This window comes from Lissotriton vulgaris, chromosome 2_1 (genome assembly GCF_964263255.1).
Source record: "Lissotriton vulgaris chromosome 2_1, aLisVul1.2, whole genome shotgun sequence".
In the NCBI taxonomy this organism is placed as follows: domain Eukaryota; kingdom Metazoa; phylum Chordata; class Amphibia; order Caudata; family Salamandridae; genus Lissotriton; species Lissotriton vulgaris.
In genome coordinates, this window is record NC_141687.1 from 1,732,833,211 (window position 1) to 1,732,977,389 (window position 144,179).

Genomic DNA, 144,179 nt, shown 5'->3' on the forward strand with positions numbered 1-144,179 from the left:
TTGCGGTTCACAAGCCTATGAGTTACGCGCTATGGATGATGGAAAGAGCCTGAACTTTTAAATCGGGATTATTTTAGTCTCGAGCAAGTACTAAATAGAAGATGAAACATAATTATACCATCTTGGTTTTTCCCCCGTAGACCGTTTTTTGAAAGATAAGAAACACACGGTCTGGGCATAACAAAGAAAAAGAGGCTATCCACTCTGGAGCCCGTTGGCAGTATGATGTTAAGGTACTGCCAGATCCCAGTATAGGACTTCGCCAATTACCCCAAAACAAGGTAGTGATTTATCATAATAAAGTTTTTTTGGTTTCACTAAAAGACATCCGGGTAGTAGAGAATATATTATTTAAATGAAATCTTGTATTTCTGTCTAACTAGTGTTGTCTTCCACGGGGTTGGACGGACTCCCTGCCGAGTTTTACAAATGCTATGTTGATATTAATGCTCCAGTACTCAGAGAGGTCTTTGAGGAGTCCCTGGAGGTAGGGATTCTGCCGGGGTCCATGAGAGAGGTGGCAATTACCTCTCTGCTTAAGCCTGGCAAGGATCCAATGGACGCGGACTCCTACCGTCCCCTATCGTTGCTTAACTGCGATGCCAAAATATTTGCGAAAGTTCTGGCAACGCGACTCTCATTGCTTATGCCCACCGTAGTACTGCCGGATCAGTCCGGTTTTGTACCGGGTCGCGCAACCTCTCATAACCTTCATACTTTATTTTCTCTGATCCCAACGATAGCTCTGGACCTCCCTGTAGCCGCAATTTTCTTAGATGCTACGAAAGCGTTCGATTCTGTGGAGTGGAATTATCTTATTGACGTCTTATGTAGAATGAGCTTTCCTAGGATCTTTATCTCATGGGTGAAACTGCTGTACACCCAACCTGTGGCAAGAGTGATTGTGAATGGTGTGCTCTCCCCCCAACTGCCAATAACGAGAGGGACTAGACAGGGCTGTCCTCTTTTCCCCCTCTTATTTGCTATCGCCATAGAGCCTTCTGGCTTGTCGAATTCGGCAACTGCATAAACACAGTGCGTTTAACTGTTTTCAGCGCCAAATAGGGATCTCGCTGTATGCAGATGATGTCACGCTGTGTGTGAGGGACCCGCAGGCGAATCTCAACGCGCTACTGCGAGAGCTCGTTGCTTTTGGAGGTATATCTGGCATACATATCAATTGGCAAAAGTCTCAATTTTTTCCGCTCACTGCAGCGGTTGGCAGGTTTCTGCTGGACTACCCCATAGAGTGGTGCGACTCGGATCTTCGCTATTTGGGCATTATGGTGTCCCTTGACAGGGAGGAAACGATTAGGCTCAATTATGGAGTCGCTATTACCAAATTGGCGGACAGTGTTACGAGATGGATGTCCTTACCCCTGTCTATGGCGGGTAGAGTGTCCTTGGTGAAAATGGTGATATTACTGCACTTCCTATACCAGTTTCAGAATATTCCCTATCACCCTGGTGCATATTTTTTTAAACGCCTTCGTTCGGAGCTGCTTCGACTGCTCTGGGGAAGTAAACAACCGAGGTTAGCATGGTCTACTTTAATATTGCCTTATGACAAAGGAGGATTTGATATTCCGGATTTTGAAATATATTATATGAGTGCTCAAGCGCAATATGCCGATCATTGGATGCGTCCCACGCCGTTTATGCCTCAGATAGCAGCTGAGGAATGGATTGCACATCCCCTCCCGCTGGAAGGTATGGTATTGGGGAGAGTCGGTGATGTGGATACACAGCCTACCACAGTGACTTGCACGGTGGATGCCTGGTCGCGGGTTGCGAAGACATTGGTCCTAACATTCCTTTACTCGCCTGCACTACCTCTGGCTTATCATCCTGCACTGTCACTGCTACAGGAAATGGGGTTTCAGAATATGTGCAAACGAAATGGGACACTTACGTGGGGGTATTTGTTCCTTGAGGGCAGTTTTCGTACCCGTGACCAATTTTTCCGTGGAACGGCTCCTTCTCCCTTAGATGTGTTTTATTATGTGCGACTTAGGCAAGGCCTCCGTACATTGCTGCCTCAGTTCCCGAGTGAACCTGGAGTGGCTTTACCGCTTCACGCTATGTTGGTGTCTGATGGACGACATCTGGTCTCAAAATTGTACGGCACCATTAGGAAGCAGCGGGTGGCTCCGGCTAGTCGTGCACAGGAACAATGGAACTTTGAACTTGGAGTTGAAATTTCTGACGAGCAATGGGCCTATTGTTGTGGCGTGACTGCCAATATCTCTTCTAGTTGCCGACTAAAGACCATTCACTATAAAATTGTACAGAGGTTCTACTATACTCCGGCCAGGAAACTCAGATTCCACTTGGCAGAGGATGATAGATGTGCTCGTTGTCGGGCGGTGAGAGCTGATTTTCTCCACTTGGCATGGGAGTGCAGTGCCATACGTGATTACTGGGTACAGGTTCACGAAGCCCTGCAGGTCATGACTGAGGAGGCGGTACTGTTTGATCCCATGGTGATGCTGCTAGGGTACACGAAGGAAGTGCCGGCACCGTATCGTAGGTTTGCAGATGTGGCTTTACTGCTGGCGAAACGACAATTAGCCTGTCGCTGGGGAAGAGGCAGGGCGCCAAAATTTAAGGAATAGCTAGACGATGTGATATATTGTCAGGATCAATACAATATATATGCTGAAATGATGCCTGTGAGATGTAGGCCTAAAGATTTCTGGAGTCCGCTGCAGGTTTACTTGCTGACCAGGGCTGTACGAGATACTGGCTCAGAATGTGAGAGTCGAGTTGGAGTGGGTTAGAAGTGAACTACTTGACAGACATTATGCTTCACATTTTGAGATACATGCATTAGTGCGGGGTATGAATGATCCTACGCCCTACTAGATTGAAGATGGGGTGGGCGCTACTGACTAGATACCACTGGTGCAACGGATAGTTGCTGGGTGATTTATCAAGATTACTGTGTGTTATTCTTCATAACTGCCTGTAGCAAGCTTCTGGGGAACGCTAACTACTCAGAATGTGATTTAGGTACTGTGTTATGCTGGACTACTGTCCACTGTGCTATGCCTCCTTACTGAACTCTGTGAATGTATTGCGCACTAACCTTTGACGTCCCTGTGGACTGCTATGCTCGTTTATAACGTGTGATGCCCGGGAAGTGGAACAATGTCTGTTAATATTTGACGATGAAATGTATTTTTTACTCGTACACCAGATCTGAATGTACACCACTGATAATTACTGTCTTTTGCTCAAATAAAGGTTTAAAAAAAAAACCTAGTGTTGTCTTCCATATTACCACAAAAATACGTATACGGTGGTCATCTTTTGCACAGCTTCCTCCTTATCCATGAGGGACTATCTACAGGTATGGCTCTTGAAAATGATCTAAAGTACGAGTGCATTAATTATATATTACTATTACACTAAGAAATATATTTATGTGTTTTTGACATAGGTGGATTATTCAAAGACTCACATCGAAAATTGACAACAGCGCAATTGATTAAGCATCTTTGTCCTTTTTTTAAACAATACTAAAGACTAGCCCCCAGAGACTAGAGATATGTGATTTACCTTAACCATCGATATGTCTAAAGTGATAGAGAAATAATTAATATGATGCTGGTCACTGCAGTTGGAAGTGATGTTAGCAAAGACCATAAATACATGAGAGGATGGAATTAGTTTACAATAAGTAGCCGTATTTTATTAGGCTTAACATGGTATTCCATCCGATATCAATAGTTACATATAAATGAAATAGGATATGTAATGTGTTTTTATATTTTTATAGACCTAGATGGAATTGTTTTTTTAATTAAAATAGCACTTAACGTCAGTATTAGTAGTGAGCCTTTACATTTAGTATTTTTAATATATGTATTTTTTCTGTAGAGAAAACCGTCCTGAAGAAGGCGTCACATCCGCACAAGCACTGAAACGCTGCGTCAACTTTTATTGGTTTTTCTACGAATGAACTGTATATTGTGTTGTTTATGTTATGTGCAAAAGGCAAAGCCTTGTTTTTCATAATAAATATTTGATGTTTTTTAATAATGAACCAGTTTCCTGTGTATTGAAGTTTACAGTGCTCCTCTGACGTTTTTGTATATTTTTTATTATAATGTGAAATCTTTGTTCTGTATTGGGTTTCGTTTATCTATTCAACTTGGGTTGTTATTTTAGTCATACCCAGGTAACTGTTATCTACTGCCTCCTACATGTTTACTATAGCAGACGGTAGTGGTCTAAGAGTGATTCCTTAGATCCTGAATCAGGGACCTGTTTTTGTTTTGATTTAAATTATACCCCGTCCCTTATTGGATTTGAGGGTACCTCCGTTTTGTGTTTAAAAATAAAAGCCATACTGGTGCACCCTCCGTGGTGTGGATTGCCCAGCACCTGAATTAAAGGCATTGCCAGGATGCAGGCAAGGAAATGTGAATAGATTCAAAACACTTTGTCATCCAGAGTCCTCCAATAAGTGTTCCCCACATCTTGAGAACCCTCCCTCTTAACAGGGCAACCACTCCTACACCACCTGGCTCTAAAAGCCATGGGCCAGCCAGTCTCTAATATTAGGTGAAGCGCCCTGTGGTACCCTCTGATTTTGCTGAGTGCACCTTCCCGTTAACTGGCCACTAAGTATGCACCTCATCCGATTTATTGATGCAACTTTATTGAACCAATGTTGTGTTATAAGCCAGTTCTAGTGGGTGGGTACTTGTCTTTTTTGCATCACCAAGTCAGTCAGTTCCTTGCTTTGTTTAACCATATTAAAATCTTGCAGTGTCTACATACTTGCTAGGATTAAAGGTTGATAGAAAATGGTGGGGTTTGATACTATGACCCTAAGTTTGAAAAAACCACCCTCTCCAGCAGATGAATCGGTCCAGGTTTTCTTTGCCATGAACCTTCCAGTGCCCTTTGAACTCACCATTTAACCTGCAAGTAGCCATGTGGCAGGCACCCCAGCCGTACCTAACAGTCCTATTTACCCTTCATATACTTCCAACATAGCAGCACTCACTGCTGCAGATGCCTTGGTGTGAGAGCATCAAATACTCGCACTAGTTAATTCAGTAATTATTTAAATGAATTTAAACAGTGTAAATGAATAAAACGCTGCGCTGGCAATTGAAAATTTCACACATACTGTAATGCAACACATTTTGGACTTGTCCATCAAATTATGTTGGTCGCCTTGGATCAATTTGTGAGATCAGTGCACGTGCATGAAACTGAAGTATGAATGATAAGTGACCCCACTTGAACTCAGCCAGAAGCTTAGTGTGGTTGCGTTGTCCAAACACATGCTGTGATAAAAAAATCTACCCATGCACAATCAAGGTTTACTAAGTGCCAGGATCTATCCTAAGAACTCCGCAGTCCTTATGCCTGTACGATACCAGGGGTTAACTTATGGCACAATTAATATCACTTTACGATGATGTTCCTTTGAATCAAAATGGGTGTCTGAAACCAGTCCAACTGCAGGTTCTGGTCAACGCTGCCCCTAGGCCAACCTCAAATCTCTTCAGAAAGAACCTAAATCACCAGAGTTATCTAGACTTGACTGGCAAGGAAGACTATTAGTATTATTTGCCCTCCCTGGCGACATAGAGAAATAAATTAGTGAAGGTGATGCGTGTTAGAACTGGCAGCTGAATGTTACTTACACCTGTAAATACTCCGCTCAGAGCAACCAGCAAGGCAAGGCGGTAACAACAGACATCCAATTTCTCACTGCGCCGCTCAGTTCCCCCTGACAGAAACTGACATAGAATGACCGATGAAAATTGAGGGGGGGGCTGATGGTGGGGGGTGTCTGAACTTTCACAGGTCCCGCTAACTGCTGGGTGCATTGAGCACAAAAAGAGGCAATGATGAAAATAATAAGGATGGTGGTGTAACGACCGGATTTTCAGACAGATATCACCAGCTCACCAAGACACCACCAACCCAGCCGAAACGTAACCATCTCCCTCCCCAGAGTCTACTTACCACATTACCTAGGTACCTTCCTGGGGATAGGGAATTAGCAATATACAAGCTCATATAATCAAAAACACCACTAAATCTATAGGATTACTAGGAATACTCACTAATTACTAAGGAATTCCATGTCATATCCTATGATCTCACCTTATAGTCTCACGGCAACTAAGGCCCAGACTATGCTACCCTCCTCCTCATAGTGAAGGAGGCAGTTCTGATTACTTACCATTACACACTGCCCACAATCAGTGTTCACACAAGCCACAATCCGTTGGGTATACACATTGACCACAATCAATGCTCTCAATAATGCCACTCTCTCTAGCGGCAATCTCACTACACACCGTATCCTCCCGGTGATCTCACAAGCCACAATCATGCGGGTAGACACATTAATCACAAACTTAAGTTTGAAAATGCTGCAAATTGTTTTTGGTGCCCAAACGACCCTAGGAACACACTTCCAATGTCACCAGGAACTCAGAGAAGGGCACAGGGACTGTCAGGGTGTCAAAAAGAAAGCAACAGGAAAGTCTTGCAAAGTTTAGCGATGAGATGAGATATTTAAGGCCCCTCACTCACTGGCCAGCTTAACTTGACTGAAGCAATTTGTGGCCGAAAATACTGTACTCTGATGCGCTACTACATTTTACACCCAGCAATCGGCATCTGGAGGTCGAGCTCCTACAATGCAATTGCGTAACAACATGGGTGTAACAAACCTTTGTGCTGTTTTTAACAGCCCAACGTGCCCTGGAAAAAACCTGATGCCTCCCTCACATAAACTAACACAAAGCACATAAGTCGTAGCAAGTTGAGGACTGATGGGCAGCCCTCCATCTACTTGCATGCAAACAGAGGCACCCAATATCACACTGGAAAACTGCAACCACCACCCGCAAGGGAGGGGGAGACTCAGACTCCCGGAATTCCCGATGCATTGGAGCCACTGCTGGGTGCAGGAGAAACACAGCACCTGGACCCAGCACGTCCAAAGACAGGGACCAAAGACAGCGTGCCGAGAGCCAACGAGGTGTTGGGGGATTGGATGGGAGGCCCTTGTGGTGATACGCACCACCACTGAAACTGGTGGAATCTCAAGATGGGTAGCAGGACATGAGCAGAGGCAGGAATCGTGCTAGTCGGGTACTAAACTGTTCCAGATGATGCGGACCAAAAGCAAATTACACACCAGCTCACCTCCTGTTCTATAGAAGACCCAACAGTGCCTCTGCTCTTCCTCTGCTAATGGCCACTGAAGGAAGTGGCCTTTAGGGGCCACCCGGGGGTTTTACAACCTCCTACTCACCTTCTACCAAATGAAGAGTTTGTCAGACAGTAGAGAATACAAATAGGTATTTATTAGCAATACTCAGCAGAGGAGTCCAATCTGACCTTCACCCTAAGATATCTGCTGAAAATCTGGCCTCCCAACAGTGTGCAACACATAACCATTCCTTCAAGAACACCCAAACACTCCCATAGTGGAAAGCTACAGGCTTGGGCCGCACATGAACAAAAGAGGCACAGAGGATGGGCTACCACCTGCTAGATGGCTATATGCTATCTCCTTCTCAAGGTTGCCTTGCTAGGACTCGGTGTCTCCTAATGTGGGAGCTGAGTTACACACGGGGATAGGCATGCGAGGGCGGAATGGCCTATTCATTAGTAAGTCAGAAAGCACCCTGAACAGAAAAGGAAAATAGTAACAGAATACAGTGTTCTGCTGAGGCAAGCAATACGAATAATGAGGCCTAGTTCAGACACAGCCTAATAGGGATTCCAAAATACAAAATGGAGTCACACTCGCTAACTGAACCTCAAACATTGCAGGGATAACTTAGTGTGTTGTATAACGTGGATACGAATGGTGTCTAATTTAGCCGCACATTGCTAACCTAATATAACACAGAACAAGTGCATAACTAGAATGGGGGTTTCAAACCTAACACCACCCTGATGGTGTGGTTAGTTGGCGCAAGAGGAATGTCGGATGGGTGAAGAAGGTATAAGTACCTTGCCCCCACCCTAATTGCTGCACAGGAAGGGACACTTGGATTGTGCCAGACTTACACTGAGTGTCCCAACAACTAGGCCAGTTGGTGTGCCTAATGTGGCACTAAGGCGACCGCTCTCCCAGTGAGCCCACTGCGTGCGCTGCGGGCAGCCTCATAAAGCCAAGAATAGTAATGGACCCGGCGAATAGGGATGCTCTTACCTCAACTCAACAATGAAACCTGGATTGGCTGTATTTTGCGCTCGCCCGTTCAGAAATCCGCTTAAAGATGATGAAGAACCCGCCAGCTTATCTGAGAGGGAAGAAATAGATAAGGATTCTCCACCGCGCTAGGTTCTCGAGGAGGAGGCGTGCCAGTGGGCGTGTCATCGGGCGAGGCCTTGGAAGACTGAAGGTTCCTTAACCCATTCCATGCTCATGACAAGGCCAGCTCGTCATGAGGCACGGTTGAGTCGTGCTTATGACGAGTTGACCTTGTCATGAACAATAGGATTCTAGTAGAATTAGGACAGGAGGGGAAAACCCCCTAGCTGCCAAGGTGTTAAAGTGCAGTAGGCCATAAAGCCCGTATTAGCTAATAAAAAGTGCAAAAAGTATTGGAAGGACTCACATAAAAACATAACATGAAAATGAAAATGAAAAGACACATGGATCAAAATTGTCCATGGCACAGAACCGAACGCGCAAGTCTTGTTGTTCTCCCTATGCGTACTGAATGGGCATTATTGTAAACACTAAAAATTGTAATGCATTCTGAAAAAAGGGCAGATATTAAATTGGCAACAGAAATGAGTTTAAGAATTAAGGAGACGGCACATGCACTAAGGCTGAGATTGCTGTTCAGTAAGGGGTGGAGCTGTTCCACACACTGTCGTGGGCCAAAGGGAGAGCAGGGGAGCCCTGTTCTTGTTATCAAGGAGCAATTATTATGGCGCATTCTTCATTGAGGATTGGTAATTATACATTTTCAAAGATACATACCATTAGAAACGCCGCACAATCATCAAAGATGGAAGCACGGAGGGCAAGATAGCCATGTATATGCCATCATGATGAGGAATCTGAACAGGAATATTTCGGCACTGCAATTGCAAAGAATGAAGACATTAGTCATTACTATGAATGAATCAGACAAGAAAAGTACAGGAAAAGTCGGCACAATGGTTCCAGATCATGATGGAAGGTAATGCAATCTGTAGAAAGAAAAACAATACAAACTCAAAATTAAGAATTAAAAACCTAAGCATCCATGGCCTCCTTGGTGCAGCATGAGATTGGTGTGTAGATAGTAATGTATACACCAACTTCATAAAATAATCTAATCAAGCATAGTGAAGCAATATAATTGATAACAATGGTGACATTGATGCAGCAGTAATTTCAGGGTAATTTCTCAATGCAAAACATCATTTACCTCTAGTTTACCGCTTTAAAGGTGATAGACCTTTGCCACCATGTATCACCTTCAGGAAACTATACATAAACATGAAAAATCAAAATGCAATTAATATTTAAGCAATTAAAGAGAATTGTGAGTATTTTTAAAGAGTTTTATTTTTTAATTAAAAGTTAACGTTCTCTTATCCGTTATTCTTTAGTCAAATATCAACCAGGTTACAGAATTGAAAATAGGAAAAATAGAAATAATACAGAACATATTACAGATTGAATACAAGGCATTCCATATAGGAAGGGAATGAGGCATCAGATGTCAGTCAAAATTATTTAAAGAGTGCAGGAAAATAGGGGAACATCACTTACAACGCATTTATTACAACGCACTACCATTACAACGCAACCATTACAACGCAAACCATTAAACGCATTGCGCTGGGGGGCGCTCTAGGATAGGGAATATATTTAATTTACTATCCAACACCTTCCCTACTATCCACGGGGACTGGAGTTGGAATAGTAAATTAAATAAATCACTATCCAGCGCTTAAAAGCACTATGCGTTTTAGTGGTATGCGATGTAAAAACCGCGTTGTAACAGCAGGCGTTGTAATAGCCTGCGTTGTAACGACACCAATCCGGAAAATATAATTCAAGAGTGAGTTTTGCAAGGCAAATCAAAAATTAATCATTCTCAAAAATCTCCCATAAAGAGAAATAAATGCATAAGAAAATACATCCTTTCAAAACACGTTAGTTAGTCAAAGCATAAACTTAGAGTTTTAGCATCTAAATCTAAATCTCTTCTATCAGCTGCTCTCTCTGGCGTGGTGTGTTCATCTGTCTCTCTGTGTCTCACACAGATAGACTGCCCTCCCTTCACAGATGAATGTGATCTGCCTTGCCAAAAATATGATGTTCAAGGCTAGCCTATGCCTCTCTGAGAAAAATATGAGCGAGGCCCCCTCCTCCCTCTGTCTCTCCTCAGACACAATCTCCTCCCAGGCTGCACCCGCAACGTTCATGAACCTAACCCATATGGTGTCTGGTCAGATCTTCTCTCCCCTTCTCTCTTCTAAGATTGACATGCCCCCATGGGTCATTATTTATACTCTAATTCTTGGCTGACTACACTAATAATGTTGCAGTTTCAGTAGAAACTCGCACTGTGATTGGTTAGCATAGGTGACATGAGGGTCTCACCATCCTGTTCTCATCGCAAATCCAACCCATTCCAGTTCTGATAATAGGGGCTTAATGCTAAGAACAATATAGAACATATATCAATAAGAACATTTCTTGCAACAAAATGTATCACTCAATTTCCTGTCTCTCTTTCACATTGCACACAGGGATTGATGGAGCAAGGTGGAGAAACTAAATTTTGTGTACCCCTTGCAAAGTCACTTCCATAACTTAACCTAAACTAATTGAATGATGCAAGGAAATTTCCCTAGAACAAAATTGGTAGGAAATATAGAAGAGCTTAAGAAAAAGTTTCCTTGTCATAACTGTGGCAGAATAGGGCATTGGAGAAAAGAGTGGATCTATCCACCAAGAGTTAATCCAGAAAAGACATCATTGAATTCACAGGTGCAGAATGAGGTAATTCAACCGCAACCGCAGCAAATAGTTAATCAGCAAAGTCAGGTGCCACAACCACCACTTCCACACAGTGTAAATCAACAGAGACACAGTGCAGAGACAGGATTCAGCGGAGTCGAGCAGGTAAACAGATCACCTAGAGTGAATGTGAGTCCCCAGAATTGGTTGCAAGAAGAAGGTGGGAGTGAGTCAGATGAAAGTTTCTGACTGTGCCTGAGAGAGGGAGAAGAATATGTGCGTGGAGCCACTCTTGAGGTAGATCAGTCTGGTCCATTTGTAAGCGGAAAGGTAAATGATGTTGAAATAACTTTCTTGGTGGGCACTGGTGCTACCCGTTCTACTGTTAGATCAGTGGAAGTCCAAAATCTTCCTCTCTCAGGAGACTGTATCCAAGTTGTAGGTGAGGCTAATAGACAGATTAAAACTTCCTTCACACAACCAGTTGAAGTAGAAATTGGAAATTACAAAGACATGCATCGATTTGTGGTGTGTGATAGTAGTCCCGTAAATTTATTAGGATGAGATATTTTGTGTAAGATGAACTGTGCCATATACTGTTCACCAGATGGCATAGAATTGCAAACCCCAGAAGAAGACAGTCTGTACAAAATGACTATGCTTATGATTGAGGCAGAACAAAACAAACTGTTTCCCATTTGACCGAGAAAAGATAGCGGATGAACTGAAAAAGGTAGTAACAGAAAAGGTGTGGGATTTCACAGGTGAAGACATTGGATTGATGAAAGAAGTAGATCCTGTAAAATTTTCTATAAAGGAAGGTGCAAATTACCCAAATATTTCCCAGTACAAAATGACTGCAGAAATAATTGAAGGAATAATCCCAGTGATAAACAAAATGATTGAACAAGGTATATTGAGAGAGATAGAGAGTAGTCCTTGTAATTCACCGATAATGGCACTGAAAAAGCCAAATGGAACCTTCAGAATAGTACAGGATTTGAGAAAGGTTAATAAAATAGTTGTCCCATGCTGTCCAATTGTACCAAATCCAGCAGTGATTTTATATCAAATTCCCCATGATGCAGAATGGTACACTGTGATCGATTTGTGTAATGCGTTCTTTAAAGTTCCATTGCACCCAGAAAGCCAGCCAATTTTTGGGTTCAGATTCGGAGATCGTATTTTAGCATGATGCTGAATTCCTCAGGGGTATACTGAAAGTCCATCTATCTCTAATCAATTGCTAAAGAAGTCATTAGAAAGTTTGAGTATGCCAGGAGAGTCTGTATTGGTTCAATATATTGATGATCTCCTAGTGGCATCAAAGACAAAAGATGCATATGTAACGGATACTATTGCATTACTGAATCATTTGGCCGAAGAGGGGCATAAAGTGTCTCCATCAAAATTACAATTTTGTCAAAAGGAAGTGCAGTATCTAAGTCATAAAATTGCCAAAGGAATCAGACAAGTCACTACAGAAAGAATCAAAATGATACAGGGAATGCAGCCACCAAAAACTAAAAGACAAGTGAGACTGTTTTGGGGAATGGTAGGTTACTGTAGACAGTGGACTAGTGGATTCTCACTGATTTCAAAACCACTGCAGAGATTAACCAGAGCAGATATCAGAGATCCTATAGTTCTGACTAAAACTGAAATGGAAGCATTTGAACAACTGAAAACAAGCTTATGTGAAGATCCAGCTTTAGGGATACCAGATTATGAAAAAGAGTTCAAGTTGTACTGCAGTGAGCGAGAAGGATGTGCATTGTCAGTACTGATTCAGAGACATGGAAAACTGAGAAAGCCTATTGCATATTTCTCAGCTGTTTTGGACCATGTTGCAAAAGCATTGCCAGGTTGTCTGAAAGCAGTAGCAGCCACAGGCGTCTGTCTAGAACAGTGTTAAGGAATAGTGATGGGATTTCCTGTAAGAGTGTATGTACCTCACTCTTTGGAGATTCTCCTCACTAGAACAAAAACACATTACTTGACTAACAATAGGATGACCAAATATGAGAAAATAATTCTGGGAGCAGAAAATGTGACAATTTCTAGATGTGTAAATGTGAATCCTTCCATATTGTTGCCTGATACTATGGAAACAGAGGTGAAAAATGAGGTGGATCCTAAGTGTCTAGATGTTCTTGAATACTGCACCAAACCAAGAGCAGACATCAGAGCCATTGCCTGAATCCGACTATGTGATGTTTGTTGATGGTTCGTGTCTGAGAACAGATGAGGGTGTTTTGAGTGCAGCATATGCCGTCTGTACAGTGGCAGTTGTACTGGAAGCTTCCTGTTTGAAAGGAATCCGCTCTGCTCAAATAGCAGAGTTGATTGCCTTGATTCGAGCATGTGAGTTGGGAAAAGAAATCAAGGTAATCATAGTGACAGACAGTCAGTATGGTTTTGGGGTTGTCCATGACTACGGACAGCTGTGGTCCCAAAGCGGTTATCTGACTTCTGCAGGATCCCCCATACATAATGCAGAGTTTGTGAGAATGTTGCTTGATGCGATTCAACTGCCTGACAAAATAGCTGTCGTAAAATGTGCAGCTCACAAAAAGGGGGATGATTACATCAGCCGAGGTAACAGGTATGTAGACTCAATTGCTAAATACTGTGCCAAAAATCTTGCATCCATTAATCGGGACAGGGAGAAAGAGTATGTTTCAAGTCCTTTAATGCTAACAACTGTAGTTGAAACTCGGCAGGAAGTGAGGCAAATTCAGGAAGAAGCTGATGAGGAAGAGAAACATATTTGGCTGAAAGCAGGATGTAGACAAAGAGAGGAAGATTACATCTGGGTTTACAAAGATGAAAGACCAGTAATGCCTGATAGCATGATCTTAAATATGGCCCGAATGTACCATGGTCAAGCTCATATTGGGAGAGATGCCATGCTTTGCCTATTTAGACAGACGTGGTACAATCCCAAATTTAGGATGGTTGCTGAGAGCCTCTGCCAGAGATGCCCTATTTGCCAGCAATTTAATCCAAACAGAAGAAGTATTGTGAGTTTGGGAACCATAGGACGGGAAGGAGGTCCATTCACACAAATGCAATTGGATTTCATTGAGCTTCCGCCATGTAACAGACTCAGATATGTTCTCGTGATCATCTGTTTGTTCTTCCGATGGGTAGAGGCTTTCCCCACAAGGAGGTATGATGGGCTAACTGTTGCAAAACTACTTCTGCGTGAAATCATTCCTAGATTCGGTTTTCCAGTGACGATCGAGACGGATCGTGGTCCACATTTCCAGAATGAACTCATGCAAACGGTGTGTGAAGCACTGGACATTCATCAGCGACTGCATTGTGCTTACAGACCTGAGGCTTCAGGAGTGGTAGAGCAAGTAAATGGAACAATTAAGAACAGGATTGCAAAAATGTGCTTAGCAACATGACTTAAGTGGCCTGATGCCTTGCCACTTGTTTTGATGACCTTAAGAAGCATACCTGACAGAAAAACTGGACTGAGTCCAGTTGATAAATTGTTGACAATTAATGATGACATCATACTGGATTACTGCAAAAACCCATCTGACATGGTGACTTCTGTGATCCATCAGGTGGGAACTAAATCAAGCACAAAAGAAAAAAATCCAGCTCATGATCTAGTCCATGGAGACTGGGTACCAATAAAGGTACACCGCAGAAGAAACTGTTTGGTGCCTCGTTGGCAGAGACCAAGACAAGTCGTTTTGGTTAGCACCACTGCAGTTAAGTGTGCTGGAGTAAAGAGATGGGTACACGCCAGCCACACTATCCGTGTGACTGAACCTGAAAATCTAAATGAAGAAGGTGAAAGCTCAATTGATTCAGACTCTGAAGGTGAACCAGAGAGAAGTCCTGATACTGAAGATCGACAGGAACGTCGATATCTGGAGGTATCAGATACCAGCTCTGCTTCTGAAAGAGAAGGAGAAAGTTTGAAGTACCTAATTCTGAAGATCAACCTGAAGTTCGAGAATTGGTAAAGACTGACACCGGTAAAGACACTGAGCAAAGTGAAGATAAAACTGGTGAGCAAGAAAATTCTGAAGAACAATCTGGAAGCAGGAACAAAGATCCTGAAACTGGAAAAGACGGAAAAACTCACGATAAGGATGAGATTCCAAGTACCAGCTAAGGAGATGTTCCTAACAGAGTGAACAAACTGTCAAAGGAGAAAATGGTGCAGGATGTGTTTAATTTGCACTGGATTATTGATATTGATATGGATAATTTTAGCTATTATCATTCCTTTTCGAGATAACTTAGTGAAGTTGGAACATAATGTGAGTTCAAATGAACAAAATGTGGAATCAAAGTATAACAAGCAGCATGTATGTAGGCCCGAAATACATCAGGATAGTTCCATTAGTGACTTTACCAAGAATACGTTTTCAAGATTGTTATCTGAGTATGTCAGGACAATGGATGCTAGTGATTGCTACGTGTGTGTAAAGGTACCTGCATCTGTTTCTGAGGGGGTGACCTATCATCACCTTCATCTTACACATGGAATTACGTGTAGTGTGATTGCAAGCCTGTTTTATCTAACAGGAAAGCTAGAATACCTTTATTCTAATTCGGATGAAGTTTTTGCTAAGTTAAAAGTTGATAATGCCCTGAATAAGAAAAACCCTGCAACAATTATGGGAGAATACTTTTTAGAAATAGATGAGTTAAGTCATGACTATGCGTTTAAAAATAAAATGAGAGTATGAGAAAAGGCATTTTTAGATATGGTTGAGGAAAGGAGAATTGCCTATAAACGTAAAGAAAAAGTAAAGCATGAGAAATCAAAATATTGGACATTTAATGATGAGAATATTGATGAAAGATATGTGAATGTAGCGATAAATATAGGCACTCCGTTGTTAGGAAATTCTGTATTCGGAGAGATAACACTATGTATGACAATTATTTTGTGGGAGACACTTATAGAATCCAAGGGGGTTGGGGATTTAAAGGGGGAAATGATCCAGTTTTTCCCGGTGTTTATTTTATTTGGGGAAACAAGGCTTATTATAGATTACCTGACCACTGGTATGGGACATGTTATGAGGGTTTGTCTTTCCTAAAATCTTTTATGTAGATAGAGGTACTAATGGAATCCATGAGATAGGTAAACCTTTTAGTCGTAGAAAAAGAGAGAGTGTCATAGAAATAATAGGTGATGTTTTTGGAGCACCGATACCAGCAGTGAGAATATCTTTCAATGCAAATGGAATTCGAAGATTGTCAACGATAGTAGATCGTTTGTCAACAGATACAGGAGGTAGATTCCTAATGGTAAACACTGAAATGATTGCTATGAGAACTATGGTAATGCAAAATCGTCTTGATCTTGACATAATATTAGCAAAAGAAGGAGGAGTTTGTGGAATTTTGAAGGTACAGCATTGCTGCACCTACATTCCAGATAAAAGTCAAAACATTGAAAAGTATATTACAAATATTACAGAATTCGATAGAGGAATTGAACCACTGGAGGTTGATGGTATTCTTGAACGACTTGGTAGAAGTTTTACGGCAGTTAAACATTGGTTTCAAGAAATAGGTAGTTCAATTATAGGTAAAATACTAATTCCAGTAACAGTAATAGTATTAGTTATTTTAATGATAAGACTATGTTGCATATACAGAAAAAGAAGGAATGTTAGAAAGTCATTAATGAAGATGATCAAAGAGAAACGAGAAAGAGAAAGAGAAAAAGGTGATATAGAAATGGAAGAGTTTCGAGAAAAGATTTTTAAAGAGACCAGAGAAAAGGATACTAAAGTATAAATATACTAATCTGAAGAATTTGAAACATGTTCTGATAAAATTTTGCAAACTTTGGGAAATATTTGGTGATAAATCACTAAAGGGGAGAGTTGATGGAGCAAGGTGGAGAAACAACATGTTGTGTACCCCTTGCAAAGTCACACTTCCATAACTTAACCTGAACTAATTGAATGATGCACGTAATTAATCAATCTAGAGTAAAATTGCACCTACACAAGTACACGTGGGAATTAACTTTGCTTATGTTGCAATTATAATAAACTAATTATGTGAATCTGTTGTGTCCTAAACTAATAAGCAGCTTTGAAATAATGGAATGCAGCATAAATGTGCTTTTGTTTATGTACTTTAGTGGCAAATCGTGGGATTAGGTGAGTACATTACGCTTAAATGTTGCTTGTTTGCTGGGTAACTACTAATAGGGAAAACCTTAGTAATGGGGGAGGTAAACAGAAGGGTTAAAATTTCTTAAATTAACGTTTGTTTGTGTTTGTTTCTATGATAGTTCCCATTAAGGCCTGTGAGACCTTGCAAAAGATGGCTGACTTGTAGAACTGCAAATAGAAAATGAACTGGGCTAGTCCAAAGCACAAGTCCGAATGCGAGCTGCTTGTGCCTGGAGTGAGAGCGGTGCAAGGATGGAGTAGCCTGGAAGTCCAGATGGCTGCCAAAAGAATGAGCACAATGGTTTTGAACGTGAGAAAGTTGGGCAAAGTTACCAACTGAGAACAGGACTAGGCCGGATATGGCCCAAAAACAATACCCCATTTCAGATCCAGCTGACAGAAGTGGAATAAATGCTGTAATGATGAGATGATGCTCATCCACCCCAAATGTGTCCAATCAGAACTCGAATTTATGCTAGAAGTTACTTTTTTAGATACGTAGAGCTAATGAAAAAGGTATAAAAAGTGTTGGGTTTAGTGAAGAACATTTTTTTTGTATTTCCTTCCAGAGATGCTGTTGGACCGCTGATTTATCCTGAGATGTAAGACTTTGAATAATTTTCTTATTTCTTCTGACTGAGATCTGAACTTTAGGTGAGGCTGTGGGGCAGGGAAGTTAGGGAAATAGGAGAAAATGAATTTTGGGAACTATCTGGCTTTTGTTAAAATGCTTGCATTTCTGCAATCTAAATAAATGTCTATCTTTGAATTTTCTGAAATAAATGAAATTAACAGTTTGAGATAAAACTCTTATTCTTTCAGTCGTTTTTGAAATAAATAAATAAATAAAGTGAATACAATTTACACATGGAAAATTTGCTTTTAATAAAAATTAGATAAATGGAGAATTAAGCTGGTCTTGAGTTTTCATAAGCCTAATTTTTTACTAGCAGATCTGTCGACCACAGTGGCGGCATGTCTAAATAAATTGTTTTGTTAGATGAAAAACCATGGTAAGACTCAATTAAACTGTAGGTGTAAATAGTATAAATATCTAGTTTTGATTTAGACACTCCGCTATGATACAGCAGCTCTCCTTTGAGTTTCACCAATCCATGAAGCAGTGTGTAAGTATTATGAGAGTAACTCGCAGTGTCATGGGCCCCACTGTTGAGTATATGTATGAATTTGTACTTCAGGGAAAGGAGTCATGGTTTTAAAAATTATTTCCAGAGTAGCGCTGCATCAGGATGACACTTTCTCACAAACACTGGTACATTAGCACAGTGACAGGATTGTACAGTTCATTTTGGCCTTGACCATTGTGTCTTCACTTGAGGCACTTGGCAGTTCATGCAGCTGGCACAATCTTCTGTGCAGGCATCTCTCATTCAGCACACTGCTAACAATTCTCAACTATGCTGTATTCCTAGGCAGCCATTTTAATGTGTACACAAAAGCAAACACAGACACAAAAGAATATTAATTCATGAAATAAAGGGATCACTGACATAATATTGATGACACAAATATAGAACTACCATAATATCGAGGAAAAAATATAGAATGCAAAAATATCGAATTCCTATCTCCAAACAGGTAAGTACAAAAATATTGAATCAAAAATATTGTTGTAAAAAATATAGTTGGTCAAAATATCGATTTTTTTTAAATGTCTTAAAAGTAATTCAAAATTAATGAAATAATAGATATAATTAACTTAAACATACTTAAAATACTTAAATATCCTTAAAATTAATAAATAATTAATTTAAGTTAAAAACATACAATTTGATTTTTTAATATATATATATATATATATATATATATATATATATATATATATATATATATATATATATATATATATATATATATATATATATATATATATATATATATATATATGAAGGTAATATTAATAAAAAATATACAATATTTTTACCATAGGATAGCGGAAAGGGTAAAATGTACTATTACAACTCCAGTGAGTGCAACAGTAGAGAAAGCATTGGATAGCGTAGGGGTAAAAATTAGTATTCCCACTCCAGTGAATGCAACAGTAGGGAAAGCGTTGGATAGCGTACGGGTAAAAATTACTATTCCCACTCCAGAGAGTGCAACAGTAGGGGAAGCGTTGGATAGTGTAGGGGTAAACAATACTATTCCCACTCCAGAGAGTGCAACATTAGGGAAAGCGTTGGATAGTGGGAGGGTAAAAAAAACTATTCCCACTCCAGTGAGTGCAACAGTAGGGAAAGCGTTGGATAACGTAGGGGTAAAAATTACTATACCCACTCCAGAGAGTGCAACAGTAAGGAAAGCGTTGGATAGCGTAGCGGTAAAAATTACTACTCCCACTCCAGAGAGTGCAACAGTAGGGAAAGCGTTGGATAGCGTAGGGGTAAAAATTACTATTACCACTCCAGTGAGTGCAACAGTAGGGAAAGCATTGGATAGCGTAGGGGTAAAAATCACTATTCCCACTCCAGAGAGTGCAACGGTAGGGAAAGTGTTAGATAGAGTAGGGGTAAAAATTACTATTCCCACTCCAGTGAGTACAACAGTAGGGAAAGCGTTGGATAGCATAGGGGTAAAAATTACTATTCTCACTCCGGAGAGTGCACCAGTAGGGAAAGCATTTGATAGCGTACGGGTAAAAATTACTATTCCCACTCCAGAGAGTGCAACAGTAGTGAAAGCGATAGATAGCGTAGGGCTAAACATTACTATTCCGACTCCAGAGAGTGCAACAGCAGGGAAAGTGTTGGATAGTGGGAGGGTAAAAAAAACTATTCCCACTCCAGCAACAGTAGGGAAAGCGTTGGATAACGTAGGGGTAAAAATGACTATACCCACTCAAGACAGTTCAACAGTAGGGAAAGCGTTGGATAGCGTAGCGGTAAAAGTTACTATTCCCACTCCAGAGAGTGCAACAGTAGGGAAAGCGTTGGATAGCGTATTGGTAAAAATGACTATTCCCACTCCAGAGAGTGCAACAGTAGGGAAAACGTTGGATAGCGCAGGGGTAAAAATTACTATTCCCACTCCAGTGAGTGCAACAGTAGAGAAAGTAAATACTTCATATATTAATAAAACTAAATATTACTACCAATTACAAATTTATTAAAAACAATTAACAATTTAATATAAAATTTAATCAATTAAAAATAAAAATAAAAATTATTTATTAAAAATCATTACCTATTAATACAAAATTATTACCAATTAACAAATAATTAAGTAGCAATTGAAAAATAATTAACAATTAATTAAAAATAAATACCAATAAATGAATTAAAAAATTTAATTAATTACAATTAAATTACTTCCCACCCTATTCCCCTATAAACCCACAACCCACTACAGAAAATAAAATAATAAAATTAACATAATTATCAATTAAGCAATTAATAAAAATTAATGACCAATTATAATTTAATTAATTACCAATTAAAAATTAATTAACAATTCATTCAAGATAAATATCAATCAATCAATCAAAGACATTTCTAGAGCGCACTAAATACCCGTAGGATCTCAAGGCGCTGGGGGTAGGGGGGGTGCCGCTACTGCTCGAACAGCCAGGTCTTGGGTCAGGCGCAGGTCGGTCGGGAGGGAGTTCCAGGTCTTGGCGGCCAGGTAGGAGAAGGACCTTCCTCCTGTAGTCGCTCTTCGGATGCGGGGGACCGCCGCGAGGGCGTGGTTGGCTGAACGGAGGTGGCGTTTGGGAGTGTAGAAGTTGATTCGGCTGTTGAGGTAGCTCGGGCCTTGGTCGTGTAGGGCTTTGTGTGCGTGGGTGAGGAGGCGGAAGGTGATTCTTTTGTTGACGGGGAGCCAGTGTAGGTCTCTCAGATGTCCGGAGATGTGGCTGGTTCGTGGGATGTCGAGGATGAGTCTGGCTGAGGCGTTTTGGATCCGCTGGAGTCTCTTCTGGAGCTTGGCGGTGGTACCGGCGTAGAGGGCGTTGCCGTAGTCCAGTCAGCTAGTGACGAGGGCCTGGGTGACGGTCTTCCTGGTCTCGGTGGGGATCCACCAGAAGATCTTCCGTAGCATGCATAGGATGTTGAAGCACGCCGAGGAGACGTTGTTGACTTGTCTGGTCATGGAGAGGGAGGAGTCCAGGATGAAGCCCAGTTTGCGTGCATGGTCTGTCGGTTTGGGTGCGGTGCCCAGGGCGGGAGGCCACCAGGAGTCGTCCCAGGCGGAGGGTGAAGAGCCCAGGATGAGGACCTCCGTCTTGTCTGAGTTCAGTTTCAGGTGGCTGGTCGTCATCCACTCGGCTACCTCTTTCATCCCTTCGTGCAGGTTGGCTCTTGCGGCGGCGGGGTCGTTGGTCAGGGAGAGGATCAGCTGGGTGTCGTCGGCGTAGGAGATTATGCTGAGGTTGTGTTGGCGTGCGATGGCCGCGAGGGGGCTCATGTAGATGTTGAAGAGGGTGGGGCTCAACGAGGATCCTTGGGGGACGCCGCAGATGACTTCGGTGGCCTCTGACTTGTACGGTCGTAGGCGGACTCTCTGTGTTCTTCCGTCGAGGAAGGAGATGATCCATTCCAGAGCCTTGTCCTGGATTCCGACGTTGCTGAGGCGCTGTACTAGGGTGCGGTGGCAGACAGTGTCGAATGCCGTGGAGAGGTCTAGGAGGATGAGGGCCGCTGTTTCTCCGTTGTCCATCAGGGCTCGGATGTCATCAGTGGCGGCGATGAGGGCGGTCTCGGTGCTGTGGTGCTCGGAAGCCAGACTGTGAGGGGTCGAGGGATCCATTCGTCTCGAGGAAGGCGGCCAGCTGCTTGTTGACGGTCTTCTCGATGACTTTGGCTGGAAACGGGAGGAGCGAGATGGGGCGGTAGTTCTTGAGTTCGGTGGGGTCCGCTGTGGGTTTCTTGAGTAGAGCGCTGAGTTCGGCGTGCTTCCAGCTCTCGGGGAAGGTGGCGGTGTCGAAGGATGTGTTGATGATGTCTCGCAGGTGGGGTGCGATGACATCATCTTGTTGAAGACGTGGTGAGGGCAGGGGTCGGTCGGCGATCCGGAGTGGATGGAGTTCATCGTGCGGATGGTGTCTTCGGTGCTGATCGGGGTCCAGGCGTGGAGGGTGGTGGTGGGGGGTGGTTGTTCGGTCGTGGTGTGCGTTGGTTGGTTGTTGAAGCTGTTGTGTATGTCCGCAATCTTGTTGTGGAAGTATGAGGCGAGGGAGTTGCAGAGTTCTTGTGATGGGGTTATGTCGTTGTTTCCTGCGCTGGGGTTGGATAGCTCTTTCACGATGTTGAAGAGTTCCTTGCAGTTGTGTGCGTTGTTGTCCAGCCGGTCCTTGAATGCAGTTTTCTTGGCGGCGCGGATCAGCTGGTGGTGTTTCCGGGTGGCAAGCTTGAAGGAGGTCCTGTTGTCCGGTGTAGGTTCCCTTCTCCAGACTTTCTCGAGGGCTCGGCAGTTCTTCTTGGAGCTCTTGAGTTCGTCGGTGAACCATGGGGCTTTCTTGCTGCCGGGTCTGCTGGGCGGGGTCCTCAGCGGGGCGAGCTCGTCCGCGCAGTTGCTGATCCACTTCGTGAGGTTGTCGGCGGCCTGGCTGGGGTTCGCTGAGCTGGCAGGAGGGTGCTGGCTCAGGGAGGTGGCGAGCTGGTCGGCTGTGATCTTGTTCCAGCTTCTGCGGGCAGCCTGTTGCTGGTGGTGGTGGGTCATCGTTCTTTTGAAGGTGAAGTGGACGCAGCTGTGGTCCGTCCATTGAAGCTCTGTGGCGTGGCTGAAGTCGATGTCTGTGCAGGAAGAGAAGACTGCGTCGAGTGTGTGTCCGGCGAGGTGGGTGGGGGTGGACACCAGCTGCTTGAGTCCAAGATTGGCGAGGTTGTCGAGCAGGGTGCTGGTGTTGCGGTCGTTCTTGTTCTCCAGGTGGAAGTTGAGGTCCCCCAGGAGGATGTAGTCAGCGGAGGGGAGGGCATGCGGGCTGACGAAGTCGGCGATGTCCTCGCTGAATTGGGTGCGTGGTCCCGGAGGTCGGTAGATCAGGGTGCCTCTGAGGGTGGTCTTCGGGTCGGTGTGGATCTGGAAATGCAGGTGTTCGGCAGTGGTCAGGGTGTTGTCGGTGCTGGTCGTGAGACGGATGGTGTTCCTGTGGATGATGGCGATGCCTCCTCCCATCTGGTTGGCGGTGCGATCCCTCCGGGTGACCTTGTAGCCCTCTGGGATGGTGATGGCGATGTCGGGAGCTGAAGAGGCGTTCATCCAAGTCTCCGTGAGGAAGGCAACGTCCGGGGCTGTGGCGTCTAGGAGGTTCCAGAGTTCGATGGCGTGTCTGTGGACGGATCAGGTGTTGAGCAGGATGCACTTGAGGTGGGTGCTGCTGGTGTTCGACTTGGCGGGTGCTGGTGCGAGGCATGTCCGGATGCAGGTGAACTTGCAGGCGTGGCAGCTGAAGGGTCCGTGGGTGCGTCGTGGTGTGGCTCGGTAGCATCCTGGGAATCGGCCGGTGTTGAGTGCGATGAGGGTGGCAGCGGTGTACGTCAGGCGGGTCGGTCGGGGTCCTCGTGGGCCAGGGTTCCTGGCGCTGGGCGCGATCCGGTCGCGGACGGGTGCAGACGGGCTTACCTTTGGCGCACCTTCGGCGCTCAATCGGTGCTCCCGCTGCGCGCTTCCACTGCGCGGTCGCTCTGGGGACGTCATAAGAAGGGAGCCGGTCGGGAGGGTCTGCGGGGAGGCGGGAGCGCGATCCAATCGGCTGTCGGGGGGCGGGGTCACGGTCTGGGGCAGCGGGAAACGCTGGAGCCGGCTTGGCGGCCCTCGGATGGCTGGGGCGGCGGGAAAAGCAGGTGTGGGCTCGGCGGCCCTCGGGTGGCTGGGGCGGCGGGAAAAGCAGGTGTGGGCTCGGCGGCCCTCGGGAGGCTGGGGCGGCGGGAAAAGCAGGTGTGGGCTCGGCGGCCCTCGGGAGGCTGGTGCAGCGGGAAAAAGCAGGTGTGGGCTCGGCGGCCCTCGGGAGGCTGGTGCAGCGGGAGCGGCAGCAGGCACAGGAGCGTGGGGGTGACCAAGCCGAAGGCACTGTGGTCACTCCCTAGATCTTGGTCTGGCTCCCCTTAAGAAGGGAGCCGGTCGGGAGGGTCTGCGGGGAGGCGGGAGCGCGATCCAATTGGCTGTCAGGGGGCGGGGCATGGGCATTCAATAAATGAATTAAAACATGTAATCAATTATAATTAAATTGCTTCCCACCCTATTCCCCTATAAACCCACATCCCGCTACAAAAAATAAATTAATAAAATTAACATAATTATCAATTAATAAATTAAGTAAAATTAGTTACTAATTATAATTTAATTAATTACCAATTAAAAACTTAATTAACAATTAATTCAATATAAATACCAATAAATAAATTAAAATATTTAAATAATTATAATTAAATTACTTCCCTCCCTATTCCCCTATAAACCTACAACCCGCTACAGTATTAAACTACGCAAAAATTAAATACCATAAAATTCATTACTTAAAAAAAATTATAAAATAAATATACACTTTTCACACATATACTAACATAAAACACTTTAAAAAACGTTGATATTATTTTAAAATCAATATATTTAATACCTATATTATGTACTTTGATATTTTGACTTTCACCAGGATCATAACACCCCAGTTTGGGTAATACTCGCCTCATTATTAGTGTTTAGTGGGACATGTCACAAGCGGTTTATGACCCTCCGAACATTGGGTATTGTCCCAAGGCCTCAGGGCTGATAAATACATTCTACTACTCTTTCCCTTAGGGAAACAATTACTGCATTGAGGGCTTGCCCTATAGTTTACTACCCTTGTATTAGAGGATCTTGCATCCTTATGGAGGCCATTGAGGGTGGCGAAGAGTACATGGAGGAGGAGGTTACATACCTCCGTATTGATGACCAGTTCTGTAGGGTCATGGATTCCTCCAACATGAATGCTGTCTCGCTTGTAATAGTGCACTTGGTAAGGAAATTTTCCAGTTACTGGCACAATTCCCAAAAACCCTCAGGAATAGGGAAGACTCTTCTGGGCCCCAGAACTGCTGCATCCAGGGCTTAGATCCAACCCAGATGGTAAGCACAAACGTTCTGAAGATCCGGGGTCCAACCGTGGCACGTGTGAGCACCTCAAACAGGCCTTTTTGGACTCTCAGCCCCCTCACCCGGACCCTCCAGCCCTAGGTACCTCAGGAGAGACCCAGCTGCCTCCTCCCCCCACTTATACAGGGGAAGGGAATGATTCTTCAACACCTCTTATGGGGATTGGGACCTTAGCAGGCCAATGACGCCGGGGAAACACTCCCTTTCCATCCTGTGAGCCCCCTGTTGACACTGCTCCCACACCACTTGGCTCTGAACTGTTAGACCCGGATGACCTGTTACATCCGCTTTCTGCAGAATGGTGTCCAGCACACAAAGTGGCTGCTTATATTTTGGGCATGTTATGGAAACCCATGGATACCTTCAAGTCCTAAAAGAAACACTGTGTGTTAAACTTGGCATACCTGGATAGGTTCTCTCTTAGCTTTTTTGCCTTCAACCTTCCTGGTTTGGCTGGCTTTAAGATGCTGCACACTTTATCACTGCTAATCAGTGCTAAAGTGCTTGTGCTCTCTCCTTAAAACATGGTAGAATTGGCTTGCACCCAACTGCACATATAATTTACCTTCAAGTCCCTATAAAGTGGTACTGCCTGTACCCAGGGCCTGTAAATTAAATGCGACTAGTGGTCCTATAGCTCCTATTGTGCTATCCACTTACGTAGCCCATTAACCCTGGCTCCGGCCTGCCATTGCAGGCTGTGTGTGCAGTTTTAAACTGCTATTTTGACATGGCAAAATATACCTTTTCCAGGCCTAAACCTTCCTTTTTAGTACATATCAGTCACCCATAGGTTAGGCCCAGAGAGTAGGGTGCAGAGTATTTTAAAAGTAGGACATGTACTTTTAAGTTTTACATGTCCTGATAGTGAAAAACTCAGAAAGTTCTGTTTTCACTACTGCAAGGCCTCCCTCTTTAATAGGATAACACCTTATTCCGTAATGTCTTAACACATTTAATGAGCTCTAACTTTTGATTGGGAACAGGTGCACAAACCAATATTGGTGTTTACCGAACTGTAATGAAAAGCCTGTCTAATGGTGAAAAATGATATTTCAATCACAATTCTGAAAATACCCCTTTTAGAAAGGTTGCATTTCCTTGTCCTAACCATTTGTTGCCCTCAGCCTGTTCCTGAGTCACATGACTTGGTGCAGCTGGCAGTTGGTCTTTGTGCATTTCTCCCAGACAGTGAAACAAAGGGAAGATAGTGTTGGAATTATGCAGCAATCTCAGTTAACAATGAGGAGGAAATGTCACTTACCATTCTTGCTGTCAAAAATTTCCCTTCTTAACACCATCGCTGCTAAGGGTTTTCCCCTCCTGTGCTGATTGATTGGTAAATCCCATTGTTCATGACGAGCTCAGCTCGTCATGAGCACAGCTCAACCGTGCCTCATGACGAGCTCAGCTCGTCATGAGCATCGAAGGGGTTAAGGTAATTTACCCCTACACTTTTTGCTTTTTCCTTCCAGCCTTTGCTTACTATTTCTGCTTAGCCTTATAAATCTGGGCACCTTCCCACAGTACTGCAGAGGGAAGGCCTGTGCGCCTGCCTCTGCTGCATTGCTCTGTTCATGATTGGTTTAGGTGTCGTACCTCCTTGTGCGCTTCAAACGGGTACACCACCTACCCAGGGCAGGTACAGCACAGGCTAGCAGTGGGCTGTAGACCTGAGTGTGCCACCCACCGGATAGTCTATCAACCCTTCATGGGGTCAGACATTGCAGGTCTGTAGGGTACCATTGCACCCTTGTTTATGCGGCTTATGTGGATGCGGTGGGTCTCTGTCAGAGATTCTACCTGACCGCTTGCATTCTGAACTGTTTTAAAAATGATCTGCTATTTTTAAAAATGTATTGTTTCACCCATACCAGTCTGTTGCCTGCACTAGGCATTGCTTTAAGCCTCAGATGCATGACTGACCGCTTGCACTTTGAATCGATTTTAAAAATGATGTACTATTGTTAAAAATCTATTGTTTTCCCTACCTGTTTTGCTCTTTGCACTAGGCATTGCCTCAGACTCTCCCGAGCCCCGTTGCGCCGCGTCTTCTGCCGTTTGTTGCGGAGGGCTAGAAGGAAGGAAAGTTCAACTTCCGCTGGCTCCGCCTCTGCCACTTCCGGAAGGGTAGCGCTCTAGTCCTGGAGCACCCCACCTTACAAAAGCGGCCAGCCGGGAGCACGCGCGGTGGATGCGGTGGGTCTCTGTCGGAGATTCTACCTGACCGCTTGTACTCTGAACTGTTTTAAAAATGATCTGCTATTTTTAAAAATGTATTCTTTCACCCATTCCAGTCTGTTGCCTGCACTAGGCATTGCTTTAAGCCTCAGACGCATGCCTGACCGCTTGCACTTTGAATCGATTTTAAAAATGATGTACTATTTTTAAAAATCTATTGTTTTGGGTAGCGCTCTAGTCCTGGAGCACCCCACCCTACGAAAACGGCATGTCAAGCACACGTGCAGCGGACGGGCGCAGCGGGCGCGCCATTGGCAAGCCCGTCTGCGCCCGTCCATGCCCTGCCGTGACCAGGGACCAGATTCCCAGACCCACTCCCGGAGAAACTAATTGCTCGAATAAGATATGACTCTGAGTCCCTTAGGAAGTTAGAGCCACAAACAGAGGCATCTTGCCATCATTCCATGTGTCCAAACAAGGCCATCAGGAAGTGCCCCAACTGCCACTTCGAACTTAGACCTCCAGCTGAAACCAACGGAGAATCTTAGCCCCCCTCTCACAATGTTTCTCTTAAACTGACGGTCCCTGACCAAACACGCTGTGGAAATGTCACTTCTTCTTGATAACCTCGACCCGGATGCCATATTCCTGACGGAAACCTGGCTAACCTGGCTGGACATCAGCGCTATACTACAGCATGGCTATGGACTACAGGGGGGAAGAGGAGGAGGAATAGGGATATTATTCAAGAACTGCTACCAATGTAGAGCCTGCCCAGCCGGAATTTCGGACTGTGAAAGCATGAGCTTCGCCTTAGACTTATCTGCTACTTCGACATTTTCAGGACTACTTCTCTACCGCCCCCCGGGTCAAATAGGAGAATTCATGGACTCCCTTCCCTCTCAGGTCGCCGAGCTAGCCATATCCTCACCACATTTTACAGCACTGGGAGACATAAATATCCATCTAGACGACCTCACAGACCCCATAGCAAAGACCTTCATAAACAACCTTGCAGCCTCCAAATTATCCAGAAGGGCGTTGAACCCACACACAATAAAGGTCATTTGCTAGATGCAGTCCTAAGCAACGATCATAGGCTTGATGTAGGGACCCCAGTCCCCCTCCCAAGGTCCGACCACTTCTTGGTGCCACTATTTTGGGAGACCCTGAGCCCCCCCTCGGTCCCCCTGGGCTATATTAAGGGGGAAGAACTGGGAGAAGGTATCTGCCGATCAATGGGCTAACTCCCTCTCTGCAATCCCACTACAAACAGGAGATGATCCAGAGACACTTTATAAACAATATAATGAATGGGTACAGTCCGCACTAGACGCAATAGCTCCTCTGAAACCTCTCAAGGAGAAAACCAAGTCTGAAGAGTCATCTTGGTTCACCCCCAAACTAAAAGAGTTAAAACAAAATTGCAGGAAACTAGAGAGGACTTGGAGACGCATACGTAGGATGCAAGACAAAAGCAGTCCCCGAGAGTCTATTAACAAATATAAACCCCAAATCACATTAGCACAGTCAACATTCTATGAGGAAAAAATTAGGACGGCAGCCAACACCCCGAGAGAAATATTTCGGATTGCAAAATTCCTGATTAGTACCCCTTCCATTCTGCCTGACCCCAGCGAAGCTCAGAACCGCTGCGATAGGCAGGCAGAGTACTTCTTTCAAAAGATCCAATTCATCTCTTTATCCTTTAATCCTATTGAACAGCATTTTTCGGAAATAGACAACATCCCCACAATTTCTGCCTGCCAGTTAGCGGAATTTCCGCTGCTTGAGGAAGACTCCTTCAAGACACTAATGCTGAAAGTAACATCAGGATCCCCCACCGACCCTGCCCCTCCACGACATCTGCCGAAGGTTGCGGACACCATTAGATCAACCATCCTAAACATCATGAATATGTCAATCACCACAGGGAGTGTGCCGAAAGCCTGGAAGTGTGCACAAGTCAGGGCACTTTTGAAGAAGCCCAACCTCAACCCTGAAAAAATGTCCAACTATCGCCCGATCTCGCTCCTCCCCTGGATAAGTAAGCTGCTTGAGAAGCACATCAACACCATCTTGATGCAATATTTGGAAACTAACCACCTACTCCATGACTCTCAAGCCGGTTTCCGCCCAAAACTGGGGACAGAGGCTGCTCTGTTGACTGTAACAGAGCTAGCCCGGAAGCACATGGATCATGGCAGCACCACAGCAATTATGCTGTTAGACTTAAGTGCCGCTTTTGATACCGTAAATATTAACATCCTAATCTCCCGCCTAACACAGCTCGGAGTGGCAGTGGCAGGGAATGCCATTACGTGGCTAAGGTCCTTTTTGGAGGACCGCACATTTCAGGTGGTGGAGGGGGCCACACATTCTAAAATCTGGCACCTCAAGCAGGGCGTGCCTCAGGGCTCCTCCCTGAGCCCCACACTTTTCAATGTATATATGGAGCCTCTGGCAGAGATCGTGCACCCATTTGGCTTTGAAATCGTAACTTATGCCGACGACACCCAATTAGTGGTGGCCCTGAATCAGCCAGGCAGCACTCCCCACAACCTGAGGAGCTGTCTAGAAGCAGTAACAAAATGGATGGCCTTGTCCCACCTGAAGCTGAACGGGGACAAAACAGAGCTAATGTTCCTGGGGAACACAGCTGTACCAAGACAAACTATCGACTGGCCGATCTGCATGGGTACTGCATGGGGACACCTTAAGTTTTAACCAGCAAGCCACAATACTTTCCGCCACATGCTTCGGGTTGATGAGGATGCTGAGGAAAGTTTTGCCTCTTCTCCCTTTTCAAGCCCCCAGGATAATGGTCCAGGCCATTGTCCTGTCCCGCCTTGACTACGGGAACGCCCTTTACTTAGGTGCACCGATCAGCACGATCAAAAAACTCCAAATAACCCAGAATGCGCGGCACGCCTTCCTCTTGGACCGTCCCGAAGACACTCGGGCACTGCCGCCTTGAGGAAATTACACTGGCTGCCTATCCAGGCCAGGGTAAAATTCAAGGCGATGTGCATAATGCACAAGGCCATGTGGAATAAAGCCCCCGCAATGATCTGTTCCTCAGCTACCCCCTACCACCGTCAGAGATCACTGCGCTCTAGCACAGCTTTTCTGGCATCAACAAAAAAAATCAAACGCGCTAGCTTGGGCGGGCGCTCCTTCTCATGGAACGCTGCCTCTGTCTGGAATTCCCTGCCTCCCACACTGCACAGTGAGCCTGACCTACAAAAATGTCGGAAAAACCTGAAAACATTTCTCTTCCAGTAAGAGTCAGTTAGCAGACTCCCCGACTCTACCCATCCATAGCGCTACGAGGCCTCCGGGTAGTAACGCGCTTTACAAAACCCAATTTCATTTCATTGTTTAGGTTGGCAATATGAGTGGTCTTAGTAATATTTCCAAATGTGTTTTATGCCCAAAAGTATATGATGCTCATGTTATAATGATTGAATATGTGTGTTGAATATAAACATCATCTACATACATACTGTGTTACCTCTTTTTTTAAATTATTTTATTCTTTTTATTGTATACATTAACGTGTATGGTCTCTTTTTTGATGCTCATTATATTTATCTTAAGTTACTGCTTTGCCTCTGTTTTTTCAAATTGCTTCTATAGTAAGCCTGACTGCTCAGTGCCAAGTTACCCAAGGGTGAGCACAGGTTATGCAGTGAGTGCAATCTCCTGCCCTTGATGGGAGCAAAGGTTTTTCCTGGCTGAGGGTATCCCTTTAGCCAACCTGAAAGTGCTGGTTCCAACACTTGCACATTACAAAGGCACAACCTGAGCACTCTTACAAAGGGATCTTCACTAATCTGTTGTGACCCTGTTGGGATCATGACAGAAAGGAAGGTGATGCCTGCACCTCAGGGGGAGGTGAAAACCTCTTCAAGCTTCCTCCAGTTAAAAGTAGGCACTAGGTATACTGGACCCTCAGAATCAACTCTTAAGTACATATCTGGACCTATGGACTCTGCCAGGGAGAAGGGCTGCTGTGCTTCTGAATGGACTGTCTCTCTGCAGATTTTTCGGAACGAGCCGGAGTGCAACGTATCCTCCATGTGCGACTTTGTATTGAAATCATTACTCATTAACAGCATCCTCGACAATGACATTGGAAATCGCATTGTAGCCTCGCAGCCCCTCAGGAGCGCTGCTGCATGATCTATCTCTGACACGGATCTCGAATCGCCTTGCCTTTGTGACACATCCCCCAAAACTCTTCACACCAGGATTTAAGGTACTCTTGTTCAGTGGACGTAACTGGATCCCTGTAGCTGGCCTGTGAAGCATCGCAGTCGGTCTGAAATTTAGACTTTGCCCAGGTTTATTGCGACCAGATATCCACAGTTAGTGCTTCTGGATTTTTGTTGCAATATTCACTTAAATGTTTAAAGTTGCATATCTCCGGTTCTCTTCGTTGGATTTGTGTCATTGTGGTCTCAATTTATTTATTAGAATTAACTCTACATTTTTGAATTCTTTTGGGATTTCTCTTGTGTTGTATTTTCACTTTATTATTGTATGAAGTGCTGCATAATTTCTTCACATATTGATCCTAAGTTGAACCTGACAGCTCTGTGTCGAGCTACCAGAGCTTTGAGCAATTTGGGGTTTGCTTGTAATGTCACTGTTAGACCTGACACCTTGGTGTGAGTCTCCCTTCCATTTTTTGCTGTTGCCTCATGTGTATTTGCTGGTTATTGATGCTTTGGGCACTGTGCCACTGCTGTCCAGTGCCACAGTGCAAGTGCTCCCTATGGTAAATTGATAGTGACTCCATGATTGGCTGATTTGGTTTACTTGTCAGACCCTAGAACAGTGCTCTGAGTGTGCCCAGGGCTTGTAAACCAAATGCTGCTTGTGGACTTGCAGCACTGGTTGTGCCACCCACGGAAGCAGCCTATAAAAGTGTGTCTTGGGTCTGCCATTGCAGAGCCTGTGTGCAGTCTGGTACTGCCATGTTGACTGAGCAAGTGCACCCACTTGCCAGTCCCTAAACCTTGAATTTTCTGCATATTAGACACCACTATGGTAGGTCCAAGGGAGGTTGCATTATAGGTAAAAGGTAGGACAAGCCCTGATGTGTGTGGCATGTCCTAATAGTGAATTACAGCCATTTTCGTTTTGACTATCGCAAGGCTATCTGTTCCCCGTAGGCCAGAATGGGCAGTTTGATTATTACATCTTATAATCCGAACTGACCCAGGGAACTAGGTAGAAATTCGAGTTTAGTATGCCTGAACTCAGAATGATAAAATACATATTTTAGTGAAGTTGTTTTTAACATTCTGTGTTTGAAAATACCACTTTTAGAAAGTAGGTATTTTCTTGTCCAACTATCCAAGCCTGCCTCTGCTAGGTTGTGTATTCCTTGTCTGAAGTTTGAGTGACAGGGGATGGGGGATTCCAGGAGACAGGGTGAGTCAGCACAGGGCTGAATAAAGATATATGCATGCAGATGGGTGGAAGGAGTGCACCTGGGACCTGTATAGGGCTGTGCCAACCCTCCACAATGCTGGCTCCACCTCCTGTGGTGTGTCTGATGTCCCTGCCCTGCACTGTGAAAGGAAAGAAGGAGTTGTGTAAACAGAGTGCCCCAGGACTGATCAGAACTGGTTTGGACTAGGCAAAGGCTTCTCTGCCTTCAGAGAACAAAGAGAAACTGTGTATAAAAAGGGGGACCCAGACCCCAGAACTTTAGATTATTTTTGGGAAAGAAGAAGAAACCTTTGCTTAGGAGAGGAACCAGAGAGACTGAGGAGAGGCTATCCCTAAGCATGAGGGACTGGCCTGCAGTTGTTGCCTGACTGCCAAAGAGAGGAGAAAGGACTTTTGTGCTCATTTTATTCAACTTGTGATGTATCTCCAAGGTCTTGAGATAGAGCATGCCTCCAGCTGAAGTCTCAGGGACAACAGACTTCAACCACTAGCTCCCCAAGAATTATTTGGAAGTGCCTGCAGTTGTACTGGGCCTTCTGAGGGACTGCAAGTCGCAAAGAGCTGGAAGCGCGACTCGTGAAGAAGCGTGTTGCCGCCGCAGCCACTGTTGTCGCATCGCTGGAGAAAAGGATCGACATTGCATCAGACACCACCGCATCAACAGAGAAGCGTGTCGCCACCGCTGCAGCTGTCGCATCATCGCTGAAACGCCTCACATAAACGGAGAAGAGGATCGACGTCGCTCCAGATGCTGCCGCATCACCTGGAAGCGTGTCGCAGGGCATGTCCCGGCTCAGAAGACTCGTTCAGTTGCCGCATGTCCGTCGGGCATGCATGCATCATGTCGCATCCAAGAGAAGACGCCATTTTTGTTCATTGCTCAGGATCTTCATCGCATCACGGCGCTGCTGGTCACATTGCCATGGAAGAAACCGACGCATCACCTCCCCTCGCAGACACATCCCCTATGCATCAGTAGGGACCCGACGCATCACTGTTCTTGCGTGTAAGGAACCGACATATCACCTTCCCTGCAACACTTTAGTTGTATAGCATTACGCATCCTATGGTACATTGAACTCAAAGTGTTGCATTTTACATCTTAAGAGAACTAAGCTAATTCTATTTTTAAGTAGAGTATTGTGGATTTTTGTCGTTAGTTGTCTTGTGTTAAGTCTATATAAAAATGCCTATTTTTATACTACAACTTGTGTGGTGTCCTTCTGTAGTTTTGTCACTGGGTTACTGTATGTGTTCGGAAATGCTTTACACACTGCCTCCGAGATAAGCCTGCCTGCTCGTGCCAACAGTCACCCTGACACAAATTGAGGTTACTGCTTGAGTATGATTTCACCCCACTCAACCAGTTACCCAATTTGTTACACTGTGCTTTTTATATGAAAATAAAATAGATTAATAAAAAAATGTTTTAAAAAAACTTTTGAAGTTTGTCACTAACTTCTGAGGGTGACAGCACTGTAGAACATTTGATAACTAGGGCTTAAAATATTTTTCAGCCTCCGATACTTATTTGAATAGTATGCATGAATTCAATTTGGAATGTACACTTCTTTAGGTCATGCACGTAGGGCCTAATTTCGATGTCGGGCTGAAAGCCTCCGACTGTTTATCGGAGGCTTTCTGCTTGACATTTAGGGTTTCCCTCAGACCCTGGTATTACAATGACAGTGGTCGGAGGGAAACCCGTCGGGGGGATTCCGCTCCTCTTCTGACAAGCTCACAGAGCCTGTCAGAAGAGGAGCATAATTGTAATGTCCTGAATGGAGGCAGATCCAGCTTCGGCTCCCCCGGCGGGATTACAGTGTTGGTTTCCAACAGCCTTTCCATGGCAGCTTACAGACATGGAGAGGCTGTCAGAAAGTGACTTTGAGGGCCCCTATCAGTACCCCCTTCCCCATAGCCCTCCGCTAAGGGGCTTGGGGAGCACCTCTGGTGCCCCTTAAACATTCCTGCACCGTGTGGCAGGCACCGCAATACTGAAGTCGGAACCGCTGATCTAAGGTAGGGCAGTTTCAGACTGCTACGGTACGTCCTCCCGACATTGTAATGAGCTCCATAGTGATTCATTAAGTTACATATCTGGCCCAAATAACAATAAGTAAATATTGTACAGTGGAGGAAAATGTATAAACAATTTGATACTTAAGAGATTATGTAATGAAAGCATTTACATTAAAAAAACTCGGAAGAGCGAAACAGTTGCAAAATGCTTAAAGTTTAGTTTTATTAATCAGATTGACTTTTCTGGACCAGAGGGGAAAAAAAGCAGGGAAGAATATGTGTGTCTTTCCCACAATGAAATACCTATGGCACACAAATGGACATGAAATCGCTAGTCACCCAGAAGTCTTATTTCTCCAGAAATAAATAAATAGCAAAGTGTGCTGTATTGTACCAAAATATATATATATCTATCTCTCTATATATATTTTATATAAAATCATTTGAATCCCTAGGTAAGACATTCCATGACAGCCTCGTTTATTGTATATATAGAAAAAAAATCCTTCATGTTACCCCTTGCCAACATTGTCTTTTTTTGAGTAAACAGTTTGACCAAATCTCCATATTGTCATGACACCAGCTTTAACACATATGGAGTATTTAATAGCAGCTTTGTGTTCACTGGCATATTATGTTCTCTTCTGGATACAAACATAAGTCCTTGTTCGGCAGGAGACAAAGTATGACACTAAACATGTTCATGAAAAATGGAGAAAGCTATAGGCACACACATACAAAAAGGTTCGGTCAGTATGGCCAGGATTTCAGCTGCATAATATTTATGTCTTTTTTGTTCTGAGATATGCTTTGGAATTATTTCTGAAATGGTTGTTCATCTTGCTGCTGTTGCTGCAAAGGATTCTGGTCCTCTTGCTGCTGCTGCTGCTGCGAGTCGCTGGTCTGGGAGGTCTGTCCGCATTTGGTGCCTGTGCATCCACACTCGTTCACATACACGTAGGACTGAGTCTTGCTGGTTCCATCCAGACAGGTGAGGACCACCTGCCTTGTGCTGGTCTGGACCTCCTGGCAACAGCTGCACTTGTGCTCCATTGTGTTTGCCTCAGCAGAATACCTAAAATACATGATTCAAAAGGATCACATGTTGTTAAAACGGAGTGGCGGATAAGAACATTCTGCGTTAGTGTACAGATTCAATCCCATCATGAATTACTGATAATGAAGAGGGGATTTTGAGTGTGTCACAATGGCAACTGGAAGTGCAGCCAAATGCAGTTGATGATTAATTCCATTGAGAAATTGGATGCAAAAATATTGGCAAAGGATGTGGCAGTAGACTAGGCGATGCATTGTGTTTGGAATGCGGGCTACCTTCTCTCTAAGGCAGAATCCTTGGGCTAGTATTGTAAGGATTTGAAATCTTGCACAAGTTACCATGCAAGATCTTACGCAACATGAACTAAGATCGGCCTATATTTCGAGTTCAATTATGATAAGTTCTGTTTGTAATGCTTGAATGTTTTAAAAGTCAGTTTTCTGTTTTTGAATGGCATAACACCTGTACATACCGTCAACAAAGATGCAAAAGTGCAACATGTAAAACTATTGTCTTACAAATTGTCATAGTTTTTAACTTGGTTGCCTAGTTACCTATAAACTTTTATTTTAATCAACACAATTTAGAAGCGTATTGATTGTGTGTGCTGGGTAGGGTAGCAGCCTACTCATTATTTCTTTGCCCCACAAATAGCCCAAAGAGAGCATGCTACTACCCCCAACACATTATCAATCGCTGAAAAATGATTCAGCTAAATCAAGACATCAGTGTAAAAAATCAGATATTTGTCTATAAAATGAATTAAATAAAACTTTGAACAGGATTTATTTTATGCTTCATATTACTAAAGATCCACACATTACTTATGATGTTAAGCTAAATATCAATCAATTCACTTTTTTATAGATTTGCTTACAACTTTCGATCTTAAAGTTCACTCGGATTGTTCAACTAGTTATTAATAATTTGACACCTTAAATATATCCTGGTGACGAAATAGCGGCTCCAATTACAATGATTGAAGTATTCCAGCATTCATTATTTACCCGACTGCCTTGTCTGATAGAGAGTCTAGCATAACAGCAATGCAGTCAATATCACCATCATTAAAAGATATAGGGGCATATTAGCAAGGAATAGCGATATTTATCGCAAAATGCGCTTAGCACATTTTTATTTATCGCTGCCTATAGCTGGATATGTTAGCGGAGAAAACATGTTATTAACTACGTTTTTCTCCATTGTGCTAAAATATCCAGCGATAGCGGCGAAATCGTGAATATCACAGGAAATCCAGCGATATTCATGCATTAACGCTAATGGGGACTTAACCTGACAATCCACCTCCCATTGGATAAACAGGTAAGTCATGTTTTTAGCAGGCCAGGCGTTAGATTATAGCGATAATCGTGCTTAACTCGATTTTTTTTATCGCTTTGCCTGCCTTGCTAATAGCTGTGTTAGCGACTGTTTTCAGTTGCTAACAGTTTGGGTATGCCCACTTTGCATGTCATTAGCGATAAATATCGCTGACATGCAAAGCGGGCCCCAAACAGGTCGCTATTGCCTAAAAGCTGTTGCAAACTTCTGTAAGCCACAACTTGCTGATAGGGCGATAAAAAAATCGCTGCTTTAGCGGCAAAAAATTCCGCTAAAGCGGCGATATGGCCCTTGCTAATATGCCCCATAGTTCCTGTAAAGCTGACAAGCAAATACAAATTCAATAATAATCTACTTACATGGAAGACGTGTTACAGGTTCCTTCGCAATAGGACAGCTCTACTGGTCCAGTTGACTGGCAGGTACTCATTCTGAAAGTGGTTGAAGTCTTGCGGAGTTTGCAGCTGGGTTGAACTTCTAAAAACAGAAAAAAGTTTAGATATTTGTATTAAAAACGAAAATATGGCAAGTATCCACAGTCTACTTTCAAGCATTATATGAGCTTACCATTACAAATCTTGCAACAGCCATCAGGCGTCGTTCTGATAGATCCCTACAATGCAGAAATGAACACGAGTGAATTAGGTTGCCCTTACACTGGGGCAAGATATGACTTCAATGGAAAATCATCAGAAGCTGAATGTTAAACAAAGGGCATTTATTCATTTAAGTTTAGGAACAGCACATTAAAACGGGCAATGTTCCCAATGTTCATATTTCTTACTATGCTTAGTGATATATAATATAGGGTTTAGTTAATACCCTGTGACTGGCTGGTATATGTACATTTAACTTTGAACTTTAAACACACGTGGTAAAAGAGAAAAATACGAGACATTGGGAATGACTTTTGACAACAATTTAATATGTAATAATGGCACAAAAAATAAAATTCCCTCCTGAGTACGATCGTTCATGCATTAAAAATAATAATTCTTAATTTGAAGAACCTACGGGGACACATTTGGCTTCATTAAATGCAGGACATGTATGCATCTTTGTGATCAGGTCGTAGCGTGGGTTGTTGTCTATGCATTCATAGGAGGCACATTTATTATCTTCTGGGGTCCAGGATTCTCCAGGCTGAAAGTAGAATTACAAAAATACATCTTTAAACTGAAGTCTACAATTCTCCAAACCATTGCTTTCCACCACCCAAAAGTACAGTAAGTTGTTGGCATATATATTTTCTCCTCCTTCAGTATACAAAAATTACCTTCTTAAAAATGAAAGCGTTTAAATGCCTTTTCTGGTACAGCGAGATCAAAACGTGTGTTGGGAACTACAACTAAACACGACACAGTAGAACAATCTCTTGACACTGTGATATTACACATAGTAATAAAGCTGTACTTTCTAGAGGTCAACAAGCAAACAAGCACTTCCTTGAATTAAGTATAACAAGCTGAAAATATCAAGAGTTGGACAATCACCAGGGAAAGCTCAGTGTGAACCCCAGCTGATAGAAAAAGAAGTACTAAAAGTTGAAAAGAAATGAAAAATAAATAAGGATTTGTAGATCGCAGCTTCTTCACCCCTGCAGAGTTGTTCTCATGAGGAAGCCACGACAGAAAGAACTGATCTGGCAGCAGCTTTAGTGATTAAGCAGTGTGGTTGCCAGATTGAGTTGTGATGCGAGTATCTCAGAACTCTAGTTCCGATATGAGGCGTGTGCAAGTATACCTTTATTTTTTAGTTGATTGATCCAGAACGTTAAATTGTATACGACAATTGTAATATGATGAGTTCTTTGGTTCTTGTGTTATGCTGTAGAGCCTAAACATTTAACTTTGAGCTAATATGAGGGATAGAAGCAATGTAATTACAGATGGGTGGAAGAATTAGACAGTCTGAATATAGAAACCCATGTCAAGTGACGTTCCCGTTTACTGCCTCCAGAGGTCCTGTAATGCGTGCATATGTTGTCAAGCACTGTTAGTTGAAACAATAAGGTTTGGAGATACCTGGATGACTTTTGTCGTGTTGTCCTTCATCGTCACTGTACATGCCACCTGGACGCAGGTGCCACAGCATTCACCATCTTCCTTCACGTACTGGTAGCCCTGTAAAGTACAAACGAGAGTTACTTCCTATGAGTCTTCTTGCCCAGCTATTGGAACTAGGAAAGTTATTTTTCTCCAGACAATTTCTTCCAGCAATGCACATGTGCTTTCAGAAACAGTGAGCAGGAGTATAAAGAACCTACCTCTGAGCAGTCTGCTTGAGAACTGAGTGTGCACGCTCTCTTTGTGGTGACCGGGACGAACTGACCATCTACTATCATGCATTCATAATAAACGCAGACATCCCCAGGAGGGTACCATTTGTCGCCAGGCTGAGACAAAGAAAGAAAAATGTTGAATTAATTTTCTTTACACAGAAAACCATTCAGTATTTCAAGGTCACTCTAGGATACGTTTGAACCAAAGAAACAGGCTTTTTTTCTACTACTGACTCGAAACTCTCAAGACTCATTTTTGCTATCCTTCCTTTAACAGTTCACTATCCCAGGTGTGTTCAAAGCAGTGGCACAGAAAATGCGAACCAGAAGCTTTTAAATAAAAACAAAAGAAAACACTTCAACATCTACTGTTTAGAGGCTCTCTGATATTTGACCAGCCGAACTTGTAAACATCGAGGTCACAGTGGCTCAAGGAAGGGCAGGCATGACTGGTCATATGATGTCAGTGTGTAAAAAAACCGGGCTACAAATGAAGTCGTCTATGTCATAAAGAGACTCATAAGTACAACATTTATTGTACTGACTTTGATCAGTGTCCATTTGCCAAACTAGCCATATGGCATCCTGACATTCAAAGTTGAGTCGTCAAAAGTTGCGTTTCTTCTTGACAGGCAGTTGGTCACCACTACCTATCATAACCCTGTGTGATTATCTGTAATTAAAGTATGTACTAACCCGATTGCCACTGCTTCAGTCATTAAATCCCACCGATATGTCATTTTGAGACAGTAACTCAATATTAGCTTATAGAAAACTGGACATCATGTTTGTCAATCCACTTCACGCCTTCTGGCTCATGCAGTGATACATGCATTGATGATGGGTTTGTGTGATTGTAATTTTACCTTTTCGGCAGGCAATAGACCCTGCTTGAGATTACCATATTATGTATTGCCAATCAGTGGGGGATGTCCTGAGGGATTAGAAACGGAACTAGGAAATTTAGAGATTTAGGTACCTGGAGAACTTTAGTGGAGTTGTTGACTTTCATTGTACATGCCACCTGGACACATGTGCCACAGCACTGGCCGATCTCCTTCTTGTACAAGTATCCCTACAGATTAGAAATAAAGAGGAGAATCAACCATGGTGTCGTGAAATTCATCACACAACGATGTGATCATCTCATACTCTCATTGCGCAACCAAGTCAAACTCAAAAGAATTTGAAGAACATGAAAAGGCACTTACGGCAGCGCAGTCGCTTGAGGAAAATACTGTGCATGTTGTTGTAGTGGAGTTGAGCATGAACTGGTCATTGGATACGGTGCATTGGTAAACTGTGCAGTTGTTGTCTTCAGGGGTGAATGGAACTCCAGGCTATAAGGCATAACAAGTAAGAAAAAGAATCACTACAAAGGCCCTTTAATCCAATGCATAGTATTATTAGGGCATAAGGTGAGAGTTCAGGGTGGCTGGTGATCTTGCCCCTCAAGATCCTCATCTGCCTCATTTGCATCACTTATAATGAATTGGGTTCAGAGACGATTACCATTGACATAATGTGGTGATAATAATCTGCCTGTTGGCTGAAGAAGAGCTATCTCGTGCCTTTGAATCCATTCACATGAAACATTGAGATGCTCTGCGGCAGTCTTCTAATATCAAGACAATGAGCATAGCAAGGTGGCTGACATTTGCAGCGTCTGTTATTGGCTCAGAGGTAGCCAATGCAAAAACAAATAATTTACCTTTCCTGGTGTCTGCCTCAGACCCAGGATGCCGAAGAAAGAGAAAAGTAGGCACAGACCAGATCAGGGCTATGATAGGCCCTGTTGCTTCAGCTTCACAACGTGACTGTTACCAGGTCACTTTTATCAGAAATAGTTTCATGCCAAATAAGTCAGTGTCTACCCAATGAGTTTGACCCACAACTTCAAGCTATCAAGCAGATGGTCTGACAAGAAATGGATTTAGAGTAAAATCTTTTTATCGTGGTTTAGAATCAAAATGTGGAATCCTGTCATTCTTTTTAAAAAGTAGGAAAACATTGGGGCATCTCATGCACTGCAAGAGAAGGAGCTACCTGAATGACTTTTTCCTTGTTGTCAGGCGTAGTCATGACACAAGCCACCTGGACACATGAGCCGCAGCACTTCCCTTCTTCCATCTTGTACACAAAGCCCTGCAGAGGGTACAAAAAACAATAATGCATTAAGTTGGGGACAGCATAGCAAACCCTTTCATGTCACAGCCAAAATGATACAGTTATGCAAAGACTGTAGAAAAAGGAACTCACCAATGGGCAATCTTCAGTGCAAACAATGGGATTGCAAACTGCAAGGTTCAACAGTGAGGTTGAATTTTTCTCCGTACCACAGGTGCACTCCTCACATACTTCTGGTGACTGAGGGATCGAATGTCCTGGCTGGGAAGCAGAAGGAAAAGGAAAAAAGAGTTACGACTTTGCAAAAACCTTCACCGTCCGCCCTTGTGATTGAAACTAAAATATTTTGTGTTGGACTCTGGGCTTATGTTGTCACAGGCTGACCTAAGACAAGGGCAAACCAGTAAATGTTCTAGGCTTGAATTAGTTGTAGTTTCTCAGTAGAAAAGGGAGAAAGCTTAATTACGACTACAAGGCTCTCATGGTGAAGCGAAGAAAAGTTCTGTAGCCAATGATATGTGCAAAAAATCCCTTTCATATGCGAGTCAGACTATACATATTGAACATTTTCTCAAGCCGAAATATCATTAGAAGGCAGCGAGTCACCCTAAGGTGATATTAGGAAATTCTATAATCCAGATCATCTTCACCGACAATTGAGTTGTGTCTGAGTAGGAGTTGAAATGACATTGACATGGACACTGCTGAATCAGGGAATGCTATTCTAGATAAGGCCCCCCACTTTATCCATGAGGCTGTTTTCAAAGGAACAAGGACAGTCAGCGCTTTTCTTACCTGGTAAATGACGCCATCGTAGACGCACACATTATTGGGCTCTGTGGGGAATGAAAAGTTGGTTAATGTCCTTCTTTCGCGTGGCTTGTAGCACATTTGTTTTTCAATTGCTCTCCTGTCGTTTATGTCAATGAGGTTTCATGAAATGTTAAAAACTTATAGAAATATATCCTCTTTATAAAAATTAAGTTTTGAACCAAAGTCATTGACGAGTAGATGCACGTCTCAGACATAGGCTGTACAGGCAATAAGCCTGGTATCACATTCTGAGGAGCATTATACATACCGCAGACGTATGTGGCACAGCAGTCTCCTTCTCCCATGACCGAATGGAGCTCGAACCCGATCTGGCATTTCTTGACAGGAGAAGAGCAGTAGCTGACGTTACACCCTGAATGTCAAAAGGAAAAATAAAAGGCATAAAGTGTGATGACAGAAAAGGCATCAGTACTCAGAGAGGCATAAGTACAGTAGCTGCTCTTCTGCTAAGGCGGAGGAGATTGCCCCTCTGCTTTGCCGCAGAAATAACTCAAGGTTATCACCTGCTGTTGTAGGTTTGTGGTATAGGCTGGGCTGGTCCGATGATAGATGAGCAAGAGGAGGAGTGGAAAATTGCACATCTTGGTTCTAATATCGTGATCCTAGCATTAAACAGACTGCATGAAAGGTACATAGGAACAGATTTAAAAGGACTGGGGCATCCCTGCATTTCAGAAGGGATGCGCCAGTAAAGATACGACACCACGGATGCGTTGCATTTACAATGCGGCGCTCCTTGGTGCAGGGATAGGCAGATGCGTGTCGCATCCGATGGTGAAAGGGCGGCGCATTACTGGAGTTGTGTCCCAAGCGCAACGTAATTCCAGCACTGCTCAGGGGCGCCCTATGCCTAACATGCTGCGTCACTCCTTACGTCCGCTTCAATCAAGCGCAGGGTTTTGAGGAAGCATGAATGAAAAAGTGACTCCGTGAAATCATGTAGATTTCACTGCGTCATTTTTACGGGGCTTCCTTATGACGGAACGCCCAACCTGCATACATTAACCTGACGCAGGTTTAATCTGGCGAAGGGCTTTACAACGTGACGCATCTACCTAGATGTGTCACATTGTAAATAAGTCGCAACGTGGTGCATGGTTTATGCTGCCATTGCGTCCCGGAAGTGACACAACAGTGGCATGAATCTGTCGCAAGGGGCTTGTAAATCTGCCCCATAGAGTAATCATACCATGCAAGGAATACTTGAGTAAATATGCCACATGATAGCATGCTAAACACAATGCCGTTTTTTAATCATTAAAATGTTTGGAATTAACTTTTCATTTGTCTATCTCATTGTGACCTTTCACTCTGAAAAGGGCTTTTGTCTGAATAATTCAACGTGTTGTCATTTGGCCATTTTAAATATGAAAATAGAGCTTAAACAATATTGTTTAGCAAATACAGTGCAAGACCACAAACTGTATAGTGGTCACTGAAATCTGTCACTCGCTCGCCACAAATGCGGACCATGTCGCCACACTCCCAGGGCCATGTGCAAATGCTGGTGCTAGCCTACCAAAAGAAAGACATGGACAGTAGCCCTGAAACTTGTATTCATGAAGCACGGCTATGCTTACACAGGAGAGGAACAAGGCAACGTTTTAGTGAATTCTGTATTTCGATACATCATATGCAGAATTATCAACTGACCTAAACATTATGTCCTAAAAATGGTTAAAAAAAATAATGTTAAATCAAAAGTGGTGCTCACAAAGGAACATTGAGAGTATCCCCTGGCGCACTTCTCTCTAATCTCCTGGGGTTGCCAGGATTCCTTATGTTAATGATACAGTGAAGTCAATGGTTTATATTATCCAATTATCCTATTTTATTCATAAATCCATAGGATATTCTTTACATGTCCTTTTTAACTCATGATTTACTCATATTCATCTCAATTAGCATTTTCTTAATTCATCAGTCCAATGCATTTCGGGCTATGTGGCCATTCATCGGGGACCATAAGATGAAAGAGTAGTCAACTGAACGAGATCATAAATCAATTGCTTTCAACGTAACACAATATTAAGACGCGAGGCGTCTCCCTCAAGCAGTTCATCGGCTATGCATAGTATTCACCATGTTTGAATTGCACCAGGGGATGCTCTCAATGTTCCATTCTGAGCACCACTTTTGATTTATAATTCAGGACGCTATTGACAAGAGACGCCACCCAGGTCGGCACTCTCGAACTTTGAGAAACGATTTTTGAATTTTCAGACAACTTTGAACCACACTAGCGGTGCGCTTTCAACTCTATAAATTTCACTTAAAAAAATAATGTCCCATTGGTTGTAGATTTTTATTATTAATGCCAATGCACATTATTTTTGAGAATTACATTTAGGACACAATATTTTTGTCAGCCGATAGATACCGCGAATATTGAATTTCGGAAGTACACCATGTTGGGTGGAGGGATGTTAGTAAGGTTAAGACTGTGCTAGTGCAAAAAAAGACGTAGATTAACACATATCACCAGCGGAACAGGATTGGGATTCAGGAAGCATGTCGCCCTGAGCTGAATCCCAGCTACACCACAAACAAGACAGATGAGTAGACTTACGGCATTCGGTCACCATGCAGCATGGCTGCTCTGCTGTCATCACCTGGGCAGGCACAAATCCTTCTTTCTCACATGTGACTTGCACCGGCTCGGGGCACTTGAGCGGCTCACACTTGACGGTCAGAGTGTACTTGTCGCAGATACAATTTTGGCAGTTGCTCTGCCAAGTTGCTCCAGGCTGGAACATTAAAGAGATTTATATTTTAGAAACTTTCAATATTTCCTGTACCGAAGCTGCAATTTTGATGCCTTGTTTCACTTATTTACTTTGCAGCAGTACTTTTTTTTCATGTGAGTTAATGAACCACCATTGCTAATGGCTTCAAATTATGAGGGGTAGTTTAACAATGTGATATAGTTCCCTTTTTTCTCTGCTGCATGGCCAAAGTTATAAATTCATTTAGTATCAGCAATAAAATACACTACAGAGCAGCTACTACGTGTAACCATAGAGTTTAAGGTCAAGTGTATCCCATTGCTGCAATCTTTTATTTTAAAATCTCGAATGAACAGATAAGTTGCATGTTTAGTGATGTTTACATGCTATCACTGAAGTCCTCGAATGTGATCTCCAATGATTCACAGGGTTCACATGTTTGCCCTCATTTTGACTTCCACAATTACATGTTTTGCTAAGTTTTATGTATTTATTGAAACAGACAACACAACCTCAGAAACATCTAAATAAGCTACAGTAGTACTATAGTGCATGCCCTCCTTTTGGACAGAGCTATATTCCTATAATGTGTGAAATAGAATATGCTACTATCTACAAGAACATTAATGAATAGTTGGAGCACAAGGCCTTAATCAGTTCAATGTTTGAGGCCTTGCTATATTCTTATGCATGTAAATGTCTAGAATGATACCTAGAGGAAGGGGCCTTGAAGTAAGAGCCAAAAACTCAGACCTTTTATATGAAGATCAATAGGTTTGAGTTACATTGCACCCCTCCAGGTCATAGGGTTGCAACATTGTTATCTGGTCTTCTCTTTCCACCTTGGATTAGTGTGGAAGCTGCAGATGTCATCATTTGAAGCCATATTCTAGCCAAGAATTTCTTAACAATTATTGTTGTGTTGTTAACAAGCAAAACAAAGTAATAACAGTGCCTAGAAGTCAAAGTTATGCCTCATTTTTATATAGTCATATAAGGATGACCATGGATTTCCTTTGGTATGATTACTCTCTTCACTATCAAATTACTAATTCCTGTAGTTTTTGTGGCTAGTTTGCTTTAGTTTGTTAGTGGATTTGAACAATTGAGAACATAATTATACACAGCATTAAAAATATTTTTTTCTGAAAGAATTACAAAGGGACTTCATGATGCTCACCATTTTAGGCATTCCATCTGGTCCAACACAAGCTGAAAAACAGAAGAGATGGGCACCAGGTTACACTCATGAAACACAGTGAATTCGAATAAACGTTTGGTGCATGCATATCTGTTGGCGTGAAAATGCATGAAGCGGTGCATCAATTGAATGTGTTCATTTCTGAGGCACCAACTACAGAGAAACGCCCTTTTAAAAAATAGGTAGCATTCAATTACTGTAGTTAAATTAAAAGTAATCTATTACGGAAATGTAATGTGCTCTCAAATTGTCTTGAAATAGCAGCCAGACAGCTGAAGGCCCACAGAGGAGAATTGCTTTTTTTTATCACACACTAGAACATGGAATCTCGGTTGCCACTCTATACTGCCAAATACCATTGTCTACTGCTTCGCCATTCATTTGTCCAGGCGAAAGAAAACACTTTTGAACAAGAAAGTGCTTAGGTGTGTAATGTTTTTTTTACTAATTCTCCTTTCTTATAAACGTCTTCACTGATGATTTGAAAATTGTAAGGAAAAATAAAATCAGCAATCTAGTCAGAAATTTCTAACAGTGGTTTAAATACATTAGTCCAAACAATTTCCTCTGTTCAAAATAATATAGGCGCAGATTATCCAGGAGTCCAAATGGAATAATCAGATGTCTTTAAGAAGATGTCTACAAAAAATGAACTAGTACCAGAAAGTGATATGCTGGCTTCTGTTTAAAAAAGAGAAGAGTATAAAGGCAGATAGTATTGCCCACAAATATATTTGTAGGCATTTATACAAATGACAGACTGATTTTTTATTTATATTTCTTTCACACCTAGGTTTTGACTTAGTCCTTTGTGTTGACTCCACTATTTTGGCTTTCTGGGCCTTCCTCTTTGTTCTATATGTCAGTCATAATTCTAATACAAAGGTGACTTTCAGCAGACAATGATTGTGCCCTTTATTGCAAGTGGTCACACAAATCCAGATTAATAAGACTTGTCACCAATTACTTACAGCACTTGGGTACGCAGACATCAGTGTATGAATTGAAGAGGGTGGTTCCCTGTGGGCAGTAGCAGCCTTCACTTAAACCATCATTGGCCTGAAGCTCAGCCCTTTAGTGGAGTGAGAGAGAGAAACAGAATACATGTGACATGATTATTCCCAGAATTAGGGTTGATTAGCAAGCATAATTTGGAAAGTCTAGTAGATTGACAAGTATGAATAAAATTGACTTCTTCAGGGGGACAGGTGAGGTAAAGGCAAGTTCCTGGGAAAGGTCAACACATACGTTTTACAATTTCTAAACTATGGAATTTTCAGTTTGTACAAGTTTATATTGAGGTCAAAAACTAGAAAAGAATGAGGAAAACTGAGAGAAAGGGGGAGTAGACAAAGAATGTAGAAAAGGAAGAAAATGTGCAGATGTGAATAGGAAAGTGGCAGGAAGGTCGAAGAGTTGAACTGATAAAAGGTTAAGTGGAAATGGGGAAAAAATCAAGCGGGTAGGCTGATAAAAATTGGAGTGACAGAACACTGCTGGGGTGCTGTAGGAGAAGCTGGTTAGAGTTCAAGAGAAATGATGATGAGAATGAGGGGGGAGGAATATGGAAAAAGCAAAGCAGTGATCCTTCGGAAAGATAGTAGGAGTGGTGGAGACAGATGTTGGTTTGCAGATAAATATGCACAGGGAGGGACTGAAAGGAAAAACAGTAGAAGTTGACCAATGGGATATGAGAATAAGCTTATTGAAAATTGGTCTGTTATTGACATTTACTGACCTTGAATCACAGGTTGCCGGGCTAGCAGGGCCGCATGCTTGATAAACCTTGCCTTGTGGACAACTGTATGCTGTGTAGGAGGAGATAAAGAGGTATGGTCTTATTTTGAATGATGCTTATTATCAGCATTGATCATCAACATTAGAAGTCACTGTATTTAGTGTGAGCGTGCCTTCACCAATACGGTGTTTTCTAAAGTATAATCTTTAGTAATTGCCACAAGCAGGTACTTACTTCCCTGAAGCGACAGCTCTGTAGTTTGAAATGACTACCTCGCTTTACTCTGACTTTTCTTCACTTATATGTTGGAAATTTTGACCTGCAGGAGGCGTTCAAACCATTCAGGATCGGCAGTTAGTAACCTTGCACTTTGTATACTGGTTTCCCAATACACTTATCTGACAGGCAATAATTGTACTGATTTCCTCAAAGACTCTGTAGCATGACACAAACTAAGCCCACATCTTATAAACACCTTCTAACTTTTAAGATTGTATTGCATACCCATTTTCAGTGAATCACTGGCAGAATATAGAAAAGTGAAATATTGTGTGGACAGACTTTTGTGTCAGAAATATCGCAGACCAAATTATCGGTAAGGTAAGTGCAAATAGGTAAGTATAGATTTACTATTTTTAACTCCACATCTACGTACCATGAATATATACATATTTGTGTGTGTATGTGTGTGTATATAGAGAGATATGTAGATATATCTAAATATCTCTATATATACTTGGACAAATATATATATATATTCTCGATATTCTTGGCACAATATTTAGTACACATAATATTTTTTCTTTGATATTTTGTGTAAACACCTTTCCTGCACCTATCAGTCCTCCTGTAAGTTTTTCAAAGAATGTTGGTTTGCCTAATGTCAGTCCTTGTTAGCATATTTTCGTTTTTAATCCTTTAGGTTTATATATTTTTTTGTTACCGAATCTGCTCTTTTGGAGAGTGCATATTTTCTCATCAATATTTGATTTCTGCGATTATTAACTTGGCCCTCTTCGCTCCTCTGTAGAGAAGTCAGCAACCTCATCCACTACCTTACAGCAAGCAACACTGATTGTAAAAAGTCACAGTTTACTTTTGAGGCTGATGATCAAAGCCTCATTTTGGTGGGATTTTGATCAGTCCTACAGAAATCAGATTAAATCTTCTTCTCTACGCCTAGTTCACCCTCTTTACGTTCAATTAGTGCAGATCATGTGAGCTATGGGCTCGGTCTGTAAAATGGAAATTAAGAAATAGTAACTTGAAGACTTTGTGTTCAATTTTTGTTTTGCTGACTGTCAAAGGCTGATTCATGTAGGAATTCAAATGTGCCTGGTAATTAAGTAGCGGGTGATCCCCAACTGCTGGATTCCTCAATTCCAGCCATAAGCAGTTCAAAGCACTTAACAAAATCTAACTTGACTGTGTCCTATACCTATTTTCTACTTCTTCCCCGTCAAAGAAATAGGTTAAAAAACGCATGACTTTACATTTAGGACTTAAAAGTTTATGACTTTCCATAAAGGAATTTATATGTCATTCACACACCATTTGAGCAACCTGCTTCTCTATGGTCTTTGTACTTTAATAATCTGTATTGTTCAGAAAATGTGTTCCACAAGGCCAGGGCAATTATAGAATGCAACTAGTACTTCTTGCTGCTAAATTAATGTCATGGGTGGGAAATGATCCTCGGAAATTCTAGGGCTGTAGTCTTCTATTCCTATTTCAGTATTCATGGCTGGAGTTCAACTGTTATGGCATTAATCCTAGGGCATTGGATATAGAAAAAGGTCATGCCACTTGTTGACTTACGACACTGTCCATTGATTTTGCTCCTCCAGTCGAGGCAGACGCCATTTGCAACGCACAGGGTTGCGTAAATCTCCAAACTTGAACACTGCACAGACTTGTTGCTGATTCGGCAGCCATCAAAAACACATCCCTGGTAATAGGATTCAGGCGGCACCAATGCATGGCAATCAGCGAAAACACTACAAGTAAAAGGAGATGACATATTTATCACAAGAGTAATGGCACAAATATTTTTTTGAATGATTCATCATTAAAGGTGGGCCTGAAGCTGTGATTGGGAGAATGATGTGACCAGTTGGTCCACCCATTTGGCTATTAGTTCAGAAACCTTGTGGCTCTCGACCTTTATGCTTAAATTCAGCTTGTTACAATCTGATGTGAAATAAATGTAACCAAATCAAATCCTGTTAAACCTGGCCCTTACTGCAGGGTCTCCCCAAGATTTTTGCCTTCTGTTGCTGAACCCATTTTTTTGCATTAGGACTCTGCCATTTTTCCCTAATAAACAATGTTTACGTGCATGTGATCTTTACTTAAAACATGGTAAAGTTGGTTTACACCTGATTGGCACATTTACTGTATTTGTATAGTCCAAGTAAATAGTACTGAAGGCACCAGGGGCCTGTGTTGGGTTTTCACTTTATTACTGTTCTTGTGTTCATAAATAGTTTGCAAGTTAAACATGGAAGCCACCAGAGGGCTAAGTACAAGTTAAGTTATTGACTTTTGTGCTTCACCAACAAGGATTGTGGTTGTTGCCTGAGTGGGGCTTTCACCTACTTCAACCAATGACCCAATTTCTTACAAACCCAATACAAACTAATGAACTGAAAGTCAGTGCCTATTTTCCTGTGAACATGTAGATTATTTTCAAAAAATTAAGCATGCAGCACTTGAAACTTACTCGCTCAAAATGACTTTACAAAGCTCCGGTGTTTTGCAGGGTGGTTTAGTTGGTGGCACTTTTGTAGGAATTGGTGTGGCTGGAGGTGGTGGTGGTGGTGGCACGTTGCAATAAGGCTTTGTTGTCACATTAACTTTCCAGTGTGGAGCCATCTTTGAGCAATCAGAAACAATTGTTCCATCAGGCATGCGGCAGTCATCTTTTTTATTGTTGGTACAAGTACCTAAAAAAGAGGAAATGAATCAGAGGCAGTCCTTTCATATGTGGCATTAGTCTTACGAAAGAGACACATAACTGACTAAAACATTATGTAAAAGCTTTAATGTTTCAGTAAAGGATGTTAGATTAACAATATGTCCTCTATTTTACACTCCACCATAGTTTAGATCATGTTTGCTATCAGCTGTCTGTCGCACAAAGCAACCAGTATAACTAAAATAAGATAATATGAAATAGCATAACACAACAATCGCCTATGGGTCAATGGCATATTTCTTGAAAGATTATTTTCTCAGAAGGGCTGAGTCAGAAGAGCTAATTATATGTCAGTGGCATGCCAGAAAATGATGGCCGCTCTCCACTTCCCACCACCGTACAGGTGGAATGGGTACTCACATCCTAGAAGGGGCAATAAGATCTTCAACAATTATTGCCGAAAAAGGGAGCCCAACTGGGCGCCCTGTCGCAAATATAGAGGAACGGGTACTCTCTTGAAGGGGTAGTCAAATTGAAACACTAGAGGGCACTTTTGTTTTCCTGATGTGTAATTTCCTGATAACATTTGTATTATATCCCATTGTGCTATTCAAACATGCGGTTGTATTGTATGGGCTCACGAGCATTGTTAATAAAAAAAAGAGTTTAAAAAAAAAGGGAGCCCAACTACTGTCTGTAGGATGTGAAGTCAGCGCCTTGAGACCCTCAGGGGTGAGTAGCAGTGCTTTATAAACCCTGATTGATCGATTGATTCAATGATTCATTAAAGTATGTGTCTTGTGTGTAGACAATGCTTCTGACATGCATAAAATCAACAGAAAAGGATAACATTGTGTGCTCTAATTCTGCATATTCCTCCCAGGAAATTATTACATCAATTTAAATATCAGTTAAGTTCCCATTCATATTCTCATTAGATATTTGGTAATTCGCTTCCATAATGGAAACAAAAACGAATAAACGGCACGTTTGAAGAAATTCTGAAGTTCAATGCTTAGAAAAGAAATTGCAGAGATGCTGTATGAATTGGACTGTAGCTTCTTACCACATTGTCCTTCTGTGTTGTAACCAAACAAGCCAAATGGGAGTTTCACAACGAAGATCATGCCACTGAAGGAGATATAGGCATTGATTTCAGGGATCTGAACAACCATGTTGATGCCAGCAGTGGAAATGGAAATTCCATTTTTGGTAAAGCTTGGGATCACCCATTCCTTGTTGAACATTATCTGCGGATATGCAATACATGAAATTGTTATGCAGAGTTTCTTTGTCAGTGGAGTGGGCTACAGTAAAGACTTTTCTCTCGAACAAAATTGGTTGACAGTTAGTGTGTGCAAAATTGGCATAATCTGCATCATCTTAATTACGTGAGAATTTGGTAAAAGTATGCAAAATGTTGTATAATACATGAAAAGCAAAGCAGTAACTGTACCCGGTCTCTAAAGGGGATACGTACGAGGAAAGTGGCGTAATGAGGCATTAGCTTTCGGGCTTAACGCCTCTCTCCGCCACTTCTGAAACACAAGGCTGCACCATATTTACAAGAATGTGGTGCAACCCCCTGCAATGATTCTAAGCTTAGTGACTTAGCGCCAACGCAGGCACCCTTGCACTAGAGGGTGTCTGCATGCAGGGGTTGATTGCTTATGTGTAGGAAGGTGTTCCTTTCTGCACATAAACAAGCCTATAATGCCATTTTGTTACTATCAGGTGTGTGCTGCTACGTGCCCCTAAGGCCACCAGTAAAAGTAATGTTGTGGTGGCAATAGGGGCTTGTACATAAGCCCGAAAGTGTTTCTGCTTAAGGGAAGATTCTGGCTGTGATCTGATGGAGCAAGACCCCTCTGTACTGGAGGAATCGCATTGCATATGAAGGGTTAGTTAAGTTCCATGTCAAATACATGGATTGGCTAGTCTGCATTAGTGAGTTGGTGTTAGCGTATGCGGGAAGCAAGATATTAAAACAGGAAAGGCCACAAGACCAGCTGCTCTTTTCTTGAAAGAATTAGACCTGTTGCATGAGGACATGGGCATATGTTACAGACACAAATGAAGTAAAATTCAATTTCTCGTTTTATAAGATACCCTAGTCTCAGATGTAAGCAAAGATGACTTCGGCATCGGTAGGTCTTACAAAGACAACCCAGTGTCACTTCGTAAAGTGTGCTTTATTCGTTCCTTACTCCGCTATACTTACACCGAAAAAGGTTACTTAACAATATTAACGTTGTGTTCTGCCACTTCTTCCCTTCCCAACATAACATTTTTGCTTGATTTTGTAAAATATAATGCACCAGTTTTTAAAAAGTTTTAGAAGTACATGAGAAGATGAGCATCTCTGCCTGAACTTACTTTTAGGTTTTGTTCCACTTCACAAGCATTTCCATTAGTATTTCCGGAAAGCTGCACTAGGTACACGTTTCTAGGATTACTGCTGGGAATGCCATGTAACATACCCCCACGCTGCTATTTTTAATGTTCAGAAATCTGCATTGCGTAGATTTAAGAAAAGGGGACATTCAGCCCACTGGCTAAAATACACGTTTTTACAATTGTTCTCTTTTCTTCGTGGGGATTTTTTTTTTCCTTTGGAGAAAACCCTTTCCATATACTCCTAAAAAGTCTAGGTGTGATCTGTTTCCGCTTCAAATCCTGGAATGAAGTTACTCAAGCCGTTTTCAGGAGTAAAATGATGACCATTGTGGGGCATTCCCAAACTTATAAGGCTAACGACGCCTTGCAATTCCATCCTCTCAACACATGCAAAGTTTTACTCCTGTGGAGTTCACAACACTTATTTCAGAGAAACCTGAAGTAGTATATGTATTTATGCCAGCCAGGAATCTTTTTGGTAATCCTTGACAGGCATAAATGGGGATTCTTTTAGGCCACAAACCTACATCTGCTCCTGAAAATACATTTGTGATTCGGGCCCTATGTTTTTCTAAAGGAACAAAGAGGGGGTTAAAACATTTTTTTTATCCCAGCAATTTCAAAGCAATATCTGCTTTTTAGAATAAAAGATAACTTACCCTGTTAGTCATCCTCCCCTTGTAAAGAGTACGTGTCAGCATGACTTCGCTGGAGCCGTAGTAAATGTAAAGGGATTGAGGACAAGAAAGGCCATCCTCTGCATTGCAGAAGTAGTTGTCAATGAGTACGCGGAAGTTGTCATACCGTGGGGTGATTTGCTTCACCAGGGTATATGTACAGTTGTCCAGGAATGTATAGTAGGTTCCATCAAAGGTGATGTAATGGGGATCGCCCCAACCACTGCAGACACCTGATGCACAATGAAAATGAGAGGTTAGGATTTGAACAAAACAATGTGTACTTCATGTGGGTTGTGCATTTAGACAGTAGTGTTTGTCAATCTTCCATTACATTGTTGCTAAGATGTGCTTAACTATCTGTTGTAACTTCACTTTCAGTAGAACTTCACTGTTCAGTGGTGCATTTACGGGGCCTTTTGTGTTTATTTTCTCCAGTGACAGGCCTACTCGGGTCCAAACACTTTAGGGCAATGTTGCAACTTTTCTCGACTTGGGGTCATCATTTTCGAGTCCCCTTAATCTTTATCCTACTTTGACCACTACAAATATAAGACAGAGCTAAACCTGTGCACATGCCTTATCCATGTGCTCCCCATATTATATTCTATTATATTGATTCTATGTCAGCATACTTTTCAGGTCTGGCTATCGTGTTCCAGGGATATTTTTATTCTGGAGGGTGTTCATCAATCTAGACTTAAATCCTCAAAACAAATATTTATGCTGATGATTTTTAGAAGCTGTTCCTAGTCTAGAAAATCGTATTTGCCTAGATGTCAAATGTGCATTCATTCACATGTCTGCCTAGTGAGTTGTGTCGAGCTTAAAAGACACTAGACTCGACATGGCCAGGAAGTGCCCTAAAACAGATGCTTCTGGCCCATTTAATTCCAATAGCTAATTTGGAGGGTTTATGTCCTGCAAAAAAATTGTTTAGAGGTGAATATCTGCACAGCAGTACCAGCACATACACACCGTCTGTTATTAACGTGGCGTCTTGTCACATGTGTGACATAGTTCATAGCAAAAACTATTTTGGATGTTCAGTGCAAATATGACCATTGTGTCAAAGTACTTACATTCACACTCATAGTGATAGCAGCAGCCATCTTCACTGTAGACTTTGATGGGAGGGAAGCCGCTCTCACAGGTCACCAACTTGACCTCTGGACATTGCACAGGCTCTATAGTGACCACATTGTTTCCATGACAGGTTGCCACAGTGCAGTTATTAATTATCCAGGTCTCGTTAAGCTGTTAGAAGTAAACAAAATGGCAAATACGTCAGTGGATTATCCTGACCACAGACTACATGTTGGGACTTTGGGTGATCACTCAAACTCTGATAGTACAGAACGTGAACGCGCATATAGCATGTATCAATTGCGTTTACAGTGAGCCATATTCGTCAGTTTAGTTTATTGCGGACAATTAATTAAAATCCTTGCATGAAAAAAACAAGAACAAAGTGCAATTAGCAGTAAATAATACGGTACAGTTAAAAGTTTCAGAATTCTCTGATCTATCCATAATAAATACTCAGTAAGAGGACAATTTGGGTGAATAAGCAAGGATTGCTTGGTGGCATACACGAATTCCACTAGCTAAAAAAGCTGCCCTCAAGATCACTCCTCCATCATGCATAAGGGAAGGACATATGTAAACAAAGTGAACCATATCTTCCTTGCATGCTTCACATAGCTAACATCAGCTTTGTTCCCAGGTCCTTCACCAAGGAAGTCTGTGCAGTAAGGCTGGTAATTGAACAACCCAAAAAAGCATAAACTTTAGTTTTAGGAACAGTAAGCAACCAGAAACCAGTTAGGGCTGAGATTTTAGGAACTTGGGGGCATATTATCAAGAACTGCGATAAAATTATCGCCTCTTTAGCTGCAGGAAACTGCCACTAAAATGGCGATAATGGGCTTGATAATATGCCCTTGTGAATTCCCATAGCAGCCCAGGTTAACACCAGAACCTGGGCTGCTATGAGAATTCACAAGGACATAAATGGTACAGGGAGCCCTATGATTTTCTATGGGCCATTTCAAGACACAGAGGGGCTGATTACGATGTCTGGTGGAGTTGCCTCCGCCCGACATCATCTCAGTCATGGGACCGACCAACACCCGGTCGGCAGTCCTGACTGGCCCATTAAGATGTGACCTAACACTGTTGCATTCCTATATTTTCCAATGGGAGCATGCATTCCGTCTGTAAACCGGCCTGAATGCATGCTCCTATTATAAAATGGAGGTGCAGTTCCTCCCTGCACCCCATGGCAGGCACCTCAAGGTGCCTACCATGGAGTTCACCAATCAACATATGGGCACACTAGGTGCCCCCTTGGCCACCAACTGGAGGTCGTGCACCCAGGGCGACCTTGCTGTGGGCCCCAAAATGTGAGTTCCAACAGCCTTTCTGTGCCGGAAAGGCTGGCACGGAAAGGCTGCGGAAACCCGACATTGTAATCCCACAGGTGGAAAGACCCACCCTGGAGTGACCAGCATAATACGATGCAGTCTTAAAGGCTCTGACCCAGGGTCAGAGCCTTTTATGATGCATTGTAATCAGCCCCAGAATGTCCTGGACTAAATGTTCTGTCGACAGTTAGCGTCACATAATGCAAGGGTCCTTCACACAGGTCCAAGTGAAATGGACTACTCTGTCATACTGCTATTTATGTTCTGTTTTGAATAATGAAAGGCGTCAGCAGAATACCCTGTCTAATAAGTATTAGTGACCTCCATCTGTGTACTAAATATAGAAACATGTCGCTCAGTTGGATTCTTTTTCTTCATGTTTTCTTTCTGTTTAAAAAACCTACAAGGAAACTACGTGACTGTGAAAACGAGTAGCTCAGATAGCCTCCTGCTTAGAAATAAAAGGTGTCTAAAGCTTTTCTAAATGGGGACAACAGTATGTTAAACCTTAGTTGTTCTGGTTGGCAGATTCCACATGATGATCACCTGGGTCGGGGTAGTGCCACCTATGGTGCATTTTTATATGATGGGTGCTGCCAAATTGATCTTATCATTTGAGCGTAATCTTCTTTACTGTTTATACATTTGTAACCTTTTTCTAATTTCTATCTAGACCATAATCTGAGTACTAGTCTATTACGGCGAATGCCATGCTCACTGATGTGCTGTTGATGAATCATAGTTCATCTCCAATACAGATATGTCTCTAGGTTTTGGAATTCACTGAGTGCTTGTGTCTATGTTCCTATCATACCCGTTCCTAAACTTCCCTGATGTTCTTGTATCAGCACTATTTGTGTACTTCTCTCTTCTTTTACCTCATTATGCTGCATTTGGCTTTTAAGTATATCAATAGCTGTGGCCATAGCGTCCAGTCCTGACTAGTAAATCTACCCAACCAGTCTCTGTCTGTCTTACTATTTCCTCATTTTCCCTTTTATGTGCTACATGAACTGTCTGTCTAATGAGTGTTCCATTCAGCTCTTGCTTTTTCTAAAGACCCATCAAATTAAGTAAATGGGGTTTTTAGGGTTCCAGTGTAGCACTACAACAACCAATTAATAAAGTCTTGGGAGCCTTTTCATAAAAGCTGTTTTGAAGTATATACAGTACCGCTATGTTACATGCCCCAAAATGCAATTCACAAACCTTCAGCTGGAATAAGCATGGGCGAATTTTGCGAATCTCGCGTTCGCGAATTTTGCGGATTTGCGAACTCGCAATCCGCAAAATCCGCGAATTCTCGCAATTTGCGGATTTTTTTTTTTTGTGTTTGCGCGGGTTTCTGCCAGTTCGCGAGGGTTTTTTACAATGTCGCAAATTGCGAACTTACCTGTCGGGTCGCAAGTTTCGCGAACTTGTTGTTTCTACGTGTCCAGCCTGTTTGGGACACTCTTCTTCATCACTGCCACTCTCTGTCACCACTGCCACTCTCTGACTACTCATGCCACCCTCTGGCCCACCCATGCCACCCTCTGTTTCATCACAGCACCCTCTGGTTGTCCAGTCAGTGTACATTATTGTGGCAACGCAAGCACACCTTCCCTGCCTCAAGTGACCTGAATTAATTTGGGGCTGATTAATGTGTCACAGAATATTTTTTTAGCTGGCACCTGCTTCCTTAGTGCTTCCTGATTAGTGATCTTTTGCACTTGCTAAGTGCTTTCATTGTTGCAAAATTAGTTACAACACCTGCCCTGCCCCAACTGACAATAATGCATTAGGGGCTGATTAATGGATTTGAACTTCCAGCCTGGCTCCTGCTTGTCTCCCTTAGCTGTAATTCAGGACCTTTGTGGCATGTGTGTAACTATTCTGAGGTTCAGAGCAGGGTCACATAATAGTTTCAACTGGCAACTGAACTCTGGAGGGGCCCCTCAGGAAGCACTACAGGAAATGGCTACTAATGATGAGCCTGAACTTTTGAACCTGGTAAGTAGTTACTTTCAGTTTTGCTAAGATCGTATTTCTGCAATTTTGCACTTATTCGCGGGGCGCGAACTCACGCGAACAGTGCGAACAGTGTGAGCAAAATCCGCTGCTCGCGGATTTGCGGATTTTGCGGGAGATTCGCGAATCTCGCGGATTGCGAATTTACCGAAAATCCGCAAAATCCGCGAGCGAAACGGATTTTCCGCCCATGCTTAAGCTGGAAATATCTTCCTCCATTTAGGTTATATTTTCTGGTGGGAGATCTAGTCTAGGTGGCGGAGATGCACACATAAGTATCAGATTTAGAACTAAATGAGGGAGGAACACAGGGAAGCAAGTGGAATATGGGGAATAGTTATAGTAAAATAAGTAGGTTTAAGAGAAATTTAGGGAGCATTTAGGGAGGGGCATCCTAATACCCAGTGATCCACAGAAGACAATTGGAATTTGTAAAATACACATTTATATCTACTATATCAGTGCTTCTAACAAAACAGGCTTAAATGTACTCCAGCCCATCAGTGGAGTAAGTGAATCACCATGCATGGCCACCACTGCCACTGCAAAACTCACATTGACTTTATTGAGGAAGGCAATAACAACAACACATATTGAAACATATGCAATAAATCAAATTAAATAACATTTTTAAATTAAACTTTTAATTATTTGCAACTTGACTATTAAAAATGTTAAGTAAAAAATGTAATGTTCATTTATAATACATACAGTAACGTTTTAATGACATAAAAGAGTAGCTTAGTTGTTAAGAAATTAACTTCACCAAAAAGGACACCTGACTTGCCACCAATACTGTGGCACAGCAACACAAATTATATTGTGGGTTATGGGAGGGGAATTAACTTTTAACTCAATCAAATAAAAAAATACATGAAAATAAAAATTAATTAATAAAGTTAAAATGTAATAATATATTATTTAGTTCACGTCTTTTGTTCCTTGTTACGGTGGTAGTAGCATATGAATAGAAGTCAGTGATATATTTTAATTAAACATATATATATGTATAGTTTTTTAATTTACAATTCACTATTTTGAAACTTCGTAATATTTTCTATACGGAGATCAGCATTGCAGAGACAAATATTTCCATCAGCAGTCAGAAAGTTACTAATAGTCATTTTTTGGTTGTAAATTCAGTTGTAGGTTTCACCCCCTCCCCTTTATTGAGATTTGTTAATCTAAATCTATGTGTAACATTATACATTGAAATGGTGAAATTCCATCCATAGTTGTAGGTGTAGATCTACACATGGGGAGATGTGCACAGGCAAACTTACTTTAGTGAGTAAGGAACCAACTGATTCTTAAGCAATCTTTTAGACCATGCAGATGTCATGTTCCTTAAAATAAATCATTGTGAAGTGTGTGTTTATGCATAGTTATGGATTTATTGTTTTTACCGAATAATTTGCAAAATGTGCCGATTTTACCAAAAACTTAAGACAATATTACTAACAGAGAATATGCTTCATAATTTGCACTTTGCTGCATAATGTAGATAACCTTGCCTCATAATTTGGTCCTGTATGCCACTAACCCTGGGCGTAGGACTACGCTACACTCGCAGAGCGTGCGTAGTTTGTGCTGCTACATGCTACGTGAATTGCACGTAGCACTGTGCAAAAACACGTAGTGTAGAGTAGTGGGTATTTATTGCATGCTTGCGGTCCTCAACGTCAAGTTGGCAACTGCGAGCGAGCAAAACACCATTCCGACAAGACTTTTTCCTCTTTCGCGATCAGCAACATCAAGTTGCCGAACGCGAGCGTGGAAAATATACCTCCTGGTGAGTTTCTCAATGCGGGGAGGTCAGGTTTCTCATCGAGAGTGGTCGTGAATGCTCGCGACCGCTCGCGACAAGAAACTACCAGTCCGCGTTGAGAAAGCTGCTGCTCAAGTACAAATCTACTCGAGTGGCAGAAAATGACTGCTTGCACTGTGCAAGATGCTGTTTGCAATGATTGCACAGTGTGAACAAGCACCCGGCACTGTGCAATCAGTGCGAACAGCATTTTCCCTACCGCACTAAGCAGTTCGCGTAGCTGTGCGTAGCTTGCATAGTATGAAGTGCACTTCGTGTAGCTACACGTAACACTACTATGCGAACTACGCCCAGGGTACCACACAATCCAAATCCCTCACAATATTAAAGCCCTGGAGAGTGGTTTGGGGGCTATCAATATATAGGCAAAATATACAGGAGCATTTGAAAACATCTTTGTCAGCTTGACCTTGTTTTCTTACCTGTTTTGGGGGGCAGCCTGGAACTGTGGTTGTTGTTGGACTTGGGGTTTTAGTTAAAGTGGTCGTTGGTGCAGTGGTTGTAGGTTTCCTTGTGCTTTTGGTTGTAGGAGATGTTGTGGGGGCTGTTGGAATTGGTGTCGGACATGGTCCTGGAATTCTCTCAGCTTCACACTCTGTACTACAAATGGCCATGAAGATGCAGCCATCTGCATCTGTTATATTATAAAGGATGTCCCCTGAAAAAAGCAGAAACAAGTGAAATTAGTGACAGTGCAAAATATCAGTGAGTAAACAGGTACTGACACCAAATTTATGCTCTTCTCCCTTGCCTCAGATCACTTCAGTGTCCAAGCAAAGGAAATGCCTTACTGCAACCTTACTTTCTCTCAGACAAACGTATTTATGAAAGGCAAATGTTTGAAAAGATTAAAAGCCCCAAAAGGCCCCGTGAAAGATTGTTAACTTCAGTTTCAGAAAAAGATAGTCTGCTATCCATATTACTTTCTTATTTCTTTTGCTTAGCACCTCAGTGCTAATAGATTGTAGAACACTATACATAACAGGCAGAGTCCGATTTCAAAATGTGCTAATCCATTCCAAAAAGAAGGAGAAGCAGCAAACTGTCCAGTGTGATTGGGTGCAGCACAGGAGAGAGAAAGGCCAGTAAAAGTCAACCGAGTCAAATAAAACACTATGGATTTTGTGGTACAGTTTGAGTGTGGTTTTTGATCCAAAATGCACCATTTGCTTTGTAAAGATCTCTCCCACCCCGCCATGTCTGACAGGGCAAGGTGAATATATTGACCTTTGCATGGCTTGGGCTGTCATAAAAGCCTAACCTTTACAAATGAAAGTGCTGTAATGTGAAATATTATGGGATGAAGTATTTAAATGAAAGAAATCAATAGTGGACTGTTATAGGATAATCAGGTGATAAGCATTCGATTATTTTACAGAAAAACGTTTAACTTATAATGCAATTTCTCTTACCTGGATTGAAGAATGTATCTTGTACATGACAACGGCAGGAGGACGAAGTTGTTGTGGAAAGCCCTTGAGGTTCAGTATGTACAGTTGTTCTTTGTGGAGTATTAATTGAAATTCCTTGTGAAGTAGTTGTTTCTTCAGTTGTCACTGTAGTCTCAGTTGTTGTAATTGGTAATGTGGTTGTAGAAGATGCTGAGGTTGTTGATGGTACTGAAGTTTCTGTTGTTGTGGTAATAATAGATGTTGTAGTTGGTATTGTAGTGGATTCAGTTGTGGTTGCAGGGGTTGTCGTTTTTGTTGTTGTAGTAGGTTGTGTTGTACTAGACGGTGGTGCAGTTGTTGTAGGTTCAGAAGTTGTTGTGGGAACTGGAGTTGTGGTTGTTACAGTTGTTGTGGTAGTTTCTGGAGTTGTTGTAGGGGCTGTGGTCTCTGTGGTAGTGGTAGTAATCACAGTGGTTATAGTTGTTGGTGCAGGGGTTTCTGGGATAGTAGTAGGTTCAGTTGTAGTTGCAGGTTCAGTTGTGGTAGTTGCTGAGGATGTTGTAGGAATTGACGTTGTGGGTGTTACAGTTGTTGGCTCAGTGGTTGTGGTTGGACAATGGCTGTAGTCATCACAGCACAAAACACTTATTTCATAGTTATAGCACACTTTAGATTTTCCAATCTGATCATTGTTATTGCAGATCAATCCAAATGTTACATCACACTGAACAACTTGTCCAATGTTATTAATGTTTACAGCAGGGAAGTTCTCTGCTCTGCATTTAATATTCTGTGGTGTCTTGCAGATTTTCTCTCCTGATGCTATAATGTTATTGTATGTTTCAATGTCCCCACCACCTTTTCCAGATGAAGGAAGACTAACATCAAACCATTTTGTCCACTGACATCCTGGCTGGCATTTAGTTGATATTACTGAGGTTGTGGTCGTAGTTGGTGAAGTTGTGATTCCTGTGCTTGTGGTGACAATAGTTGTAGTTGTTAAGGGAGTTGTAGTTTCAGGTGTGGTGGTAGTTTTTGGTGTGGTAGTAGGAGTTGTGGTTTCTGTGGTAGTGGTAGTAGTCTCAGTAGTTGTAGTTGGTGAAGTTGTAGTTTCTGTGGTTGTGATAACAACAGAGGTTGTCGTTGGTTTTGGAGTTGTTGTAGTTTCAGATGTGATAACAACAGGGGTTGTGGTTGGTGCTGAAGATGTTGTAGTTTCTATTGCGGTTGTAGTTTCTGGTGAAGTTGTAGAGGGCGTGGTCTCTGTGGTAGTCGTAGTAATCTCAGTGGCTATAGTTGTTGATGTAATTGTAGTTCCTGTGGTTGTGGTGACAATGTTTGTAGTTGGTACTGGAGTTGTTGTTTCTGTTGTGGTCGTCGTTTCTGGTATAGTTGTAGGGGTTGTGGTTTCTGGGGTAGTGGTAGGTTCAGTTGTAGTTGGTGGTGCAGTTGTGGTAGTTGCTGACGTTGTTGTAGGAATTGATGTAGTTGTGGTTGTTACAGTTGTTGGCTCAGTGGCTGTAGTTGTCAAAGGTGGTGTAGTTGGACAATGGCTATAATCATCACAGCACAAAACACTTATTTCATAGTTATAACACACTTTAGATTTTCCAATCTGATCATTGTTATTGCAGATCAATCCAAATGTTACATCGCACTGAACAACCTGTCCAATGTTATTAATGTTTGCATCAGGGAAGTTCTCTGCTCTGCATTTTATATTCTGTGGTGTCTTGCAGATTTTCTCTCCTGATGCTATAATGTTATTGTATGTTTCAATGTCCCCGCCACCTTTTTCAGATGAAGGAAGACTAACATCAAACCATTTTGTCCACTGACATCTTGGATGGCATTTAGTTGATATTTCTGAGGTTGTGGTCGTAGTTGGTGAAATTGTGGTTCCTGTGCTTGTGGTGATAATAGTTGTAGTTGGTAATGGAGTTGTAGTTTCGGGTGTGGTGGTAGTTTTTGGTGTGGTAGTAGGGGTTGTGGTTTCTGTGGTAGTGGTAGTAGTCGCAGTGGTTGTAGTTGGTGAAGTTGTAGTTTCTGTGGTTGTGATAACAACAGGGGTTGTTGTTGGTTTTGGAGTTGTTGTAGCTTCAGTTGTGATAACAACAGGGGTTGTGGTTGGTGTTGAAGATGTTGTAGTTTCTATTGCGGTTGTAGTTTCTGGTGAAGTTGTAGAGGGCGTGGTCTCTGTGATAGTGGTAGTAGTCTCAGTGGCTATAGTTGTTGGTGTAATTGTAGTTCCTGTGGTTGTGGTGACAATGTTTGTAGTTGGTACTGGAGTTGTTGTTTCTGTTGTGGTCGTCGTTTCTGGTATTGTTGTACGGGTTGTGGTTTCTGGGGTAGTAGTAGGCTCAGTTGTAGTTGGTGGTGAAGTTGTGGTAGTTGCTGAGGTTGTTGTAGGAGTTGATGTAGTTGTGGTTGTTACAGTTGTTGGCTTAGTAGTTGTAGTTGTCAAAGGTGGTGTAGTTGGACAATGGCTATAGTCATCACAGCACAAAACACTTATTTCATAGTTATAACACAGTTTAGATTTCCCAATCTGATCATTGTTGTTGCAGATCAAGCCAAATGTTACATTACACTGAACAACTTGTCCAATATCATTGATGTTTACATTAGGGAAGTTCTCTGCTCTGCATTTTATATTCTGTGGTGTTTTGCAGATTTTCTCTCCTGATGCTATAATGTTATTGTATGTTTCAATGTCCCCGCCACCTGTTTCAGATGAAGGAAGATTAACATCAAACCATTTTGTCCACTGACATTTTGGCTGGCAACCTATTTCTGAGGTAGTGGGCGTTGTTGTTTCTGTGGTTTTAGTTACAACAGGAGTTGTGGTTTGTGCTGATGATGTTGTAGTTTCTATTGTGGTTGTAGTTTCTGGTGAAGTTGTAGGAGGTGTGGTCTCTGTGGTAGTGGGAGTAGTCTCAGTGGTTATGGTTGTTGATGTAATCGTAGTTCCTGTGGTTGTGGTTACAGTATTTGTAGTTGGTACTGGAGTTGTTGTTTCTGGTATGGTGGTAGTTGTTGGTGTCACTGTAGGGGTTGTGGTTTCTGTGGTAGTAGTCCCAGTGGTTGTAGTCGGTGCAGTTGTAGTTTCTGTGGTTGTGATAACAACAGAAGTTGTCGTTGGTTTTGGAGTTGTTGTAGTTTCAGTTGTAGTGGTAGTTTCTGGAGTAGTTGTGGGGGCTGTAGTCATTGTGGTAGTGGTAGTAGACCCAGTGGTTGTAATTGTTGAGGCAGTTGTAGTTGCAGTGGTTGTGGGTTCAAAGACTGTAGTTGGTATTGGAGGTGTTGTAGTTTCTGTTGTGGTAGTAGTTTCTGGTGTAGTTGTAGGGGTTGTGGTTTCTGGGGTAGTAGTAGGTTCAGTTGTAGTTGGAGGTTCAGTTGTGGTAGTTGCTGAGGATGTTGTAGGGATTGATGTTGTTCTGGGTGTTACAGTTGTTGGCTCAGTTGTTGTAGTTGTTGAAGGTGATATAGTTGTTGGTTCAGTTGTAGTTCCTGTGGGTTTGGTGACAAAGGTTGTAGTTGGTATTGGAGTTGTTGTAGTCTTTGTTGTGGTTGCGGTTTCTGGGATAGTAGTAGGTTCAGTTGTAGTTGCTGGTTCAGTTGTGGTAGTTGCTGAGGATGTTGTAGGAATTGACGTTGTGGGTGTTACAGTTGTTGGCTCAGTGGTTGTGGTTGGACAATGGCTGTACTCATCACAGCACAAAACACTTATTTCATAGTTATAGCACACTTTAGATTTTCCAATCTGATCATTGTTATTGCAGATCAATCCAAATGTTACATTGCACTGAACAACTTGTCCAATGTTGTTAATGTTTACATCAGGGAAGTTCTCTGCTCTGCATTTTATGTTCAGAGGTGTCTTGCAGATTTTCTCTCCGGACGCTATAATGTTATTGTATGTTTCAATGTCCCCGCCACTTTTTTCAGATGAAGGAAAATTAACATCAAACCATTTTGTCCATTGACATTTTGGCTGGCATATAGTTGGTTTTTCTGAGGTTGTGGTTTTAGTTACGGCAGAGGTTGTGGTTGGTGCTGAAGATGTAATTACTATTGTGGTTGTAGTTTCTGGTGAAGTTGTAGAGGGTGTGGTCTCTGTGACAGTGGTAGTAGTCTCAGTGGTTGTAGTTGGTGCAGTTGTGGTTCCTGTGGTTGTGGTGACAATGGGTGTAGTTGGTATTGGTGTTGTAGTTTCAGTTGTGGTGGTAGATTCATGTGTAGTTGTGGGAGTTGTTGTTTCTGGGGTAGTTGTAGTTGATGGCGTTGTAAGGGTTGTGGTTTCTGTGGTAGGAGTAAGTTCAGTTGTAGTTGGTGGTGCAGTTGTGGTAGTTACTGATGTTGTTGTGGTTGTTAACGTTGTTGGCTCAGTAGTAGTAGTTGTCTCAGTGGTTGTAGTCGATGAAGCAGTTGTAGTTTCTGAGGTTGTGGTTGATAATGGAGTAGTTGTAGTTTCCATTGTGGTGGTCGATTCATGTGTAGTTGTGGGAGTTGTTGTTTCTGCGTTAGTGGTCTCAGTGGTTGTAGTTGGTGAAGTGGTAGTTGATGGGGTTGTGGTGACAACAATGGTTGTAGTTGAAATTGGGGCTGTTGTAGTTTCAGTTGTGGTGGTAGTTTCTGTTGTAGTTGTAAGGGTTGTGGTTTCAGTGGTAGTAGTAGGTTCAGCTGTAGTCGGTGGTGCAGTTGTGGTAGTTGCTGAGGTTGTTGTAGGAATTGATGTTGTTGGGGATGTTAAAGTTGTTGGCTCGGTAGTAGTAGATGTCTCCGTGGTTGTGGTCAGTGGAGTAGTTGTAGTTTCCTTTTTTGTGGTAACAATAGGGGTTGTGGTTATTTTTGGAGTGGTTGCAGTTTCCGTTGTGGTGGTTGTTTCTGTTGTAGTTGTAGGGGTTGTGGTTTCTGTGATAGTGGTAGTAGTCTCAGTGGTTACAGTTGTTGGTGCAGTTGTTGTTTCTGTGCTTGTGGTAACAACAGAAGTTGTAGTTGGTACCGGAGCTGTAGTTTCTGTAGAAGTGGAGCTTTTTGTTGTAGATGGGATTTCCTTTGTAGTAGTAATCTCAGTGGTTGTAGTTGATGCAGTTGTAGTTTCTATTGGTGTGGTTACAACAGATGTTGTAGTTGGTATTGAAGTTGTAGTTACTGTTGTAGTAGATGGTGGTGATGTTGTTGATGGAGTTAGGCAATGACTTTCATCATCACAGCAGAGTACTTTAATTTGATAGTTAAGACACATCTTAAATTCTCCTGTTTGTTCTTCATTCTTACACACAAGACCAAACGTTACATTACACTGCACTATTTGTCCACTCGCGTCTATATTCTGTTCAGGGAATTTTTCTGCCCTGCATTTAATATCCATAGGTTTTTCACAGAGTTTATGGCCCGCTGCTCTGATCTTGTCATAACTTTCATAGTCTCCTTCTGCACTTCCAACCTTAGGCACATCAATATCAAACCAAGTTGTCCATGTGCATTTTGGCTTACAAACAGTTGATGTTGTGGTTATTTCTGTTGTTGTGGAAGCACTTGTTGTAGGAGGGATAGTGATCCCTGGAGTTGTTGGTTCTTCTGGAGAGGTTGTAGGGGGCGTGGTTGTAGGAGAAATTGTTCCACAGGGCACATACATGCAACACTGAATTCTTATTTGATAGTTGTAGCAGATTGGCGGAAGCTGGTCTTTATTGTAACACACCAGTCCAAAGGATTTATTGCAGGCTACTACTTGCTCCAACTCGCCCAGTGGTGTGTCAGGGAATCGCTCAGCCCTACATTGTATATTATTCGGGGCTTTACAAACGCTGTGTCCCTTTGCCTTTATATTCTCAAAGGTGTCAAAATCTCCATTGCTCAGCCCAGGATTGGGATAACTGACGTCATACCACGGTGACCATGTACATTGCTCGCGAACACAGATTGTTGGAGTAGGTGCTGGAGAAGAAATAAAAATATTAATTAATGCTGTCTATTTCCATATGTATTGAATACATGAAATCAGATTTTCAAGGATTTATCAACAAACATTTAGGGCTGTAGTTTCTGGCTTGCATTTCACAGTTATTCTGTATATTCTTATAAATGTTCTATATTGTTAATAAGTGCCAAAATATCTCTACAGGTTGGGAAATATTACAGGGGAAAACTTTTGAATGAACATTGCTACAACGCTATAGTGCCCAATGGTTACAGAGATTGTGTGGGATGCGGGGGCATGAACCAAAAATATCTGTTTTGCTTCCTTTACAATACATTGTTGCTATAAACATCCTCCTTCACATACCCGAAAAGTCCTTCATAGGGGGAAAATATTTTTCAACCTGGACTCTTCACACTGCTTGCCTTTCTGAGATAAGTGATGGCCATTTTCCCAGCGAAGCAGGCCACATTTAATAGAAATGCCTACTTAAGCCCTCCAGTCTACTATCTTTCCCACTTATCATCTTGGGTGCACATTTTGCAGATGCTCCAACTAATCTCCCTGAAGTAAACCTTCTCCTTTTTGATCTCATACTCACTATTGCCATCAAAGTAATATTGATTGATTGCTAATCTAGTAGCAATGTATCACACCACACCTGTTGGGCTTGGGGTACCTACCTAAGGAGCACACATAAAGCTTAATCCCTCAGTAAAGGTCACCCTATTACATCCCAACATACTTGGGAGATGCTAGACCTCTTCAACGCACACCAATGAGAAATGCACCACATCCATGATTTACTTACCACCTGTTTTAAACTCCCGATACTACTCAGAACTCAATAACTCTTTGTTGGACTCTCATGACTCCCTCTCCTCTCTACCTCTCCCCTGCCCTCCCCGCCTTTAACTTTTGTCTTGGCCTACACCTATAATGACATTTATGTAGATATTTGCCATTTAGACAACCATCATAAGAATTCAATATACTTCTTTTGTACAATTTCATACACTAAATGCATTTCTGAATCTGATGATTGCGTTCTTATGTATTTCTTTTACTCACATGTCTTGACAAGTATACACCTTTATCCTAACTTTCACCTCTTTTTTTTTTGCTCCCTGCATTGTTTTATTCTTATTAAAAATGCCAATAATGATAAGAAATGCCTATTGCATGTACTGTGTCTTTTCACATGGGTAAAATGGGTCAAAGGGTACTGAGGTTTGAGTGTGTCGATTGGACTAAGCGGATTCTATTTCTAATAATGAAGTATTGGATTTTGTTTTCAGAATGTCTATCAAAGGGCACTTGTAGTACACAGGAAATTGAAAAACTGTCTGCATCCACTGCCAGGCATAACATTTGGATGTCTTCTGTCCTTGTTAAAAAGTGAGCTTAAAATTTTCATTGCCAATCTCTAATTAACAACACCCCTTCAACCTGGACACACTCCGAGCCCGCTGGGAGGGATGGTGGTTGGGTCCACTGGAGGAAGCAGATTAGCGTGACGACATTACCAAAACCCTTACAACCTCCTCCATGCTTCGCCTCATCCAACTTTACTACCTCCACACAGCCTACTTCACCCCGGTGCATCTACACAGGGCACAATTGCGCCCCTCCCCTGACTACGCCAGCTGTGGTTAGCCCCCTGTAGATTTCTTTCATATGGTGTGGACCTGCCTGGCCCTCACTTTGTTTTGGTCCAATGTAGAGTCTGAGCTTACCCAGAACCTAGGCCGGCAGGTTCCCCACAACCCCATGTGCCTGCTCCTGGGTGTGTTCGATGGCTTAGATGGCTCTAGAGCCGACAAGGTCTTTTTGGGCACAGCCCTCGCAGTCGCCAAACATGACATAGCGGCGGAATGGGCAAGTACCAGATCCCCTACCTTGCAGAAATGGCGACGAGGGGTGGATTGGTGTGCCACCCAAGAAGAACCCCTGATCGAGGCCCGGGTATGTCCGAGAAAGTGGTTGAATTTGCTACCTCCTTAACGTTCATGTTGCCCTTCAAATGTAAAAGTACATGTTGCCTTATGTATGGCCATAAGAAGCTATCCAATCATTCCCTAGAACCAGATTACGCTGTTTCTTGTACATGGCTATTGTGTATTCAAGCTGATATGCGCTGGATTTTGTTCTGTTTCTCATATAAAATGCAAATAAAATGTGATTATCAAAAAAAAAATCCTTAGCCTCTCGCTCTCTTTTAAATAACCCATCTTTTGATTTTATTCCAACACAGTGAGAAACAGCATCATGAACTTATAGAAATTACCATCTATTTGTACCTTTTGGTGTGGTGGTCGGAATTGAGCTTGAAGTGGTGGTGGTGAAGACAAATGTGGTAGAGGGCACTGTGGTTGTACAGGCATAAATAGCCCTGACTATTGTTCCATTATTGCCACATGTTGCATTGATGCATCCTCCGATGCCATCCGTGGTGTAGTAGATGACTTCATTGTACTTATACCTTTTTCCCTGGTACTCGCAGTAGCAAGCTGCCAATCACAAAAAGGAGAGAACAGAGCCATTAAGCACAAACAGTGTTTGCACATCCACAATTAGGAAGGGTCTGGAAGAGTCATCGAATTTGGTCAAATATCCTACCTTCATTGCTCTGCGTACACGCAATGCCGTTTGTTGTGCAAGTGCTGCAAAAGAGAGGAAAGGTTTCATTGTAATGCAAAACGTACTTATTTATATCACCTTTACAATGTTAATTGTCCACACTGCGACACCTCTCCCTTTTACTGAATTAAAAGTTGTCAGGGGGGGTGACCAATGTAAATCGCTATTTACTATTATTCCTCTTTGGAGCGGTTCACTACTTCGAGGTGCCCCTTTAATGGTCTTTCTAGTATGAATGCATATGAGGCCAGACTCCCTCTTGTGAACCTGAGCTTCCACAGTGTAGGCCTTGAGCTACACAGTTGACCTTAATCATCACATTTCTTGCTGGTGCAGGTAGTGTGTGCTACACAGGATGCGCAAATCTGTTTGCAGGTTTCTAATGTTTACCTGCTAGTAATGGGATACCTCTGAATAATCAACTTAGTAAAATAAGGCTGTGCAAGAGGCATTATAAGATAATAGGCCCAGTTTTTCATTAAGAAATAGAGGGGCATATTTACAAGGTGTTAATGCTACCAGAACATCACTTTTTCTAAAGTATGGTGGTGTTAACTCCTTTGCCTTATTTAGAAGGACACTTAACAAGGCTTAACACTCCCTGGTAAATATTGGCCCTATTCACGCAGCACTTTGCATGAAAGAGGGCCTTCCGCCGCAACACCCATTGCTTTGTGACGCTGCCCCATATTTACAAGGTGTGGGGCAGCATCTAAAATACCACCAGGGAATACCTGTCCTTAAGGAGGCGATACTAGGAGAAATGTTTTATTTCTCCCCGTATTTTGCTCTTTCCAAGAATGCAGCACACACAGATAGAGCAAATTGCCTGTAAAGCTTGTTTATGTGCAGGGACATATGGCGTTTCCCGCACACAAACAATTGCCCCTACAGAGCAAGTACCCTAGCAAAGCTGTGCTACAGTGCCTGCACTGGTTCTAGGCAGCTTTTTTAGCACCAGTGCTGGGGGTAATGTGGGGGTGCACCACATTCTCGTAATTATGGCACATCCCTGAATTTTGAAACTGTTGGAGAGCAGTGGTACCAATTTTGGTGTAACACCATGTTCCACCAGTTTCTTGTAAATATGCCCCTGAGGGCTCAAAACAGCCGTAGAGTACTTTTTGAAAAAAATACTCACGTGTGTTTAAAACAATATGAGGAACTATGGTAAGTCCTAGTGTAGAGCTGTATCTTCAGGAGTGTATGAATGACTGAACAGTTACTTGACACGACACATTATGCACAGGCAGAAAAGTGTTATATCACTTTCTAAGGCAGAGTTATATATTATCATGCTCAAGATCATGTGTAGTATTTGTTGTGAAGCACGATTGAACGTTTTCCAAAACATGATTCCATGGCTACCGTTCCCCACCAACTACATCTCTCAAATTACTGTTCATTTTACGTAGTCTCTCATATATATCAGAAAAAGATATTTACCAAGACTGGCAGTTCACATCAGTGTCAACCTTTGCTCCTGGTTTGTAGTATTTTCCACTGTCATCATAACATCCACATTGAGCCGTGCACTCCATCTCGTCCTCGTTGAAATAGGGCTTGTCAGCGGGACAGCTTGGGTAGCAGCCTAGGCCAGAGAAAGGAGGTGTTAAACTAGGCCGCGTGTGTGCAGATAAAAAAAACTTCACAATAGATTTGGGGGGCAAGAACAATACAGGTGAACCCTTATCTACTTTTTTTTAGAAGAGCTGATTATACCAAACAATACAGAATTTTCTGCGGCAAATATATATGATAGAGCACTAAACAAACATGCATTTTTCCTTTTCATGCCACCCCCTAGCACCCAGGATAATAGTATCTGCAAAGTTTAAAATCTTTAGCACTACCTCTCAACTAGATGAGTTCATCAGCCACTACAGATCATCAAACAACATTCACCTTCTTTATACAAATTCATATAATCTACACTTTTTCCAACTGCCATCAAAAACGTTGCTAAACCAATAACATATCACCTTGTTCCAAAATGGAAGCCTGATAAGTTTTTCAATCTTGTGTCCATCACACTTGGCTGCTATTGTGGACATCTTAATGGAACATTTGTGTTTTGAGGGTTAAGCTGCTGGGGTTCACGCACAACCAGACAGGACCTATATGTTTTCAGGGCAAGAACCTGTCAGGTGGTTACACCCAATGAACCACTGAATTCTGAGAATTAATTGTAAGTGAGACAGGTTATACCGAATATATGTGCTTGGGTGGACATCCCAAATTTTCAGATACACTGTGAATTTTTCTCTTTGTTCTGTAATTATTCATACTGACCAAAGTCTCTGCGGTCAAATGCTAGTGAGCTCACTGGCATTGGACAGCAGAGACTTTTGGGCTTGCAGCTTACTAACCTGTTTGCCAATAGACTAGGTCAACCATTGGACCAATTATTTAAAACCATTGCCATGAAAAAGCCCTTGGCGTGTCAGCCATGTGGGTTGAAACATGTGGCGGCAATGCTTTGTTTTTTTTGTTTTCTTTCAATCGGATACAAATAAATGCAGAACTAAGAGAAAAGTTTACAGTGTATCTTTATTTTTGGGATATCTTAATGGAACACACCTTCCCTCAAATTCAGTCCAATGGCTAACCTGCTACTACCTTCTAATTGTGGCTTCTGCTTAACAAATGTATTTGCCTCTTGTGGCTAGTCTGCATAACAGTCTTCAACAACTTTGGTGAGGGATAGGCGTAAAGTACAACTTATGTAGGTGACAATACTTCTACTGACTAAATTGTTTTTCCTTTATTTTGCATTCTTACTGGTTACTATTAAAGATATTTCAGATCACTCTCGAGATCAAGATTAAGATATCAACTAGCTGCTTGACTGCATTCTTAGAAGGAAGGACTTATGTAACTTCCAGAGGACTCAGGCGACAGTGTGTGGGGTTCTACTTACACCAAAAGGAAAGGAGTGTAGTAAATATTTGATTTCTGTGCATCAGACGGTGTTCTTAAACATCTTTATTGGTAGCTAGTAAGCATGTGAACTGAAAATCTATTATTATTTTAATGCAAATATTTCCACCTACATTATTTACACTTTTAGTCTTCAGCTCACCTAAGGTCCTTCATCACCCCAGTGGCCAAAACGTTGCAATATATGTGATTTCCAATATTGCAGCTCTCACTTTAGTTTATAAAAGTTGCTTACACTTTGAACAGCAATCCATTTCACAATGTTGTTGCTGTCCTTCTTTGTACCTCAATTAGTAAAACACATTCCTGATCCCAAATGAACAAACCCTAGAGGCAGGTTATGCTAAAGCTTTCCTGTAAAACGCTCTCGCTTCTCAGTATCTAAGCTGATCTTTCTCACCTTCTAGTCCTGGTAGAACATCATTGAGGCATTTCCCACTAGGGTTCCGGCATGTCTTCATGCAGGAGGCGCCGCAGGGCTTGTAGTGCCACTCACACTTTCCATCAGGATTGTAGTAATCACAGAAGAGAGCTGTGGAAAGGAGAACAGACAACAGGAGCTATTGCAGTACCAAAAAGCAAGCTATGATAGTTCATTTGTTGTTTATGCTTATATGTGACGAACATGAGAACGAGACAGAAGCTAAATTAAAACCACTTATTAAGAAAATAGGAGGAACAAATCTGACCATAGTATGTGGGAATGAGGTTGTGGAAATTATAAACACAGAACTACTTCATACACAGAACATAAAGGCACATGAGAAAGCAAAAAGTTACATTTGTTTGTGCAAGGATACGCTGTGTTCACAGGAGAGGGATGCCGAGATTTCCACTGAGAATAGAACAGTGCTCGTGTAGTGAAGGGCATACATTTGAGAATAAGTAGGGCAACTCCAATCAAATATTCAAATTTGTAATGTTCATATAAATTTTACTTGATGCCAGTCAACTTGGCATTGCAGCCTGGGCTTGTATCTGTGATGCAGAGGACGTTTCTTAAATTCTTAGACCTTGGTCATAGGTTCAGTGCTGAATTCCATTATCTGGGAACCACAAATATTGAAAATACGAATAATCCTCTGATACACCACCCATTATGAGTGGCCAGGTGTTGGATGTAATAATTATTTCACCCCCCCAAAAAAACCATGACATGGATTTTCGTGATGGTAGCACCAACATCCGCATGCCTAAGTATTCACTGAGCACTTTTCCCCTAGTAAATTATGGCAGACCTGCAGAATTGTACACGTGAAAACCTATCAATGGTGATATTTGGTGCACACGTCGCATTCTAGTATGTGTGATAACAAGAAATCCCTTGATGAATAGATGAACAGTAGGAAATTTCCAACGTAGCATTTACTTATTCATTTTAAAGGTTGCTAAACAGAATCAGTATCAGCTAGGGAACGCATTAAACTGTAGGATTTCATAACAATCACTAGTGATACCAAGGCAGCGGTTTTATTTCAATGTTGTGCCCTGATCAAAATGCCATATGGACTATCCATGCATGCATTTTGTATAAGACCTTTACCGTTTGACTAGTAAACCATATGATGGTTCCACGTGAGACTTTTTTAATTAAACATTTATTTTGGAAAATCTCTTTCTTCTTCCTCTCCCACTACATTTTAATTAATACTCACGGCAGATGTGCGGGGTTCTCCAAGAAACACAGGTGCCAAATTCACTGCAGATCTGAGCATAGGCTGCAATTGCTGTGCAGAAACATTCACAATCTCCACCGGTGTCACAGGCACAGGAATCACTCACGCAGGCCTCATAATATTTAGTTGGATCGACCTGGTGAAAGAAGGGCACAAACATTATTATTTCAAATGTGTCTACACCCAGTCTTTTTAGTAGGATTCAAGCCGTAGACCTTTCTACTCTACCTGAATAAGCACCTATTTCTTAATGTTAACAATCATGTCTGAACCTAGAAGTGTAAGAAATAAGAACATCTGTGAGTAGCATTTTAAAAATGTGCTACTCAGAGGATCCGATGAACTGTCGTCCTCTACAACAAATTATATTCGTGCCTCACTCTCATTTTCAGCACAGGGGATTTGTGGTCAACTGCAATATGGCTACTTCCTTGAATGTGTGAGTGTTGTAAGACATGTTTACTTTAGATTGGGCATTCATGTGAGGATTGACAAATGTTATCATACTGGGATACCCTAAATTGCAAATGAGATTAAAGGTCCTTTTCTGCCAGGCAGTTTTAATTTATTTCCTACGTTCTTAATAGCTCTCAGAATAAATCTCTAGCCACACTTTTTGAAGAATGCAGAGATTGTGAGAGGCAAGTCCCAAATGACAATTCAGAATGGGCTTCCCTGTGTACTCCCGGTACTGAAATGTGGAGTTTAATTGAAGTTCCTGAAATAAACAGTTCTAAGTCAATCCAAGAAAACTTTACTCGGTTTGGATTACAAACCATAAAAGTTACACAAACAAATACATCAAGATAAAATTCATTGTGGAAAATAAGTTTAGCAGAAAGACCAATCAATTATTAATTTACAACACTAGATAAAAGATTGTTACAATACAATGAAACGGCAATGAAAAGTGACAGTGCATTCTTACTCCATAGCAGCATACAAATAATAAATAAATAATTAGTTAAAATTTTGGAAAGAATTCATAACAGGTCCATAAACTTCCTAGACTTAACAACTGATTTTAAGAATTCTAATATAAAAAGTATGCAATCTCCATTCAGTAATTGTAGGTACATCACGGCTGGCCGAACCTGACCAAAGTTAAGTTTTTTTAAAAGAGGGACCAGATAGCTTTGCGTTGGAATTCATACAATTTACATAAGAACATAAAATGCAGCATATCCTACGGAGACTTTCCGTCGCAGCCGCAGGGAGCTGCCACTTTGTTAAAAACAAGACATTTTGGCCTTACAAGCATGTGATGAAACAAGTTCATACGAAACCTAGTCAAATAAAAATTTCTCGTGCATGGACAAAGTACCCATAAGATAAGGCTCAGCATTTGGTGTTCTTTTTAACATAATATATGTCCTAACGCTAGGTTTCCGTACCTCTTTTGCTTCCCTAGTCAGCTTCCTTTCTAGGAGGAAGGCCGTTTTTATTGCCTTCACATCCCCCTTATTGATACATTCAGGGTTATCAAATAACTCACCTTGCCCTAGTCCTACAAGGCCATTCCTGGTATAGTTTAGCCATGGTATTGCGAGTGATTTGTCCAATAACAGACAGTCTTTTAAAATCATGTGGGTCAAGGGAATGTCAGGGTTTAACCATGTTTTAAGCCAGCAGGTCAGAGGGCGGATGGAAAATATGTCACTAACAAACTGGATCCCCAGTTCCTCATGAACAGCTAGGTTTGATGTTCCTCCTGGGACACACAATAAACGTTTCAAAAAAACATTCTCCGTAATTTATAAGCACTCTTCCACATTATACCCCCATATTTCGCTGCTATAAGTTGCAGTGGCAATGGATTTAGCCTTATAGACTTGCAACATCGTGCTAGTAGGCTTTTTCCCCGATTTGGATGCAAAATTAAAAATTGCTGCATTCACCCTGGCAACGTCCCCTTTCTTTTTTCAAAACTTGAGGGCCCCATTTCAGCTTATTATCAAAAAGGACTCCAAGATACGAGAACGTGCTAGTGAGGGGAAAATTCTTTTTTGGAGACTGCCCTACCTGCATAATGTAAGATTTAGAATTATTTATGGTTAGTTCCATTTCTGTCATAAAAGCATCAAAGGCAGTTAAAAGTGCTTGTATGCCCTTTTCTGTCCTGGATATGAGGACCGCATCGTTCGCATATAACAGGACCGGAATACCATGACGTCCCACTCTGGGGCAGTCAGCCCCCACGCCCCTTAAGACGCTATCTAGATCATTAATGTAAAAATTGAACAAAAAGGGAGCCAAAATACATCCTTGACGGACTTCCTTTCCTTTTTGATATTAAAATCCTTTGTAACACTCAGGTCCTGAGAGAACCTGACGTTTGCTCTGGTGGACCTATGTATATCTTCTAAAAAATCTACAATACTGCACTCAACCCCCTTTGCCCTCATGGACTGCCAGAGCTTTTTCCTGTTGACACAGTCAAAAGCTGAGGACAAGTCCATGAAGGCAAGGTGAATGGTCCCCTGGTGGGCCACTGTATACTTACTCAATATCAAAAAAAGATGGAGGCACTGAGCAGTGGTAGGACGCCCCCTACAGAACCAATACTGAACATCGGACATGATCTTATTGTCCTCTGTCCATGATGTGAGCCTCTGCAGGAGAACCCTCCCAACTACTTTTACCACAGAATCTATAAGTGATATGGGTCTGTAACAGTGCGGACTACTCTTGTCCCCTTTTTTAAAAACGGGGACTATAGTAGAGGTCACCCAAGACTGAGGGCAGCCATGTTGCGCCGCAGTTCTAAGTCTGGTTTCTATATCATGCGGCGTTATGTTCCAGGTACCGTACCTGAGAGTGGCAAGCAGCAAAGACATTGCTGTTGATGATACTGCACTGCTTCTGGGCCCAGGACTTCCGGTAAGGGTTTGCCAAGCATGCATCCTTGGGTTCTTTGGCATCTGGACAGGTAGGAGAGAACTTCCAGCTGTTTCCAAATTCTATTACATCCCCGACCACAGACTGACTCCTGGTGGTAAAGTCGTTGTTACTGTTGCCGTCGTAGTTCCCACAAAGGCCACAGACTTTACCCTATACAAGAAGAGAGTAAATGAGTCTTTAGTAAGGTAAAAATAAAAAGGTTTTCTAAGACATCAAAGATCCTGTCCATAAATGTACACCTAATGTTGGGCTTACACTCTGTGAAGATTTCTAATGGACATTATTTACCTAGATATTTGCAAAATGACTGAGGATAATTAACACTTATAAATATGTGAAAAAACGTTTACAAATGTATTTAGTGGATGGTTCGGAAAAATGTTGATTTCCTGTGCGAACATTTCTGAAGTTTACAGTCATTGCAGTCCGTGAAGATAGTTTTTTTTTTTTGTTAATTTTACAAAACATCACTGGCAGGCACAAATCATGCAGAAAGGTTTTTTGTGGAAGAATGTTGTTGCGCCTCTTTGTCTGCAATACAATGTGCACTCTAAAATGAGTTTGTGGTGGAATAAGTTTTCGCCTGAAACCTACTTTAGCCAAATGTCCTTTTCCGCAATTTGAACATGGCACACTTGTGACACAGTTGTAAAGCCTGCAAAGTGTTGAAGCAAGTTTCACATAGTTTGTGGAGGTACAGACTGCAACATTGCACAACAAATATATTTAGTTAATCGCTGATGGTCATTGCACATTGTTCTCTTCATGTAACGCAACCGATATTGTTATTTTGCATTTGAGTAGCGTACTATCTGCCGTTAGAGTGACATTGCAAATTTTAATAACATTGCGGTTTCTACAATGGAAAACTATGTTATGTAATCTGTCAGCTGACTTTATACGCTGTTACGCATTCTCTCTGCAAACCTGCAAGTTAATTTTCATGTAAATGACATATTGTTCTCCTGCAGTTAGGTGGCCATAGATTACTTGGTAGGATTGTACTAGTGCGGGTCAGCTATTTTCATTGAGCTGTTTACTCGTGGGATGCCTTCCTGTGGCTGCAGCTCAGGTATTCCCTCAATCTTGGTCTGCTGCTGTGGTTTCTCACCTGGAAGTCTGAGCTCAGTCTGATAAAGATGCTGGTCTTCCTGTCCCACATGAGGATCAGTCCATTGTTAGCTTCAATCACCAGGTAGATGCCCATGTTACGGATCTTGTATGGCACTTCTGCCCCGATGCCCCTCTCAATCACTTCAATGTGCTCATCAGAGAGTATCAGCTCAAAGCTCTGAAAAAATAAAATTGAGTGCGCTTGTTAGGATTACAAAATTTCAGGTAAACATTCTGGGCCTCATTTATGAGAAATGACGCATCGCTGCGTGAAAGCAGCGATGCGTCACTTCTCGGTGCGCACTCCTTGCGACATACCTGATGCGTCATATTTACTGTATGACGCATCATGTCGCAAGGAGTAACAGATACGTCAGTATTTCTAACATATCTGTATGGCGCAAAAGTGACGCATTGCTGGAGTTTGTCACAAAAGTGATGCAACTCCAGCATTGCGTCCTTTCACCTGGGGCAAGCCCCAGGTGAAAGGGCCTGCGTCAGTCTTACGCCTGTTGTGAGGCAGGCGTAAGATTTTGACGCAATGGCATCCTAGAAGTGACGCAGTGAAATCTCTTAGATTTTACTGAGTCACTTCTACGAGGCTTTTTGCGGGGGAACGCCCCCTGCATACATTATACCTGACGCGGGTATAATGTAGCGCAGGAGTTTACAAAGTGACGCGTCTGCTTAGATGCGTCACTTTGTAAATAGTGCGCAACAGGAGGCATGTTTTACGCCGCCAATGCATCACAAAAAGTGACGTATCGGAAGCGCAAAACTGATGCAAGGGCTTATAAATGAGGCCCTCTCACTTTAAAGGTAATTTCGTATGCATCGTAGAGAACTAATCTCAATCTGTTTGAAACTAATAACACACTTTAATTGTTGTTAATAGTAGTCTTGTGGTCCCTACTTGTACAGGTGCATACCTCTGCCAGCTTGAGACCCAATTTCTAACACCTGACCTATCAGTCTGCGGAATTAATAAAGACATGGACTAAGACTGCTGAGTAGCAGAATGTTATCTGATTTATAAAATGTTATCCCTTAATAAATACTCCAACTAAGACTTTATTGATCATGTCCCAAGCTAGCACATGCAGATTCTTGAAGGTCTGTAACAAGCAAAGAATTATATTGCGTCATATTTTTCTGCTGTTCTTCTCAAGACTACATGAGTGTTTACTTATTCTGTTTGCTTTGGCATCCGTGATGAAGACCCACAAAAGAATGAAGTGTAGTGATTGTTAATAACATCTCAAGGAGTGGATGATATTTAAACATAGAGCATGGTGCAACTGGTATTGCTGACTCTACTTACAGCGAAGAAGATTTTAATGGCCTTGGAGCAGGTGGTGCCAGTGGTGCCGCAGGGAATGTTCTCAGTGATCACTCGGAAACTGCTGCTGGCTTTGTCACTGCTGCAGTGGTCCTGAGGAGGTAAAGTAGATAGAGTTAATCCCTGGATGGGGCTCCTGTATCAATCCCGCTGAGCATTTGACCAACTGAAAACAAGCTCTTCACCTGGGCTAGGGTATATTCACAGTCTCCGTTGAAGCTGAATCGCTTGCCGTCGAAGGTGATGTAGTGTCCATCGCCGTACACAGCGCATGTCCCAAGGCAGGGATCATTGGTGCATTCCCACATCCGGTTCTTACAGGTACTATAAAGAAGAAATACATTATATTACAAGTGTGAAAAGTCTTCTTATTATCTTTTACAGTTTTTTCTATTGTGCTATGAAATTTAGTCAGAAAAAAAACACTACACACGAAGCCCGTTTCCTTGGGACTAGTTACAACACAGGATAAACCTCTGATTGCTAAGAAAACTTGGCGAGGAAATTGGCTGTTGAAATCACATTTGAAGTTTCTCCAAACTAAATGTTTAGGTAGTGCTGAGCATTTGTTTGCAATACTGCGAATGCTAGTATGGAATTCCTCGTTGAGCTCTGGGGTTACCTAGGCTTCTGCATTGAGCGTATAATACACAGAAATGTGAAACCAAAATCCAACATGAAGTCACCTGACACAAACATCTGTATGCACCCCTGGGCTCCATGGTTGTTGATTTGGTACTATCGCTTGGACTGTTGATGTACACCTTTCCTTTACTGCTTAGAGTGCAGTGAGCATAACCACTGAGGTGTTGGCATTCTAAACGTGCATGGTGAAACATTTCATGGAGAGAGCAACTGCACATGAAAAGAGGAAGAGGAAACTCACCAGGTGTTGCATTTGACCTTGATGGTGTCCCCTGGCTGGTAGACGGCGTCGTTGTGCACGCACGGGCAGTGGTCTGCCTTGATGCAGTTGCCTTTGCCATCGGACACCAGGCCCTGAGGGCACATGCAGCCGGAGGTGCAATGGGTGCTGTACTGTGAAAGCCAAGAAAAGACAGGGGTGTCAGAATACTCACTCATTAGGATATGAACTGATGGCCCAGAGTGTTCACAATGGCAGGTAAAAGAAACTACGAGCAGTGTTTGCTCTCTTCCTGAAGAGGAGACTGGAATATGCAAAGCTCCACGGACATGCGTGCAGCCCCACGAAGAGCTGCGCCGGGCGGAAGTGACGAGAGCTGAACAGAATGTTTGACCTCGTCACCCCCACGCAGAAAGTGGTAAACACGGTCTTCGAAGAACCAAAAAACACATTGAGTAGACTGATGGTACTTTCTAATGCACCGTTAAAAAGTGGGTATTTGTATGTGGTACTGGAACCCGGGGTTCTAGACTCGCTTTGGGACTAGATTGTTGGTGCAATAGATAAACGTCTATTTCCTGACGCAGTTCCATGCTCTCATCTTCGCAGTCCATCATCCAGTATGGCAGCCATTCACACATCCTTAAAGCAAATTTAAACAACAATAGGTACTTACGCATTGCATATCAAGTGTGTGGCAACTTTTCTGGCACTCTGCTCCCGGTGTACCAGCAGTGACATTGGCACAGTCAAAGTAGACCATGGGCGCAGGGCATTCTGGGGGAGTAAAAGATAGGTAATAAAGTAAGTCACTTGAAACGTGGATATTTTTAACTTAAGACCTGAAAATCTGCCACCGTGCGGGCCCTTCTGATGCAACGCCCACCCCTGTAGCTTCCGCCCTCACACGAAGTCCCTGCCTACACTTTTGCACTAAAAGGTTACTCAGGTGCCCCCTTAGGCGAATGAAGCAGATCCTGCCAGGCCAATTAGCAGAGGCTGTCTGAGAAGAACAGAAGAGTGGAGAGGAGAATGTATTTTACCTGGCTTTGAGGATCCAATGCAGCTGAGCTGCCCTTGTGTGCAGGTGCTGCAGGGAGAAAGGTAAGAGACAGCATCAGATTTTGATTTCTTGACATTCACTTTCATTTGTATATTTATGTTGCTTTTCCCTGCTCAAGCCTCCACGGGACTCAACTTTTTTAGTTATTATTTTAAAGTTGTCAAGTCAAAGCTTTGGGTCATTTCTTCATAGGAATATTTTCCAGAGGGAACCGAGGGATATTCACGAAAATACATTTACATTGTTTAGGCCGGAGAATCTTGGAAATTAAAAACTTTTAACGTATCGATATTTGAATTGTGATGTTATTGTGCTTGTCCATTGGCAGTCTACTGTGGGTCATTTCTTATTTTCTAAGAGGGACCCGCTTTCACAGTCAGGAGCCGGGCAGTACAGCTGCTCACCAAGAGGATCGATCGGCTTTACCCCTCAGTGCTTCCAGCTCAAAAAAAACGCGTGCACGTGACAAAGGACACCAAGCAGTCAACTCTGACCAGGGGCGGATTGGCAAGGCGGGCATTCGGGAATGGGCCGAAGGGCCGGTGCCTCAGTGCCCTCTGTGGGCCGAAAAAAAAACGGCCCACAGAGTGCACGGAGACAAAGACTGAGAAAATGAAAGCCGCCTCGCTGTGCGGCCAGACAGCGATTGTCAGCTGTGGGCTCTCCTTCACCCCTACCCTGCCAAGCAATCAAGCGGAGGCTGGGCTGGGGAGGGGTGATTGTTTGCAATAATCGGCCTCCCTGGGGGCCAGGTGTTTCTCAGGCCTTTGAGCCATTTGCACCTCGGCCCCCTGGCGCCCATGCAGCCCAGAAACGGTGTTAGTCTTAACACCTCGCCCACAGCCCTTCACATTCAGGGCATAGTGGGCGAGGAAGAATGGGTCTTGCTGTGGGGGCCTGGTGATGTTTGGAGTTTTTTTGTTTTATTTATTTATTTATGCGATTTTATATAGCGCGGACTTTACCCGAAGGTGTCAGGGCGCTTCACACTAGGAACAGCAATAATACATGAGGAGAAAATTATAAGTGGACAAATTACAAAAGCAAACGGTAAGTTACATGAATCAAAAGTGACAATAGTGAGCAACCAAAATACAAGAGGAGCAAACGATACATTACAGGAGGAAAAAGAGATATGTGTGCAGGTTACAAAAGCGTACAAAATACAAGTAGAGGTATAATACTGCAATTAATGGCAGACACTCCAGCACAAGAACAAACGTTACGTAGGCAATGGTGGCACTTGTGCAAGTATCTAAAGCAAACAAAATTGAGAGGTAGCAAACAGTGTGTTACAAGAGAAAAGTGACTTGTGCAAGTTACAAAAGGGTACCATACACAGGTACAAGGGTAATACTACAGTAAATGGTAAACACTCAAACTGCCAGAACACACTGGGAAGGCACTTCCCATGTACCAGCTTCACATCAGCCTCCCCCTGGCTACCTGGCTGCCTTGGATGACCCAGAAAGATGTGTTTTGTGCTCCCCTGCCAGGACATTTCCCCAAGGCCTGGAGGGTTGATTAATTTACTAATTGCAAGGGCCTTACCTCTGTTCATGTGCTCCTGAGCTGAAGGTCTGGGGAGGGCTGAGTAGGTTAGTAATAGCAGGGGCTTTGCTGCTTTTCAGGTGCTCCTGTGCTGGAGGGCTGGAATAATTTTGTGAAGGGGCCTTGCTATTTTTTTTAGTTGCTCAGCATGTAGGCCATTGTCACCTTGGCCCTGTGTCGTGTGCAAGAACAGCATCCTCCCACTTTTCATTCCTTGTATGTGCAAATGGTGTTTCATGAAAGGGCACGCCCCTTGAATGTGGGCCACGCCCCTTAAATATGGGCCACGCCTTTTGAATGTGGGCCACTTTTTTCGTCAGTGCCCGGGCCGAATTGTGATCCCAATCCGACCCTGACTCTGACCGAATCTCGTTAGGGCAGAGTCAGACCTTCATCCTTCCGAGGTCATACACTGAACAATCGTAAGTTATGCAATGCAAACGTCTGATGTATACACGGCATTTCAAATCCAGTACAATCCTGAAAACGAGCTAATAATGTAGAATAGCGACCCTCGCCATCAGCTCACCAGAGAATGCCGTTGTCGTGGACAACCTCTCCGGAGGGCACGGCGGTTCCCATGAAATAGCAGGGGCAGACAGCAGCTGGCACACATTTGCCCGATTCGTCCATGTAGGTTCCTTCCTCGCAGGTGCACCCATCCACAGGCACGAATTTAACGCTGCAGGTCAAGTCAGGCTCACTCAGGGAGCGGCAGGTGGGCTGGCAGGAGTTCACCGAGTAGCTGTAGGTCATGGTCTTGGGACAGGCAGTGGTATATTTGGCTGTAAAGGGAGCAGGTTACATGTTAATACGAAGACAACGAATTGCCAGGGAAACAAGCAGACATCGACCCCAAAGTGCAATGCTGAGTAACAAGCCCAGCGCACAGTGTGAACTTGGGCAAGTGCCATCACTGCCCGATGCCAAAGTCCAGATCCAAGATGTTCTCGTACAGAGAGCTAAAAAGTTGTCTGTTTGTGGGAAAAACTGTCAGAAACACAACCCACCTTTGATGTTTTCGAACCAGAATAAGATTTTAAAAGTAACAAATGCAGTTTTAGTTAAGGCAAGGACCTGGACAGATGATAATGCACTAAAGCTTCTCTAAAACAGCTAGAAATGCCTATAAGGGATTGAAAACAGGTCAGTAGTAAATCCCCCACAGCCCCTGATCTTTCGAGAAGACTTTCCGGAAGATGAACATTTGCAAGAATCGAGACAGTAAGAACAAAGAATGAGTGATTTCACTCACCGCAGACATTCTTTCTCCATCCGGTTATGGGTAGGCCCTTGGCAGCACATGCCCTGAAGTAAGAGGAGAGGGCCGCACACATGCAATCCTCGCTCTTCTCGCAGTTGCAGGTGTCAAACATACAGTTCTAGGGAAAACCGAAAAAGTCTGCTCTTAAAATTCAGCAAAACCCAAAAAAATTGAATTGCTTCAGATACCTTTGCAGGTATGCTGTATAGTTGGGTGTGATTAATGCAGTAGTAGAGACTCAGTAACACCATTATCTCTTCCCTATGCAGGTGTGCAAAGCAGCAATACGTAGAAAGCATGAGTATCACGACAGTAGAAGCAGTAGGCACCCTCCAACACAATGGTTTAAATCAACAATTTCAATATCTGTAATAGTTCAATGTTCAAGACTTACAGCGTAATAGGTGGCCGGGTTCACCTCGGCATGGCAGCTAGCGAAGGGTCCAGTAGGGTCAGTCAGCAACCCACACCAGTGAGAAGCAAACTTCTCTGAAATAACAAACATAGAGACATTACGGACCTCGGTTTCACTCAAGCCACATTATCACCCGCTGCTGATTCCATTAACTGCCCAGGTTAATGGTGCAAATCACAAATTCACTTTTGCTTTATGAATGTTTCTTGTGGCTGTTGGAAACAGCGATTCAATCGAACTTCTGTGTGAAGCCCTAAGTCGTCTAAAAGAGATTGGAAAATATTTTGCCAAACTGATTGATCTCCTGCTCAGGTTGGTTTGGTTGAAGTTAGCTCAACCTGATCCACAAATTAAGGGTGTTTAAACCACTGAAAAGTTGATAGAAATATTTATGGTTAGTAATAAACAGGTACAATTGTGTGCAATGGATATTCGAGTGACCCTCCACTGGAAGGTTTGAGCTAAGGCGCCTTGAGACCCTTACAGGTGAGTAGTCGCGCTTTCCAAGGCCTTGATTGATTGATTGATGGAGAACCATTGGTCAACATTGAATACTAGTGGAAGGTGATCCTCCTGGGTAGATTAGCTCAGCTACGGTGAGAGAAGTCAGTCTTGTTGAGAGCTCATGTGTTATGGAAAAGAATTAAACAAGCTGAAACCTCAAATCCCTGGTGCTTAAAATTAATGGTACATGCATGAGTGTGGTGCTTGTAAACTAGGCAGCGCTTTGCCCACAGAAGATACTGAAGAACAGCCAAGATCATAGGTAAGAACTTAAAAACAACCAGCCATTTATTTGAATCAAAATTTACTTGCCATTTTCAATGCTGAGAGTGCAGGGATTCTCAAAGATGTTTTTCACATTGGGGCAGCTCGCAGAAGTCTTCCAGGTGTTTGCAAAGGCAGCTGCAGTGCCTTCTACGATCCCACTGATGGCTGTGAAGTCATCGGCCTGAACGTCATTGAAGTTTCCACAGAGACCTTTTCAGGGAAGCAGAACAAACCATCAGACACTCATGCACAATGCGCCTACTGGATGAGCATAGGGAGGAAGTGGGTACAGAGGTCTCATTTCCTTACCACAGGTTTTCCCCTGGTATTCTGGCTCCAGGCTCACATAGACCTGCATGATGGGGATCAGCTGGATCTGAAGCTGGAGACCAAGCTGTGTCTCCACAATGATGAAGAAGGAGGATGGCCTGAAAATGGTGACATTGGCTGGAAATGAGGAGAACAGAAAACTTTTTAGCAAAGAAGAAGGGTAAAAGAACCCAACTCGTGAAGCTTGTGATGAGATTTGACCACTTGAACAGTTTAGAAAGGTCGTGCCGCCTGGATTTTCAAGAGTATTTGCATTATTCTTTTACCTTTGTCACTTTACTAATTGAAATACCGGTTTACTTAGTATCTAATCAGAGCTGATGCTTTCCTTGTGCTTTATTTACCCGGAACACGTTTGCTGTGAATTGGTGGTGACTTCAGTCCATTTCAAAATACGAAGTGTGTTTTACAATCTTTGTAATCTAGAGATCTAGACACTCAATATATTTTACTACATTTCCTCATACACTTCTTCACTATGTACAATTCATAGCATGCCTGGCCCACAAATTTAACTCAAGTAAACAATTTTCACTTCATATTTTAGAGTCTTGTTGTGCCATTTTATATAGCCATTTTAACACCATTCCCTTAACTAAGTAACTCCAGATAAGTGAACAAGTTTGCCTCCTCAGTGTAAAAGCAGTAAACACACTCCATGTCTCCCCAATTAAACATACTTCACATGCCATATGCCTCTCCCCTAATGCCAGGCACTAGGACTGCCACACTCTCTTACCACCAGTTCTTAAATCTTCCTGTCATGATTTCCTCTCACGTCTTTGAATTAAGTGCCTCGTTTTTTGTTAAATGATGGATGACATCCCTTAGATAGATGGTCCTGTAATGCCTTGACATGTTAAATGTCAATATGTCTTTTTTTAAGTTTTACTGAAAAGATGTCCGTTTGCTTACTTTCTAAGGACTTTGTAAGGATGAAAAGGGAGAGGTAGCTTGGTTAAATGAATATTTGTAATCGGTGCGATCCATTTTCTAGAATGAAACGAACAGCACTCGTGACCAGTTGATGGTGAAGCCGCCTTTTAAGAGGCGACGGTACCAGACAGGAAGTAGAGGTGGATTGGCTACACAAAGGAGAAGCTGCATGTCAGCCAGAGATGCATCTTCAAAGCAGCGACTTACCGGCTGAGACGGGCAGCTGAGTGTATATCCAGTTCACAAACACACTGCCGCAGGGTTTGATAACGATGACCTGAAGGAGGGAAGAGAAAAATGAGTTAGTCCTGGCCCTCTCGAAGACGTTACACCAGCATGAGCAGGCTACACAGGTAGTTGTGCAGAGGAATGACTTGGAAAGTTTCCAAAGTGTACACAATGCCCTATGTCGATAATGGAACTGTGCCAGCACTCCACCACAGCACCTCATGAGCAATGCAGATTGCTTGGGCCTGATACTGTGTATGGCATTCCTTACCCAAGCATACCTCCAGCCAGGACCCGTCCATTATTCAGCCATCTTCTGCTGTACTCCCCACCACACACTGCCACACATCACCTCAGGGTTTAACTCAGACCCTCTAGTGAGGCCCATCCCGCTCATATGTACAGGCCTCTTAATGATGCTTGTTTGTCGTAGAACTTACCGTCTGTCCATCATTGAGGCTGAGGGCGACACTCTTCAGGCACGTCTCGCTGTCCGTCAGGCCGCACTTGCGCAGTTCTCCCAAGATGGTGAACGTGTTTCCTCCGCAGAGCTATTATACAAACACCGCAATTAGCAATCATGTACGCCGAAACTTCCGGTCCTTTCACCTGTACGGGGCGGGGCTGGTGGTGATTCGGACCACCATAAGGTGAAGCAACCGCCCCCTTACAAGATTAGAGCAATGAAAACAGATACAGATGCATTTTGTTATTGAATTATGGTTTGATGCTTTCAAGTATTCGTTTGAACCCAGGAAAGAGGGCTTTTTCAGCCTTGCACCCTAAGCTGCTGCTGGACCTAGAGAGGGTATTCAGTACCCGCAAACATCTTTAGATTGAATGACGTATACCTTTGAAAGAACGTAGCTACAGTCTCCGTGCACGGTGTATCGTGTGGCATCATAGGTGGCAATGTGAGAGCCTCCTTCGACAGAGCATGTCCCAGTACAGGGCTGTTGTTTGCAGCTCCACTGGCCTCCAGCGCAGGTGCTGTACAGAAAAAGAAAAGTGAAATACAGTTAGAGCTTAGTTTGGAAAAGAAAGAGTGCTGATGCTCAAGGCTCTGCCCAGAATCCCGAGCGCAGTGCCACTAAATGCTGTGCACTGAATAGCATGGTTGCCCAGACTTGAACCCACCCAGCCTCTTTAATACCCTGCCTGCCCCTTTAACACGCTCCTGCAGGCTCCACTGTGACGGGGTTCCGTCTTTCTGCTTTCAGTGTGTTTGTCTCTCTGGCCATCAAGGAAATGTCTGATGCAGAAAAGTAAGTGGAGCACGAAAAAATGAGTGCTGGTGGCCCCCACTGGAACTACCAGCTCAAACTGAGCACTTAGTACAGTTTAACAATTGTCTGAGTCTCAAGCAATGTGAAAACACTACAAACAACATACATACACTGTAACAGATTAAATCATTCAGGCGAATAGGGCAGGATTTATAAATCCTCTTTGCACAGGGGCTGGTGACATTTTAGAAAGTGGCTTTCATCAGCTTCCTTATATTCATGAAAAATTGCAACACTTTAATAATTTCGCTCCGTTTCCACTTGATGCTGTTCTTTGGCCAGTGGTCCAAAAAAAGCAAATTTAATATTGAGGAACTGGTGTTAGGAAATGTTTGCCCGTTCATTGTGTTGATTGACTGCCACGTTCTATAAAAGACACAGGAGGGCTAACTTTGCCTTTTGTTTTTGTCTGGTGCTTCCACCTTAAAATATGGGACCCGTGGAGGCGTTCAGCAGCCTGCAAAAGCACCCAGCCCTCAGAATCTGCATTAGAAATGTTTACTTGCATTGCTAAATCCTTAGCTGGTCAGGCAATGGAATTATATTTGTATGTATTGACATTAGTTTTGCCAGCCGTTTTAATGTGTTCATTTAAGCATATTTGTTTTTATGGTTGTGAACTTGCTCATTGAATACAAAAATGCATACACAAAAAAGTTGGTGAAGGAGTCAAGAACTTTGAAAAAGGGGTTCACAACAGAGATTAGAAATCACGACATAGAAAAAGAGGTGGTTGGAGTAACAAATGGACCAGTCCATATTTTCAATTCTCCCTTCCCTCCACTGAAAGGCACTGTGCTTAAGGCAAATTGATATCAAAGCGTCGGGTAATAGTTCACATAAACACATAATGGTAAAAGCCCTTTCACTTAAGCCGTTCTCACAGTCTCTCATTCATCATAATCTTAAACAAACAGGTATGTCACAGAATATGTGAAACCGCAGAAATTACACACATAACATAACAAATACACTCCACAGATCAACTCTAAAAGGAAACTACTGCAGGACAATTTCAAAGAATGGTTACCACAAGAAGAGAAATAGCTCTATTGACAGAGGGAAAAAGAATTCAACTGGAAAACCTGGCAAATAGGATACATCACATCTTTTGTGTTGAATGAGTAAACTCTAAACCCCCATTAAGGAGGGAAGGGACGACACTGAAAGAGAACATTAGTACAAAGGGATTAATAAGAAGGGATCCAAAAATAGAGTAGAAACTGAAGAGACTTGGTTCACAAATCTGATATTCACCGCTATTTTCTCGATAACCGCAACCAACACAACAGCTCCTATAATTGTTGTTATCTCCTGGACAACTTAGAAATATGCATGAGCTTCTCAATGTCGGAAGACCAGAAACTACAGGGCTTTTTATTCTAAGAGGCAGTCCAGCAGATTAATCATAACACCAATAAACTAATCATAAACTATTAGAAGCAGTATACTAATCTGCCAAGATAAGTTAAGAGTGGAATGGATATGACAATAGATGGAAATGGAAATTAAGCATAACAGTAATAACGTGGTCTCAAGCGCCTTGAGACCCTCTGGGTATGTAGCGCGCTATATAAATTTCTGACTTGACTTGACTTGACTTATTAAATGATTTATGCGGACAATTTACATCTAACATTAAGGGCCTCAATATAAATTCCCAGGCTTTAGGTTTCGGGATACTGTAGGGTGAGATGATTCTTGCTGGTTTTCCCACACCTAATTCTGGGGATTTAAAATATTTTTTCCTGGAATGGGGATTGACACACTGATCTGGAAATCCGAGGTTCAAATCAACATGGTTTTCCAACTTCCTGGGTGAAAAACCAGCCCTGCAGCTGCATACATTTAAACCCTGCGTGGGCCAGGTGGTACATATATGAGGGGCTGTTGTGGATCCAGGTGCTCTGTTGTGGGGGTCCTAGAGGGTAGCGCATTTGCTGCTTCCCTAATGCTGACCTTAGAGTGTGAACCATCGCTGGGCACAGCAGCTGACCACAGTCCCCCTCAGCTCTGCTCTAAAGTCAAGGCCTGGATTCTCTGGGCAAGGATTTATTAATTCTGGATTTTGTGGGCCTGTTTCTTCAAGTGGCGAAACTGGGAAACTAGAATGGCTCAAAGCAGTATCTCCCCGGGACACTGCTCCAGGTCCCTCGCAATAGAGGCCTAAAGGTTCTGAATCAACTAGCATCCACCTATTGTTTCTCTCTACTGTAAACAAACCTGCACAGATAGATGAAATTCAAAAAGAGGACTGTAGATGCATTGTCCACTTCTTAGGGCCAGACACTACATTTTGATATTAAGCCGTTCTAGGACAGAGTAGTCCCTGGATCTCTACCCCTCTTTTTTGCCAAATCACTAAATTCAAATTAAGTCTGTTAGTGATGATGAAGTGATGAGGAAGGAAATTTCATTTAGTGGCCCCCTCAAAAAGTGAAGAATAGGCAGGATATAGATAGGACAGACAGAAAACAGAACTAACAATACAGGTAGAGGAATTCTGTGCTCTAAGGAGAACAGCATTTTTGCTGCTACCCACTTTAGTAGTACTCAATTTACCAACCCTAGAATGATAGAGGGTCAAGTGCCTGCATTAGAAGAGGTGTCCAGTAGGCCATGTTTGAGGGTACCAATTCTGTATGTGGTCTGTGCATGGGCCAATGTTGCCAGGTCAGCAAGGGCTTCATCCATTCACTTGAGAGTTTAGCACATGTGTTCACTAAGTTTGTAACTTGTAATATCATGCCAATGTCATGGTCTATGCTTAAATGTTGAGTGAGTACTGGAAAAGCAAGCACTGGTGTTGGTGCTAATAGAAAAAAGCAATGAAACTAGATTGTAAGAGATGTTTTGTGATTACACAATTAACAAATGCAAATGAGTCAAACTAAAATTTGTAATTAGTATTAAACATGTTGATGGCAGAGGTATAAATCACAGTATCCAAAATAAATATCAATAGTAAATTAATGGAAAAACAAGAGACTTCTGGTCTTTCTTACTATATTTTAACTCTGGTTAATAAAACAATATGCTAATGTACACTCGTGAATACAGACGAAGTAACAGGCAAGGAGAAAAATATAAAAAATATAGTACTTATGAAATTGTTTTCACAAATGATAGTAATGTTAATAGTTTTTAAAAACGAAAAATACATATAGTCATAAATATGTACACAAAATGATGCTGACAGTGTTCATTCATTGAACGTTTCTTAACTCTGCAGTTGTAAGAATGCACACACCGGTAGCAGGATTTTAAAGTGGCTTATCACAGTTCCTCATATTCAATCATTTCTAGAAGCCACTCCTCTGAAAATTACATTAAACATTATAATCTCGAACAAACCCTAGGTCAACAATCCGTGCAAGATAAATAGAGAATTCCCAGATTGCAATGGCTGAGTGACACTATCAGCAGGCTTACACAGCAATTCTTCTAGGGCAGTCACAGGGCACCTCCCTAAACCCAGGTCACCGCAGATACAGACGCTATTAACCAATGTTCAGTGTGATAACTTTTGTAACCCTAAAGAATCTGCATTCCTCCTGCATGAGCAACAACAAGATCTGATGTTTCTGATATTTGGTGTCTGAAGGATTTGTGCACATGCCTCTGGGAGCGCTCACTTCAGGGCTTCCCATGTTGTGAACAACTTGCCCCACCTTTACAAAACAGATCACAATATGAGACCTCCAAGGGCCATACCTGGATTCTGACTAGAAATCAAAAATCTGCATATGTACTCTTCAAACGGAGTCCTTTATCTATTATTATTAGGTCTATAGGCGCTTTGCGAAACAAGCTACTTATTGTGCGTTCAACAATGAAATACAATGAATGGATTTACCAGGAGCCGCATGGGGTGGAATATGAAGTGCCCGTAGCATAGGTTTCTCCAGCATAGGTGCAAGCGCATTGGGTCAAAGGAATGCAGCCAGAGTTGTTGATGTCATCCAGCACAGTCCCTGCAGCAAAAAATAAGACTGATGAGTGATGTGCCCATGATATCAGCACCACTAGTTTATCTGACCTTGACTAGTGCTTCCAATAGCTCAAAGAGATTGGTGCTTATGTTCACACACACCTCACTACTAAAGTCCTTTCCATGGATACCCTTCCTAATCCATACAATACTAGCATGGTAAACATAGTTACATATTAGCTATTCCTGGTCCTGGTTAAGCAATCACGTGATTTTAGTTTCTGATGTGGTCGAATATGGCAATGAGATGTTGGAAAAGTGGCAGCCTTCCACCAATTCAAGGGATTAAACGTGGCCTTGAGTTTGAAATCTGTCCAGTCAAACATAACCGTGAACCATAACCTGCAGCTAACTATTGACAATGGATGATCCCGGGCTACTTATTGCAAGTTGCCATGACCAATTTGATGCTCAGCAGCAAATGTTAAGCAGGTTTACTGGGTACAGTGTCATTGCCCACAGTATCTAGGGGCCGGCCTTATGTTGTGATGATATGGTCTGATCTTAGACATGGTAGTGCCCACTGCAGACACTAATACTCCTAAGGGGATCTTTGGCCTGGGAGAGCTGGGAACTGACAAAGAGAATGTGAGCAGACAGCTATCCCAATGGGGTCTTTAGAGTGTGAGCAGGCAGCTCCCCTATAGGGGTCTTTAGAGTGTGAGCAAACAGCTCCCCTAAAGGGATCTTTAGAACGAAAGCAGACAGCTCCCCTAAAGGGATCTTTAGAATATGAGCAGGCAGCTCCCTTAAAAGGGATCTTTAGAATGTGAGCAGGCAGCTCCCTTAAAGGGGATCTTTAGAATGTGAGCAGATAGATACCATAAAGGGGTCTTTGGAATGTGAGCAGACAGCTCTCCTAAATGGATCTTTAGAATGTGAGCAGACAGCTCCCCTAAAGGGAACTTTAGAATGTGAGCAGACAACTCCCCTAAAGGGATCTTTAGAATGTGAGAAGACAGCTCCCCTAAAGGGATATTTAGAATGTGAGCAGGCAGCTCCCCTTAAGGAGTCTTTGGAATGTGAACAGACAGCTCCCGTAAAGAGGTCTTTAGAATGAAAGCAGGGATCTTTAAAATGAAAGCAGGGATCTTTAGAACGTGAGCAGACAACTCCCAAAAAGTGATCTTTAGAATGTGAGGAGACAGCTCCCCTAAAGGGAACTTTAGAATGTGAGCAGACAGCTCCCAAAAAGGGAACTTTAGAATGTGAGCAGACAGCTCCCAAAAAGGGAACTTTAGAATGTGAGCAGACAGCTCCCCTGAGGGGATCTTTAGAAAGAGAGCAGACAGCTCCCCTGTTTGGTCTGGGAGAGCTGGAAACTGGCAAAGAGAATGCGAGCTCGAAGTTACCAGGGGGGCAGAAGCAGCCATCAGTACAGTGTTCCTCGCAGAGTTCTGTTCTCTCTGAGTTGGTGCAGGTATTTGCACATGGTGATCCGCACTCCTGGAACTGCATGTTGAAAGAGCATGACATGGCTGAAATTGAAACAAAAGCAATGGTTATATCGCACAACAGTTTACTGCACATATTTTAATTTATACACCAGCATGCACATTCATTAAAAAACTACCGCTAGAGGACAGCATCAGCTTGTACAGAACACGCGAGAGAGGTGACGGCTAGAAAGGCAGCGAGATCCTGAGCAGAGACCATAAAGGTGTTCAGTATTGGAGCCCTTCAAGACATTTAGCCGGACCTAGCACTTGAGGTAGGACAATGCTACAATGTACGCCCATTTAATTGCAAATGTAATCATTCTCCAAGTGGCATTTTTTTCAAGGGAAATGCAAATTATTGCTTCCTTCGCCATAATTTGCTGTAGGAAAGCTGGAAATACCAACATGTACTCCTACTGCAATGTGATTATAAAAAGATAAAGGGGTGAAGGGAATGGGTGTATTCCTCACACCTAAATTTAAAATATACAAATAAAACTGGGAACGCAGCAAATGGTGTGTTCGGTGGTCTCCCTGGGGCGTCAGTCATTACTAAAGAAATGGAGAAAGTAGTTTCCGCGGTGTGCACTCTCTCCAACCCAACAAACGTAGGAAAGGGGGCATGGAAATGTGTTGCATATCGGCCTCAGACTTTATTCATTGTTCCTCAGGCTGTGGACAAAGACAAAATAAACTTGAATTGAGAGACTGCTGTCAAGAATAGTAGAAAGCAAATCGCAGAATCTCGAGGAGGAAACATGAATAAAAGCGAAGACACTCATTTGTTAAATGAACGAGATAATTAGTGTTTTAGTTTATATCATTTTCAAGATACTGTCTGAGAAAACACAAGGGCTGGAGCAGCTTAGAAACCATAAATAAGTGGTTTTTGTGATGCATCTGCTATGTAAAATGTATCATTTTTATATTGTTATTGGTCGTTGTTTGCTAAATCCTAGGTGGGTTAACGAAGATGTTAAATACAAGGTAAACACCTCCATATTCTTTGCTCGGGCTTACCTCATACATATCACAGTTCCTGTGTTATTGACTAGGCCTGGGCTGAGTTCTACGAAGTGGCCAAAAAACTTCCACAAGCGACGGAGTGTGTTAGGTTATGCCGTTTGTGCTGATTTTGAGCACCGGGTGTTTGTCCCGCGATGGAAAATCAAAGCGAATGGCATCATGATAAGAGGGCGTTGCTTCTTTCTGCCACTCAAGTAGATGTTCTACTCGAGACACAGCTTCCTCAACGTGAACTGATGTTTTTTCAATGCGAGCAGTTGCGACCATCCGCAATCCTGCATTGAGAAATCTCTCTGGGAGATGGCCTAGTGTTGGATTTTCCACACTTGCGTTCACCAACTTAACATTGGCAAATGCGAGCTGGAAAAAAAACTCCTCTATTCGCGGATCGGAATTTTTCGGAACTCTGCATGCTCCACAGTGTGCGGATAACTGCAAATTCTGCGAACAGAGAGGAGTTCACCGAACAGGCCTAATATTGAGGTCAATCTGAAGAGGGCTTTGGGATTTAATCTCTGATTTAGTGCATCTGAGATCTTCAAATATTTTTCACCCACACAGAACTAAAAACCAGTGGGTCATGCTGTTTTTGCATCTGACTTGAATAAAGATGACTGGGGAATTAAGTGCACGGTGAATGTTTCTAATAATATTGCATCTCTCTTCAAAAATGCCCTTTATTCATGCTTTAACCGCAGATACTCACGGCACAAGTCAGCTGTCCTCCAGTTCTTAGGGGCTCCGCCAGCATGAGAGCACTGCCGGGAGTACTCCGAGAAGGTGTGACACAGGCAGGAGGAACCTTGAGGATCGGTGCACTGGCACATGTCCTTCACACAGGCTTCAATGTAGGCACTGACACCAACAAGTGAGTTGCAGCTTTGGAATGCAGGGCCGGTCAGAATGGCCTCACATTTGCTTTCCTGAAAACAAAGTCCAAGAAGGCATGAAACGTTGGCCGTACTATGCATAGAGAATTAAAACATCAAGGGGCAGATTTATTATTTTTTCACACAACGCAACACATTGCAGTAAGACAAATAGACAGTAAAAAAGGAAGAGGGCAGGTATTTGCCATATCTATCAAGATGTGCTATATTCTTGTCCTCTGGTTGTGCAGGCACAATCTGTACAGCCTGTCGCCAACACAGACACCCATGCTCTATGGTGTAAGGGTGCCTGATTTGCATTGTTTTAGTGCAGAAAGGTACACCTTCCTGCATGAAAACAATCCTTAGATCAATTTCTTTCTTCTAAGTGTTCTGCAGAATACAGCACACTTAGAAAGAGAAAACAACTAGGAGAAATAAAGATATTTCTCCTTGTTACGCCTCGAATTCAGGTGAGATGCCAAAACTTACAAAGTCGGTGCAGTTGTTCTGTGGGGCGGGCTGTGTATCCTCGCACTGTTCTGTTGGGCCATCCATCTTCTGCAGATTTCCAAACTGGGTTTCAGTTATTTGAATACCTGCAGACCAAAGTGTACACCACGTTACATATGACTTTTGTGTTTCTTTACTGTATTATACTCAGAGGATTATGTGATTGTGCAGCTGCAGCAATTTTTGCATAAGTATAGATTTGCCAAATTTGCCACATAATCCATCATCTGCCATATAATCTGCTGTTTTTCACAAAAACAAATTGTAGCTCAAAATGCTCAAACTTTACTAAAGACACAGCAACATATGTTCCTGTGCGGTAGAAGGCCCTTTTCAATGGTTGACTGGTCATCTTTCTTTAGCTTTGCTATGTTTGGGTGTTAAACTGGTACTAATGAGGTGAAACCAGTTCCCCGACAGTGATAACTAGTGTAAAAAATGAAGAAGGAAAAATGAAGTAATACTATTACAAAATGTGTCACACTACGCCACATAATATGCCTTTTTATACTGCATAATTTACTCAAATCTGTCGCATGATTTGGCCCTCCCCTGCCGCATAATTCCAGTTTCCATGATTATACTCCATTTTATGGAACTTGGACAAAAAGAATATCCCTGCACTTGAGAACATTCAATAGTCTTTGGCCTCATTCTGAAGCCCGTCAAGTGATGTGCTATGAAAAGTGTGACCTGCACAAACCCCACGTCAATTAGCATGTGACCCCACTGTTAACGTGAGAAGTGAGCCATTTCATCTATCAGATATCAGTATATTATTTAGGATTCATTCACACTGTTGCCTAAATGGCTTCATAGCGCTGAGTCATGCTCCTTTAGATGGAAAGGAAGCAAGTTAGGTACCCCTGATACATGCTCGGTCTCTGTACAATTGCAATCATTTTCCATGAGTCTGGGCACATTTATTCTCAGAACCCAACCCCATGGCCTGATGGTGGAGCACACAAACTAACAAGCATTGGCAAAGCAAATAACTTTGACCTACACAAGAACTGTAGACTTTGCCAATGTCTTTTGGCCATGTTGCAGAGCAGGGATACTGTGCGGCATGGCTAAAGGTTAAATGGCTAAAGGTTACAAGAAAAGCGCTGTTTCAACGGTGCCAGCAGAATGCTTAAAGAAATTCCCAAGATTTTACTGCTTGCAAAGGTGTATCTGTGCAGTGGTGAGCCACAGCAATTCACCTTCCTCACAGGCTCTAAGGGCAATTCTGGCCTCCAGGAAGTGCCGCTGCGGCTCACGTACACTGCTGCTGCCCTGAGTGCGCTGGGTAGGAATGTGAGTGCCCCTTCTGGGTTGGTACAGGTGCAGATGATTGCCTCTTCCCAGAAGTAACTCGAAGGGGAGTAGGGTGATGGGAGTGGACATAAGCATGGATATACAAGAGGAACATGTGTAGTGGTGAGGACAGAAGCACACCTGCTGACCGTGGTGGGAAGAAACCAATTATATAATATTTACCATTGGACAGAAACTCATTTTCGGAAATTCCATTGTAGTCTCCACAAAGCCCACAGGTTTGGTTGGCGTATTTGTCGTCCAGTTCGAGCTGTATTGAGAGAAAAAAAGAACAATTAATTGGGAGACTTGGCTTTCGGTGCTAGCAGACCAGAGTATTGATGTAGCTTTGGAAAATTGGTGCACTATTTGGTTTTCTTGGCATAATGATTTTTTCCCCCTTCCATGTGACGTTTTTATAAAATCAGCAAATGTTTTCATTGAAGTGTCATTTCCATGGTATACTCTCTTGTTTCGTTCAATACTATCAGAATATTGATTCAGTAAGATAGGTATGTGTAATTAACTGTTTTGTTCCAGCTCGGTGTCGATGTGCCTGTGGCTCAAATGACCAAATTTGTCATTTTTTGGGCCATGCTTGTCTGTAAATTTCCTGCATTTTTCCTTTATGCAGGCTGCTCCTCCTTGCACTGTATAAATGAGTGTGATTCTCAAAGCTGTCTGAGACTGAAAGTTTAACTTACATATGCAAAAAAAACCTCCAGAAATCATGATTTTGTTAGAATTTACATCCTCACGAAGTGCATTTCCAAATTCAGAAGTCTGACTAGAATAAGAAATGTGTACATTCACAAATTTATCTTTCACCCCTTATTTGTAGAAATTCCCAAGTGGGTCTAACGAAAAAAGGAGAGCAGCAACCAGAAACTCATGAGGGGGGGATACTCCCATTTCCTTGCCAGGTAGTTTCCTTCGATTATGCTCAAACTTACTCATTTCAAAAGGCTTCAGGAATTACATTTCCATTCTAGGAATGGGAAAAATACTTCCAAATTTAAAAGTGCTTAATAAGAAAATGCTACTCATGTCAAAAATACTTTTCCAAGTCGAGGGAAGAAAAGGTGTAATGTGAAAATGAAGCTATGAATCAAATTTACACATGCAGAATTTTCCAGCTGGTGGATATTTTGCACTGAAATACGATGGATTAGGAAGTGGCCAGAGTAATTACCAGTGACTAGGATTTGATTCAAGCATCGTATCATCACTTTTTAGCATTCATTTGTGTGTCGCCTTAAGTGGGATGGTTATGCCCAGAAATGGGTACCGTGCACAGTGGCTAAGACCTAGCTAGGGTCGTACCAGCCCTTGTTTGCTTGCATTGCGCTTCAGGAAGAGCATGGCCTGGCAGTTCAGGTTGGACTATCCCCATTGGAGCAGGGTCAAGACTGACTTGATTATGGCTGGGTCCAAATTGAGGTGGCATGGTGTGCAAAACTTCAGTGGATTGAGATGTGGCCCGAATAATTACTGGTGACTGAGATTAATTCAAGCATACCATGCATCACTTTTTAGTATACTTTAGTGTGTCACCCTAAGTGAGACGCGTATCCACACATGGGTCCTGTGCAGTTTGTATCACTGGACTCAAGCTATACCTGGCCGATGCACCCTAATTAGAAAGAAACCGGTCCTTGGTTGCCTGTAATCCGGCTCAGGGAAGCCTTTGCCTGGCAACTCAGACTGGGCTGTTCTCACTGAGCAGGGTCAGGACTGATTTGCACATGGGTGGGTTTAAATTGAGGGTGCATGGTGTGTAAACTAACAATGGGTTGGGATGCAGCCCTGAGTGGTTACCAGTGGCCGAGATTAATTCAGGAATTCCATCCATCACTTGTATGATTTGGTGGATTTTCCTACATGCATGCACTGTATGCATGTGGCCATTCCTAGATGGTGGAAACGCAATCTCAGTAAGCTTCATTTAGTTTCATACATAAAACCATAAAAGCACCACAATAAGAAGACACATTGTATTAAAAGAAAAAATAAATAGCGAAATAAATACATATCGTCATATCCTAAAAACAGTACATAGGATGGCGGTAACACCTTTATGAAATATTATTACAGAGAAATGTAAAACATACAGAAACTCCTTTTAATAGATCACCCACTCATTCTTTTGTTAATAGCCTGCCATAATAACTTGGACACAGCTGAGCAGATTTCAAGAAAGTGCAATTGTAAAAAAGAACGTAGCAGAGGAGGGTTGCATTGTATTAATTCAAACCGTCTCAATATTGGCTTTAAAAGTAATGCAAGGGATACCTCGTAAAATTTGCAGAAAAAAAGTAAAGTGTAATGTGCATTGTTCCCTAACACTGTCAAGCGGGCACCGATGTCTTAAACGGGTAAATACACGCAGTTATCTTGGGATTCTTTGTGAACACCACTCAAGATGGGAATTTGCTCCATATAAAGGAATAGTATCAAGGGTTTTCCAAATTAGGGATTTGTGAACTGGGCCCATGTTTTTATGTACAAATTAATAAGACTTTTCAAGAAATATCCTTAGAATAAGTTACATACCTAATGGGAGCATGAGTAATTTGAATGTTACACTTCTTTCACAGTTGGATAGAACCTGAGCGGCAAGTTATGACTTTATTTATTATACCACGACTGTGTAAGGCCATGACAGACCCGCCAATGCTGTACTTACCAGGAGATTGTCAGCTTCGTTCCACATGACGACCAGGCCTAGCTTGGCACTGACTTTCACATAACTTCCATGTTTCTGAATCTGGATTCCAGACTGGCTGAAAGGTACCAGTATTCTGAAGGACAGAAAATGTTTTGAACTTTGTGTGTCATCTTTAGATAATGGTTTCAATATCAATATTAAATTAGGATATTAAGAAACGAATGCATATTGCTTATACACTCATAACTTCTAAATGGCGATTAGAGGAGAAAAATAACACGGTACCAATTATATCTTTGGGGAGAAAGATGCAACTTTGTCTTCATTGTCACTGCAGAAAACCTCAAGCGTAAAAAATAGAAGTAGTAATATCCTTCTATCCCTATTTAAATGACTCTCCCTGAACTAATGACTCTCTTCTACATATGTGAAGCAGAAATGCCAGCGAAAGCCAACTTCCTAATATGTTCCTTTCTTTTATATGTTGGATCCCACAGGCTGTAGTTCTCATTCTAGCTCTATTTGTAAAACAAATTAACTGAGTGCTGCATGCATGCACCACCAGTGGATGTCTAAAAGGACATCTACCCTGACCACGCCTTCAACCTCAGACACAAAGAAATCTGCAATGCACTTACCACCATTCTCAACATCTCCACAGCTGTATTTCCCAAAGCATGGAAGCATACAAAGGCCAGACCCCTCCTGGAGAAACCCTCGGCCGACCTCAGCAAACTCAAAAAATGCGGACCCATCTCACTCTTCCTGTTTCCCACCCATGTCCTCGAGAAAGCCATCAACCACTGTCTCACCGAATACCTAGAAAGAAAGAACCTACTCAGCGCCTCTCAATCCAGCTTACACACCAAACACAGCACAGAAACTGCCCTGATCGTCACAACCGACAACATCAGATCCCTCCTCGACCAAGATGAAACAGCAGCCTGATCCTCCTCGACTTCTCAGAGGCATTCAACACATACCCCACCACACTCTTGTCAAAGAACTCCATCACATTGGGTGATGCCTTCAAATGGATTGCATCCTTCCTAACAGTACTGAACCAGACAATCCGACCTTCATCTCCGATCCCAAGACCGTTGTCTGCAGGGTCCCTCAAGGATCATTACTCAGCCACACCCTCTTCAACACCTACATGTCCCCGCTGGCCAACATCGTCCTAGCCAACAGACTGAATGTAATCTTAAATGCAGACCAAACCAAACTCATCCTCTCACTGATGGAAGAACCCACCACCAGAGCTACCTGCCGAAATGCCATGATGGGCGTCGCCAACTGGATGAGGACCAACTGTCTGTAGCTCAACACAGGCAAGATGCAAGTGCTGATCCTTGGAAAGAACACCTCACGGTGCAACAACACCTGGTGGCCTGTGGAGCTTGGTTCTGCACCTACCCCAACAGATCATGCCAGCAACCTTGTAATCATCCTGGACAGCAACTTACTATGAAACAACAGGTCAACACAACCTCCTCTATCTGCTTCCACACCTTCCTCATGCTCCAGAAGATCTTCAGATGCATCCCCATAAACACTAGGAAAACAGTAACACAAGCCCTCTTCACCAGCCATAGACTATGGATATGTCCTTTAGACTAGAATCACCAACTAGCTCCTCAACAGACTCCAGACCATAGAGTACGCAGCCGCCAGACTCATCTTCAACTGCCCCAAATCGATCACACCACAACTCAAGAAAATCTACCGGCACCACAGACAGAAGAGATGCCAAGTTCAAGATACTGACCCTCACCTACAAAGCTCCCAACGACCAGGGTCTAGCCTACATCAACAACTGCCTGAACTTCTACCAGCCCAGCAGACAACTGCGCTTCATTTTTCTCACACTTGCTCATGTCCCTTGCATCCGCCTGAGCCATAGCAGAGGTCGTTCATTCTCCTACCTTGCAGCCAAGTCCTGGAACAACCTCCCCCTCCACCTACAAACAGCACCAACACTGGCAGACTTCAGAAAAGGACTCAAGACCCTTCTCTTAGACTAGAGACCATCGAGACCTCAACACCTGGATACCCCCAGGGGGAAATAGCCGTCTCCACAAATACTGATTGATTGATTGATTTATTGACAGCTTTATATTATTGAGCATCAAGGACCCCTGGAAGAAATTTTCGGTTACATACACCACTAACACATTTTCAGTACAGTGCAGAGGGAACAATAATATACCTAATGTTTGCCTGAGGACGCTTAAACTGTGTGACAATAACACTGAGTGTTTGGATAGTAAAGTAATACTAAACTGTAATACAAACAGTAACAGGAAGTGCCACTTGGAAACATGTTGCTTTATTATAAATCTGATCAACAAACTTGTCATATGTTCTAAAATCTCTTGATTGCAATACTGAGGAAGGCTCCTAGAGTGCCTTTAAGTAGTCGTTTATAAGTCATATATTTCATATGTGCCTCTTTAGGGTGGCATGACGAGATAATAAACAGGAAAAAATGTGGATTCTTATGAGAGAGGCATGTAGTCAAGCATGGAGTGGCGTTTCTTCTTCTGAACAGCTCTCACCTATTTATAATATTTGGCTGGGCAACATCCCCACATGCAGCCTTTCCTAGGATCATTCAGATTGCAATGGCGTGGCAAGGGCGTTAATCTACTTAGTAGTGCATAGAAAGGAAAACATGGGCTGACACTGGGGCTTGCTTTAGAAACACTGGTGCATGGTATACTCAGAATATAAATTTCAGGAATGCCAGTTTGATGTAAGTGCTAGTAACAGTACATGTCAGTCATAGTTCTATACTTACGGGTTCCCGTTGAACAAAATGGAGCTCTTAGTAATTTCAATGACTACTCCATCTATCATCATGGTCATGTGACTGATGGTGGTGACGCCATTTTCCACCGTTCTTCGGACCTGGATGTTGAAGTCTTCATAGCTGCTCTTGCAGTGAGAAGAATATACATAGTTGCAGGTGCCTGGGAATTGGAAGACATTTCCATCGAAGGTTTTGAAGTGAAAATTTCCCCAGGTGCTGCACACTTGGCCATTGTGAGCGGTGTTGATCGCTGGAATGGAAATCATGACAATTATTCTGTGATCAGGTCTCCAAGGACTACAAGACTGTGTGGTTAGACATACTTGCTAAGTATTGATACTCAGTTTAACATTGTGCTTCACGTGTTTGTGTGGCTAGAGTTTTATGTTCACTTAGGCATGTGCTACGTTTTTCAGTAGACTCCACTCCAAGTCTTCATATTTGGAGTGTACTTACCTGTCTCCCAATTGGCACTTTGTCATCTTATTCATAAACCAGTTTGCTTCTTCCTCCATATACCTGACAATCATTCAGTTGACTTCCTTTCCTTTACCATAACAAGGCTTTTGTTTGTTTGTATTTCCATACTAACGAATACCCTGCGGAACTTTGAGTGGACTAAGTGCATTTAAGACATCAATCAATTGATTGGACATTTTGCAAAACCTGATCCTATACATTACCTTACATTTTGGCTAATCAATTACTTCAGTTATTGTGTCCAAGGGACAAACAGTAGCAAATGTGCATGTGGCTGTAACGACTCGGAACTGCCTTTGCCACATTTTAAAACCTGATTCTTACGACCCACACAATGCTGGGGTTCATCAGTGTCTGAACTGTGTCAATTGACTTTGATTGTATTTATTGCCACTTACACACCGGGCATGCATTGAAACAGCTAAGTATACAAGGTTTACAGATCTTAAAGCCCATCACCAATTAATTTTGAGAAATACAGTAAATTGGGGTGGCTAAATGTGACCAGATTCCTTGAGAGAGAAAAAGTATGTTTGGCCAATCCAATACTCTACAAACATCATTGCTATTTTATATTCAATGCATATTCCGTAGCAGAGAAAGCTTTAAGTCGCGTTATTCAATTCTGCTCCACTATTGAACGTTAATTGACAGTACATTGTATCATACCTGCAAATTTTCAAGTAGTTGTATTGGCACATTTGTTTTGTATTTCTAATATCTTTGATCAAGAGTTTTTTTGCGCTAACTTGCAATGTTGTCAAATTGCAATGCACTAATTTTTATTCTGTAAATCTTTTTAAAATCATGAGGCTTTACAAAAACCTTGTTGGCATTAGCCTATTCTATCATCAAAACTTCATTTAAGATTCTGAACCCTAATTTTTAATACTTACTTTTCACTACTGGAGTAAGAGATGAGCCCGTTATGATGCTAATTTTCTGAGATGATGATGATGAAGAAGACACTGAGTCATAATCTATAGCAAAAGGAAAATAAAACAGTGCAATTTAGAGAACATATAGAAGATATCTTCAGTAAGTTAAAAGACGGTGGTGCTGATGAGCAGTGACTTTCTGAAGAGTTTTCCCTTAAAACCCAAAGTGGCAGATATACTTTGGCAGACACACTCCTCTGACTGATATCTCCTCTCCTCACAGCAGAAGAAAGCAATCAAATGTCAAGTTTTAGAATTTAGGATTATGACATTCTAACTATCTGGGTATTGGTTTCTTGATATCTTAAGCACAGACCTGAGCAGCATATCCAACCCACAAGCAGATTCGTACCATTGAAACAAAGGTGCTCTAAGTTAAAGGTTTAAATTATCAACTTTTCCCAGATCCAGACCTCATTGAATCGACTCTAGGAGATTTTAAACAAACTGATACATTTTCGATAAAAAGTCATTAGGTTTCTTGATTTTGATCAGTTTCATAATATTATAAAGGAGCCTTAACAAATGTCTCCAAAATATTTTTAGCCCAGAGTAAATTGCATCATTACTTGTAAGAAAGTGTTTATATAGGTTATGGAGCACAGGATTTAAAATCATCTAATCAGATTGAAAAGAAACTTGGGGTACATACCTATTTGTTGCTGCTGAACATTTTCATCCACGCTGACATCGTAAACGACATCATCGACTGTTTCAGAGTTAAATTGTGCAAGGGCTGTAAAGAGAAATAGTATGAACAGATATACATAGATCAGATAGACGGAGCAATTAATATGAACATAAGGTAAATGGAGGAAGGGTAAGAAGAGGAAACATCATTGCAACAATACCTTACAGGTAGGATGCAGGTCAATAAAAATAAATCTACATCATATCTGCTGTCTATCTTTCAAACTGGTCCCATTGTTGTCGAGAGTATACCACATTTGTTTTTTGTGTACTTGTCCTATTTTTACCAAAGAGTGGAACTCATTTGCAGAAACAGCATGCACAAATGCTACACCCTGCCATGCTCCTGCCATCACCTCCCTATCATTAGAGAACAATTTCTAGACAAAATCATTGGGAATATAAAGAATGCGGGTTTACCAGATTGTTATCCTTTTGGGAATAGAAGCCCTCAAAGGCTATCCAGTAATGCATCACCTTCGCCTAGGCACTCTAGCCACCTTCCATAGGGAGAAGGAGATAGGCTGATGCACACAGTGTCAACGTGAACTGGATGAGTGCACATCTTATTTGCTATGCCAGTCACACCACATCGAACATGGAAGTTGCTGTAATTGTAGGCATAGCACAATATTACCACCCTTTTTTCAGCAGTAGGTCTAAGACAGAACTCCAAAATATATATGTATAGGTTATTTGGGCAATTACGGTGCAGCAAAATAAATCACTATCGAACTGATAATCTCAGTCAATAAATATTCTGGGGAAACCTGCATTGTATATGCCCACTATGGAGCATAGCAATGTTCAAGGAAGTAGGTAGAGTTTTCACATAAAATGTGAATATTTGGAAATAAAAAGCACTTCTAGAATGAAAGAAAACACTTAGTAACAAAGTATAAATATGAATATTTGAAAATGAAGAACCACAGAGAAAATGTAAAATCTATAGCATGAACGGAAACCCTCAGAAACAATGAGAATCCATAGATAAGATGATAAGCCACAGAACTGAGGAAAACCCCTTGAATAAAAAAAAGACATCCGTGCATGAATGAAAACCCATTACAATAATGTAGTAAAAAGGATCGTCTGTAAAGGGAAGAGAAATCCTTAGAAGAATTTCTGAACTTAATAAGAATTCATAATACCAAGGAGCATCACTGGATGCAAAGAAAGTCTTTAAAAACAAGGAGGTTCCTAGAGTAAATGTAAATATTTAGAATTAAGGAGAGGCCCTGTATTTAATAGAAACCTGCAGGATATACGATTTACCTTAGATGTATTTAAACCAGTACTAACAAGGTGATTCTCAAGGGTGGAAAAAAAACTTCTTTAAGCAAAGTCAGTCTCTCAAGAGAATGGATTCCTTAAAAGCAATCATTTTCTTTAGAGAGAGGAATAACGCAAAGAAAAAAGTAATTCTTCAGTGAATTATACAACAAGAACCCTAGGTGCTATAAGGAGAGCCCCGTAAATGGCTGCAATCACGTAGAGGTCAAGAGAACCATATGCAAATAAGAACAATTTGCTTCAAGGAGAATCCTAGGGAAAAATAGAGATTTTGTAAGCACAGTAGTGCACTAACTTTAAATATAATAAAAGACAAGGGGAATCTCTAATGTAAATGTAAACCTACAAGAAATTATGAAATAAATAAAGTGAACTATGTTGCTCTAACCACAGAAAATCCATAGAACAAATTAAAACAATTAGAGGCAAGAAGAAATCCTCCTGTGACTGAAAACAAGCAAAGTCCTTAGATTAAGTGGAAAAACCATACAAGAAATATCAATCCCAAGTGAACAAAGACAATTAGGAAACAGGAAAATCCCAAGAAAAGATGAAGGCATGAAGAAAAAGAGTATCTCTATAGTAAATGTGATCCTGTAGAAACTAATGGTTTACAAAGAAAATAAGACTTTAGAATATTAGGAATTCTTAAGGTACAAATAATGTTTTTTTTATTATTATTATAAGCCACGGAGAGAATGAAAACTTTAGAAACAAGGACAATGTCTGGAGTAAATAAAGCTCCTTAGATCAAGTAGACTGCCAACGGTGAAAGAAATTCTCCTAAAACCAGGATGGGAAGAAACCCATCTGAAATAAAGGAAATGCTAGAGTAAATAAGGCCCATTAATTAAAACAAACATCCCGTGAGTAAAAGAAAGCCTTTGTAATAAATGAATGTCTGAGTAACCGACAACCTTTGGAAAAAGTGTGAACTCTTTTAGGAAATAGATAATATTAGAATTTAAAAAATCAGATTTCAAAAGAACACAGTTGGATGTTTGGCGGCTCTCAATTGAATGAAAAAAGGTGTATAAGAGACCCCATATAGAGAATGATGTTCCACAGAAAAAAGGGAACACTGGTAGAGCGAATGAGAATCATTTTGAAAGCCTGGGAAAAAGAATATTATATGAAGTAATTAAATCCATTGCAAACAGGGAGAGTTCTAACTCAAGCTAGACCCTCTAGAAAACTACATATTTCATGAAGTGAAAAGGAACCATATGGGCAGAAGGAGACTCGAAATTGGAAAAAGCTCATGTTTAAAAAGGAGAATTCAATCAGTATATTATTAAAAACGCTTAGTTAATGGAGGGCAGGGGTGCATTATTCCTTACCCTAATCTTTTTCAGGGACACATGCTGCAAAATTAATATTGCAGAATTTGAAGAAAGCCTGCCCTGTTTGTTAATGATGATGACGCTAATTATGGCTATATCACTAAATGATGGCAGACGCTGGAACTTCTATGGCGCTTCTTTCCCGGGAGAATATACCTGTTTAAAAAAAAAAGTAGGTGCTCACTGTAGGTAAAGTCCTGCATGAAACTTTTCTAGAAGGCGCATAAAAACCTTTTGGCATGCAAGGTGACTCAATGTGACCTCACAGAGTAAATTAAAACATTTGGAAACAAGAAGAACTCCAAGATCTCATAAATGGCAAGAGAAGAAGGATGGCGGAACACCTTCAACAACTTAAATATCAATATTGGCCGCCACTTGGTGACCAGGGGCGGCTCTAGGCTCATGGTGGCCCTGGGCAGGGAGCGCAGTTGGGGGCCCCGGAAGAGGGGGTCCGGGCGGGGTGGAGTGCGGAGGCCAGTGAAGAGGGGGGGATCAGGGTGTTTGGAAGTGGAACAGAGCCGGAGGCCGCCAAATCTCTGCCAGGGACCACCACACAAATATGTATCCATCCTCAGAGGATTATTATATTAAGGATTTATATTGGAGTGGTGGCCCCTGGGGTTTGGTGGCCCTGTGCAGGTGCACAGCTTGAACATGCCTAAGGCCGGCCCTGTGGTGACTGATAGATCATTTCACACTATGCTCTTTACTAAAATAAGCTGTATTAATAGATGACTTTGAACAGTCTCTGTTTTTCAAGATGTAGTTAACAACTTAGCTCATGGAAGGACAAAAGCTTAAAGGACTTGGTCTACACAAATATTAGTGGTGTGATGGAGTTCTGCCAAGGAGAATCATGCCATATGAGGTGGGCAACAAGCTGATTTAATGAAGTGTATCACAGAGTAGCCATGCACACCCCATAATGTGATGACTGGTTGCCACAGCAATTGTTCTATATTTCATAAGTTTTTAGGAGCGACAAAGCGCAGGTCATATCCCCAGTCTGAATGATGGGCTCCAGCACCCATTGAGATTGGAATTAAATGTGTGCTTGTTGTTTGCTTTGACGTTCCCGAGAACAGGACTTATTTGGGGCTCATTACAGGCCAGGTTCTGCCATTTACAGGCCTAGGCATGTTCTCTACGACACTGCCTGTGTCATGTATGCTGCCTCACAGACTGTCCGTCCCAGTACTGGGCAGTTAGGTTGGCAGTAGCAAGGTGGGGAGTGAGGTGAATGAAACTGTATGGGCCAAGTTAACATGAGTTAATACTTCAGGAAAGCCCAATTTGTTCGCATATTTTGTGTTTTTATATTTTCGTGGACCCAAGCAGGTGACTTCCAAAGGCACTGTGGCTTAAGGATAGGACACATGTTACTGCGCTAACATTCCCAGGTTTCATTCCAGTTCCCTGTAATGAGTTCACGGTCTATACACAGTGATAATTTGCATATTCAAAGATCTTCCTAGTCAATAACCTAACACGCCGCTGCAGTCGGGAAGTAGCACCTCCTTTCCCAGGTATGTATGGTCCATTAAAACAGAACTAGCAAGGCTGTATTCTTGCAGGAGGAGACTGCAGGACAAAGGGGCCAGCGCAGGAAAGAACAAGGGTGGCACTACATCATGGAAGGGGGACGCTGAGGCCTCAAGAGAACAGGGTTGGAGATGATGAAACGCCACGTGCCGATCAAGGGTAGTCTAGAGTGAAAACTATTCCAAGAATAACCATAGGGGATATGAGAGCGCGCAAACAAGAATGCAGGTGCCGAACCTGAACACAGGGTCGTGTACGGGACTGAAGAGTGCGCTGGGAGGGTGACAGGCTAGGCAAGACGATCGTCTTCTGACGGTCGCGTCACGTGGTGCCCCTCAGCATGCATGCCCAAGGGAGCGCGCTCCGTTGTTGTCACAGTTCAGAACTGAGGCCTCCCTTGGAACTTCCGCTTGCTCTCAGCACGTGGAAAGACCGCCCAGTGACCTGGAGCAGTCTAATGTCACTGGGACTTGTAAATATCTAGAGCCAGGTACTGCCTGTTGAATGCGGACCTCACTCACAAAGGCAAAACGTGCTTAAGTTATATCTCTACATCTACGGTGCGTCTGTGTATGTGATCAATACATCAATTTCTTGAGAAAATAGAGAAAACCTCATGGGTTTCTATCGCTAGCACGATGTCTCTGCCAAGGTAAACGGAGTCAGACTGTCTCTGAAAGCATTGTGAGGAGGGAAACGACTTGACGCCGAGGTCCCAGTGGAATGCCGCACATTCCTCGTGCACCAACAGTCAAAACAGATCGATGATCCTGACAGGAGGCGCCCGGCTCCGGGACAGCATCAGATGCAACTCCCGAACCATTGTTGCCGACTTTTACTAACATGGCGTGGCCTACACGAGAACATGGAGTATACAACAACACTATTTAGAAACGCTGTCGGAGATGTTTAACACGCTCCGGATATTTGGAACCGTTTCTTATTGGCTCATGTGTAAGTCTCAATACTCTGCAGTCTAGTCACTGCAGCCTTTACTAACGAGGCTGGAGGCGATCCGTGGATACCGACTGTAAAAAACAAGAGGTGAGAAGGCGATATTGTGTCGTCGTTATGAAGTGAGACCTGCAGTAAACGCACACTGAAACAATGAAATGAGAAAGGAGAGTTAAGAGATGTAGAAAGATGTATAGAGAGAGGCATATAGAGAGCCTGGGGATGCGGGTGAACTAGAGGTACAGATGAGGGCGCGAGGAGACGCACAGTGTAAGCGTATCACGCTCACATGTAAATGAAAACCTGCAGGTGGAGCGAGAGACACTCGAGGACAGATAAAAAGAAAGGAACAGGAGCGACCCAGAGACGTAACTGTATTCTCCAGGTCGGTCTGGGAAAATACACCTGCCGATCCAGGGCTGCATATTAGGGTAGCCCCAACTATCATTGTGTAAGGTTTTTAGAGAAACAATTAAACTTCATTAGTACAGCAATTAGATTTCGCACACGGGCTGCTAAAACGGCACTGAGTGTGGAAGACGGTAGTGCGTAAAATAACAAGAGAGATACTCGAATAGCAGAGTTCGTGGGGGCATAGTGCATCCTTTTTGAAGGCACGCAGCGCGTGCACAGTTTCAGCAGATAGCTAGCTTTCAAATTCCCAGAGGAGACAGCAGTCGGGAAAAGAGGGTCCGATATCAAAGGGAGAAGCAGCGCTAGCTTCTCGTGCCAGCCCCCATCATCCCAGACACCGCGCTCCTCCTCCCTGTGCTCCGCACACTGGTCCTCGCTCCAATAGCACTCCCTCCCTATCCTCCTTAAGAAGAAGCCCCTCGAACGGTACATATGCCGGACCCTGCTTCCTCAGGGGTGGTGTGGGCAGATACATACATTTACATGGTGTCCTGGAGACTGCAGCATCCTACTTGGTACCGTACCCCGCGCCGTTCACTCAAGAAACATGTCTCACTCAGAGGCGGGCGAGCCAGTAAAGGCACGAGTAGTCTCGAGCCGGGCACATGGCTGAGGCTCACCTCAAGGTGTCTTGGACCATCCTGTCCAAAACGAGACAAGCTTCCAGGCGCTTTTTGCCTGTCATCCAGCTGTAAAGTCACGCGCCAAGAATAAAGACAGCACTAACATTTGATGTAAATCAGAGCAGAGATACCCGTCAGGGGGCTGAATTGCACAGTATGAAACCAGAACACCTGAGATCAAGCCGGGCGACCCTGCTTGATCACACCTTGAGATGCCACGCAGGTGTCTGCTTTCACGGAGTCCCCGCTTGTATACCTTATTCCATATGAGAGCCCCTTCGCGTACATGAGTTCGGGATGTGCGCTGTACAAACCCTCTCCTCTGTTTGATTTGACTATAATGCTTCTCAGCTTATAAACACAATCCAGGTCACCTGTGGTGGTCACAACTGACTTGCCTTTTTTTGTCACTAATGACATTATTGTCAGGGTCTAAGTTCATGTTTAAAAAACATTCACTCTAAATAAATGCTTCTCGGCGCAAGGATGAATCTAAAGTAGTAAAGTCAAACTCTTCCACATGTAAAAGAAATAGTAATTCTTGAATCTTGAAGATAATTTATCATATTTCTACTGTGACGTTTGTCGCACAATTTACATGACAACCCTTTTCAGGGCTTGATTCGTGCACGTGTTCTTAGAGTCAAACCCGATCTTTGGCTTAGCCCTCCCCGTCAACTTGTGATTTCTAGTTTTACAAATCGAGTGGGCTTCACCTTGGTCGACATCCATAAGTCAAACTCGGTTTGCTGATTGGCCAATGGGCTATGAACTTGCAATATGGGAACGCTCTCTGCCACTCTGTTCGCCCATCTATGAGCAGCAAGGAACAGATAGAATAAGAAAACAAAACTCCCTAAAACGGTCATTTTTACAAGTGTTTCCTATGTTTCTGAACCTCCTCCTCACACACATTCCTCTCAGACGAACATGCCTGGCTATCATGGCATCTCCAGTTTCGAAGTTTAGAAACAGTGTTGCATGGGTACGCATTTGAAAGCATCACGTTCAGAGAAACCCATTTGGCCGCAGAGAAATACATCTATTAATGAGCTATGCTGAAAGACCGAACATTATGACTATTTCGAAAATAAAACGCCAAGGAAAACGAGTAAAGTCTTTTCTTTTAGCAAATACAAAATAACTTTCTTTCCAACACTTCAGAGTGAGGGAATGTTGGGAAGTGCCTACCTTTTTGTTGGAAAGAGGCGACGACCAATAGAAGGACCCATACTGGCGTTTGGACCCTCCTGCGCGTGCCCATCTTCCCTGTAGTTCGGCCACGGGGTACCGAACTGGAGTTGGCGAGGAGGAACGATTCACCTGTGCCCGAGTCCAGTCTTTTATACTGTGTGCCAGAAGATCTTGGCTTCCATCCCATATTGCTTCACACAGGTCGTCGGCGGGGTGGGGCCGAGGGCAGCTCATTTTTTCCCTGGTGCAGGTGCACAGGTAAACATAAGATGCTAGTTCCTCCTCCCACTCCCTGGCCGCCTGGGGTAAGTGTGTTTGCAGTCTGGGAGGGTGTCATTTTTTCAAAAAAATGTTCTTTCAGGAATGGAATTCAGGGAGACCAGCAAACGTGGAGCAATCTTTTATTTGTGTCCCCATGACATGTCACACAACTCGGTAACTGGAAAAGAAAACAGGGCGAGTTGATGAATCGCTCTGTGGTTTTTCTGAATACCCTGGTACCCTCTAGTGATGTCAGCACTACTTCCTCTGAGAGGGATAGTTCCTTGTGGGCTAAACGGGGGAACGTTCACACCTACAGTCGGGCCTACTGCAATCCGTTGATTCGGAGACCTTGGATTGGACTTTTAGGTGCCAACGCTAAGCAACTGTCCCTGCTCTTAAAAATTGCAGCGAAGTATCCATCAAGCTTTCTGTTTAGGTTTAGTGAGTTAATAAGTGTAAAGACTTCTAAAGGCTTCTCCATGAACTATACATCTTTGAAGTGGGGAAAGGAGTGTTAGTAGAAGAGTTAAAAGAAAGGTCTATTCAGCCACTTTCTGAAGTTTATTTCACTGAGAATGTTTTGGGGAGGCTATTGTATTTTACGAAAAGCTGTGGTGCAGATTGTAGGAGAGTAGGGTCTGCAATCCTATGATCACCCAGATTTTTTGCTTTTGTTTCACTGGTTTACGACTTTCTCTGGCTGTGGGCCTGCTAATCAGACCCACAGCCTGGCTGTTCTCTCTCTAAATTACGATATGTACCCTAGGTGCATTTACCAATTGGTACTGGGCCACCTTATCAGACCCCGTAACGCAGGGCATAGGTGTACCCAGGGCCGCCAGGAGCTGCAGCATGTATTATGCCACCCCTGGCTGGCCTCTCAAATTTGACACAACTGGCTGCACGACAGCTGGGGCGAAGACGTGTAACCACGCTTTGCTTTAGATATAGTAGCCCTATATCTAACCATACAATGGACACTCGAGTTCCTATCAGTCACTCCTATGGCAGGCCTTGACAATCCTGGAGGCAGAGTGCATGGGCTCGTGTGAGTTAGGTTCAGGCCCGAGCCGAGCCGGCTGCAGCTTGCGGGATCAAGGCCCAATAGCTGTTCCATGATAACGCGTGCCATATCGGTAACTCCGGTATCGCGTTATCAAGGCATGTCGAGTAAGGTGTCATACGAATCGGGATGCTGCCCTCTCACCAACCCTGGCGACGAGGTTAGCATTCCGCCCTTCTAGAGGGACACGACATGTACGTAACTGTGAACCCCGGTTAAAGTTAACTAAAGCCTCAGCTCCACAAAATGGATGCTGCCACCACAGACACAAGTCTGACCTCCTGCTGCTGGGAGTCCTTCCAGCGAGGAGCACTTGGACAAAGGGTTTCCTGTCAAGGGCGCTGTTCGCACCGTCCCAGACAGGGTTTGTGTATTCTGGGTAGGTAGGGCTTTGGCGAGAAGGTGACTGCGGAGTGGCACCCCGGTGCTCACTACGCATCTGCCGGTTAGAACCAGTTCCAGGGGCGACAGCCCTGGCCTGGGGAAAGCCCGGCAGGGGAGAGGGGCGTAACTACCCCCCTTCCTGGTCCCACCCTTAGGGCAGGACCTAGTCATGTACCCACCCCTTTCTTTAGGATAAAGACCGGAGCGGGGACCCTTCCAAATTAGATCATCTTTGAATCAAGAATACTTTCTACGAAAGGACTTCAAGACTCTTCTCAAGATTTCTCCCTTGTGGCTAAGGAGTAGTCACCCTGCATCAGCGGGCACCATCTAAGAACTCTGCGGTTTGCTGTAAGTCCTTCCTCAAGGAATCCGACGGCCCAGCTCGACGAGAACCGGCTTCCCTGGCACCTCTGACCTCTACCCACGTCATCAGCTCAGCTGTGATCGGTGGGTGCGACGAGACCTCGAGGGACCGGCCATCATCAGAACCTGCACGCTCTTAAAAACCAGCACGACCATCGAGGTAACTCTCTGGTGAGTGCTCTGGGGTCCGAGAAGCCCCGACCCTGAGCCGCTCCAGCACCGAAGTGCAGTCTCCCAGCATCTCCACGATCTGCGTGGGGCCCTTCTGCTCGCTGCTCAGCACGTTGTCTGGTCACTGGCCGCTGGCTTGTGCCCTTCTGTGACGACATCCGAGAATCATCACTGCCGGTCTGGTTGCTCCAGACTGGCCCTTGCTTCCATCTTTCCGAGAAGCACCCCGGACCCTCCTGGTCCACTCAAGACGCCGACAGCGACATCCGTCGTGGGACAGCTCGCACCTCCACCGTGGTCGCCGACAACGCCTCCTGGTCCGAGAGACTGCAGAGCCTAGCGTCGCCCACTCACCTGGTCGAGGTGACGGCCACCGGTGCCTTCCTGGTACCCTCTGACTACTGGCTAGTAGTACGAACTTGGTCCCCTCTGCTTTCAGGTTTCATCAATCTCCGATCCAGGCTTGGATCTCTACGAACTATTCAGCACTGGTCGCCGGCCAGCAACTCCTTTCTTCCGGCTCCTGGCTCGTCAGCGAAGACCCCGACGCCTGTAAGACTTGTGCAGCCGCAGCCCTCGTGGCTAGGTAACTCGGCATTTCGGTGCCTGCATAGCCTCCTTACTCTAGGGTCCCGAGTCCCTCGCTTCCGACTTGCCTTATCGGGTCCGCCCGAGACCTTAACCTTTCCGTGTCCTCGGACACTTGTTTTAATTGTGCACTTGAAGTATTTGCCTAAGAGATTTGGTTTGTGCTTAGTACCCTGTCCTCATAAAGAGTACAGGGCTGTTGTGATTCTTAATAAATATCCTGTTTATTTTCATAACACTTGTGTGGTGTCCTTTCACTTGGTGTTCAAGGGGTACATGTGTGGTAAACAGCTGGCTTAACGCGCCCTCTCGAGTCTTTAGCCTTAGACTGCTCGTATCCACGCTACTAGGATAGCTGGTCTATAGGTTGACTTACAACCAAACACCATAAGGGTCGTTGGAACGATACATAGCGGTCGCTAGAATAGCGAACGTTGCATATCGGGCCAACTTCTCACATTGGTGAGCAGCGGTTGGGATTTGAGCTTGCTGTTGTTTTACCACACGTATCCTAAGAATATCTTGTTGAAAGATCGCATAAGTACTGTTAGTACATATAACTAAAGCTTAGAATACTCTGAGTTCTACTGAACCAGCTGTTGTAGCTCCTCAAGGCTTAGCACACCTTGGCTGCAACTCTTAGCAAGGGAACAGTAGGGAAACACATAGTGTAGGTAGGTGCATCACTTACACCGCACTAGAAACAGTATGTCGAACAAAGGAGGAAACTCTGAGTCTCCCCTTGTGTCAGTTGACCCTCCACAGGTCATCCCTTCAAGATATACTGCGCTTAACTTCCATGAGTTACGACAGGTATGTACCTCTAGGAAGATTAAGCAAGGGGCTAACCCCACCACCTCCTTTCTGATTGGTCTCCTCGAGACTTATGATGCCAGAAAGGCTGAGAAGCTTCTTAGCCATTCTAATCCAGAAGGAGACATGCCTCCCCTCGAGGGAACCCGAGACGATCCTGACCTCATCCACCTCGCAACTGAGAACGAAGATGGGGAGGAAGATGAGGATGAGGATCTCTCTGGGGATGAGGCAGATAAGGGACAGGTAGAAGTCGTCAGACTAAGCAGGTCCAACTTAAGCAAACATGATAGCGGTACTGGGGGACCCCTGGGGCCACTATCAGGTCAGCTTAACATTGGGAATGGACGAGCCAGATCTCTGTCGAGAGGCTCTGGCAGATCCCTTCAAACCAATGGCTCTCACAACTCGTCTCAGAGAGGGATGACATCCCCTCAGAGGAGAGTGTACGAAGCTAAGGAAAGGGCAGCTAATCTAAGGATCGAAAGGGAAGAACTTGCCCTGGCCAAAGAGAGGCTTGCCTTTGCAAGAGAGCAACAGTTAAGTGGGGTAGTCCCCACTGGTGGCAGCAATGTACCTAGCAATAGGGAAAAGAGTTTCGATACGAAACACCTTGGGAAGATAGTGCCCCCCTTTAAACAAGGGGACGACATCCACAAATGGATTACTGCTTTGGAGAGGGCCTGCACTGTGCAGGGCGTTCCCCAGAGTCAGTGGGCAGCTATCTTGTGGCTCTCCTTTGAAGGAAAAGGAAGAGACAAGCTCCTCACCACAAGGGTGGAGGATGCTAACAATTACCAAATCTTGAAAAATACACTCGTTGAAGGGTTCGGCCTAACCACTGAGCAGTACAGGGTGCTGTTCAGGGATACCCAGAAAACGCAGTCTCAAGATTGGTCTGATTTTGTCGATTGTGCCACTAAGGCTTTTGAGGGCTGGTTGCTGGGCAGTAAGGTTACTGATTACGAAGGATTGTATAATTTGATGATGAGAGAACAAATTTTAAACAATTGTCAGAACCAGTTGCTGCATCAGCATCTTGTCGACTCGGATCTGACCTCTCCCCAAGAATTGGGAAAGAAGGCAGACAGATGGGTTCGTACGAGAGTTAAACAGAACCAGGGCCAGAATCAAGGTGGTCAGAAGAAAGCAGACCAGAAGGGTAAAGATTCTAAGGGGGAACAAAATGACCAGAAGTCTTCGACAGGTCCCCAACAACCCAAAGAGGGTGGGGGTCAGGCTCCCCAAAAGAAGAAAGAAGGCCAATCCAAAAGATGGTGCCAGTACTGTAAAAGTAAATCTCACTGGTTTAGTGAGTGCACCAAGAAAGGAGGAGGGCAGACTCCTGCCACTGCAGCCCCTAAGGCACCCGTGCCCCCTAGTACAGTCAGCAGTGGTAGTGCGCCTCCCAAGGGTTTAGTAGGGTTAACCCTGGGTTCTGAGGGGCGTGACAACCTAGTTGGCACCCTCACTCAGGCTGTCCTTGTCAGTACGGGGGACGCAGACGTATCCCCTGACGTAAGCCCCAATTCTTTGGGCAAATACCGACAGACGCCTTTCATAAATGGAAAGATGGCTCAGGCCTATAGGGACACTTGTGCCAGCGTCACCATGGTGACGCCCAACTTTGTGGACCCTGGACAGATCATGCCAGGTACAGAATTCCTGGTGACCAATGCAAGCAATGTCACTACCAATCACAGTATGGCAATTGTAGCTTTCTCCTGGGGAGGGGTAACTGGCCAAAAGAAGGTTGTAGTTAGTCCAGACCTCCCAGTGGATTGTTTGTTGGGCAATGATTTGGAGTCGTCACAATGGTCAGAAGTGGAGCACCGGACTCACATGGAAATGTTAGGCTTGCCAGCACATGTGTTCGCTGTGACCAGGTCACAGGTCAGGAAATGCCCCACTGAGCAGGTGCTGGATCCTGGAACAACGGACCAGACACCTCCCAAGAAAAAGAGCAGTAGGGTTAAGGCTGCGCCTTCCCCCTTGCCCCAGGTCGAGGATCAAGTCTCAGAGGAGGCTGACCTACAGGAATTGCGGGAAACTGAGCCTAGGGAATTCGAACTTGATCAAGTTGAATTCTTGGGTTCAGGGGGACCCTCAAGGGAAGACCTGGGGAAGGACCAGTTAGACTGCCCTTCTCTTGAACCCCTCAGACAGCAGGCTGCTGCTGAGGCTGCTGGGAACGCCACAGGTACCCACAAGGTATACTGGGAAGATGGACTCCTATACACTGAGTCAAGAGACCCCAAGCCTGGCATGACCAGGAGGCTGGTTGTACCCTTGTCTCAGCGTGGTTTCCTACTTACCTTGGCCCACGAGATTCCCTTAGCAGGTCACTTGGGCCAGACGAAAACGTGGGACAGGCTTGTCTCGCACTTTCACTGGCCACACATGAACGAAGATACCAAGGAGTTTTGCCGCTCCTGTGTCACTTGCCAAGCCAGTGGTAAGTCAGGTGGCACGACGAAGGCCCCCCTTATACCACTGCCTGTGGTGGGGGTACCCTTTGAACGGGTGGGGATTGACATCGTCGGTCCCATGGAACCACCTACAGCATCAGGGCACAAGTTTATACTGGTGGTAGTGGATCATGCCACCAGGTATCCTGAAGCTATTCCCCTTAGGACCACTACAGCACCTGTTGTGGCAAGAGCCCTAGTTGGAGTATTCTCCAGAGTGGGCTTCCCTAAGGAGGTCGTCTCCGACAGAGGTGCAAACTTTATGTCGAGCTACTTAACTGCTATGTGGAAGGAATGTGGTGTCAACTACAAGTTCACTACACCCTATCATCCACAATGCAATGGGCTTGTTGAGAGATTCAACAGGACCCTTAAAGGGATGATTCATGGACTACCTGAAAAGCTTCGGCGTAGATGGGACGTCCTGATCCCCTGCTTCTTGTTCGCCTACAGAGAAGTCCCACAGAAGGGGGTTGGCTACAGCCCTTTTGAACTTTTGTACGGGCATCCTGTAAGAGGACCCCTGTGTTTGGTGAAGGAAGGATGGGAGAGACCTCTCAAAAAGCCTGCAACCGACATAGTGGACTATGTGCTCGGCCTCCGCTCGCGGATGGCTGAGTACATGGAAAAGGCATCTGAAAACCTTAAGGCCAGCCAAGAACTCCAAAAAGCTTGGCATGACCAAAAGGCTGTCTTGACTGTTTACCAGCCCGGACAGAAGGTGTGGGTGTTGGAGCCAGTGGCCCCAGCAGCACTCAAGGACAAATGGTCCGGGCCCTACACCATCCTGGAGAAAAAGGGAGAGGTCACCTACCTGGTTGACCTGGGAACTCCCCGGAGCCCCCACAGGGTGCTTCATGTCAACAGGCTCAAGGCATATGTCGACAGGAAAGACATGAGTTTGCTCATGGCCCTAGATGAGGGACAGGAGGAGGAGAGTGACCCTCTCCCCGACCTGCTCACTCAGAATCCTGACGATGGATCGGTAGATGGTGTTGTCTTTTGTGGCAGCCTCTCCGAACATCAACAGAGCGACTGTAAACAGGTTCTTCAGTCGTTCAGACATATGTTTTCTCTAACACCCAGTCAGACCGATTGGTGTACCCATGAGGTTGACACTGGTGACAGCTTGCCCGTGAAGAGTAAGATCTACCGGCAGCCAGATCACGTTAGAGACTGCATCAAGAGTGAAGTGCAGAAAATGTTGGAGCTGGGAGTCATTGAGCCCTCGGATAGCCCTTGGGCTAGTCCCGTAGTTCTAGTGCCGAAACCTCACACCCAGGGTGGTAAGAGAGAGATGAGGTTTTGCGTAGACTACAGGGGTCTCAATGCAGTCACTAAGACTGACGCCCACCCAATACCAAGGGCAGACGAGCTTATCGATAGATTGGCTTCGGCCAACTACCTAAGTACGTTTGACCTGACAGCTGGGTATTGGCAAATCAGGTTAGCTGAGGACGCCAAGCCTAAAACCGCATTTTCAACCCCTGGTGGGCATTATCAGTTCGTGGTGATGCCCTTTGGTCTGAAAAATGCACCTGCCACCTTCCAACGGTTGGTGAATCAAGTCCTTACTGGGCTGGATGACTTCTGCGCGGCGTATCTTGACGATATCGCTGTCTTTAGCTCCACCTGGGAGGATCACCTGGTCCACCTGCGGAAGACGTTAGAGGCACTGCAAGCCGCAGGTCTCACTATCAAGGCCACCAAGTGCCAGATAGGGCAGACACAGGTTGTATACCTGGGCCACCTTGTAGGTGGAGGCCAGGTTCAGCCACTGGAGAGCAAGATACAGTCAATCAGGGACTGGGCTCCTCCAACCACCCAGACTCAGGTTCGAGCTTTCTTGGGCCTGACTGGATACTACCGGAAGTTTGTCAGGAACTATGGTTCCATCGTGACACCATTAAACGAACTGAGAAGCAAGAAAATGCCAAAAAAGGTTCAGTGGACAGCGAGCTGTCAAAAAGCATTCGATGACCTAAAGCAGGCCATGTGCACGGCGCCTATCCTCAAGAGTCCGGACTACTCCAAACCATTCATTGTCCAAACAGATGCTTCTGAGTTGGGTGTGGGAGCTGTTCTTTCTCAACTGAATTTTGATGGTCAAGACCAGCCCATTGCTTTTATAAGTAGAAGGCTGACCCCTAGAGAGAAGAATTGGTCAGCTATTGAGAGGGAGGCCTTTGCTGTGGTTTGGGCCCTGAAGAAGCTGAGGCCATACTTGTTTGGCACTCACTTCAAGATTCAGACCGACCATAAGCCCCTCTTGTGGCTAAATCAGATGAAGGGTGAAAACCCCAAACTGCTAAGGTGGTCCATTTCCCTACAGGGGATGGACTTTACAGTGGAACATAGACCTGGTACTGATCATGGCAATGCCGATGGGCTCTCCAGATATTTCCACTTAGAACAAGAAGACTCACCTGGTCAAGGTTAGCTTATTGTTCCGACGTTTGGGGGGGGGTCATGTAGGAGAGTAGGGTCTGCAATCCTATGATCACCCAGATTTTTTGCTTTTGTTTCACTGGTTTACGACTTTCTCTGGCTGTGGGCCTGCTAATCAGACCCACAGCCTGGCTGTTCTCTCTCTAAATTACGATATGTACCCTAGGTGCATTTACCAATTGGTACTGGGCCACCTTATCAGACCCCGTAACGCAGGGCATAGGTGTACCCAGGGCCGCCAGGAGCTGCAGCATGTATTATGCCACCCCTGGCTGGCCTCTCAAATTTGACACAACTGGCTGCACGACAGCTGGGGCGAAGACGTGTAACCACGCTTTGCTTTAGATATAGTAGCCCTATATCTAACCATACAATGGACACTCGAGTTCCTATCAGTCACTCCTATGGCAGGCCTTGACAATCCTGGAGGCAGAGTGCATGGGCTCGTGTGAGTTAGGTTCAGGCCCGATCCGAGCCGGCTGCAGCTTGCGGGATCAAGGCCCAATAGCTGTTCCATGATAACGCGTGCCATATCGGTAACTCCGGTATCGCGTTATCAAGGCATGTCGAGTAAGGTGTCATACGAATCGGGATGCTGCCCTCTCACCAACCCTGGCGACGAGGTTAGCATTCCGCCCTTCTAGAGGGACACGACATGTACGTAACTGTGAACCCCGGTTAAAGTTAACTAAAGCCTCAGCTCCACAAAATGGATGCTGCCACCACAGACACAAGTCTGACCTCCTGCTGCTGGGAGTCCTTCCAGCGAGGAGCACTTGGACAAAGGGTTTCCTGTCAAGGGCGCTGTTCGCACCGTCCCAGACAGGGTTTGTGTATTCTGGGTAGGTAGGGCTTTGGCGAGAAGGTGACTGCGGAGTGGCACCCCGGTGCTCACTACGCATCTGCCGGTTAGAACCAGTTCCAGGGGCGACAGCCCTGGCCTGGGGAAAGCCCGGCAGGGGAGAGGGGCGTAACTACCCCCCTTCCTGGTCCCACCCTTAGGGCAGGACCTAGTCATGTACCCACCCCTTTCTTTAGGATAAAGACCGGAGCGGGGACCCTTCCAAATTAGATCATCTTTGAATCAAGAATACTTTCTACGAAAGGACTTCAAGACTCTTCTCAAGATTTCTCCCTTGTGGCTAAGGAGTAGTCACCCTGCATCAGCGGGCACCATCTAAGAACTCTGCGGTTTGCTGTAAGTCCTTCCTCAAGGAATCCGACGGCCCAGCTCGACGAGAACCGGCTTCCCTGGCACCTCTGACCTCTACCCACGTCATCAGCTCAGCTGTGATCGGTGGGTGCGACGAGACCTCGAGGGACCGGCCATCATCAGAACCTGCACGCTCTTAAAAACCAGCACGACCATCGAGGTAACTCTCTGGTGAGTGCTCTGGGGTCCGAGAAGCCCCGACCCTGAGCCGCTCCAGCACCGAAGTGCAGTCTCCCAGCATCTCCACGATCTGCGTGGGGCCCTTCTGCTCGCTGCTCAGCACGTTGTCTGGTCACTGGCCGCTGGCTTGTGCCCTTCTGTGACGACATCCGAGAATCATCACTGCCGGTCTGGTTGCTCCAGACTGGCCCTTGCTTCCATCTTTCCGAGAAGCACCCCGGACCCTCCTGGTCCACTCAAGACGCCGACAGCGACATCCGTCGTGGGACAGCTCGCACCTCCACCGTGGTCGCCAACAACGCCTCCTGGTCCGAGAGACTGCAGAGCCTAGCGTCGCCCACTCACCTGGTCGAGGTGACGGCCACCGGTGCCTTCCTGGTACCCTCTGACTACTGGCTAGTAGTACGAACTTGGTCCCCTCTGCTTTCAGGTTTCATCAATCTCCGATCCAGGCTTGGATCTCTACGAACTATTCAGCACTGGTCGCCGGCCAGCAACTCCTTTCTTCCGGCTCCTGGCTCGTCAGCGAAGACCCCGACGCCTGTAAGACTTGTGCAGCCGCAGCCCTCGTGGCTAGGTAACTCGGCATTTCGGTGCCTGCATAGCCTCCTTACTCTAGGGTCCCGAGTCCCTCGCTTCCGACTTGCCTTATCGGGTCCGCCCGAGACCTTAACCTTTCCGTGTCCTCGGACACTTGTTTTAATTGTGCACTTGAAGTATTTGCCTAAGAGATTTGGTTTGTGCTTAGTACCCTGTCCTCATAAAGAGTACAGGGCTGTTGTGATTCTTAATAAATATCCTGTTTATTTTCATAACACTTGTGTGGTGTCCTTTCACTTGGTGTTCAAGGGGTACATGTGTGGTAAACAGCTGGCTTAACGCGCCCTCTCGAGTCTTTAGCCTTAGACTGCTCGTATCCACGCTACTAGGATAGCTGGTCTATAGGTTGACTTACAACCAAACACCATAAGGGTCGTTGGAACGATACATAGCGGTCGCTAGAATAGCGAACGTTGCATATCGGGCCAACTTCTCACACAGATAACATATTATTCAAATACGTAGGGGCCCATTAGGATCACGGGCGGATCGCCACTGCCCGCATGGCAGTGGCGATCTGTCCGTGATCCGACCCTGCCCGCCCGACAATTCCGCCGCCATATTACTATGACGGTGGACTGACGGACGGAAAGACTGTCCTCCAATTTTCCGCCCGGTGGGTTTAATATTACTATACAGGCGGGGAAATGGCCGCCATGGAAAGGCATGCAGTGTTTGATATTGGGGGCCCGTTGTGGGCCCCCATGGACTCTGGGGTGTGGGGGGTGCACATGGGGTACCTATGGTACCCCCCAACAATTCCATGCACAACAAGGCAGGCACCGCGCGGTGCCTGCCATGTTGTGCTTGTAAGTGCAAGACATGCCTTCCTGGAATTGTGGCAGGCAGTGCTGAGTGCACCGCCCGCCACAATGATCGGCGGGCGCATCCTAATTCCCCCACGGGACCCCCGCCCTTATGGCGGACGTTCCCGTTTCCCGATAGGGTGGCGGGCGGACAAAGTCTGCCCACCATCCAAATGACCCCATAGTGTCTAGTTACTCACGTTGGATCTTTATTGCTTCAACAAGTCGGATTTTCCGTTTAGCAAATTAATATGCAAATTACCCTAAATATTCAGATCCATGGTATGTACATTTATGTCATAAATATTAATTGCAGAAATCCCAAATGTCTGATTGGGTTTGACCCTCACAGATCATCAGCAAGTATAGATATTCTTCTCAGACCACTTTTGGAGTCTAGGAAGCAAACAGGGTCTACTGGGCCTCAGCTGTGGAAGCTGGGTTTGCTTGTCTCTGATGGCTAGGGGTCCATCCTGGTATGACATTACAAAATACCCTAAGTACAACTCCATCACTAATTAACTCAGTGGTAGTATGGCGAGGTTTTACCTACACAGCTAGAAAATACAGTTATACATAATCATTGAGTAGTGCCACTATAGAACAAATGTAGACCTGTTCCCATGAGGCACAGGTTCAGACTGATTTGCATATAGCCATGTCTGAACTGGGGTGGCAGAGTGGGCTAAAGAACGGTGATGGATTAAACCTAGATCTTTTGACTGAGTGTGAGTGTTTGATTGATTCAGATGCTCCGTCCATCACCACCCCCCTTTGTACCGCTTTTGGCCGCCATAAGTGTGGCTGGGTATGCTCAGACGTGAGTCCCTTGCTCACTTTGCCACTGGATTCAAGCAAGCCGGGCTGAAGACGGCTGGAATGCCAGAAACCGGTCCTCGGAAGCTTGTTTCCGGTCCAGGGAAGACATGGCTTGGCAGTTCAGGCTGGACTGTTCCCATGAGGCACAGGGTTAGACTGATTTGCATATAGCCATGTCTGAACTGGGGTGGCAGAGTGGGCTAAAGAACGGTGATGGATTAAACCCAGATCTTTTGACTGGGTGTGAGTGTTTGATTGGTTCAGATGCTCCATCCATTGCCACCCCCTTTTGTACCACTTTTGGCCGCCATAAGTGTGGCAGGGTATGCTCAGACGTGAGTCCCTTGCTCACTTTGCCACTGGATTCAAGCAAGCCGGGCTGAAGACGGCTGGAATGCCTGAAACCGGTCCTTGTAAGCTTGTTTCCGGTCCAGGGAAGGCATGGCTTGGCAGTTCGGGCTGGACTGTTCCCATGAGGCACAGGGTCAGACTGATTTGCATATAGCCATGTCTGAACTGGGGTGGCAGAGTGGGCTAAAGAACGGTGATGGATTAAACCCAGATCTTTTGACTGTGTGTAAGTGTTTAATTGGTTCAGATGCTCCGTCCATTACCACCCCCTTTTTTACCGCTTTTGGCCACCATAAGTGTGGCAGGGTATGCTCAGACGTACGTCCCTTGCTCACTTTGCCACTGGATTCAAGCAAGCCGGGCTGAAGACGGCTGAAATGCCAGAAACCAGTCCTTGGAAGCTTGTTTCCGGTCCAGGGAAGGCATGGCTTGGCAGTTCGGGCTGGACTGTTCCCATGAGGTACAGGGTCAGACTGATTTGCATATAGCCATGTCTGAACTGGGGTGGAAGAGTGGGCTAAAGAACGGTGATGGATTAAACCCAGATCTTTTGACTGGGCGTGAGTGTTTGATTGGTTCAGATGCTCCGTCCATTACCACCCCCTTTTGTACCACTTTTGGCCACCATAAGTGTGGCAGGGTATGCTCAGACGTGAGTCCCTTGCTCACTTTGCCACTGGATTCAAGCAAGCCGGGCTGAAGATGGCTGGAATGCCAGAAACCGGTCCTCGGAAGCTTTTTTCCGGTCCAGGCAAGGCATGGCTTGGCAGTTCGGGCTGGACTGTTACCATGAGTTACCGGGTCAGACTGATTTGCATATAGCCATGTCTGAACTGGGGTTGCAGAGTGGGCTAAAGAACGGTGATGGATTAAACCCAGATCTTTTGACTGGGTGTGAGTGTTTGATTGGTTCAGATGCTTAGTCCATTACCATCCCCTTTTGTACCGCTTTTGACCGCCATAAGTGTGGCAGGGTATGCTCAGACGTGAGTCCCTTGCTCACTTTGCCACTGGATTCAAGCAAGCCGGGCTGAAGACGGCTGGAATGCCAGAAACCGGTCCTCGGAAGCTTGTTTCCGGTCCAGGGAAGGCATGGTTTGGTAGTTTGGGCTGGACTGTTCCCATGAGGCACAGGGTCAGACTGATTTGCATATAGCTATGTCTGAACTAGGGTGGCAGAGTGGGCTAAAGAACGGTGATGGATTAAACCCAGATCTTTTAACTGGGTGTGAGTGTTTGATTGGTTCAAATGCTCCGTCCATTACCACCCCCTTTTGTACCGTTCATAGACAAGGCAGCATACTATGACAGATGACAAGCAACAGTCTTTGGGGTAAGAGCAGAACACACTGTGTCCCTCATTTTGATGTACTTATGCTGCACCTCGCACAGCTCAGTGCAGTCTCCATAATACTCAAAGGTTTGTCTACCCTGGCGACTATAAAAACGCTCCTAGAATTGGACCAAGGTGAACTTCTGTGAGCTCCAAGGAAGAAACTCCATAGCGGGAGTCACAGAAATGGGCAAGGGAGGCAAGTGAATGCACTTAATCAAGCCATGTAAATCTCTGACAGCAAATGGACTACACATACAAGGAAACAAAAGAAAGACTACTCAAATCTTCTTAGTAACAGCCGCAGATCTACTGTGAAATTATTTTGAGTGTAGCCATTTTACAATGATATACATTTTTCTTATGGCACATTGAAACAGAGGCTGAAGGGAGGAAATGTGAGTCACAGGGTTAACTGATGTTATCTATGGTTGAAATTTATTAAAGGGATAGACTAAAACCATTGAGAGGGCAATCTTTCCAAATTAAAATGGAGAAAAATAGGATAGCACAAGAGAAAGGGCAAGTGTGGTAATTAGGATTGAGACAAATTTTAGTTGTACTGGTAGGGTCAGGCACAAATGATCACAGAATGTAGGTGCCTGGCGTGTCCTATGGAAAGGTAGTGATGTTCTCCTAACAGTATTTGTACACCACCATTTAGAACATGTGCTTTTTCGTATTGTAGAACACTGTTTCTTCCCTTGTATTAACCAGCACAGAAATTATATAATAACTTCTTTTTTACAATTTCTGAAGAACTGAGTGTTAACTAGGCCTGGGCATAAAGATCTGCAATTTTCTCAGAGTTTGCAGAACTCGTGAACTCTGTGATGTGGAGTTCCCAATAAATTCCGCTTTCCGTCACTTAGCATAATGTTTTATTGGTTGGTGCACTTGAGTGCTGTTTTTGCGCACGCTGGTGAGCGTGATGAGTCTTGGCAGGTGCTCACAAATGCCTACAAGATTTGATGGCCACCTGCAAGAACTTGCAGACCATCTATGAGCACTTGTGAGATTTGATGGCCGCTAGCATGGCTTTAGGCCACATTGGTGACATCCGGAACCTTTTTTCTGATGACAGCGAGAACACGCCAGTGACCGCGGCTGCATTCTCACAGAGATTTTCTCTTCAAGAAGCCTCAAAAGCTATTTGAAAAAAAGTTTTCAAGTTAATATTATTCTCCAATGGATCGATTCAAGTTGTTTTTTAGTGCAAGGAGCCTTTTTTGTTTCACTTTTTTTCTCAAGTACCAGAAAGTACTCCAAAGACTCCAACGTCCTGTTCCTGACAGACAAGTTCCCCCCAGTGCTTTGTCCATCTCCTGGTAACTTTTAATTTGCATTTGGAGCTGGAAGGATTACTATCTTTGTCTGCTACTTATATACATTTTGATTTAAGGACTTTGGTTTTGTGATATAAGTAAGTTCAAAAACTGTTGTCTAAGAGTGTTGTTTGTTTGATAGAGGGCATGCACCACAATTAATTTGTACTGTTATTTAATGTTTAAAATGTATTGTGGCGGGTGGCCTGCAGTTTCAGAAAGGGCCTAGTTATTTTTTTGAAAATCATTTTTCTTCTCTTGCGAGGAAAAATGTTGCACAGTTCAATATATTTTCTCCTTTAAAAAAATTAATTAGCAATTTTCATCTGTTTTACTATGTGGCGTAGTGTGCCAATGGGCCAGCCATCAGTAGGCCCAGTAGTAGTCATGGGTGCAAAACACAACTGTTTCTGTGGTGTATCTTTTGTCCTGACGAATGCTCCACAGACCCGGCTGGGTAATACGGAGCTGAAACATGTTGACTGTATGTTTTAAGTGATATACCAAGGTCTAGTAACTTGATCTGATAGTATACCCATGATAATTTTTAACAACAAATCACACCTTCTTGAATAAAATAGTAATACTGGTGGTGACTTGTTTCTTAATATAACTCTACCCTCCATAAAGTGGTGACACCGAAACTCATCTCTGGACACTGCTACGCTGCTCCAGAGTGGTCCACAGGCTTGAGGCAGGCATGTTGCACGAATAGATCACCCAATGACTAATGCCAAACGTCTATGAGGGGCGGAGAACTACAATATACCGCACTCACGAAAAATCATAGCGTTTATGAGGGTTTTCTATACCACTCCATGTAACGTTGTTACATGTGTCCTAGTCTACTCCTTGATAGTGAATATCCTGTATGGGGAAGCGACTGTACACGTATTCCTCCTCCCTAATTTTTGATAGACATTGTATAAAGCAGCGGTGCGCTGCGGGAGAATTTATCAGCTACTAATACATATAAAAAACGCTTACAAGTAGCTATATCAGGGACAAAATGGAGGACAATCTTGGCTTGAGTTACACTGGGGATGATATCAGTGAGATACTAGCGGCACAACCATTACTGCAGAATCAAGATTTCACACAAACATTGGCCCAAATGGATGATTGGGAATGCCTATCTGAAATGAAAAGGGATCAAATCAGGACAGCCATTCATGGCATCATAATGACCGAATACTTAAGAGCAAAATCCGCACCAAGAGGTTTGTGGGGAACAACTGCACCCAGAATATTCCTACACGACTTGGCGTTTAGACGAGACTGGTCTTCCATATCTTGGAAGTGCACCTTGGATTACCTAGTACTTATAGTGAAAACAGCTAAAAGACTCTCAGAAGCATTACTTGCCCAAATACAGACTTGTGAGAACGAATTGAGAAAAGGTATATCTCCAACAGCCTTCAAGAAAAGACTTGATGAAATCAATAAGGAGATGAATGAAACAAAAGAATACCTGATGCAGAACAAATTACAAAAATTGGGCAAAGACCTGAAGAAATTTAGTCAAGAGAAGATGCACCCATATATAAAGGAAGAATATACACCACCTGATCACAATTCTGATAATGATTCAGAAGGAAGGAATTCTACAGATGGATCTGAAGATGGTTCAGAATATTCAACTCCCAGAAAAGGAAGAAACAGCTTCCGACAATTCAATAACTAAAGAGGGAACAGATGGCCAAGACGCAATTTTACAGGCAGAGGCTATGGTGGAAATCAATTTCCTTTCTTCCAACCATATATGCCACCGTATGGAGCTTGGATGAACCCCTTTAATCAAGACATGTCCCAAATACCACACATGATGAATCTCCAGATGTCAGGACCAGAGAATTTAAACCAGCAGCCTTTTTTTAGGAAGGGGCCAACAGCAAAGAGGACATTGCAAAACCTTGACCTGGCAAGCCCAACAGAGGAACATAATGACTCGCAGCATGACAACAGAAAAACCAGGGACAAGCAAGCAGAGTCACTGAATGTGAACCTCACAGATTAAACCCTCATGGAAGATCAGAAGAAAGTCCTAAATAAAGGACTAGGATTTGTGCCCACTCCCTCTCTGGACACTTTCAAAGTTAAATGTGAGCTGGCTGAATTCTGCAGACTATTAAAATTGAAAGCATATTTTTCTGGAACCGAACAGAGGACAAAGGACGGGGATACAGATTTAAAAAGAAAATCTACCTTTAACCCCCCTAATGCTCTAATACCTATAGAGATTCAAACTTTTGAGCAGGCAATCATGAAGGGAATAGATGAAATAAATATTGACAAAAATCAGATCTTCCAAAATCTAACAAGGAATGAACGTCAAGCCCTGGAAACTTTACGCAGAAATGACAAAATTGTCATAAAACCCGCAGATAAGGGTGGAGGAATTGTTATTTTGGGAAAAGAAGGATACAAACAACAATGCCTAACATTATTAACTGATGAAAGATTCTATACAAAATCATCTCAGATCCTACACCGAGACTACAGAATTCAATTTCAATGATGGTATATGAGGCTGAGTGCAATGCTTGGATATCTAAAAAAGAGGCTGATTATCTTATCACCAAGGAACCAAAGACACCTTGTTTCTACTCTTTGCCGAAAACACACAAAAATAAATCCCCGCCACCTGGACTCCCGATTGTATCGGGATAGGCTCGGTATTGGAGCCTTTATCTCCATTTGCGGACCAATTTTTGAAGCCTCTAGTACAGAGCACCTCTACATATCTAAAAGATATGAGAGATCTTCTGAACCAGATACTGGAAATGCCATTTGACCAAACCACCATGTTACTAATAGGATTAGACGTTGAATCGTTATATACAAGCCTACCTCAAAGAAAAACACTACAAATGCTTGAAGACACACTCTTCAATGAAGAGTGGACTTACCACACGCCACGCCATTTTGTCCTCAAATGTTGCCGAATGGCATTAACTGAAAATTATTTTGAATATGAGGGACAATTATATCTACAGAAACATGGAACTTCCATGGGAAGTGCGTTTGCTCCATCGGTGGCAGGTTTATATGTCAGTCATTTTTAAACTACCAATGTATTTGCTGATGTCAATCCGTTCGCTTCCAGTATCCTTTATTGGAAACGATACATTGATGATGTCCTGATGATTTGGAGAAAAGACACAGATTTGAACCTCTTTATGGAATTGCTGAATACAAGAGATGAATGTCTAAAGTTCACATTCACATCAGATTAGACCAGCATGGATTTCCTGGACCTCACGATTTTTATTAAGGACGGACAGATTGAAATGAAAACATTTACAAAACCTACAGCAAAAAACAGTCTGCTGTCATATAACAGTTTTCATCCCAAAACTCTCAGAGAAAACTTACCTTACAGTCAATTCTTACGACTTAAAAGAAACTGTAGCCTGAACAGTGACTACAAGGAACAGGCCCAAGAACAATGGGCCAGATGTAGGTAAAAAACATTTACCGATTTCAAAATACCGATTCCTACCGAATCGGTATTAAGAAATCTGTAATTGAGATGTAGGTAAAAAATCGGTATAATTTACCGATTCGGTAGAAATTCGAATCTGTCAATCGGAATTTACCGAATCGGAAATTACCGAATCGGAATTTCCCGATTCGGTATTTCCCATACAACCCTATGGGCCAAAAGGCCCATAGGAAAGCATTGGAAATACCGAATCGGTAAATACCGAATCGGTAAATACCGAAACGGGAAGCAAACAAAAGTGAAACCTAAGAAAACAGCCAATCAGGTGCCGCCACCCTCCCCCACCCAACCAGGAAGTGGCTAACCAGGCAGCTGCAACTAATTAGAAGGCTCTGGAGAGGCAGTCAGAGCACAGCACAGTCACAGAGCTGCAGGGAGTGATTAATACAAGTTTACCACAGTGGAAATGGCCAGCAGCAGTGAGAGCCAGAAGGCAGAAAGGAAGAGGAAAGCAAAGTTCAGCAACATGAGGCTGCAAGTTCTAGTGGAGGAGGTAGTAAAAAACCACAAACAACTGTTTGGCAGACACTCCCTCACAGTAGCTGAGTCAGTAAAGCGCAAGCTGTGGCTTGAAATTGGTGAAAGGGTGAATGCTGTGGGAGTGACAAGCAGGAGCCTGGATGACCTTAAAAAAAGATTTAATGACATCAGGAGTTACACCAAGCAAAAGATGTCAGAGCTACATAAGCAGGCTGGTCTCACTGGCAGAGGCAGGAACCCAGGGCCCCCCCTGACAGACCTGAAGGAGTTGGTGGCGTCCACCATTGAGCCAGACAGTGTGGTGGGCTTGGGAGACATGGACAGCTCAGCCAGAGCAGGAAAAAGAAAAGGTAAGATGCATGCGCAGCATTACACCCCATACCAGCTTGCCTCCCTTAACCCTTAGTGCACAGCCAAACCCCAGTCCAGTCCTGCTAGCATCTTACAGCAGCAATGCATTATGGGAAATGTAGTCAGCTAGCATTAGAACATGTGTAACTGCCCAGACATCAACAAGGCAGTGAAAGTAATGCAGAATAACGACAGCGAAATGTGTAATGCATTTATTTAAGCCAATGTGACACAGTACCACACAGTTGACATACGCTTATTTATACCTAGGGCCAACAGCAGCCAGTCAAGCCACAGCTACACCAGGAACTGCACCAGCAATGGACCAGAGTGATGTGCCAGGGCCAAGCCAAGTCAATGCCTCACTGGAGGAAGAGCACACAACTGTTACCTCCCAGGATGAGGACTCATTTCACACATCTGAGTTTCCCCACTCCCCACACCTCTCCCAATCGCCTACTCTGCAGTTCTCTCCTGAGACCTCCCCAACACTGTCACAGCCTGCACCTGCAAAGTCACCAGCCAGGAGGCGAGTTGTGGCCACACTGCCACTGATGGAGGCAGCTGAGGGACATGCCCAAAACACTGCACCTGAGAGTCCTGCTGCACTGCAGCCCACAACAGAGTCTTCCACCATGCGCAGACGTCAAGGCAGGCCCCGCAATACAGGTGTTCATGGAGAAGGCTCAGTGTTCCGTGGACTGGAGGGGAGTATGGTAAGAGTCCAACGCCAGCAGGGTAAAGCAATACAGGCCTGCCACCGCCAATTCCGTGCCCTGAACAATAAAATTGGAGAAATGGGGAATGGCATTAGAGACATGGTGGAAACCAACAGGGAGACATCCAAACACATTGGTGACTTAGCTGTAGGAATGCATGAAATGAGCACTTCTATTACCCTGCTGTGCTCTAAACTGGACAGCTTCGAGCAAACACGGCGCAGGGACGCCCGTGTTACCAATAGAGCAATAAATCGCCTAGCCACTGCCATGCAGGAAAGCCTGAGTCAGAACACGGCTGAGGTCACAAGGGGCATGGCTAGGATCACCACTGCCCTCGAGGCAATGATTATATCCAACACTGCAGTGGATTCAGCCCTGGATGCGGCTGAGGGAGATGATAGCAGCAGCCGCAGCAGCATGTCTAGCGCTGTGCTTCACCCACGTAGGAGCAGAAGGCGTCCAGCTGAGCCTTCAGGCAATGAGGGAGGCAGTGAGCAACACCCCAGTGGGTCTGGGAAGCGTATGCGCAAATAACTTGGCCGTTGTGGGTGATATAACCCAGGACATGTTTTCACCATCTTTCATTTGTTTGATTTATTGCACTCATGTGGATTGACGTTGTGACAACATAAACATACGTTGGTTCCATACACTACCTGTCTGTGACTCATTACTTACTCAGAAGTAGTTGTTTGTAATTTCATCACGTCTGTATCTGCCGTCACTTGGTGTTGTCACTTCAGCAGGTTGTCTTTCAGGCACAGCATTGTCGTCATCATGATCCTCGTAGTCAGACAACTCCACCTCAGTTCCCTTCCTCACAGCCAAATTGTGCAACATGGCACAGACAGCAATTATCTTGCAGCAGGTGATGGGGTATACTGCCTTGCACCTCCGCTCTTGTGAAGGCATCTGAATCTGCTCTTCCTGATGCCAAAGGTCCATTCTACCACATTCCGTGTACTTTTGTGGGCCCGGTTATACCTCCTTTGGCTGGGTGTTGAGCGGTTGAGATATGGGAGTGAGGATAAATGAAGGTAGGGCATATGCACTGTCTCCTACATGGGAAAAGGGAATACATTACTCACATGCATAATTGTAATTAGTAGTGCAATAGGTGTGGATGGGGTTGCACACTGTCTCTTACCTAAGAGGTATCCTTCGCCAAATTACCCTGCAGACAGCCGTGCATAGATGCCGCTGTTCTGGAAAATATAGGAGTCGTGGGTACTCCCGGGGAATTTCGCTACAATGTCAGTGATGACAAACTTGGCATTGCAGATGACCTGAACATTGATGGTGTGTGTGGACTTCCTATTCCTGTAGATGTTTCCGTGGAAGCAGGGGGACAAATGGGGATATGTGTGCCATCAATGCATCCGATGATATGGGGAAATCTGGCCATCTGGTAGAAATCAGATTTGGTTTGAACCAGTTCAGCATGGGTGGATGGAAAAGAAATGTAATGCTCCATCATCTGCAACATGGCGTCAATGAATTTGGGAAAAGTCCTTGACAGGCTGCTTTGGGTCACACCACCCACCGCAGCAACCACACTCTGGTAGTTCCCAGACGCGAGCAGGTGGAGTCAGCACAGCACCTGTACATGGGGTGGTATTGCATGTGCCCTTGGGGTAGTGTGCTGCAGCAGTGGTTGGAGGTCACTGATTAGGTCCTTGATGGTGTCTGGATCCAACCTGTACCTCTGCAGTATCTCTGCCTCTGTGAGCATGAACAGGGTCACCCTCTGCCTGTGGACCTGCTCCTGTCTCTGCCATTCCCTCTCTTCTTCCTCCTGTAGCCGTAGCCGTCTTGCGATGACATAAAATGCCGCCATTGTGCAAACAGCATTGCATTTTGGGACTATTTTTATAGGCTGCACCTGGTTACCACCTGATTTGAATCCATGGTAAATACTGGCTCAGAAATACCGATTTTTTAGCAAAATCGGTATTTCTGAGCTTTCCGACATCTCAATCTTCATTTTTTTGGATTTTTCGTTACCGATTCGGTTTATTTCCGATTCGGTAAGTTTACCGAATCGGAGATATTACCGATTCGGTAATTTTTCAGATTCTGTATGTTAACGATTCAGTATTACTTTCCGATTCGGTGATTATTTTCCGATTCGTTAAATGTTCTCGCTACATTTAACGATTTGGAAAATTTACCGATTTCGCACGATTTCAGACACCTACATACCGATCACTCTGTACCAGTCGGTAACGGCCGAAAATACCGATTTTCGTCCGTTACCGACCGACCTACATCTGGCCCTAAGTCACAAACTTCAATGTCGTAACTACAAACAACAAACAATCTCCAGATGTCGCAAAAGAGCCAATAATCAACCTAGGTCGTCCTTACTGGAAACCAGAAGAAAAGAACCAACTCCTAACCTGGTTACTTGTGTAACAACATACTGTCCAGCAACGTATATGGTCCAAAAAATAGTAAACAGAAACTGGCGCATACTAACTTCAGGAAACCTTGACTGGCTGAAACCACGTTTTGCGAATCGACGTACGCGCAACTTAAAAGACTTACTGGTCCATACCCGTCCTCAAAAAAAAATCCTGAGTGGACAACAAAGAAACATGGAAATGACGATCGTCACAGGACACTATCCATGTGGAACCTGCCAAGTTTGTAACTCCACTACCACAACTAAAACTCTGCAGGTAACTGAAACATTACTTTGGACTCAAAGACAACACACAAACTGTAATTCATCACATGTAATTTACATGATCATGTGTCCTTGTGGAAAGAAGTATATAGGAATGACCTGCAGGAAGATAAAACTAAGAATTGGAGAGCACAAAAGCAATATTAAGCCGAAGAAAAATAACAAAAAAACTCTGTACCCATTTTGTTGAAGCAGGTCACACAGTTGAAGACATACAATGGACCGTCCTTGAAATGTTGAAGGATAAAACTGGGAATGCTGAAAAAGTCCTACATGAAAGAGAGCAGAGATGGGTCAACTGTCTTCAAACTCATCTAACGGGGCTTAACGATACAGTTCCATGGCATCACTTTGCTTGAAATATGCATACCCACTCCTCAAATTCACATGGCATCACTTTGCTTGAAGTATGCATACCCACTCCTCAAATTCATATGTATACTGATTCCAATTAACAGGGCGGCAAGCTATAGTTCCATGGCATCACTTTGCATGAAATATGCATACCCACCCCAACATTTTTTGTAAATTAATTTCTTTGTATATTCATTTTACTAACTGACATATTGATTCATCACGATATACATCGAATTTTAATCATGTCAGGTATAGATATGACAACGTATAGTGAAATACAATTCACATAAACACCCGTTAATTCATGTCTATATATATATCAAGCCTCAAAATATCATGCACGAATATAAAATAAACAATACACTTCGGGCTAACCAACACCACCATTGGTCCGTTTTCGATTACAATTGTGCATTCTGAACAGCAACTTCGAATGTAGTCCCTTTTCTATTCTGACGCTTTCCCTGTTGTAGAAAACCGGGAAACTGACACGCTTCCGTGTCCGGGGGCAGCGCCAGCACAAGACGACGGAGACTCTCCACATTGCGGGTAAGCGAGCATCGAGGCAGTATTACTAACCGCACTCGACCCTAACTAAGCCAACTTACTCTATTTTAATTTAAATATACCCTCGCTTTCTCTCTTCCATACCAGCCTGTCTAAATAACGCCCGAGGAGACCTGACATTACGATAATTAAGGTAATTCAACTTGGAAACATAATGCAGGTACCGATATAGCGTAATTACCGACATTGATGTTCAGATTAATGCCACCATATCTGATTATGCACAACTCTCTTACTTAGAATCGACCAGGCCTTCTACCATATTTAACACCTGGCACTGCTATGTACTTAGAAGATACAGACCATTAACAGCTTGATCATGAATTACTTACTAGTTTACTGAGACCTGTGCCATTCTCACTGTTCATAGACCCTGATGCAATTCGCCAATAGTTTTCCATAGACACGTCCCAACCATTATGAATTATTTCCTGATACTTAGTAAAAAGGTTACTTACAGGTTGTGGTTAGTAGACTAACATGCCTAAACAATTATACAGATCATTACCACAAATTGATTTGTGATTTCTATTACAGGTAAATCGCACCTTGTATTCATAACACAGTGGATAGAATTTAATCCACCTCAATACTACACTAGTAGTGTAAGTATATATTTTACCCTTGTTTTGTCCTGACAAATGCTCCACAGACCCGGCTGGGTAATACGGAGCTGAAACATGTTGACTGCATGTTTTAAGTGATATACCAAGGTCTAGTAACTTGATCTGATAGTATACCCATGATAATTTTTAACAACAAATCACACCTTCTTGAATAAAATAGTAATACTGATGGTGACTTTTTTCTTAATATAACTCTACCCTCAATAAAGTGGTGACACCGAAACTCATCTCTGGACACTGCTACGCTGCTCCAGAGTGGTCCTCAGGCTTGAGGCAGGCATGTTGCACGAATAGATCACCCAATGACTAATGCCAAACGTCTATGAGGGGCGGAGAACTACAATATACCGCACTCACGAAAAATCATAGCGTTTATGAGGGTTTTCTATACCACTCCATGTAACGTAGTTACAAGTGTCCTAGTCTACTCCTTGATAGTGAATATCCTGTATGGGGAAGCGACTGGACACGTATTCCTCCTCCCTAATTTTTGATAGACATTGTATCTTAAAATGAACCATCATTTAGTCCAGGAATGGCATATGATTAAATAAAAATATGTTTTTTGGGAGAATTTTACGTTTTGTTTCTGCTGAAATTTTTTTATTGGTGGAGTAATATATGTCTGATGCCTGAGGAGAATGTGTGCTGTTGTAAAATTTTACAGCTCAGCTAATGTTAGGTTTTAGCATTGCTGAATTATGCTAGTTTTTCTTCAGTATTACCTTGCCTCCTTTGTCTGGCCAGTGTGTGAGTGTTTTTGCCGTAGACCACCATTTGTCTTTGTTCCACTTGCCATGTGGCCAGGGGTCATTTTGCATAGTCAGTGTCCATAAGCCTGCATGCTTTTTTTGTTTTTCATGCCTCCTTACTTGTTGTTTGACCATGTTCCCGGTGACCATTTTGTGTAGCCCGCCAAAGTACTTTTTGCCATAGGCCTGCATGTGTTCTTTGTTGTCCATGCCTCCTTGCTTGGTGTTGTTGTTTGACCATGTGGCCGGCGACCATTTTGTGTGGTCAGCCACTGTGCTTTTTCCGTAAGTCTACATGTGTTATTTGTTGTGGCCGTGCTTCCTTGCTGGTTGTTATTGTTGGACCATGTGGCCGGTTGCCATTTTGTGTAGCAACTAGCAAGCCTGTGTGCTTTTGGCATTGGCCTGCATGTGTTCTTTGTTGGAACCACACCACCTTGCTGCTTGTTGTTGTTTTACCATGTCTCCTGTGGCCATTTTGTTTAGCAAGCCAGTCTGCTTTTTGTCATAAGCATGTATGTGTTCTATGTTGTTCATACCTCCTTTCTTTATGTTATTGTTTGACCATGTGGCCAGTGGCCATTTTGTGCAGCCAACCATTGTGGTTTTGCCATAGACCTGCATGTTTTCTTTGTTGGGGCCATGCCTCCTTACTGGTTGTGTTGTTTGACCATGGGGCTGGTGGCCATTTTGTGTAGCCAGCCAGTGTGCTTTTGCCATGGACCTCCATGCGTTCTTTGTTTTGGGTTTCTCATAGTCCCCTAGCATATGAGCAAATTTTTCTTAACATTTTCTGTGTCTTTTATTAAATGTAAGTTTATAAAAATGACAATTTGTTTTTAACTTCTCCTTTTTATGTTTTCATTGCTTTGATTTATTATCATTATTTTTTTAATCTAATTTTTTTGTTATATTTTCCCACAATCCACGAACCCTCTGCCTGCCATAGGCACACAGATGCACAGCAGCATTAATTTTCTAAAGATTTTTCCATTTCCACCTGCACCTCCCTGAGTGTCACATGTTTTTACAAAAATTATGCAGATAAAGCAAACAGGTACATCTGTATGTTGTTGTTATCCTTCCTGATTGTAAATGAAACATTATGTTATGTTGATGTACTTTGACTTTGGAATGGATACACTGTATTGTTATTAATTATTTAATAATATAACATAAGTAACCTCACAAAATTATATTATCTTTGCCTGTACTAATTCAAACTACAAATATGCCATGTATCTCTAATGTTTTTCTTGCTTGTTTGCTTCTAGGTGCCCAAGAGAAGAGACAACACCCACAGTACTGCCAGGCAGAAGGCCTGTACACGTGATGTGTGACCACACAATAACACGTAACATCAGTCTTGCAATTTCTTATTTTATCCCAGAGAATACAGCAATTATGCAACAAAGAAAAAGTTCAACAATTGTAATTATATACATGAAGTAATAACAAACAGTAAAACATGGTGATCGTAAATACATTACATTTGAATTAGTGAAATCACATCTGTAATATGGCCACAGTTCATTAAGCCGTAAAAAGCATATTAGAATTAATTTGAATAATTAATATACATATTAGACTAAAAAGAGATATATTATACAAAAAGGGAATAAAGATTTAATTTACTAGGAATGTCCGCCTAAGTCATTGGTTGTAGAGGTTAGTGCATTGCAGTACCAAGGAGGTGTAATACCAATGTGGTCCCTAGGTACCATTAAAAACAACTGCCTGGGAAGGGCTAATTGCCGGGGACTCTATATTCATTTTCCCACCAGTATTCCAGTTTAACATAGGATCTCATATCTTACTACCTTGTTTCTTGGAGCACCCCCCCTTGCAGTTGTATAAAGTTATTTCAAATTATAGATGTGAAATAACCAGGCAAGCCAAGTACAGTAGGTAGGGGTCTGGATCTTTCCATTTTGTAGCTATCAAACGTCGGGCTACTACATCCGCAATAAAAATAAAATGTACCTGAGTCTGTTCCAGTTGAACTTTATCGTCATACTCTAGGAGCATCATTAGTGAGGAAATTTGAATTTCCCGCCTCAATACTTCTTGCAGAAAAGCTTCTATTCCACCACTTCAGGGTTGTAGTTTCTCATAGCCGTAGAACATATGTATGCCAACTGCGGGACCTTATTCGCACCTTGGGCAGCTACTATTTTCCTTTTTCCCCCACCCATATAACTTACCTGAGGTATAATAAAGATTAAAGACCGTCTTATAAAGTTGTGCCTTCAGGTTAACCAAAAGAAATATCTTCCCTGCTAATGCAATAGACATATATAAATCTGTATCGTCTTGCCCTAACTTCCTAGCACAGTTCGATTCTACTGTTACCAAGTCATCAATTATAAGTCCTAAAATACTTTTTTATATATGTTTAATCCAACAACCATCACAAGCAATGACTTCTTAAAGGGGACTTTTGTCTAAAGAGGGCATTTCACCCCTAAGTTGTTAAAAAAAATCCCTAACTTGGATGTATTTGAAATAAGACTTATCCTCTATTCCATGGACCTCCAGTAACCCCACAAATGAAGCCAATTGACCTGAAAGAAAGATATCACCTATTTTATATGTACCGATTGCTCCCAATGCCTTCCCATCCTATCAAAGAAAAAGGTTGCAAACAGAGGAGATCACCACAAGGGTGTACATTTAGATATTTTGGTAACTTCAACAATTTAACAACCTTATGCCAAATATTTTAAGCAGCTTTCAGGCATTTGAAATGTGTATTTTTATAGTAACTAGTCTCCAGTTGCCGAAAAAACACCCATGCTACCATACCAATAGCTTACTCATATATTGATGGGGGGGGCTTAATCAAATTCCTGTTGCTCTATATACCCCTTATCAGCAGTAAGCAAAATTCCCATCTGTTGAAGCATTGTAGCCAATAGTAAAATAACAAATTCGGAACCGCCCAACCATCCCGTTCTTCGGATAGGGTCAAAAATTTTAATGACCGTCTTATTTTCTTATACTGCCTTATAACGTTGGAAAACAAACAGACCAACCTCTTAAAAATGATACCTTCAACATCGAGGAGGTAAGAGCAAAATAAATAAAGTATCTTTGGAAAAATTACCATTTTAAGAACGTTACACCTACCTATTAATGAAAGATGCAATTTATCCATACGTCTCAGCTCTGTACTACTTTTACCTATTAAGGGCTCCATATTAATTTGCCTAATAGAATCCACGTTCGTAGATACCTTGACCCCAAGATATAAAGCAACTTCAGTCCTACAGGGATCTTGGAAAGTGATATTCCTGGTGCAGATAATCTGGGTTTCTTCCATATTCAGGAGACTGTCCTGACTGTCTCCCATAATCCCCAGCCAAGATTTCCATTTGTTCAATTGCGCTCTGTGGATCGGAGGTCACTACAGCTACGTCATATGCGTACACCAAGACTTTCACAGTGTAGCCCATGGCACTTACTGGTTCAATTATCTGTTTTTGAAATATTGCTCTAATAAATAGGTCTACATATAGAGCAAAAAGAATCAGGGAATATGGGCGCCCCTGCCTCGTCCCTCTAGCTACCTCTATTCTTTCTGATTCCCTACCCATCCCGCCTAGAGGCGGCAATACATGGCTTTAATAGCCGTAATAAAGCGTGGCCCAAACCCATTTTGTCTCAGTATGCCCAAAAGATTGCACCATGGCACTCAGTTGAATGCTTTTTGGGCATCAAGAAGGACCAGGGCCACCTGACCCCCTGTTACTGCAGCTATATCCTACAATGTGATGGCTCATCTAATATGGTCCACGACCCCCCTGCCTGGTATAAAGCCATTTTGCCCTGGGCTAACCAACCGACCTATAATTTTTCCTAACCGAACAGCCAACATTTTAAAATAACGTTTTGCATCAGAGTTAGTAAGGGAAATGGGCCCATATGAGGCTGGGTAATCTGAGGGTTTAACTCCCCCCCCCCAAAAAAAATTATAACCGTACCTAACCATCATTGTGGGGGGATACCCTTATATTGAACAGCCAGGTACAAATCCAATGTTAAAAGGGCTAACTCTTGTCGGACTATTTTATAAATTTCCAAGGGAATTCTATCGGGCCTGCAGCTTTTCCTGCGGCCATCTGCTGACGTGCCTCTATAACTTCCTGTACTGTAATATCAGCATCCATTGTTGTCGAGTAATCTGATCAATCCCTACCATCCCTCCGTTGGCCATTACTCTTTCTTCCTCTTGAGTTATGTCCAATGCTTCCACCTGATACAATTCCCATTAGAATTCTGTAAACACATCTGGGATTGCCTTAGAGTCTGTTTCATATGACCCACCGTACTTCTTGATCTAGCCTATATTATTCCTAACTGATTCCAGCCTCGTACGTAAAGCTAAGAGTCTACCAACTGCTTCTCCATAATCATAATTTTCTGATCTGTAAGTTTGATAGGCTTCAGTTGTCCTTTGACTATAATGACTATTAATCTCAGCTTTAATACAAATCACTCCTGCCTGCAATTGTGCCTGATACTCTTCCTGCCTCAACATTTTTGCAGTGGTATGTTGTTTTTCTAGCAGAACAAGCTGGGCAATCAGTCTGGCCATCTCCTTTTCCTGTTTTTTCTGCTCTGCTCCAAAAAACTAATAACCTCACCCCTTAAACCAGCTTCAAAGGTGTCCCAAATCACTTCCCTCAAAGCACTAACTATATTTATATCAAAATAATGTTGAATCCAAACCCTGATATCCTCAATAAATAAAACGTCACTCAGTAATAATTTCCTATCAAATGTCCTTTTGGACTGGCCCTCAATATACCCATGTACCATAATATTAAGAACCAAAGGGTTGTGACCTGATAATAATTTGGGTAATTTCTTAATACCAATGCTATCCAGGAGGGTGGTAGACAAAAAGATAATATAATATATTTCTTATGAGGGAAAGAAAAATAAGTAAATCCTGGGTCTAGTGGCTTCCTCATGGGCCAGACACCAACTAATCCATGGCTAGCTGTTAATGCCGTTACTACCCTATACACCTTTGGCTTTCTCCCCTGATATTTATTACTAAAAGGTCCGGTTACCTCCAAATGAATATTCAAATTGCCACAAATTATCAGTGGGTCCGGCCAAGATGCCAAATATAACTCCAGCTCTTTCAATATCCAAGGATCATCTTGATTAGAGCCATAGATGGTGCGTACCATCAACCCTATGGGTAGTGCAACCCTTGCCTCCTCCCCCACTTATCCACCAATACTTGTGTAGCTAATGCCAGATTGTTTACCACATGAATATCCACACCTCTATCTGTGGAGGTCTGGGTAGAGCATGCCATTAGAGTATAACCATTAATCACAATACTATCCTTCTTTGCCCATGTGATATGTGTTTCCTGTTGACATATTATATCAACCCCAAAGAGCTTAATCTTTCTACCACCCTACTGCACTTGATTTTATCATTAAGACCACCAAGATTTACTGAGCAGATTAATACTTTACCCATATGGGCAGCAAATAAGCCTTTCAAAGTAGGATAGCTACAAAAACACTTTTTTCTTTGCTGGTTCTCTCTCCTGTGTCCCTCCTCCCATATTCCACCCCCACCCTCTTCCCTCCATACCTAACCAGCCCACCCAGCAACTTTCCCCACCTCTAATAACCCCTAAAATGGAGATAAAAACAGACCTGTCGTCGGTCTGTGGTGAATGGAAAGCAGCTTCCCCAACCAGTGGCCAATACACCCAATGAAACATAACTATATCCTAT

General features: G+C 43.3%; 1 protein-coding gene across 1 annotated transcript; it reads right to left on the reverse strand.

Annotated features, from left to right (window-relative positions):
* Positions 1-35,085: 35,085 nt before the first annotated feature.
* Positions 35,086-113,289, reverse strand: LOC147733206 (mucin-5AC-like). Its single transcript, XM_086957738.1, has 53 exons — positions 113,171-113,289; positions 105,770-105,853; positions 105,076-105,159; positions 103,688-103,949; positions 100,906-101,020; positions 98,403-98,490; positions 96,900-97,006; positions 96,245-96,461; positions 94,426-94,551; positions 92,939-93,056; positions 88,648-88,786; positions 88,237-88,347; positions 87,776-87,845; positions 86,612-86,749; positions 86,348-86,512; positions 85,511-85,605; positions 85,108-85,234; positions 84,382-84,637; positions 82,282-82,328; positions 81,915-82,015; positions 81,260-81,411; positions 80,559-80,697; positions 80,356-80,466; positions 79,033-79,212; positions 77,832-78,071; positions 75,000-75,156; positions 73,745-73,876; positions 71,851-71,995; positions 70,384-70,427; positions 70,065-70,274; positions 61,860-67,781; positions 60,870-61,105; positions 55,266-55,440; positions 54,166-54,416; positions 52,176-52,359; positions 50,915-51,137; positions 50,011-50,189; positions 48,193-48,262; positions 47,426-47,526; positions 46,434-46,465; positions 45,097-45,274; positions 42,775-42,879; positions 42,489-42,529; positions 41,826-41,954; positions 41,613-41,711; positions 40,778-40,906; positions 40,546-40,641; positions 39,552-39,680; positions 39,310-39,408; positions 38,300-38,428; positions 37,853-37,898; positions 37,645-37,762; positions 35,086-35,962 (listed from the first exon to the last, which is right to left on the reverse strand). The coding sequence occupies exons 1-53, from the start codon at positions 113,241-113,243 to the stop codon at positions 35,704-35,706; spliced, it is 12,963 nt and encodes a 4,320-aa protein (XP_086813864.1). The 5' UTR covers positions 113,244-113,289; the 3' UTR covers positions 35,086-35,703.
* Positions 113,290-144,179: the final 30,890 nt, after the last annotated feature.

Bases quoted from the DNA above. Each gene is read 5' to 3' on its own strand.
- LOC147733206 (XM_086957738.1), bottom strand. From the start codon at position 113,243: ATGGGCACGCGCAGGAGGGTCCAAACGCCAGTATGGGTCCTTCTATTG. The intron at 101,021-103,687 runs GTAAGTATAGAA...TCTGTCCTTCAG, and splicing joins ATTTTGTTCAACGGGAACCC to AATACTGGTACCTTTCAGCC. The intron at 87,846-88,236 runs GTAAGTTCTACG...TCCCTCCTTCAG, and splicing joins GCCTCAATGATGGACAGACG to GTCATCGTTATCAAACCCTG.